At 42.0% G+C, this 144179-nt stretch overlaps 1 protein-coding gene and 1 long non-coding RNA gene across 2 annotated transcripts; one reads left to right on the forward strand and one right to left on the reverse strand.

The window, feature by feature from the left end:
* The first annotated feature begins 36160 nt into the window (after positions 1 to 36160).
* LOC126194906 (uncharacterized) lies at positions 36161 to 38309 on the forward strand. The gene is made up of 3 exons (XR_007538525.1): positions 36161 to 36232; positions 36647 to 36766; positions 37621 to 38309. It is a non-coding gene; the product is annotated as an uncharacterized LOC126194906 (long non-coding RNA).
* Positions 38310 to 41184: 2875 nt separating this feature from the next.
* On the reverse strand, positions 41185 to 99006 carry LOC126195673 (neural cell adhesion molecule 1-B-like). The gene is made up of 8 exons (XM_049934299.1): positions 98852 to 99006; positions 96202 to 96447; positions 75467 to 75603; positions 69048 to 69179; positions 65539 to 65685; positions 61976 to 62157; positions 52811 to 53084; positions 41185 to 44720 (listed from the first exon to the last, which is right to left on the reverse strand). The coding sequence occupies exons 1-8, from the start codon at positions 99004 to 99006 to the stop codon at positions 44473 to 44475; spliced, it is 1521 nt and encodes a 506-aa protein (XP_049790256.1). The 3' UTR covers positions 41185 to 44472.
* Positions 99007 to 144179: the final 45173 nt, after the last annotated feature.

Genomic DNA, 144179 nt, shown 5'->3' on the forward strand with positions numbered 1-144179 from the left:
CAGTGGACCAGTCCTCTCTCACGCTTCGGCCCCACAGCAGCCAGGGCTACAAAGGCTAACTATGCCAGACAAATTCATTGCAGCAGTTTTGTTGGCAGCATTTTACCAAGTAAGGTGTTCTTTGATCAAATGCTTTTTCTTGTGTACTAGCAGTGTTTGCCTCCGTACATAAAAACACAAATATATTTTTGACGTTAACAAGTTACAACAAAATGCACAAATACTATGTATAAAATATCAAATGAACATATTACCGTTAGTTTTCATTTGGGAGAACAGATACTCCAAAATAAATGAACATGTTACCTTTAATTTTCATTTGGGAGAACAGATACTCCAAAATCAGTGTCATATGACTGACCATCTTTTGTTGGGACCATACAGGCTTTGGTATCTTTGCTGCTACTGTTCTCATCATTTGATAAAGAAATTAACAATGTTTTGTATGGTTCCTTCTCTTACGCCTTCCCCTGTGTTCAACATTTTAATCTCTTTTCACACATTTTTCCAACATTCTTCCAATTTTCTGGTGTTATTCATGTTACAGCCTCATTTACCAGCCTCTCTCTGTCTCACAACATAAAGGTTTTATTTTATTCCTGACTTCTGCTTTTATTTGAGCCCAAACAAGTTTTATGGTGTTGCAATGACAATGGTACAGTGGAAGATGTATAACATTGTGGCCATGGTTCTTTGCTAACGTACCAATTACATACTATGTAATCTGTGGCTTGTATCATTTCATTAATTCCACAAGTTCCACTTTTCGCATAGTCCGTTCAAAGCCTATTTCACAATATTTTAATGAGCTGACTATTTTGTCTCTCCTTGCAGCAGCTGTCGGTGCCTTATTTAATTGTACAGAATGGTATGACACACAGACCATTACAAAAATGCTATCAAAACTGAAATTTGGTAGCAAATGAGTAATGAACCACTCTTTGAAAGTGTCCATATTCATTTCCTCATGGTAGTTCACAGTTTTTATTTGTCTGAAGCATCATCATAGGACTAGGCACAAAACTGTTCATAGAGCCAGCATGAACCATAATTACACTGGTCCACACTGAATTTTTACAGAGAGCAAAATAGATGGTCTTTATAGATTCTGTTGTGCTGAACGTGAATACCACAATTAAAATTTTCCCCTAGCTCAAGGTTACAAGTTAGTCAGGACTTTACATTTCACATATATTGCTACTGTAATCAATAAGATTTATACATTAATCGAACTTACCTAGTTTGTCTGATCTGTTCATTTGCCTTCCACTTGTAGGTGTTGGCTGGGGCATCTCTCTGTAACATCTATCAGAAACTGGCCAAGCTAGAATTAGTTCATCATCCTGTGTACCACTATTTGCTGAGAGAAATATGCTGGTGGAACCACTTGCTATGCTCATCACTAAATGCAGAACACTTCTCTGGTAACACATCAAGATTTATGTTGCAGCCAGTGACCTTATAAGCATAAATGAACTTGTACATAAGGTCCCTGTAATTTTCATCTCTCCTTTTTCGCAAAAACAATATTATCATGTTACCTAAACAGTACTGCTTATTCAACTGGTGAGGTGTTAGAATAGACTGTGTACCCAAACAGCTGGCATATCTGTGGACCAATGACTATCCCCTTTCTGATCTTCTCTGTGATGATTTCTGGAAACTTCTTACACATATATTGAAATACTGCCTCTTTCCTGTGCACAGCATTAACAAATGCTGTCATGAGCCCCAGCTTAATGCCCAGTGGTAGGGAACAATTTTGTTCAGATTCACTAGAGGTTCGTCAGCAAAATTATTTGGCCCAGGCAACAGAACTGTTCATGGAGGCCATTCCCTTTGTGTGTAGTGTTTTTATCGTGTGCAAATGTCCCATTCACACAGGTAGCAGTGATACTTAGTGTAACCCCTTTGCAATCCCAACAGAATCACAATGTCTTTGAAATCTCCACATTCCAGCCATTCATGCTTATTGAAATTAACACCTTCAAAATGAAGGAGCACAGCAATCAGTCGTCCTTTTCAGTCAGGTGTTATTAAGCAAATTTAAATTTTGGCCAGTTCCTTGCCATTATCAATGCACTATTTCATAGTATCAATGCATGTCCTCGTATGCCAGTCCCTTGTTATTCGGGCTTCTCTCACTGTTCATTTGAGACTCAAGAGGTTACAGCCACTACAAATCACTAGCTCATAAAGCCCCCCCACCCAACTTGGCTGACTATCAAATTACCCATCAGTTGCCATAACCCTTCCTTCCACAATGACCTCTACCTACTCAAATTCCGTCAACCTGTAGTCCTCACCAACATAGTCCTGAAAAACCATGTAAATGAGGCCCAAATCTCCTTGCAATACATTCACTCCATTCGTAAAATTCTCCTGCATTCCATCTCCCAGTTTCAAACTCTTACCCTCCAGAAACTAAAGCAGCAAGCAGATTGCCATCTCAAATAACTCTCCAATCTGTAATTTCATACTCCCACCTTGGACTGTCATTATCCATCACCCATACAAGAGCCTCTATCAAACCTTCCATACATCTCCGTATAGCTGCCAAACCCTGCCCTGCAGATGTACTACACTTACCACACCCACGGAAACTTTGTGGCCCCCACCATGAAGAATCCAGAACCTAATCAGATCCACAGCAGGGCCATAAACCCGTTCAAAATCCACAGTTTCACAGAAGTATCAGTTCTTTCCAATGGTCTTTCCTTTTACCCCACTCCAAAATTCAGTCATCCTGAGCTGGTTAAAGACCTCCTCTCTGTCTTTTGGTCCATATAGTGGAAACACTTTTTGTCACCAACTCTATCAACCACACTCAATCCAAAACCAGTATTGTACACTGAGTGACTTGGTTCACTCCTCCATTCAACTGTGGTCCATCCCCTCTACCCCAGAATCACTCCTTGTCAACTTACTTGAATTTTCAAGCTGTGAAACTTGTCCCATCAACATTCCCTAATTCCTCAATGTGGAATCCACTCTACATCCACAAAATAAACTGCATTTCACTGCATAAAAACTGATCCCTACCTTATAATACTACTTATCAACAAAGGCTGCACCACTATGGTTGCGAAGCACAGGGGTTGTGTGGCCGAGGGCCTCCACCAACTGTCAGATATGTCCAACTACAGGCACTGCCACTGTGACACCATTCCAGGAATCCAGCAGCATCTCTAACCATCCAATAAGCCACATTGCAGCTTGTTACTATGCCCCCATAGAGAGAATCTCTGCTGAACCAACACCTTCAGCTTGTTACCCGTAACCTACCCTCGTACATAAAGGACACCAACCATTTCCTCCACTGACTCTCCACAGTCCCTGTTCCTTTACCATCAGACACACACTGTCAATGCCATCTCCCTCTACAGGGTGTAAATGCCTTGAGAAAACCATGAAATCCAGAACATTTTTGAGATTCTGAAAATCTTTCATTGTTTTAGTTTTGGGTTAATTTCTTTAATTTTGAGCAGTAAGAACTGATACTCTTGGAAAGAATTTTACTTTAGCCCATTACTTTAGAATAATACTGCAGTAATAAAACATAAATGAGAGAAAAACACCAATATAAAATTTGTTACAAAGAAAATGCAAAAACACAGCATACACACAAGTGTCCACCAACAGCAAAATGTATCAATGGATGTAGGACCAAGACTATGCAGTACTTTGTACCAGCAAACTGCTTGGGATGAGTGTGGCATCACAACTGTCAAAATTAGGTTTGTTTGAGCAGTTCCCAGCAGGTTCATGCACATGCGCAGAGCTGAAGTCATGCATGAGCAGTGCCTTCATCTGCTTCTCGCCACTTTAAGTGTGACTTTGGATGTATAAGCAGTAGTTGCAAGCAGCCAAACACTTCCCAGAAAAGTTTTTCTGGCACACCTACACAACTAGATTCACACATGCTCAGAGAAGTCAGGGTTGTCGTCAGGAGTGGTCTCCACATGATATGTGTCTATGTTTTGTGACTTTGCTGTTTTCTCTTCATTTACAGCTCTCTTGTTAAATGAAAACAAATGGATTCCTGTGGCTGGGATCTGTATTCATGTAATTACAGAAGACTAAAATGTTTTGTTACTTTCAGTTTCTAATTTTATTTTGTTTTCATGTAATTGGCAATCAACCATTAATCACTTTGCACAACAATGAAGTTATTTTTGTTGGTTTTCTAAAGAAATTTGGTTTCTATTAATCTTTTCGTTAGAGGCAGTCAGTTTATTAGAAACTAAGTGTCTCATTCCACGCTATTAGCTAGGTTCAGCTGTTCGCTAAATTTCAAATGCATGTTTTCATCTTCTGGCATGTATGGGATTATGCCATGACAAAGAACCAGCCATGAAATAATACAATGACGGTATTCCAAGAAAACTGGATTCCCAAAAACCACATTGAAAAGCCTTAACAGAATTTCATGTACCTGCCTTCCGTGAAACATGTTTTTTGATCACAAGACATGTTTCATCACTTGTCTGGTACCTCCTCTAAGCATGGAATTATTTATTAATTTGTGTTGTTGACGTCTTAAATTTACACAGTGCCATTCTTCAGTGAATTATAGAATGGCGGCATCATGTGTTATCAGTGTTAGTCCCCACAAAGCTTTATGTTTAGTCCTGGAGGAGAAGATAAGCTGCCAACTACACAGTTTCTTGTCTTCTCAAGTAACCTTGTTAATTTTTATACAGTTTGAAAAAGTCATAAATACTTATTGTTTTTAGTTCTAGTGTATACAAGCAATTGTTTGTTTTATATTCCTTCTTACTAGCTTTTTGCAGTGCTGTGTGGCTGTATATTTGATTGAAAATGTTACATAACAGTATTGCAGAGTACAAATAAAAAAATCTATGTTAAAGTCAGTACAGAGCAAAATGTTAGGCTACTTTGAGTTGTAGAGTCTAGTTTTAAAGCAAATATTGCAGCATGAACTGCTTTCTAATTTTGCCTTCATTTGTGGATTGAATGTGATAAAACAATTGTGCTAAGTACAATAACTCCGCATGTCCCTTTCTAACAACATGTCACAATGCTGCACATGATCATGTGATGCCCCACTATACACAAAATTCTAAACAAAAATGTGACAAAATGTGTATGAGCAGAGCAAACACCAAGCATGAGCTTCCTAAATCATCAAAACTGCATGCATGTTAACGCCTGTCTTTTGGCACTCTCTGCAACTGCTCAGACAAACCTTTTCCTAACAGGTCATGGGAAAATATTGTAAATGGTGGTTTGAGAAGCATTACTTTCAAAGTAAATTTTCTTTTGTAGAAGATGAATGATGTTGTGTCTGAGAAGTGTACTGAATTTATTAAATCATAGAACGTTTGACTCTCATCCGAAACTTAATACTTTGTGGACCACCACTGTAGAAAAGTTTCAACCCCAGAAGAGCAGACATTTACATCATCATTTAAAATTTTACTGGCACTTTGTGTCTGAATGTATTAAAGGGTAACAAACGCAAAAGGTACCAATATTATACGTAAAAGCTTAGCCTTTCTTGTAGCTGTACTATATGTATATTACTTTAAACCATCAGCTTTTCCTGTTTGTATGTTCATCCAGTGGGAAAAACGGTATTTTTCACTCAGGGGAAAGTGTATTTCTGACCAGGAAAAATCTAGGATTTTTTTTTTCCTTGTCTGCATATACACCATGCTCTACATTACCATCCCCAATGCCCATGGCCTTGCCACTACTGAATACTACTTTCCACCATGTCTGACTGATTTCAGACCAACAATCTCCATTCTGGTCAGAATCACCAGTTATATCCTCACCCGCAGTTACTTCTCCTTTGAAAGTATTACCTACAAACAAATCTCTGGCACTGCAAAGGGCACCTGCAAGACATCATCCTTTGCCAACCTATTCATGCACCATGTACATGAATCCTTCCTAACCACCCAGAATCCCAAACTCCTCACCTGGTTCAGATTTTCTGATCGCAGCATCAGTATCTGGACTGAGAGTGAGGGCAACCTATCCACATTCGCCAATACCTCTACACCTTCTCCCCTTTGCTTCACCTGATCATTCTCAGCTCAACAAGCGCCATTCTTTGATGTTGACCTCCATCTCAAGGATAGCTTCATCAGTTGCTTCGTCCACATCAAGCGTACGAAGCATACACTATGTGATCAAAATTATCTGATGTAGTGTGCTGCCACCTACTGCCAGGTACTCCATATCAGTGACCTCAGTAGTCATTAGACATTGTGAGAGAGGAGAATGGTGTGCTCCGCAGAACTCATGGATTTTGAATGTGTTCAGGTGATTGGGTGCCACTTGTGTCATATGTCTGTACACGAGATTTCCAAACTCCTAAACATCCCTAGGTCCACTGTTTCTGATGTAATAGTGAAGTGGAAACGTGAAGGGACATGTACAGCACAAAAGCGTACAGGCCGAGCTCATCTATTGACTGACAGAGACTGCTGACAGTTGACGAGGGTCGTAATGTGTAACAGGCAGACATCTATCCAGACCATCACACAGGAATTCCAAACTCCATCAGGATCCACAGCAAGTACTATGACAGTTAGGTGGGAGGTGAGAAAACTTGGATTTCATGTTTGAGTGGCTGCTCATAAGCCACACATCATGCCCGTATATGCCATACGACACCTTGCTTTGTGTAAGGAGTGTAAATATTGGACAACTGAACAGTGGAAAAATGTTGTGGGGAGTGACGAATCACAGTACACAATATAACGATCCAACGGCAGGGTATGGGTGTGGCGAATGCCCAGTGAACATCATCTGCCAGCCTGTGTTGTGCCAACTGTAAAATTCAGAGGCGGTGTTATGGTGTGGTTGTGTTTTTCATGGAGGGGTCTTACATGCTTTGTTATTTTGTTTGGCACTATCACAGCACAGGCCTACATTCATGTTTTAAGCATCTTCTTGCTTCCCACTGTTGAAGATCAATTCAGGGATGGCGACTGCACCTTTCAACACGATTGAGTACCAATTCATAATGCACGGTCAGTGGTGGAGTGGTTACAAGACAATAACATCCCCGTAATGGCCTGACCTGTACAGAGACCTGACCTGAATCCTATTGAACACCTTTGGGATGTTTTTTAATGCCAATTTCGTGCCAAGCCTCACCGACTAACATCGATACCTCTCCTCAGTGCAGCACTCCATGAAGAATATGTGAAGAATGGGCTGCCATTCCCCAAGAAACCTTCCAGTGCCTGACTGAACGTATGCCTGCAATAGTGGAAGCTGTCATCAAAGCTAAGGATGGGCCAATACCATATTGAACTCCAGAATTACCGATGGAGGTCGCCATGAACTTGTAAGTCATTTTTAGCCAGGTGTCCAGATACTTTTAATCACATAGTTTACCTCCACTTTGACAACTACCATCCATTCCATACCAAGAAGCTCCTTCCAGACAGCCTATGGTCATTATATCTGCAGTGAAGAGAAGTCTCTCTCCAAATGTGCCACTGAAACCTTCACAGACTGAAATTACCCTTCCAATCTTGTCCAGATACAGATCTTCTATGTCATGTCTCTTCAGTTACCTGCCACTCCTCACATATCCACTATCTGGCCACAAGGGAGAACTTGTTTCATGACATGGCGCCTTCCAGGACTGGAGCGAATGAATAACATTTCTGCCAAGGTTTCAAGTAGCTTTCATCATTTCCTGAAATGAGGCACATCCTCCCCACTATCCACTCCACACCTACCACAGTGGTATTCCACCACCCATTCAACCTATGTAAATCTTTGTCTGACACTACACTACCTGCTGCTCCTCCTTTGCCTTATGCCCCATAACCCTGCAATTTAGCAATATGCAAGGCTTGTCTCATACGTTCTCCCACTGCCACATACTCCAACCCTATCACAAGCATCTCCCTCGCCATCAAAGACAGGGCTACCTGTTAAAACAGCCGTATGATCTACAGTCTAAGCTCCAACAATTGTGTCATTTTATACATGGTTGTGACAACTAAAATGCTGCCTATCTGCATGAATGGCTACTGCCAAACTGTGACCAAACGACAGCTGGACCACCCAGTTGCTGAACATGTTACCCAAAATAATGTGCTTGACATTCGTGAGTACTTCATGTTCTGTGCCATCTGGATTCTTCCCAGCATGAGTTTTTGACTTGTGGCATTGGGAGCTCTCCATACAACATATCCTTTGTTCCTGTTACCCCCTGGTATCACTTTCGCTAGTCCCTGTCGTCCCACTACCTATCCCTTTCTCTTGTCCAGCTCCAGTGCTACACATACCTTGTATCCTGTCAGTAAACATATTTTACCACTAGGTGGTGTTAGAGGCAAACTTCATACATCGAATTATGATCTCTCATGTTGTTTTAATTATGAACAATTTTAAACCTTCCTTAAATATATTACAATTTATAAACCTTCCTCAAATATTACATGAAAAATGAGAATCACTTAATTATTTTCACTTATGTGAGTGCAAATGTGTGTCAGAGACCTACACAATATGAATCAATACTGGCTATAACACTTGAAAAAAAAAACTCCTTAAAAAAACACCAAAACTGAAGATATTACATATGAAGAGAAAAAAGGAATCTTTATTACACCACCACGAGAAGAATACAAGGATCTTTTCTTATGAGTTCCTTAAGGAGAGGATTGTGTGTAACAGTTGCTCTAACTAATTTAATATGAAAGTAGTTGATGACAGTAATCAGCATTAATGATAATAACAAACAGTTGTCAATGTGGCTGTAGTTGTCTGGAAACTATACCAACGTCCTTGTACAAAACCTGTCTACTGTGATAATTGTGGAAGTCATGAATAAACCATGTGAGGTGACATTCAGAAAAATATGCCATACAATGTAACACTGTAGTCATATCTACAAAATGTTCGAACTGTATTATGAATGTCTCATGCTTGAATCTCAGATGGAAACCTAACCATCATATATGTCGCTCTATGTGGGATTATGTGGTAGCACATACCTGTATTAACGTGCCACAGCAATGCCTCAGCGACGTGGTTACCATCGTCGCTGGTGGCGCAGTGTTCCTGTATATCATGCTTTGAAGGCGATAGACATTGATCTTTCTGGACAGTTCAATAAACAACAATTAATTGGAGGTCCAAACGTATTTCGTGGACTCCGTTTGAACTTTACATGTGATGTACAAGCCGTGTTTGGAGGTAGTACATGGCTCACACTTGCTGTAGTATGGGGCAATCATTGTGATTATGGTGGCCTTGAAGCTTTCCCAGATGCAAATATTCTTACATGGAAGACATGGAGTATAGCAGAGACAACAGGACTCTTAGCAAAAGTTCCATATGGTACACTTGTTCCCAGTATGCCATTTGTGTTGAGTACTAGAAGGAAGAAGAAACTAAATGCCGATGAGTATCTGTTTATATGGGCTAAAGTTGGTAATGGAAATTGTAAAATAAAAATCAATGGTGACTGTATGTTATATTACAGACAATAAAGTTTGTCCTACCCGAGAACCATCCTTATCTATCCCGTGAGATTTATTTACTTTTTTTTTAATTAAAAACAATATTCACTTATAAGTTGGTGGCCATGCGAGTCTTGGTTGCTTGCTAGGCGGGTGACCTTGAAGCGGACTTAGCCGCTGCGCTCGCTGCCGCGCGGGTTGTGATTGGCTGGGTAGCCTGTGGCGCGCGATTCAAACGGCCTGGGCAACACGCTCCCTAGTTTTACTAGGAGCGTGTTGCTGAAAAACTAACTTCCTGGTGCTTGCGCAACACTCTGATAAGGTGCGCTGGCGCCGAACTGGCGCGCAGGGACCGGACGTTGACGTCACGATAAGGACTGTTAGCTGCAGCTGCGCCACAGCACGGAGCGTCATTCGCTCTGCGAACGTCGAGGAGTGCGGACACCTGTGATATGACTCAACATATGATGTGCATTTTGTGTTGTATCCATTGGTACATGCTAGCATGTAACTCAGTGTAGATCATCATATGTGGTGGTCAAGTTTTCACCTGAATTTAGAGCATGAGGTATTTATAATACACTTTGGTTTTTTGTAATAGCATATATTGTATGTTATTAGTAGCATGTAGATACATGATGACTACTCTGTTACATTGTGTGGCATATTTTCTTAACTTATTACAGTACATTACCTCTGTACAAGGATGTTACAATATTTTTCTGATAATAACTACAGCCATAGTTACAGTGTGCATAATTATCATTAATATTAATTTAATAAATTAATTAACTATTTCTATATTAAATTAGTTATTGTAATTGTTACATGCATTTCTCTCCTCTAGGAAGTCATTAAAGAAGGATCCTTGTAGCCTTTTGGTGTTGTAATAAAGTTTCCTTTTTCCTCCTGAACATGACATCTTCAGTTTTCAATGTTTTCTTAACAGTATATTTTGAAATGTAGCCAGTGCTGATTCATGTTGCATAGGTCCTGATGCACATTTGCACTCACTTAAATAAAAGAGATCATAATTTGATGAATGAAGTTTTACTCTATTTCCACATAGTGGTATAATGTTGTATGGCATGAGCCAGTTTTGCTGCTGATGTTAAGGAAGGATATTCAGTGTTGACTAGTGTGCTTATCTCCATTACAATGCATAATTGAATTTAATGCATCACCAAGATGTAAGCTACATTTCATTACTGTATAAAATCTGTTTCCATCCATTGATGTCATTTCTAGTAGCACTGATCTGAAGGTGTTGTATAGTGAAATGTGTCATGACTAAAAATAAAAGAACGTTGATGAGTAAGCCAAAATCAAATTATTTGGAACAAAGCTTTATTACTAGCTGAGTGCAACAGTTTTCAACCATCTATTGAAGGATCCAAAAATTTGTAGTGATTTAGCTGCAGCCATACTTCACATTCTGCTAATATTTTGGCTGTAGACCAACTAACCATATTTATAGTGAGTAAGACAGACTAGTTGTAAACCTTTCTCTTCTTTCTTTATTGTCATTTAATTCCCTCATTCCAGAGGGTGAGGACAGGCTGGTAGCTGGAGAATCACTACACTTTTAGCCAACAAAGTTTAAAAGAGCATAGATGGAATAAAACAAACAACAGAAACACCAGGTTGGGATATCAACTAGGCTACATAAAAAAGGGTAGAATGCTACTCACCATAAAGGTGACACATCGAGTTGCAGAGAGGCACAGTGAAAAGACTGTCAATGATTAATGGAAAATCTCATATTAAGATGTGGAACAAATACTGACAAAGAGATAGAGGGGCTGGCCAGTACTTAGCTCAGTACAGTCGATAGATTCACAAAACAGAACAGAAAATTTACATTCCTAGCTTTTGGAACTTTGTTCCTTCATCAGGGAGGAGAGAGGGGAAAAAAGGGAAGAAGGGAAAGTGGATTCAGTTACTCACAACCCAGGTTATGAAGCAACAGGGAAAGGTAAACAGGAAGGGTAGCAAGGGTGGAGGCATGGTTGTCAGATGGAAGCCAAAGATATTCTACTGTTATGTACTGTGCCAGCTTCAAACCAAAGAGGATGCATACGGAAGTAAAGAGGTATATAGTATAAAGGTAAACACAACTATGTAGGATGAAAAGATGTGTGAATGGCTAAAGAGGAGAGGGAAAAAGGAGAAGACTGAAGAGCAAATGGGAGTGAGGTTGGGTAACGTAGGTTCAGTCCAGGGGGATGGCGGGATGAAAGGATGTGTTGGAGTGCAAGTTCCCATCTCCGCAGTTCCGAGGGACCTTTTGTTGGGTGGGAGAAGCCAAATGGCACGTACGTTGTAGCAGGTTCCTAGGTCCCTAGAATTATGCTGGATGGCATGCTCTGCTACTGGGTATTGGACATCTCCTAGGCGGACAGTTCGTCTGTGCCCGTTCATGCGCTCAGCCATTTTAGTTGTCGTCATACCAATGTAAAAGGCTGTGCAGTGCAGGTATGTCAGTTGATAAATGACATGTGTTGTTTCACATGTGGCCTTGCCTTGAATTGTGTATGTTTTACCAGTAGTGAGACTGGAGTAGGTGCTTCTGGGGGGATGCATGGGGCAGGTTTTGCAGCAGGGTTGGTTACAGGGGTAGGAACCGCTGGGTAGAGAAGGTGGTCTGGTAATATTGTAGAGTTTGACAAGGATGTTACGGAGGTTAGGGGGGCGAAGAAAGGCAACTCTGGGTGGTATGGGGAGAATATTGTCAAGGGATGATTGCATTTCAGGGCTTGACTTGAGAAAGTCATATCCCTGGCGGAGTAATTTGTTGATGTATTCGAGGCCAGGATAATATTGGGTGACAAGGGGGATGCTTCTGTGTGGTCTGGGGGTTTGTTGGACGGGGAGGAATGTATTGCTCCGGAGATCTGTTTGTGGACAAGGTCTGCAGGATAGTTGCGGGAGAGGAAAGCACTGGTCAGGTTATTGGTGTAATTGTTGAGGGATTCGTCACTGGAACAGATACGTTTGCCACGAATACCTAGGCTGTAGGGAAGGGAGCGTTTGATGTGGAATGGATGGCAGCTATCAAAGTGAAGGTACTGTTGTTTGTTTGTGGGTTTGATGTGGACAGAGGTGTGGATGTGAGCTTCAACAAGATGAAGGTCGACATCCAGGAAGGTGGCTTGGGGTTTGAAGGACCAGGTGAAATTCAGATTCGAAAAGGAGTTGAGGTTATGGAGGAAATTAAGGAGTGTTTCTTCACCATGAGTCCAGACCACAAAGATGTCATCTATAAACCTATACCAGGCCAGGGGAGGCAGCTGTTGGGTCTTCAAGAAAGCCTCCTCCATGCAGCCCATGAAGAGGTTGGCATAGGATGGAGCCATCCTGGTTCCCATGGCTGTTCCCCGATTTGTTTGTAGGTCTGGCCTTCAAAAGTGAAGAAATTATGGGTGAGGATGAAGTTGGTAAGTGTGATAAGGAACGAGGTTTTTGGAAGATCTTCGAGTGGGTGTTGGGAGAGGTAGTGTTCAAGGGCAGAGTGACCATAGGTATGTGGGATGTTTGTGTAAAGGGATGTAGCATCTATAGTGACAAGAAAGGTTTCAGGTGGGAGGGGAGTGGGAATGGATTTGAGGCGTTCTAAGAAGTGGTTTGTGTCTTTGACGTAGGATGGGAGTCTGCAGGTGATAGGTTGGAGGTGTTGGTCTACCAGAGCTGAGATACGTTCTGTTGGGGCTTTGAAGCCTGCCACAATTGGACAGCCAGGATGGTTCTCTTTGTGGATTTTGGGTAATAGGTAGAAGGTATGGGTACGTGGCTCAGGTGGAGTGAGTAGGTCTATGGAAGCTGTTGTGAGGCCTTGTGAGGGACCTTGGATTTTTAGGATTTTCTGCAGCTCAGTCTGGATGGAGGGAATGGGATCCTGGGTAACAGCTTTGTAGGTTGAGGTGTCGGAGAGTTGACACAGTCCTTCTGCCACATACTCCACACAGTCGAGTACCACAGTTGTGGAGCCTTTATCCGCTGGGAGGAGGACAATAGAGTGGTCTGTTTTCAGCTCCTTAATGGCACGGAATTCAGCTGGGGTGATGTTGGGGGTTGTCCGGATGTTCTTCAAGATGGACTGGGAGGCAACACTGGATGTGAGGAATTCCTGAAATGTCTGCAAGGGATGGTTTTGGGGGAGGGAGGAGGATCCCTTTGGGAAGGCATTTGAAACTGTTCTAGACTGGGTTCAACACTGGGTTTAGTATTTGGGGGCTGTGTTTGGGTGGTGAAGTGATATTTCCAGTTGAGGTTCTGGGTGAATGAGAGGAGATCTTTAACCAGAGCAGTGTGGTTGAATTTGGGTGTGGGGCTAAAGGTTAAGCCTTTTGAAATGAGTTAATCCCTTGACAATATTCTCCCCACACCGCCCAGAGTTGCCTTTCGTCGCCTCCCTAACCTCCGTAAGATCCTTGTCAAACCCTACAATATTACCAGACCACCTTCTCTACCCTGCGGTTCCTACCCCTGTAACCGACCCTGCTGCAAAACCTGCCCCATACATCCTCCCACAACCACCTGCTCCAGTCCCACTATTGGTAAAACATACACAATTCAAGGCAGGGCCACATGTGAAAAAACACATGCCATTTATCAGCTGACATGCCTGCACTGCACAGCCTTTTACATCGGTATGACGACATCTAAACTGGCTGAGCACATGAACGGGCACAGACGAACTGTCCGCCTAGGAGATATCCAATACCCAGTAGCAGAGCATGCCATCCAGCATAATTCTAGGGACCTAGGAACCTGCTACAACATATGTGCCATTTGGCTTCTCCCACCCAACACCAGTCCCTCGAAACTGCGGGGATGGGAACTTGCACTCCAACATATCCTTTCATCCCGCCATCCCCCTGGACTGAACCTACGTTACCCAACCTCACTCCCATTTGCTCTTCAGTCTTCTCCTTTTTCCCTCTCCTCTTTAGCCATTCACACATCTTTTCATCCTACATAGTTGTGTTTATCTTTATACTATATACCTCTTTACTTCCGTATGCATCCTCTTTGGTTTGAAGCTGGCACAGTACATGACAGTAGAATATCTTTGGCTTCCCTCTGACAACCATGCCTCCACCCTTGCTACCCTTCCTGTTTACCTTTCCCTGTTGCTTCATAACCTGGGTTGTGAGTAACTGAATCCACTTTCCCTTCTTCCCTTTTTTCCCCTCTCTCCTCCCTGATGAAGGAACAAAGTTCCGAAAGCTAGGAATGTAAATTTTCTGTTCTGCTTTGTGAATCTATCGGCTGTACTGAGCTGAGGTAAGTACTGGCCAGCTCCTCTATCTCTTTGTTAGTATTTGTTTCACATATTAATATGAAAAGACTGTTACACATTTAGCTTTTGGGAAAAGTCTTATTCACAAAAGGAATCGCACACACACTCATTCACACAAGCATGCTAACCTTACACACACATGAGCTGGTGGAGATGGCATTAAATTTTGGTTACAGAATAAATCATACAAATTTAGAGGCTATTAATTCAATTAAATATCAAGGGTTTACAATTATGAACAACAGATCTACTAAAGAGACTGCCTGCACTACACTTGTCTGTCCTCTTCTTGAGTACTGCTGTGTGGTGTGGGATCCTTGTGAGATAGAATTGATGGAGGACATTAAAAAAGTTCAAAGGAGAGCAGCTCATTTTATATTATTATGAAAGAAGGGGGAATGTGCCATGGATATGATACACGAGTTGGTATGGCAGCCATTAAAAGAAAGGAATTTTTCATTGCGGTGGTATCTTTTATGAAATTTCAATCACCAGCTTTCTCTTCCAAATGTGAAAATATTTTGTTTTCATCCATCTGCATATGGAGAAATGGTTGTTGTAATAAAATTAGGTAGCTCAGAACTTGCGCAGGAAGATTTGAGTGTTTATTTTTTTCACTTGCTGCTCGAGAGTGGAATGGTAAAGAAATAGTCCGAAGGTGGTCCGATGAGACCTCTGCCAGGCACTTGCATGTACATTTCTATTCTACTCTATTTGAGGCATATACATGATCTTTTGTGTTCTTCACAAAGACAGTTATGCCATATAAATGCATCATACATTGCCTATATGGTAATCCCCACAAAACTATATCTAAGAGGTGCTGAAATGTTGATGATGCTCTTTTAATTCCCAGTGGCACCTATATGATGATACTGAAAATGTCCAGATGAGGCACTAAATGCTGTTATTGGCTGACCCCGTCATGATACTTCTAATTGATGATAACCTTTCCACAGATCCGTGGCAGAAAAATATCTGCGTTAACCTAGAGTATCCAAAGTTCCCATTACATGTGGGATTGGATAAGTGCCTGTAACAGTTTGTGTTATGTGTGTTTTTGTTAAGGTACTGATAATCACAACAAAAATGTTATGCCTTCATTCCACCTTCACTTTTCTTCAGTGCAATCACCACTGCTGCTCCCCATGAATTAGTACTGCCTCAATAATACCATTGTGTAACTACTGAATAATAGATTATTCAATCACCAGTTGCAGGTGGTGTGGTATTCTGTACGTTTAACAACAAACAGGCAGTTCATTCTCAGTTGAGGTTCTGTGCTGTGTCACCAGTGCTGATGATGAAGAAACATGAGGATTAATTGCTAACCTCTCTGCTCCTTCCAAGTGCACTTCCTTGCCCTCATAATGCAGTTATTCTGGCAGTTTACTTAATTGTATTGTCCAGTTTGTTATCAAAATCATCTTCCTGTAAAATCTCCAAATTGGTGACCATAAACCCTTTGAACAGTTCCATGTCTGTGACCCAAGATTTATCTATCCTGATGGATACTACTTGCACGCCGTGTAACTCGTTTATTTTTACCACTCTACGGAGTACAAAACAGCATGCTTTATCCATTTCCTGACATTTCATTAGTGCATTAGTGGCTCTACCACCCACAATACATGTACTATGTGAGGCAGTGCAGTGGTTAGCACATTAGACTCACATTCAGGACAATGATGATTCAACTCCTTGTCCTCAGATCCAGATTTAGGTTTCCTGTGATTTCCCTAAATTGCTTCAGGCAAATGCCTGGATGGTTCCTTTGAAAGGTCATGGCTGATTTCCCTCCTCATCCTTGAAATGGTTTGAACTTGTGCTCCACCTCTAATGACCTCAATGTCTGTGGGAGATTATACCCTGATCTCCCTTCCCTCCTTCACAGTATGTTTACTGGCAAAATAATTGCTGTGCTCACCTACAGCAGCTTTCCTGTACTTTATGTTAAATTATCATGCCAGTTGACCCTTACTGGCATTGCACACAGTCTAAGTGATTCCCTTTGCGCTAGTGATGAACATTGTGGTGATGTGGCACTGTCAACAGTTTTTCCCAGATAGAACAATGCCTCCTCGAGTTCTATCGTGCACTGATCAAGGTCAGATTTAGTATTATGTTCAAACAAGATTGCCCAGCAACCCCCACCTATATAAGGCAAGACTTCCATACAAATCCTGATTTTTTTTGTCCCAACACAGACCCTCCCCACCGTTGAACCTTGCTAATGCGTACCATTTTCATCCAATCCACCTTCGCCGTGGTGAGCCCAACCTCCAATTTCCCACATGGCCCAAACTTTCCGTGGACACATGAAAATCTGTGTCCAATAAAAACTTATGTTTCCTTCCATTCACTGATCTGCCTAATCAAAATTCCACCACTGCCATTTTCTGGCTGTGTTTACAGTCACAGAGAGTGTTGTACTGTGACTCTGAGCCCTCATTGGCATTTAATGGCGAGTAACTATTTACGCTTTATGTCCACCTAATATCACATCCCATTCTGGGTACCCTATTCACCCACATTTCATATACTGTGGCTCACAGCATTCTGCTGTATATGGCCTGCTCATCTGCACCTTTAACGTTTAACTCCCACAGTGAAAATTTCTTTTCCACCCTGAACTTGGGTTATCATGTCTCTATCTCCAAGTGCTGTCTCAGTTGCTATTCTTCTTCTAACTTCTTGGGAAATACTGCTCATGCATTTCTTGACACACTGAGAGACAACCCATCCCCCTCCCAAAAATATATCCAATGCCCTCTGTTCTGTCTCCAACTGAAGGATCCTGTTGCCATCATAGCTTTCTGTCAATTTGTATGTATTAGCATTCAGCTTCCAAATCCTGTCCACAAAGTTTTTAATGGACCCACTCTGTTTGGTGACACATTGTTAAACAGCTTCGTGCAACACTTACAGTTATTCCTTTGCTTCTGTATTTTTTTTATTTTTATTTATTTATTTATTTTTTACTCAGTACACCCTCAGAACTGCAAATGGCTGCGTGTTCCTCAATTTCCTGTGATACATTAAATATGTCTTAGTTGTTGTTGTTGTTGTGGTCTTCAGTCCTGAGGCTGGTTTGATGCAGCTCTCCATGCTACTCTATCCTGTGCAAGCTTCTTCATCTCTCAGTACCTACTGCAACCTACATCCTTCTGAATCTGCTTAGTGTATTCATCTCTTGGTCTCCCCCTACGATTTTTACCCTCCACGCTGCCCTCCAATACTAAATTGGTGATCCCTTGATGCCTCAGAACATGTCCTACCAACCGATCCCTTCTTCTGGTCAAGTTGCGCCACAAACTCCTCTTCTCCCCAATCCTATTCAGTACCTCCTCATTAGTTATGTGATCTACCCATCTAATCTTCAGCATTCTTCTGTAGCACCACATTTCGAAAGCTTCTATTCTCTTCTTGTCCAAACTATTTACCGTCCATGTTTCACTTCCATACATGGCTACACTCCATACAAATACTTTCAGAGACGACTTCCTGACACTTAAATCTATACTCGATGTTAACAAATTTCTCTTCTTCAGAAACGCTTTCCTTGCCATTGCCAGTCTACATTTTATATCCTCTCTACTTCGACCATCATCAGTTATTTTGCTTCCCAAATAGCAAAACTCCTTTACTACTTTAAGTGTCTCATTTCCTAATCTAATACCCTCAACATCACCCGACTTAATTCGACTACATTCCATTATCCTCGTTTTGCTTTTGTTGATGTTCATCTTATATCCTCCCTTCAAGACACCATCCATTTTGTTCAACTGCTCTTCCAAGTCCTTCGCTGTCTCTCACAGAATTACAATGTCATCGGCGAACCTCAAAGTTTTTGTTTCTTCTTCATGGATTTTAATACCTACTCCGAATTTTTCTTTTGTTTCCTTTACTGCTTGCTCAATATACAGATTGAATAACATCGGGGAGAGGCTACAACCCTGTCTTACTCCCTTCCCAACCACTGCTTCCCTTTCATGTCCCTCGACTCTTATAACTGCCATCTGGTTTCTGTACAAATTGTAAATAGCCTTTCGCTCCCTGTATTTTACCCCTGCCACCTTTAGAATTTGAAAGAGAGTATTCCAGCTAACATTGTCAAAAGCTTTCTCTAAGTCTACAAATGCTAGAAACGTAGGTTTGCCTTTCCTTAATCTTTCTTCTAAGATAAGTCGTAAGGTCAGTATTGTCTCACGTGTTCCAGTATTTCTACGGAATCCAAACTGATCTTCCCCGAGGTCGGCTTCTACTAGTTTTCCAATTCGTCTGTAAAGAATTCGCATTAGTATTTTGCAGCCGTGGCTTATTAAACTGATTGTTCGGTAATTTTCACATCTGTCAACACCTGCTTTCTTTGGGATTGGAATTATTATATTCTTCTGGAAGTCTGAGGGTATTTCGCCTGTTTCATACATCTTGCTCACCAGATGGTAGAGTTTTGTCAGGACTGGCTCTCCCAAGGCCGCCAGTAGTTCCAATGGAATGTTGTCTACTCCGGGGGCCTTGTTTCGATTCAGGTCTTTCAGTGCTCTGTCAAACTCTTCACGCAGTATCGTATCTCCCATTTCATCTTCATCTACATCCTCTTCCATTTCCATAATATTGTCCTCAAGTACATCGCCCTTGTATAGACCCTCTATATACTCCTTCCACCTTTCTGCTTTCCCTTCTTTGCTTAGAACTGGGTTTCCATCTGAGCTCTTGATATTCATACAAGTGGTTCTCTTATCTCCAAAGGTCTCTTTAATTTTCCTGTAGGCAGTATCTATCTTACCCCTAGTAAGATAAGCCTCTACATCCTTACATTTGTCCTCTAGCCATCCCTGCTTAGCCATTTTGCACTTTCTGTCGATCTCATTTTTGAGACATTTGTATTCCTTTTTGCCTGCTTCATTTACTGCATTTTTATATTTTCTCCTCTCATCAATTAAATTCAATATTTCTTCTGTTACCCAAGGATTTCTACTAGCCCTCGTCTTTTTACCTATTTGATCCTCTGCTGCCTTCACTACTTCATCCCTCAAAGCTACCCATTCTTCTTCTACTGTATTTCTTTCCCCCATTCCTGTCAATTGTTCCCTTATGCTCTCCCTGAAACTCTGTACAACTTCTGGTTCTTTCAGTTTATCCAGGTCCCATCTCCTTAAATTCCCAGCTTTTTGCAGTTTCTTCAGTTTTAATCTACAGGTCATAACCAATAGATTGTGGTCAGAGTCCACATCTGCCCCTGTAAATGTCTTACAATTTAAAACCTGGTTTCTAAATCTCTGTCTTACCATTATATAATCTATCTGATACCTTTTAGTATCTCCAGGGTTCTTCCATGTATACAACCTTCTTTCATGATTCTTAAACCAAGTGTTAGCTATGATTAAGTTGTGCTCTGTGCAAAATTCTACCAGGCGGCTTCCTCTTTCATTTCTTAGCCCCAATCCATATTCACCTACTACGTTTCCTTCTCTCCCTTTTCCTACACTCGAATTGCAGTCACCCATGACTTTTAAATTTTCGTCTCCCTTCACTGTCTGAATAATTTCTTTTATTTCATCATACATTTCTTCAATTTCTTCGTCATCTGCAGAGCTAGTTGGCGTATAAACTTGTACTACTGTAGTAGGTGTGGGCTTCGTATCTATCTTGGCCACAATAATGCGTTCACTAAGCTGTTTGTAGTAGCTTACCCGCGTTCCTATTTTCCTATGCATTATTAAACCTACTCCTGCATTACCCCTACTTGACTTTGTGTTTATAACCCTGTGGTCACCTGACCAGAAGTCTTGTTCCTCCTGCCACCGAACTTCACTAATTCCCACTATATCTAACTTTAACCTATCCATTTCCCTTTTCAAATTTTCTAACCTACCTGCCCGATTAAGGGACCTGACATTCCACGCTCCGATCTGTAGAACGCCAGTGTCTCACATAAAACTTAATACGGCCATACATAAAAGCTATTTGGCTGACCTACATCCTAGCTTAGTGGCTATTAACAAGTTGCCTGTGAACAATAACACATCCTCACGTGTCTTACCAGAAAAAGAAAACAGTAAGTTAGTGGTACTAATGTCTAGGACAGGCACTGAAGTACCAGATGAGGACTTCTCCTTGTGAGTCCACCATCTTGTCCAACTCGATATGGTCTACTGCATATCTACCATCTGATTTCACAATGTCTGAATTGCCTCCACAATGAAAACCTGGTTTGTCCAACGTGAAGCATGTGTCCACATAAAAAGAAAAACAGAACAGGAAGAGAACCAACACCAGTACCACAATCATTCATTTTCACTCACCACACTGAAGCGATGCTGCAGATAATTGATCTTGGATACTGCTCGTAGGTACTGGCTCTTCTGAGTGCAAAATGTAAGTTTGACACTACAAGTAATAATTTGACTTGTGTGTGAGTTTGACACTACAAGTAATAATCTGACTTGTGTGTGTTAACTGTTAGGCTGACACCAGAACCACAGGCTGGCCACTTCTATTGCAGAATGGCATCTGTGATATCTGGTGAGAAGGAATCTTGCAGTACCATGGTGAGCGCAAAGTCAAGAATACTTAATCAACAACAAAATTCTTTATTAATCGTGGCTTCCATACAGGAGGTTGACAACTACACCCAGGAGCCGACTGTGACTTACTGGAAGTGTAGCTGACTGTGACTTACTGGAAGTGTGAGTGTGTGTGTTGGAGCAGCAGTGTGCTGCTACATCAAAACAGAGGAAGCCTTGCCTTTCTCATCCAGGACTGGAGTGAGCTCAGCTGCCAGTGAGTTTATTGCAGGCTTTGCATATACTGCCAAGAGCCCCATTTGGCTGTCAGGGCCATGTAGATGTCCTGCATTGAATCCATAACCCTCAGAATCTGGATGGACCGCTGGTGGTATCAGTTTGAAGCCTGTAACTTTTTATTCCCTGCCTAGTTGATGCTGCTTGGTGGGGCTGTAGCTGCTTAGTCTAACATTTGACTGACGACTGATGTATAGACTGTTATCACGATGGTGAAAGTTGTAAGTTGTAAGTCCAAGTTGAAGTGCTGTTAATCACTGACTGGGGAGTGTGCATGTCCTGGTTGATTGTGTCATGAAATGAGCCCACTTCCTATTATGTAGCCAGCCACTGAAGTGCAGTGTTGCACTATGGCATGTAGCAATCAGACCACTGTATTGTTGGAGGAATGCTGGCTTGCAGAAAGCTTTGCTGGAGTTATTGTGGTGCCCAGTTGCAGAATTACATGGGTGGTTGACCCTCCCCCCCCCCCCCTCCCCCTCATCCCACACCCCCTCCAAGCTGATAATGACAGCTTGCTTGTACCTGATGCACTGTGCAGCTTAGTAAGACCTCGCCAGCAGATTTTACAAGGCCACATCAGTCAGTCATCCAGACAGTTTCCCCTGCAGCAGACAGTTTCCCCTGCAGCTACGAAAAAAGCTGCTGGCCCTCTTCAGGAATCTTTGGTTAGTCTCGCACTTCCACAGGTACCCTTCCATTATGGTTGTACCTACAGTACGGCTATCTGTATTGTTGAGGCATGCAAGCCACAAGGTTCATGGTTCAGGGGTTCATTAATATGAGTTGACAACTTTATGGTACTTAGCACTGCCAGATAAACATAACAGGGAAGTAGCAATCAATCATTTTTTCTTTTTTTATTTAAATTTTATTGAGTTTTAAAGCACATAATTAAAAACCATTCACCAAATAAACTTGGTGTTGTAGACCTGGGATGCAGGCAAAATGCACCCCACCATTGATGTTATAGTGGACCATCTCCTCACCCTTCATTCTTGTAATTTTTCAGTTTTATTAAACTTATTATTACCTCCTAGAAAGGAGGAGGCTGGTTCACGTAGACCTCAGTTCTTTTGAGACTACACTGCTGTGACTATATTTGTTAACTGAAGTGAATATTTGTGAAAGAAATGATGTGATTTTCTTCCATGGTTCCAGTGAGAAAGGTTTACAGCCCATGGTGCTAGCAAGTCTATACATCCCTGTTCTAGACAGTACATGTATATGTCACTTCCACTTGATACTCAGGAGAAAAAAACATGTAAAAATCACCATATGCGGTTGTCTTAAGTGGAAGCCAGTCACTTCATGAATTTGATATTGACTTTTTATCAGCAGAACAAATGTAACTTTTAGTGGAAATGAAAGAAGCTTGACTGTGAAGGAAAACTCTATTTTTAATGTTGTAACAAAACAAGCCACCTTCCTAGATGTTGACCTTCACCTCAGAGATGGCTACATCAGTACCTCCATCCATATCAAACCTACTAACCACCAACAATACTTCCACTTCGACAGCTGCCACCCGTTCTATACCAAGAAGTCCCTTCCGTACAGCCTAGAAACCTGTGGTCGTCGCATCTGCAGTGATGAGCAGTCCCTATCAAAATATACCGAGGGTCTTACTGAAGCCTGCACTGACTGTAATTATCATCCCTTCCTTGTACAAAAACAAGTCTCCCGTGCATTATCTTTCCAGTCTACCACCGCCTCCCAAGGTCCCACAGTCCAGCCACAAAGGAGCATTCCCCTCGTAACTCAGTACCATACAGGACTGGAGCAACTGAATTACATTTTCCGCACAACCTCTGCTCCCAATCCCTTACCTCACGGCTCATACCCCTGTAATAGACCTAGATGCAATACCTGTCCCATACATCCTCCTACCACCACCTACTCCAGTCCAGTCACTAACATCACCTATCCCATCAAAGGCAGGGCTACCTGTGAAACCAGTCATGTGATTTACAGGCTAAGCTGCAACCTCTGAGCTGCATTCTATGTAGGCATGACAACCAACAAGCTGTCTGTCCACATGAACGGCCACCGACAAATTGTGGCCAAAAAACCCTGTTGCTGAACAAGCTGCCAAACATGATATCCCTCATCTCAATGACTGCTTCACTGCCTGTGCCATATGGATCCTTCCCACCAACACCAGCTTTTCTGAATTGCGCATGTGGGAACTTTTCCTGCAATACATCCTACGTTCACGTAACCCTCCTGGCCTCAACCTTCGTTAGTCACTGTCCTCACCCATCCAGCCTCCTCCCTGTTCCCATTCAAGCACTACACAGCCATCATTTCACTGCCACACTCAGTCTTTTAATTTCTTTTTATTTCTTTTATTTCTCTCCTTTCCGCTACTTACCCCCTCCCCCCACTGCACCTTCTCTCCTGCCCTCCGTCTAAACTGCAACACTTCACTGTCCACCACTCTTACCATACTATCCCTTCCCCTCCCCGCCTCAGCCTCCTCCTTATCTCCACCCAGTCGCCACCCCCATCATGCACTGGTGCTGCTGTTTGCAGTGCGGTTTCAGCTCTCTGAGACTGCAGACGTGTGTGCAAGTTGCGTTTACGTGTGTGTGTGTGTGTGTGTGTGTGTGTGTGTGTGTGTGTGTGTGTGTGTGTGTGTGTGTGTGTGTGTATGTGTGTGCATGTGTGTATGTGTATCTACTGTTGACAAAGGCCTTAATGGCCAAAAACTTTAATTGTGTGAATCTTTTTGTTGTGCCTATTGCAACTCAGCATCTCCGTTATATGGTGAGTAGCAACTTTCCTTCTGTGGTATTGTTACATTCCATTCTGGATTTTACATTGTTTAATTCTTAAATAAAGTTATGTTATGTACATATCTGACTTCCTGTCTATTAAATCTGTATTCTTATACCTTTGTGCCCATCTTTACTCTACAGCTATGAGTCTTAAGATCACTTCCATATTGAGAGTGGTGCAGTCCACGTAGTAAAAGTTCTTTGTTGTATGATGAAATAAGGTCAGTTTCATTTCTAGGCAGCTTGGTCCCTGCCGATATATTTTCTATGTTTTCTCCTGGAACACAGGGTTACAGACACTGCTAATACTCTGAGGTTACAAAAGTCTTGGGGCAGCTCCTAACATTGTCAGTCCTTCTTTTGCCAAGCATAGAGCAGCAGCTTGATGTGTCATGACTCAACAGGTCACTGGAAGTCCCCTGCAGGAATATTGAACCATGCTGCCTGTATAGCCAGTGCAGGATTTTGTGCATGAACAGACCTCATGATTATGTCCCATATGTGTTCAATAGGATTTGTGTCATGCAATCTGGGTAGCCAGATCATTCACTCAAATTCTACAGAATGTTCTTCAACCAGTCATCAACAACTAAGGGCTGGTGGCATGGCACATTGTCATTCATAAAAATTCTGTCATTGTTTGGGTGCATGACATCCATGAATGGCTGTAAATGGTTTCCAAGTAGCTAGACATAATCATTTCCAGTCAATGATTGGTTCAGTTTGACCTGAGGATACTGTCCATTTCATGTAAACACAGCCTATACCATTATGGAGCTACTACCAGCTTGCATGATGCCTTGTTGACAACTAGGGCCCATGGCTTCATGGGGCCTGCATCCCACTCAAACCCTGCCATCAGCACCTACAAACTGATAGGACTCATTTGAGCAGGTCATTGTTTTCCAGTGATCTTGAGTCCAACCGATTTGGTCATGAGCTCTGGAGAGTTGCTGCAGGCAATGTCATCCTGTTAGTAAAGGAAAAGGCACTTGTGTCAGTGGTCTGCTGCCATATCCCATTGATGCCAAATTTGCCACCTAACTGACTGAAACATTCATCATTTGTCCCACATTGATTTCTGTGGTTCTTTCATACACTGTTGCTTGTCTACTCTACAGGAACATCACTGTTTTTTGTCATTAAGTGAAGGCTGACGGCCACTGCATTGTTTGTGGTGAAAGGTAATGCCTGAAATTTGGCATTTTCAGCACATTCTTGACACTGTGGGTATGAGAATATTGAATTCCCTAATGATTTCTGAAATGGAATGTTCCATGCATCTTGCTCCAACTACTGATCCACCTTCAGTGTCTGTCAATTTCCGCCATGAGGCCATAATGGCATCACAAACATTTTCACATGAATGACCTGGATAAAAATGACAGTTCCCCCAATGTAGTGCCCTGTATACCTTGTGTACATGACTCTGCCGCCACCTGTACGAGTGCATATAACTATCCCATTACTTCTGTCACCTCAGTATATGTGAATCCAGTTATTTCTATATCACACTAAGGTTACACTGTGAAGAGTCATTTAGATTCTATTTTTCTTTTCTATTGCTATCCATGCAAGGCTCATGCCTCCTCATTAAAATTGTAACAGGTGTAGTTTGGGAGGGTGTGAGTGAGCATTTCTCTGCTGAAGATGAATGAAGGTTCAAACAATGTAAGCAGCCAATCTGTGGCAATACCTTTTATTAACAATCCTACATGAATATAGAACAGTGCATCTGCAGCAGGCAGGCTGGTTAATGTGGCAGGGAGACTAATGTGGCAGTCAGTCAAACTGTCAGAGCTTGGTCATGCTTGTTTCACCCCCAAGTCTTAGGCATGTGGGCATGGCGGTATGGAAGTGTGTGCATCTCTTGAATTGCAGCATTGGCAGAGGCATTGTCTGTGGGCAGATCATGGCTGCAATCTGATTATGTTTCTGGCCTGCTTTCCATGCTGCTAGAGCATTATGCTGCTACTTTTTCTCCCTCTTTAGACTAATCCAAACTACTGTGCTATGACTTAAGAGTCTGGCTTCAACAAAGTCATTAATTTTATCATCATTGTTTCTACACTTACATTCTACTGCACAAAGTTGGAGTGAAACACTTTTTCATAACCTTTTTTTATTGCTTGTCCTTCTCCCCATTATTTTGTACACAATCTCACTATTTTGCTGCTCAAGCATGGAATTTCTAGATCAGCCTTTGAATTTCCCCCTTTTCACAAATTTACTTCACTTACTGTGGTGGAGTCTCTTCTTTAGTGTTGCTGACATGACTACTACAGACCTGCAGGTTTTTGGTGGTTAAGGCAGGATTTGGAAAACTCTGTGTCAGAGGGGGCTGTACACGATGCTTATTATTATGATCAGAATTATGCAGACAGCTGATGTGCTACATGCCAACTTGCCCTGCTCAGCACAGCAGTAATTCTGTGGTGGAAAGTAGTACTTCCTCACATTCCTCATCATCTGTAATGACTGAAATGGCCTATAAAACATCTATTATGAAGGATCTCTAACCTTAAAGTGAAACGCCTTGGTGTGCTACACCTATACAAATACACTCACTATTGTTTACTGGCAACATACTTCTTGATACTAATCTGCACAACTACTACCACCAAAGCTACGTAGTTAACAAACTAATAAACATACTCCATTATTTAGCATGGACGCTTCCCTTGTAGATGAAATCTAATCCAAAGTTCTACTAACATTCCAAATAAAATTTCATCTGAAAATTCAACCTATTACTTAAATTAAAATATTTCATATGAGCCTCTCTCTACCTGGGTGTTGTCTGGCAGAATTTGAAAGGGGTGGACATTATTTGGCCAAAAACCACTTCATAGTGCAATAAATCCATGTTTTCGAGGATTTGGCATGGGATATGAATGAGTTGCTGTTCTCCGATTTAAATACCTATAATTGCACGTGTTATTCGACTTTCTGCAGAATAGCCTTATTGGCACGATCCTTATCTTTCAGTTCATATGTGTTGATACTGCCTTTCCTGATATGATCTACAAGACCTTTTACTGATGCCCTTTGTTTTTGTACTATTGATATAGCATAAACTTGTTCATGATAATACCTGGAAGTAGTCTTTCATGTCTAATGATCTTCTAACATTTCCTGAAAGTCCATGAAGGACTGAGCATCCTGTAACTTCATACTTCATGCCATATGTTCTGACATTCCCTAATAATTTTAAACAAGTCACACTTAACAACTGCTCACTACTCCAGTTCCCCAACTTCACAGCCATATATAAACTACTAAAAAGATGAAAACATCTTTCCCAGACTTGCTCAGAAATGGGGCTGCCAATGAGGCAGTAGCAACATCAAGGATGCATTGAGACATGGCAGAAGCTGAACGTTCCCTTCTTTCACCCTTTAAATAATCTTTTTCCTAATGAAAAGCTTCATTAACACCATAGAGTTTAGCTATCTCATCCAGCAAATGTTGAATCGCCTATTGGGTTGTTAGTTTCTCACCAACAGATGTCTTTGCTTACTACTAACACCACAGGTGTACAATAAACCCAAACAGAAAGGAAAGGAAAGGAAAGGAAAAAAACCGCTGCCTGAAAGAAAAAAAGACCTTAAAGTAGGCACTTACCTGAAATCTTGCACTGGTTGTCACTGCTGCTCAATCCTCTTTTTTCTGCCCTCTATTGGTCCATCATTACAGTCTTCAACAGCTGTTCTGAGTGGCACCATAGGTAATGGGGTGTGGCCTAGCAGTTCTCTGCTTTAGGTGGGTGTGATGTAGGCGGCCAATCTGTTGCCAAGACCTTTTATTAACCATCACAGATGAATGTAGAACAGTTCATCTGCAGCAGGCAGACGATAGAAGGTGGGCCGTGTTGAGCCAGGTTGTTGCCAGAGGTAGGCAAGCAAGCCTAGCAGGACTACACAGATGATGAACAAAGAACTGCAGGCAGGAGAGCAGCAGTGGGCAGTTTTTGTTGCTACCTGACTGGAACTCGTGGCTCTGCCTGGACCTTGGAGGCAGTGGCAGATACTGACAGCCCCAGGCTTAGGCAGTCTGACAAAATTGCTGCTTCAAGGCAGGAAATTGCAAATGTAGCTGCATCATAAGAATGGTGATGACTGGCAAGGGTTGTATATCATAGTAGAGCCCAGCTATGCTGCTGCCACACTGAGCTGAGTTTGCAGAACAACCATGTTTCTGTGTCACCTGGAAACCCCTGGAGTGGAGGCCATTGACTGTGATTTGGCTGTTGCTAATGCAGCAGTCGGTCAAAGTGCTAAAGCTTCCTGATGGCTGTTCCATTCACAGGTTGTTGGCATGTGGGCATGGTGGTACAGGAGTTGTTGTTTCTGTTGAATTGCAGTGTCAGCAGGGGTATTGTCTGGTGGGTAGACTGGCTGTGACCTGATTGCGGTTCTGAGCTGCTAGAGCTTCAGGCCACTACAGAGTGTTAAGATGTTGATGGAGTTTTCATATAATACCTTTTGCTTAGTTTTGAAACCAGTCTTACTTCCTGTGTGAGATTCCTTCAGTAATTTTGAAAAAAATTTTTATTCGTTTACTTGTTTGCAGTATGTTACTTCTGAGTTTCCTCCTTGCTTCTGTCATGTGTGGTAAAACATATCAGACCTAATTTTAATTCTGTCATACCCTCATTCTTTCACCACACTTCTGGCTCAAGTGATCTTTCAATTCCAGTTACCATCTTTGAATCCGAAGGCTCTGTAATACATTACCTCTACATAAAGGGCGGGAGGAGTACTTAGGTCTGTTGCTCATGATATTCTCTTTAGGCAATCTTTGTAGCAAGGCCTAGGAAAGAACAAGCTGGACAATTTTCATGGTCTAAAACCATTGCCTTGGTGTTGTCAGTTTATTACTTTCAACATTTTTTTCTACTTGATTAGTGGAAGAAGCTGCCTGAGATTGATGGAAGCAGTGAGAGGGTAGAGAAGGACGCAACTAGGGAGTAGCAGAAAAGAGGCAGTATTTTGGACAGATGACTTTGTAGTCTCACAATATGCAAGGAATACAGATGGTACAAGAAAAAAGAGATGTAGCAAGAGGGAGGGTGGTGGGGTGAACTGTGGGGGGAAGGGGAGGGATTGAAATGGAAGGGAGAAAAAGGAGAGATGATAAAGATGAAGAGGGCGAAGGTTTGGAAGAGAAAATGGACCTGCAGAAGGAGTGGTGAGAACAAGAGAGAAAAGGGAACAGATTGACAATGGTTAGGCCAGGGGGATTGTGAGAGCCCAGGATTTGTGTTCAGAGAAAATTGTGCTGGAAGGGAGTACCCAATGACATGCGTAATTGAAGCAGCTGTTGAAGTCATTTTTGTTGTGGTGTTCAGCATGTTTGGCAACAGGATGGTCAAGTTTGCAGTTTGATGCAGTTTGGTGGTTGCCAGTCATGGATTAGACAGTTGGTTATTTGTCAAGCTGACGCAGGATGCTTTGCATTAATTGCAGCATAGTTGATATACGGGGTGTTTCAAAACAAATATACATATTACAAAGTATTATTTTGTCCAAACTATCGATTGCTGCACTCCAGCTTGGCTATTGGAGAAACAAATACATAGTCTAGTTTGTATTAATAACCACTAGATGTCAGTTGTCTTCTGTTTTGCTTTGTAACAGTCTTATGTTTAAAATGACTACTCCGCAGGAGAAATAATTTTGTGTTCTCAAGTTTGTGAAGTGTAATTCTGTGATTACAGCACAAAGACATTTCAGGTTGAGGTACCAAATTGATCCTTCAAATGGGTGGAACATTCAAAGATGGTATTGACAGTTTCTAGATACAGGATGTGTATGTAAAGGAAAGAGTTCTGGCTACCTTCATGTTCCTGAAGAAAATGTTGCATGAATTCAAACTGCTTTGCAACGTAGTCCTTCAAAATCAACCCATTGTGCCAGTTGGGAGTTACAACTACCTACAACAACAGTTTGGCATGTTTTGAGATGGCGGTTGGTTATGAAGCTGTATGAGTTACAGCTGTTACAAGCACTGCATCCTGATGATAAAGACAAACATACAGCATATTGTAATGAGATTCGTGATGCTATCGAGAATGATAACACTTTTGCATATCATATCGTGTTCACGGATGAAGCAACTTTCCGTTTTGGTGGTCAGGTAAACAAACACAATGTTCGAATATGAGGCCTACAAAACCCACATGCAGCCATTGAACATATCTACATCTTCATCCATACTCCGCAAGCCACCTGGCGGTGTGTGACGGAGGGTACCTTGACTACCTCTATCGGTTCTCCCTTCCATCCCAGTCTCATATTGTTTGTGGAAAGAATGATTGTCAGTATGACTCTGTGTGGGTTCTAATCTCTCTGATTTTATCCTCATGGTCTCTTTGTGAGATATATGTAGGAGGGAGCAATATACTGCTTGACTCCTCAGTGAAGGTATGTTCTTGAAACTTCAACAAAAGCCCCTACCAAGCTACTGAATGTCTCTCTTGCAGAGTCTTCCACTGGAGTTTATCTATCATCTGTGTAACACATTTGCGATTGCTAAATGATCCTGTAATGAAGGGCGCTGCTCTCCATTGGATCTTCTCTATCTCTTCTATCAACCCTATCTGGTACAGATCCGACACCGGTGAGCAGTATTCAAGCAGTGGGTGAACAAGTGTACTGTAACCTACTTCCATTGTTTTCAGACTGCATTCTTCCAATGAGTCTCAGTCTGACGTCTGCTTTACCAACGATTAATTTTATATGGTCATTCCATTTTAAATCACTCCTAATGCCTATTCCCAGATAATTTATGGAACTAACTGCTTCCACTTGCTGACCTGCTATATTGTAGCTAAATGATAAAGGATCTTTCTTTCTGTGTATTCACAGCACATTATACTTGTCTACATTGAGATTCAGTTGCCATTCCCTGCACCATGTGTCAATTCATAACAGATCCTCCTGAATTTCAGTACAATTTTCCATTATTACAATCTCTCAATATACTACAGCATCATCTGCAAAAAGCCTTAGTGAACTTCCAATGTTATCCACAAGGTCATTTATATATATTGTGAATAGCAACAGTCCTATGACACTCCCCTGCGGCACACCTGAAATCTTTCTTACTTCGGAAGACTTTTCTCCATTGAGAATGACATGCTGTGTTCTGTTATCTAGGAACACTTTCAATCCAATCACACAATTGGTCTGATGGTCCATATGCTCTTACTTTGTTCATTAAATGACTGTGGGGAACTGTATCAAACACCTTGCAGAAGTCAAGAAACGTGTCATCTACCTGGGAACCCATGTCTATGGCCCTCTGAGTCTTGTGGACACATAGCGTGAGCTGGGATTCACACGATCATCTTTTTCGAAACCCATGCTGATTCCTACAGAGTAAATTTCTAGTGTCCAGAAAAGTCATGATACTCGAACATAATATGCGTTCCAAAATTCTACAACTCATTGACATTAGAGATATAGGTCTATAGTTCTGCACATCTGTTTGACGTCCCTTCTTGAAAATGGGGATGACCTGTGCCTTTTTCCATTCTTTTGGTACACTATGCTCTTTTAGAGACCTACTGTACACCACTGCAAGAAGGGGGAAAGTTACTTCATGTACTCTGTGTAAAATCGAACTGGTATCCCATCATGTCCAGTGGCCTTTCCTCTTTTGAGCGATTTTAATTGTTTTTCTATCCCTCTGTCATCTATTTAGATATCTACCATTTTGTCATCTGTGTGACAATCTAGAGAAGGAACTACAGTGCAGTCTTCCTCTGTGAAACAGCTTTGGAAAAAGACATTTAATATTTCGGCCTTTAGTCTCTCATCCTCTGTTTCAGTACCATTTTGGTCACAGAGTGTCTGGATATTTTGTTTTGATCCACCTACCGCTTTAACATAAGACCAAAATTTCTTAGAATTTTCTGCCAAGTCAGTACATAGAACTTTACTTTCGAATTTGTTGAACGCCTCTTGCATAGCCCTCCTCACACTACATTTCGCTTTGTGTAATTTTTGTTTGTCTGCAAGGCTTTGGCTATGTTAATGTTTGCTATGAAGGTCCCTTTTCTTCTGTAGCAGTTTTCTAACTCAGTTGTTGTACCACAGTGGCTCTTTTCCATCTCTTATGATCTTGCTTGGCACATACTCATCTATTGCATATTGTGCGATGGTTTTGAACTTTGTCCACTGATCCTCAACACTATCTGTACTTGAGACAAAACTTTTGTGTTGAGCCGTCAAGTACTCTGAAATCTGCTTTTTGTCACTTTTGCTAAACAGAAAAATCTTTCTACCTTTTTCAATATTTCTATTTACGGCTGAAATCACCGATGCTGTAACTGCTTTATGATCACTGATTCCCTGTTCTGCATTAACTGTTTCAAATAGTTCGGGTCTGTTTATCACCAGAAGGTATAATATGTTGACTCAGTTCTCTGTTTAACTGCTCAAGGTAGTTTTCAGATAATGCACTTAAAAAAAATTTCACTGGATTCTTTGTCCGTGCCACCCGTTATAAATGCTTGAGTCTCCCAGTCTATATCTGGTAAATAAAATCTCCACTCAAAACTATAACATGGTCAGGAAATCTCCTCGAAATATTTTTCAAATTTTCCTTAAGGTGTTCTGCCAAAACAGCTGCTGAGCCAGGGGGCCTATAGAGACATCCAATTTCCATGTTTGAGCCTGCTTTGTGGTTGCACCTATGGTACGGCTATCTGTATCGCTGAGGCACGCAAGCCTCCCCACCAATGGCAAGGTCCATGGTTCATGGGGGGGGAAGGTGTTGAATTTACAAATATTAAAAAAAAATGTGATTGGAATTTCATGTCGAATGTCATTTGTGGCAGTCAGCTGGGAAAATGTAGCCATTAGGGTATATATATGTGCATATGTATGCGTGTATGTGTGCTCTACAGCTCTCATTCTTGTGTATGAGGGTTTTGGTGATTCAGAACCTCTACTATTTGGTGAGTTACAACATTTTAAGATCATAGAATTTTACCCAACAGTTAGATTTTAAGTGCTGTTATTCCTGTTTGCACTACACAATCTATAGAAGCACTCTTCTATATAACTGCTCAGGAGAACCTGCAAATTTTATTCATGGGCTCATAGGAAAACAATCTGTGGTTTTTGTTGTCTACTATAGTTTCATACATAAATTCATACCATTAAAGTAATGCTAATACATTACAATGAAATTATGTATACGAAGCCTCCTATTGTGAAGAATGACCTTGTGTTGTTCAACAGTTTGTGGTAATATATGAATGATTTGTTTAGCAGCATCAAATTTCAAACAGACTGCTCAAGGATTTGTGACAAACACTGGATTCGATTCTATTTTTATTAAATACCAGTCGCTCTCCGCATGCTTCTGAAATGTTAAGAGTACAGATGTGATGCAATATAATTAGCATTTGTGTCTAATCGTATTGACATACTTCTGGAGCTTCAGAAAAAAGCTCGATCAACTACTAACCACTGATGAACTCCTCTGAGGCATCTGAAGCATACTGGAGTCTCATCTCACATTGTTCATCTGTAAGCATTATTGTCATTTTTGTTCAGATATATTGTTATGCAAAGTGACTATCACATTTACTGTTGCAGTTTACAGAGGAAGATTACTCTGACAGTTCTTATGTATGATATTTGTTTATTGAAGCTGACACAGTATTGAGCTAAGTTACAAATGTTTATGTGGAAATGATTAAATAAAAATTAACGGATTAAAACAAGTGCAAATGTAGAAACTTGGTTGCAAGAAGAGAAGATACTTTTAGAGTCATGCAGGTAGCTATCAAAGTCAGATAAATAGCAACCTCAGCTGAAGCATTCGTCTTAAACAGCATGCAACAGTTATAGGTTAGGTGTCAACTCCAGTACCTGCACTGGCTGTGGCAGTCCTGGAAACATCACCGTAGTTGTCATGAGAGGCACCTGTCAAACTGGAATTCCTGCATGACATTGTGATTTGCATATTCAGGTCATGTAAATTTCCATTGTCTTGAAATGAAGCGGAACTTCAAAAGTGCAATAGATCTTCATGTCAGATCCAATCAGATAGCTGCACACATTAGAACTCCCTATATGGGATTCAGTGAGGTGTGTGCCAGCCCCATATCGAAGCTGGATTAACAGTGATGGCCGGTGTGCAGCCAGCCTAGAAGTGTTTTTTTAGACAGTTTCGCAAATCCAATTAAGTGAATACTAGGCTGGTACCCATGTTCCATATCAGTTACATGACTCACAAACATTTAAAAAACGTCCACACAGAGAGATGGGGCACACAGATTCCATCTGTGTGTGTGTGTGGGGGGGGGGGGGTGATAGAAAGGGCATCAGGCCACCCTCTACCACTAACATTGCCAAATCCAGATTAACGTACTCACTCCGTGAGCATGGGGCAAGGCCAGGAAAAACAGGCAACCAACTCTGTAGCTTCAATAGTCTACTGGGAGTCCCATGATTAATAGTGAAAACTGATACAGTTGGAAGTAAACAACAATATACATCCCAGTCACGTTAATATAACCACTGTTATGTTGGATGTCAATGTCCAGTAACCACTCGTCTGGCAGGTGGCAGTACAAGTGTGTCAGGAGGGATGTGAAAAACAGTGCTGTTATTGCCATAATACAGAAATGTGGTGATTTATCTGACTCCAAAAGCTTCCAGAATAATAGTAGAAGCATTTCTGAAATGCTAAGTTTGTAAACTGTTAGCATGCCACCACAATGAAAGCATGCTGTGCATGGCAAAGGTGATACCAACAGTGTCTCCTCAACAACCATTTAGCAAATGTTGTGCTATGGGCCTCTGCAGCAGGCATCTGGTTCATGCACCCATGCTGACTGCTTTTTATTGGCGACAAAGGCTGGAATTGGCATGCCAATACCTCAACTGGATGTCCACTGAGTGGTGACAGGTGGAATTTTCAGATAAATCACATTTCATCCTCCATTTGACACCTGTCAGTTGGCATGTGTGGTATGAAATATCTGAAAGCAAACAAGGAGAGAGCATTATGGTCTGGGGAATGTTTTGTGGCATTCCCTGGATGATATTATCATTCTGGAAGTCAAATTGGATCAACACAAGTATGTGTCTATCCTTGGGGACCATGTCCACCCTACATGCAGTTTGTTTTTCCTTGCTATGAGGGCATCTACCACCAGAATAGTATGATGTGTCACACAGCTCGCATTGTACATATGTGATTCAAAGAACACCAGGATGAGTTTACCACACTTTCCCTGCCACTAAACTCCCAAGATTTAAACCCATTCGAGAATCTTTGGGACCACCTTGATCAAGCAGTTCGTGCCATGGATCCTCAGCTGAGAAACCTGTTGCACTTGGCCTTGGCATTGGAGTCACCATGACTCCAAATCCCTGTCAGTACCTTCCAGAACCTTTTTGACTCTCATCCTGCACTTTTCACAGTGGCATGCACTGAAAATGGTTTTTATTTAGGTTTTTGACAGGTGGTCACAATAATGTGACTGGATAGTGCAGTAACAAGAACGTTCTCATGAACATGAATGTGCAAACAATTCATTGGCAAAATAATTTCAAATGTATGATTATGAATGGCCACTGAATTCAGTATGATGTATTAGAGAGTACAAATGTGTTTGAAATGTAAATGTTTTGATTAAGTCTGCACTTAATTGGGCTCACATGTCACTAATCTCCTGTGGTTGTGGATTTACAGAATTTCCGAAGGATTTTTCAAAGAATTTGCAATTCACCATTGAGATGTGTGCAGTATTGTATCCAAGTCCTAGTACAATGTGTGGAACATCTGCTTTAATGGGTATGAATGTTCTGTAAATTGTGACATGTAATGTGGTGAAACCATAATGTGTGTCTTGTTAAGGTAAGCCATGGCTTAAATTTGAATCCTGTTAGATGAAGATTTAATTAAAAGGTCACATTTCAAAAAAGTTTGGACTAACTAGAACATATGTCACACTGAAGTCAGTTGTGTTTAGTAACCACACATTCACAACTATCTAGCCAGTGTCTAGTGTGTGGACCGAAGTTTTTGCTTCTGTCATCATATTTTTTCAACCATGTCAGTTTCTGCTGCTAATTATTACATAACCATTACGTGTATTTATTAACATGCATACATATATTGTAATATATCACACCTTCCCAGACTGTGAAATAACTCTTTCTATCTCATGGTTTTATGTAATTTTTTCATCCTTTCTTTTGTAAAGAAATCTTTATTATTGATTAGGTGCTCCTTCGAGCAGTTTTATCTCTGCAGTTGTCTCGTTTTCAGCTGTTTTCAAATAAATAAAGAAAGGCAAATGTAATTTGTCCACTCTGAGGAGTTGTGAAACTGAAAGGATGCAAAGAGAGGTGTGCTGACATATTTATGACGGAAATACCAAAATAAGTGGTGAGTCTCAAAATACATTGTCATGGGGTACATTATTGATTAAAGCATTTTGAAGTTTATTGAGAAGAAGAAAAAGAGAGTACTGACACAAAGCAGCCACAAGATTTCTTCCATCAGCATCAGCAGCAAAATAATTATATGAGAATATACATACAGATGCCATCTCATTTATATATTAACTTTAGAAAGTTTTTGTTATATTGCAATGAGCTTCAGTGACTTTTCCAGATTAAAGGTCAGAGCCACTCATACTAAATATATTTATTTTTGGAAAAATGGTTAGGACATTGTTAACAAGTATAATTAGAACCCCAAGAGCGGTCATTTTGACTGCTGTACTGATTATTGTATTAAAATGTCTTAACATGTACTTCTTCCTCTGGTTGAGATTAAATCTGTTAACAATCAGTCTCTAAATAACAATAATATGCATAATAATGAAACTCTTTTAATTTACTTATGCCCATTGCTTGTCTTTGCATCTCCAGGCATATTGTCATTCATTAGGTCGTAGCAACATAGTAATCATGGCTTGTAGATCTCTGTCACTTACCGATGCAGAATTGTTCGCTTTCTTATATGATATTCCAGATGATAAGTCTGAAGCAGAATGTGACCTAGATGCAGAAGACTTAAGAGAAGATGTGGATGAGGATTACTGTCATCCAAATGATCACTCTGGAAGCAGTGATTCAGATTATACTGAAAATGTAGTTGTTCAGCTAGGTTAATAATAATTATGAAATGCGTTATTTACATTTCAAAATTCAACTTTCATGTAAAATTCAGGATTTAGATGACAATTACTCTGAACAGACATTTATAACTTGAAGTTTTCTATTGTTCTATTACAGCAGCAGAAAATGTATCACATAAAAGAAGATATCAGAAGGGACAGATCAACATACGCCTACCAGGACCACAAAATATGTTGCTGTGTACTGATGGCATTATGGAGTGGACTGTAGCAGAGTTTGGAAAGACCACATCTGGCAGATTGGCAAGTCGTAACATCATGACAGAAAATCCAAGACCTACACCATTTTCAATGTGGCATGTTTCTGATGCCAATGTAGTGAGCACATTGTGTCTGTTTATTGATGAATCAATACGGAAAGACATAAAACACTGTACAAAATGGAGGCAAAATGTGTTCTATGAAATGAATTGTGGACTGTAAGTTTGGAGAAACTGGAGGCTCTTATTGCTCTATTTTGTGCTCATGGTGTTCTTGGAGCCAATCGTATTAAAGTTGATGAACTCTGGTCTAAAAAGTGGGGCCCACCTATCTTCAGTGATACTATGGGGAGAAACTGCTTTCAAGAAATTCTAAGATTTTTGAGCTTCAGCATTAGAAACCAAAGATCAGAATGTATGAAGACAGATAAATTAGCTTTAGTATCAAAAGTTTGGAGCAAATTTATTGAAAATTCCTATTCAACCTATATTCCCGGTGAAAACCTGACTGCTGATGAACAGCTTTTTCCAAGCAAAACAAGGTTTCAATTCTCACAGTACATACCAAACAAACCAGATAAATTTGGTATAAAATATTGGCTTCTTGTCAACATTGACTCAAGGTTTCTGTGCAATGGTTTCCCTTATTTAGGAAAAGACTACCACAAATCATGTGACCAGACTCGTCCTGAAAGTGTAGTAATGAAGTTGATAGAGCCTGTTGGAACAATTAGATGATCAAGAAGAGGAATACTTAATGCTGTGAAGGCAATGAAGGCTAATATTTATGACTCAGATCTCTTGATTCAGATCTCCTCAAACATTCCAGTGGCACTCTTATCGTATATCAAGGTATATGAAACAAGAACGTGCTTTTGTATAGCACTTTGCATTCAGAAGATGAACTTTAAACTGATCTGGAAGAAAAAAAAAAAAAAAAAAAAAAAAAAAAAAAAAAAAAAAAAAAAAAAACAATAGATTGCTACAACAATACAACCTATGGTGTTGATTTGGTGGATCAAATGGCAAGAAAATACACTATTCGAGCTGGTACTCGTAGATGGCCAGTTCATGTATTTTATAATATTCTTGACTTGGCAGCTATCAATTCACGGATCATTTTAAAGAAAGTAACAGGGATGAAGATCACTCATAAAAATTATATCCTGAAGCTAGCAGAGGAGCTTCATATGGGGTACATGGACTCAAAAACTAACTTGGCGTAAACAGAAGCTGACTCTGGAAACTCTGCGGAAGGAAATAAAATGAGGAGACAATGTCAAATGAAGAAGTGTAGGAATAAGACAAGTTACATCTGTAAAAAGTGCAAACAGTGAGTGTGTGGTTCTTGTTCAAAGGACATAACTAAGGATGTGGTATGTAGTTCCTGCTACTAAAGATGTGTAATTCACATTAGTGAGTGCAAATAAACTGAAGAAAAAGTCTGGCAGTATTTTACAAATACGTTGCAGTATGTGGATTTGGCAAACAGATTTCATGACTATAAGTGCACTACAAAAAATATTACAGTAATTAATTTTATAATAATGAGTATACAATAAATATGTCAGCTTCTTTACTAAAACAATTTGCAATAAAAATTGTGTTTGTTAATTAGATAAAATGTGTCTAAAAATTCTATCTTGTTTGTAATAAATGGAAAAAAAATTAAATTCGAGAAAAAGTATTTAATTATTCTTATTTTAACTTTATAAAGATAAATTCCACTTTTGAATCGGCAGTTTTAGGTGCAAAATATGTTCTGGTAGTTCTAGTTTTGATGTATTATAGATGTATGTCCATGATGTACATCTGCTGTCATTGAATGCCCTTGTAATATCAAATGGTAAATAAATAATAAGTGTCCCAATATTCTGGGACATAGAGTGAGTCCTTCGAGTGAGTCCTTCACTCTGCTGCAGTGTGTGCATCATTTTGAAACACTCTGGTGAGTGAAAGCAGTATACTCAACTGTGGCTCAAATCTGAAATCTTGCTTTCATTGAAAATACTGTTACCAACCGAGCAATGCAGGCATGACTCATGACCCACCTTCACAGCTTCACTTCTGTCAGTACTTTCCAAATTTCACAGAAACTCTCCTGCATGCCTTATCAAACTAACAAACTCTCCGGGAAGAAAGGATTTTTTTCAGAATGTATTTTTCCACTTTAAAGCAGAAAATTGTGTACCAGACAAGGACTAGAACTTACTTGAAATCATGCCTTCCACAGCAAATGCTCTTACTGAGTGGATTCAAGTGCCGGTGTGGCACACAGTTGTAATCTGCTAGAGACTTTCATTCTGCGACCTACCAGATCAACCACTGGTGCAACTATTGGCCAGGGCTGTGGATGCAAATGGATGTAGTGATGATACAGGAGCAGCAAATTAAGCATCATTGCTAATAAAACTACAATACAGGGATTTAGAAACATTTTCCAGTGGGAGAAGAAATTTTTTAGTACATATAGGCAGTCTGTCATATGGCAGCTGAAATACGTTTAACATTGCCAGTGCATGGAGCACAGCAATGTTTCCCTCGAGACTGTGAAAGTGTATTGCAGTGCAAACTTGATTGCCCCTGTAACTTTGCATCAGCTATTTCTACTCACTTGTTCCATCTGGTATATTACAGAGACACCTAAGATTCTTGCAGAGAGTAGTTCTCCTGGGACTGACAGAAATCTTTGGTACTGCATCTTGTCATTCTGTGAATATGCCTTTCTGATCTCACAAGAAGGTGTCTGGATGTGACACAGTAGTTAGAGGGAGATAATCTAAGACAGTAAGCCAGGTCTTCAAAACTTAACACTTGGTGAATGACTGTGTGATTGGACAAGGGAAAGATGAAAATTCATGTATACATTCTCCTTCCATACATCAGACAGACAACAAGTGTTCAAAATTAGCATGGTTCAGACTTTATGTAAAGGACCTTCAATCAGTTGAATCTTATTGACTTGCTTTAGACGTACAAGATGGTAAGTTTTTCAGAAATCATTGAATAAATAACATTGTTATTGGACACTTAAAGTCATCGGCATCAAGATAATGATGGAAGACTATTTTCTTTAGTTATTGTGAAGTTGTGAATCCAGTTTAATGGGGATCTTCTTCAAATATCATATTTCAAATAAATAATTCCACAAAATTGGATGTAATTTGAGAAATGAAATTGCAGCAACATATTTCTTCATTATTTCATTGGTTGGTACACAATAATAATAAAAATAATTATAGGAAGCTGTGAAAAAGATTCAGATTTCATGTTTTTATACTGATTTTGTGGCAACATGTCCAACCATTTATCATTCACAGGATAAAATTAAAGAAAGTGCTTATGATTCAACAGAGTTTACAGCATACTTGGAAAGCAATTGGGGGGGGGGGGGGAGGTTATAATATTAGAATAATCAGTCACTTACTATTATCCAAACATATTTATTCATAAATGGACATTAAACAATAAGGCAAAGAAGGACTGCAGATTTTTACAATATTTACAGTTAAAAAATAAAGAGTTATTCTTATATATTTTACAAATTCAACAGTAATGGAATGATCATGGAAGAAATAATTCCTCAGATTTTTGTTAAACTGTTTGCTACATATGTTTTAAGATTACTTAAGATAGTTATAAATACTTAAAACTTTTTGACTGAATAAAGCAACGTGTTGAAAATTGTGAGCAATTGCACAACCTGTCATCTAGGAATTTTTACACTTCCCCGTGATATAGAGAACATTAGTACATGTTTCACTTCTATGAATACCAGTTTATTTATAACAATATATATTCTTAAAATTAAATTTTTTGGAAGAACTGTGAACGTATAAAGTTTATGAAATCGATGAAATGCTCAAAAATGCTGTGAATACACAGTATTATTTTTAAATGCTATTGATTTATACACAACTAAAACAGTATTGATGAAAACAGATTTCAGAAGAGAAAACACAACCTGATATAAAATTTGCTGTTTGTTATTTTGTTCAGAGAGATAACTGACTGTATCTTTATTATTTCCAGACACAGAAAATATAAATGCTAAATGTGTTTTGTGAGAGAAGATGCTTATCTGGTTCAAAATTTACCATATTTTCAGATTTGTGAATAAATTAATGTATTGTAATTTAGAACTTTTTTAGTATTTACTTCATTTCTCTAAGATCACAGATAGTACAATAGCATAAGGACTGTTTAGTTTCTGACATCATCCTTCCTTTTTGTATTATGGAAAACAATTGTTAAGTAAATAACAAATATTGAGTGGATGCTCTTTGCCATGTAAATGCAGCAGACAGTTGACTCTGACTTGATAATAAATTAAGTATTATATTCATTTATATATATATATCTATATACACCATTTAACAATAATAATAGGCAATCACTGCAACATCAATGTTATTTTTCCATAAAATGTGAGACAAACTGAAACTATCTTTTAGTGCCCTTTTGATGTGTTAAGTATAACACACAAGATGATATATTTGTTTTCCATATGGCATTACTCACACATAAAATTTCTGATCAGAACAAACATGGACACTGTAAACTGCAGAATTTTTAATGTACATCCATTTGCCTCTAGCTCACCTGTTGAATCAGGTATATCATTTCACTCATTTAAAATATACATCAAAGCAGATAGTATATGCAAGCATATGCACAGGAACACATTCAACATTTCTTAATATCTACATAAATTTCCCTGTGCTTATATAGTTAAACTAGTTTCACAAGGTCTGACAAAAGGAGATTCTCCAATTTTGTTCATACTTATATGAGTTGAGGTTCAGTGCCCGGATGTCAGTTTCCTAAAGAAGTATGGCACAATTCCAATTAAAAAAACCTCACAAAATTACCTTTCAAGATTAGAAGATTTCTGAGTGCTGTTAAATACAAAATACTTGTAATGTGTTAACAAATTCTTCAGTAGTGGAAAGAAAGCACAATGCATAGTTGGATTGTAATCATGAAGCCACTATCTTCCTATTAGCATAATACTTTTTTACTGCTTTACAATTTCATATTTGTTATCAAATAGAAATGTTAATAAACAAATATTGATTTACAAATTTTTAATAAAGTAACATTTTTCTATTAATTACTTGTCATATCTTTTTAATTATTAATCATATGAAAATAAACTAAAATTTAATACAGATCTGCTTTCTTTTTAAGTGAAAAAAATGTATACGTTAATAACACTGTTCATCCGTTAGAAATAAAAAAAATATTTGATCTTTCTCATTTTTGTGCCAGATTTTAATTTATTGTGAATGCTCAAATTTTCATGCAAATGGTAATTAAAAAGAAAAAATGTTACTTTTATTGAAATTTATGATTCAGTATTTGTTAATTATCATTTCCCTTTGTTAATAGGTATGGAATTTTTAAGAAGTAAAAGAAAAGTTTGATGCTACTGATATTTGAACCAGCAATTTTTTTTATTACAATCTGTTTTGCAGCATGTTGAGTTACAGACAAATTTGTTAATTAAGTATAAATTTTTTTGTACTTAATGAGTTCTGGAACTTCTAATCTTTAAAGGTGCCATGACTTTTTTTTCAGTTTTTCTTGTGAAGTGTGTTTTAGTGCTTTAGGAAATTGATGTCTGATCTCTGATCTTCAAATCTTGTAAATATGAATAAACTCTGGGAGTGCCACAGTGTAAGGTCCCCTTGGGAGTATGAATCAGAGTATAAATAAATTCAGAGAGTTAACTTATTAAAAGAATGGAAAATGTTCCCCCTAGCTCAGAGATCTATTTCAGCTTCTCTGGATACAACAAGGTAAGTTTCATAATATAAGAAAACTAAACTGAAATGTTACAGCCATTTACAGTGAATAATAATGTATATCTTGTCTAATCACAGCACAAATACTTAAAGATATCATCAATCAAAACTTCAGAATCAAATACTAAATTTTGTAGACAAATAAAATGTATTTGAATATCTAATTTAAATATAAGTTTACTTACAAGCAGTACCTTTGGTAAATAAATTCTTCTTTAATTAATTTTTACAGACAAAATTTTATGGTACAAAATAAGTGAAGTGTTAGTCCCTCTCATTTATTTTTTTTCAAACAACATCATAAATTTCTTTCTTCAACAAATTATTTGCATTTGGCACATGTTAAACCGTAGCTAAAGCAAGACACAAGATGAAATTAAGTGCATTCCACTTTCATCATTATAGCGAGCTGATGTCAATAAAATCATTGAGTACAGAACCTCAATGAAGAGCACAATTTGCACAATTAAAGGAAAAAAAAATTTATATGAAGTCACACTAGGAGAAAAATGTGTGTTTTTTTCTCATAAGAGTGTAAATCTATGAAAAATTCTTGATTTTAGTGCAGTCTTTTATTTGCTGCAGTGGTCAGTTTTATACCATAACTTCACAACTTTAATTTTCATTTTTGAACTATCCAACAACACAATTTTAGCTGCCTTTTTAAAATAAATAAGAGTAAGAGATAGATCATTATTTGAATTCTAAGGAAATTAAAGTATAGAGCTGAGTTTTTTACTAGTGAAACCAATTACAGCTACAAAAACTGAAACACTGCCATCATTGAGTTTCAGGAATTAATCATCAAATATTATTCAACAGTGAAACTCTGCAGTACAGAAACATCTTTATCTTTACCAGCTTGCTTCCCTATTTCAACATTATAGTGCCACACTCGAATTTTTTTTCTCACATATCACATATGAACACCTGGAGGAATGTTCACAGCTGAATAAAAATGTTCATATATATGCCAACTCTAGAAAGAAAGTGGCAAAGCACCAGGAGATATGAGGAGACGTGCACTAAATGCATACTTCGTGCAGAACTTGATGAAAGCAGAGTTTTTCTGGAGACTGTTGTTACAGAATGCTCTTTGGTGTAGTCACTCAGACCTGCTTCATTTCTGGCAGCCAACCTTACAGTATACTTTGTATCCTGCATGAGTCCCTCTATTTTGTATGGTGGAGCTAAGAACAAAAAGTAATTTAGAAGATGTTTAAATAAATATCAATTCAGTTTTTTAAAAAAAACAGTTAATACTTAACAACTAAGGCAAAACTCATTTCTGAATATTTAATTTGATTGTTTTGTGTCTAAAATATTTCTTTTTGCAGTGAGTACATATTTAATGTTGGCTTTGACTTATGACACAGGATATATCATCCAGTTTTCTATTATTCTGTGGATAACAATGTCTCACAGAAGGAATTGCCGCTAATCACCAGTATTCAGAGCATTGCATGTCATTTTGGCAGGATCCATTTATTATTGTTTAAGTAATTAATTTTCTAGGAGTTTTGGGATTCCACTGCTTAGTGATGGAGTACTGGAACACTGGGTAGTATTATTTTTACATTTGTGTGCACTCCTGACATTTTGATTATGTTTTAACATGAATATTTATGTCACACACTATGGCACTCAGTACTGTTGCCTGGTGTCATCATGGAAATATAACTAATGTTGATATAGTAACTAAGCTAGAAAGTTGCATTTTTGAATTTTTGTGTTAGTTTATTGCTACTGATAACTTATCAAATACTGCTGAAGACTACTATCACAAACAATGCTACATGTAATCTAACAGATTGCTCTATATCATGCATTCCAAATTAGAATTTCGCAATATATTACTAAAAACACAGTGATTCTGCAATAATGGTAATTTCCTCCTATCAAAAATGCTCTATAAAATGATGACAAATAAAAGGAAGGCTTCTGAAGTACCAGTAAAGATGGAAACAGAGGAGAGTAATATTATTGAAGATCCAGGGAATATAAAAGATCTCTGGAAAGAACATTTTAAGAAGCTGTTAAACGCTGAGGAGCAGGTACATGGGGAAACAACAAATAATGGAGAAATTGAGAGAAGTTGGGAATCAGAATTAGGACAAATTACATGGGAAGAAATGGAAAAAGCTGTGAAGAAGATGAATGGGGGGAAAGCCCCAGGACCTGATGAAGTATCAGTGGACACGATAAGAGCAGCAGGTCCAGTGGAAATGCAGTGGCTGTATAGAGTACTATCAAGTGTGTGGAGAAATAGTACAATACCTGACGAGTGGAGAACAGGAGACAGTGTTCCCATCTTCAAGTTAGGCAATAAAAGACTTTGTAAAAACTACATAGGAATAACCCTTATGAGTCATACAGCCAAGATTTTTGAAAGAATTTTACTAAATCAAATAAGTGAAAAGATAGAAAAGGAGCTGAGTGAAGAACAGCATGGGTTTAGTAAAGGAAGAAGCACGATCGACCTGATATTTTCTACCCGTCAATTGATGGAAAAAAGTTGGGAGTATAACAAAAGGGTGATAATGGTTTTTATAGACACAGAAAAGGCATTTGACTCAGTTGACAGGGAAAGACTCTGGGAAGAAATGAAGAAGATAGATATAGAAGATGGATACATTAATGTTATAAAGACAATGTACAGAGGAAACAATTGTAGAATTAGAACACCATTGGGGAACTCTGAATACTTTGAAGGACTTAAGCAAGGAAGTATTCTATCTCCTGCACTTTTAATGTTGTGATGGAGGGAATGAATAGGGCAGTTAAAGATATAGTAAAAGAAAAAGACAAAAAGATGATTTTTGCAGATGATATGGTAATATGGGGTGGTAAAGAGGTAGATGTACAGTTACAGCTTGATGCGTGGAAGTAAATAATGAAAAGGTATGGATTAAAAATAAATAAAGAGTGAAGTAATGGTATTTGGAAGAGATAAAGGAATCAACGGAAATATTACCTTGAATGGAGAGCCCCTCAAAGTAGTAGAAAGTTTCACCTATTTAGGGAGTGAAATATCTAGGGATGGAAGAATAACTAACGAAATTAATAGGAGGTTACAGAAGGGAGGCAATTTATACCAAACAATAAAACACCTGATTTGGAATAAAAAAGTTTCAGAAAGAGCAAAACTCCTTATGTATAAGAATTGTTACATCCCTATTGTCACCTATGGTGGAGAAACATGGACAATGACAGAAAGGGGCTGGAGCCGACTGCAAGTAGGGGAAATGAAATTTCTCAGAGCAGTTAAGGGAAAAACAAGAATGGACAGAGTAAGGACTGTAGAGATTAGAAAGGACCTCACACAAGAAAGTATGAGAGAAGAAATTGAAAGAAAGAGATTAAGATGGTATGGGCATGTTAAGAGGATGCATGGGCAGAGACTCCCCAAAATAATGGAAGAACTAAAGATGGATGGGAAAAGACCTAGAGGGCGCCCAAGAACACGGTGGAAAATGGGAGTGAGAATATCTGTAGAAAGGGGAGGTGTGACCTGGCAGCAAGTGGAAGAAGAAAAGTGGTGGGAGGACCGAGCCAAATGGGGAGGACTCATCAGCACCCAGACCCGGCAGTAGCTGGAGCGGGATTTGGATATAGATAGATAGATAGAATTTTGTCTTTTCTTTTAGTAACAATAATCAGATTGAATACTTAGCATGCTGCAGTGGCAACTGATGCAGTGTCAGCCCACTGCTCCTCATTGTTTGATACAAAGAAAAAATTACACCTAAAATCCACTAGTCTAGAAACACATTGGTTTATGAAGTGATTTTGTACGTGTGTGTGTGTGTGTGTGTGTGTGTGTGTGTGTGTGTGTGTGTGTGTGTGTGTGTGTGTATGTGTGTCTGTGTCACAACTTATGCTCACCCATAATAATCTGTAAAACTGTAGAACTATGGGGTATTTCCACATGTTCTTTGATAACAATTGTTTTAGTTAACATTATTTCATTGTAAAAAATTCAATACCCAAGGTGACAAATATTATAGTCAAGCTAACAATAAAAATAGTTTGTTAAGCAACCAGGTATTGTAAATGCATAATGAGTCAGCACAAAGATCACATGAAACTTAATTACATCAGTTGAGAAGGAGCTAAGCAAAAAGTACTTTCTTCAAACATCATTACACCAAAGTTGCTCTGAGGAAGAAAGCATTGTTACATCCTAGCATTTTCATTGGTCCATGAGACTCAATTTACACAGGAAAGCCTGCACAATTATCATAACTCTCATATATAGTCAGATGAAGTCGTTACAGACAATTTTCAGTAAACATTTGGATCTGTAGTGTGGGCAACTACTTACTTGGGCCCTACTTGTTGCCTCCTTGATTCCAGTGGCCAGTTTACAGACTGCTTTTACAAGAGCACCTGCTGAAATTATTGGATGGGGTATCCCATTGTATCAGAAGGAGAGTGGGATTACAGAATGATGTCACCGTGACAGACCTTGAAAACCAGTATGTGCAGCGTAAACTTCTACTTTCAGTCCTGTGTACTCAGAGGATGAATTAGTTGTGAGAATTCTTGCAATGGCTGCACACATACAGAACACACAGCACACTTTCCATCAAACGCAGGACACCCAACTTTGTTGATCCAAGCTGTGCAATGAAGTTAATGGTGCTCATTTTCAACTTTTATTGTAACATTTGCAAGAACAATAAAGGAGTGAAGTACATTTAATGTTATTTCATTCTCAGTCACATCCAGTGACATCCTCAAAACTCCTAACACACTAAAAATGCACTTTTGACACCAGATTTCTTAATGAAACATCATATCTGTCAGTATGGGCATTAAATTTTTGAACGCTCTTTATGCCTGGCTTACCTGTTACTCATATTTGTATGTATCAAATTGAGCAGGGACTCCAACCCTATGGCTGTGCACATCCATGAACCATTTTATGTTTGCTACCATTGTACACCACAATTAGTAGAAGGTTTTGAATAGTATAGTAAGTAAAGTTCAGCCACAGGTATGCATCATTGAAGAGTATACACACAGAGTTTTACCATACTAGCTGCAAGTAATAGTGCAATCATACTGACTAGCCTTGTTTCAAGACACAATGGCAAAAACATGGTAATTTACTGTTACTACACTGTTCCTCCGTATTATTCAGGTAAGAAAGCAGTACTGTTAGGCAAGTTACATGTGCTTCTCAGAATAATGGTGAAGTGTGAATTGTATTGCTCCTTTTCCATTCATCTACCTAATTAAACGGGAAAGGAAAGGAATGGAGAACAATGAAAAGCAAATGGAAGACAGAAATAGAAAATGGGATCTTCTGGTTTTCAAAGAAGGAATTCACTTATTGCTTGATTTTTCTCTGTAGAAAAGTGTGGGTGGGGCAAATAAAAGTGCCCCAGATGAGTGGATATTATTGGATGTAAATTTGTGGCAGCAATGACATAGGAGGAAAAGACCTACAGTTACTTCCAACAGGATGAAGCAGTTGCTCCTGCCCATACAGCTGACCAAACCTTGGAGCACATTTACACAATCTTCATTCCTGACAGATTTGCTAGCAGAGGTCAGTCTGATCATGCCCGTAGCTGACCACTCAGGGCATTTCATTTGTTAGTGTGTGATTAATTTGTGTCTAATGTGCATCGCAACAAGTGTCATAGTCTTCAAGAACTGCAGCAGAACATTTCAGATGAGACTGCAGAAATTCCAGCAATCCGGCTTCAGTTCGCCTTCAGCAATTTGCTGACCAGAGTGCCAAAAGATGAATGGTGGTCACTTTCAACATCTGCTGTTGTCAGGTTAGTACTGTATTTCCTTTTCTGTGCTGTAGTTCTTTGTTCCCTGGAACTCTGTTCTCTGGGCCACTTCTATTTGCCGCACCCCTTATATTTGCCCACGCTGCAAAATTAATTTTTGTGATAGCTAGTAACAAATCAAAACATGTATAGAGATGTGGCATGAGGACAGCATAAATCATGAAACTTCAGGGCATATCTATGTGAACTCATATCTGCTTGCCCAGGTATATTTGTAAGAGTCTTAAGTGATGGTATTATGTCTTTCTTAAGAATAAAAATGTGCTGCACTAGTTAATATGTAAGAGCTTATCTAGCACAGATGTGTAACCAGAATATAATAAAAGAAACAACTTTACATAAAACATTATCTGGAATCAATAATGGTGTCTGCAGATTGTCCTTCCAACAGTACAGTGGAAATCCATGATCATGGTCTCCTTATTATCATTGGTTTGTTTGTGGAGATCAGGGCAGACCATTCTGAGTTCCAGACTTGCAGCGGCTGATGCCATACCCATTTCCTGGCCAGCTTTGCCAACCAGTCAACTCATTAATTCCCCAAAATTCCTACATGGCCATAGTTCCAAATGAAAAGGAGTGGCTGTCCAGCTTGATGGAGGTGAAACAAGATTCCGTATAGCCGTAAACGGTGAATGAGGAGAGTAGCACTAATCTATAGCATGAAGGCTGCTAAGGGAGTCACTACAGATTAGGAGACTCTTGCAGTGCAAGAATAAACATGGCTAAGGGCTAGTTTGATGGACATCAATTCAGCAGTGAAGTCAATGCAGCCATCTGTCAGAGAGTGGAGTTCCCTGCACCGTGCATGTGTGTGTCCAAAGCCTGTTCATACGTTAACTGTTGAGCTATTGGCATATATCACTTCTGAACCTAGATGCCTCTCAAGGCTAGCCAAGAACAGATTTTGGATCTCTTCCTACCTACAGAAGCCAGAGAAGGATGAGGTACGTCCGGGTGGGGGATGGCGACCGGTCTCTCTGGTAGGTGGGGAGCCAATGCTCTTGGAGTGAATGCTGTGGGAGCACCAGAAGAGCCAGCAACCACCTGGGGGCAGGCATTAGTGGCGGCTCTAAGGTGTACCAGAGGAAAGCAGCATTGACACAGAAGGCGATGATGTTGTGGCTGTAATGTAAGACTGTGCCATTTGTATGGGGTCCAGATGCTCATACTTTTTTCTGGGCTTTTGATGTGTGAGCTTGTCCAGGGTCCTGTATTTCCTTCTCATGCTTAAAAACAGAGCAATCTGGAGAGTAGGGAGAATGGAGCTCGCCACAGTTTACACAGAGGGAGGGAGGGATATAGGGAATGTTCATGTGTAATGGATATTCACAATCTCTGCCGACATGGGTAGCTGTGCAATGAGAAAACTTATGTCTGAACTTCATACACTTGAAGCGTCTCACAAGAGGAAAAATATAGGGTTTCATGTCACACTGATAGATTATCACTTTGACCTTCTCAGGCAATGTATCACCCTCAAAATCCAAGATAAAGGCCGTGGTAGCAACTCTGTTTTCTCTTGGTCCCCTATGGACACAATGGATTAAGTGCACACCCCATCACTCCAAGTTGGCATGCAGCTCATCGTCAAATTGTAAACGAAAATCATGGTAAAGAAGATGCCCTGGACCATATTGAGACTCTTGTGGGGAGTGACAGTCACAGGAATATCACGCAACTTTTCACAAGAGAGCAGCACCTGTGAATGTCAGAGATGATGTTTTAATCAGGAGGGAATTGCTCTTCATCTTAAAGATGGCTGCAGCTTCCTTATATTTGTCTTCAATGTGTCAGACAAAAACTGATGGCTTTGTGGCCAATTGAGTGTCTCCATCAGTCCTGGTATAGACCAGGCATTAGGGGAAGTGCTTTTCTCTTTGTCATCTAGTCCTCTGTTCCTCCCACAGTATGGCCATGGAAGGGAAAGTGTTGGGATTATGTTTCGTTGCATCATAAAAGGTCTTTCCATTCAAAGAGGGCATGAGACCACCAATGGGAGAAAGTTTAAGTTGCTTCATGTGCGAACTATCTGCCATGGTACCACCAACTACCAACTCCGAGAGGGGGCTCTCCCCATGGGTGCCACCCAGCCTCAGTTATGGTTACCTGTCCAGTAATCCATTGCTGGGAGTCCCCATGCCCCAGTAATGGGCACATACTTGATGGGGATACATGCAGAGTGTGCAGCGCAGGCACCAACATTGTGATCCCTGTGTGGCCAGGGGACTATATACATGCAGGTACTTGATGACTCAACCCCTCCCCCCTACCGTCACGGGGTGGCTACCGTGGTGGGTTTTGGGCATACTACGACAACACAAAGCAAGGGTGCTGGAGTGGAAGGGTACAGAGGTGGAGCATACACCACAGTGGGCGACCTTCCTGCACGACATGCATGTCTATAAAATTTGGAAAAGATGGCAGGTCAAATTCAGTAAGGGGTCACTTTAATTATTAATGGAAGGTGAAGATAGCACTGGGAGTGAAAATGAAAATCAAGACCAAAATGATGAACCAAGTCTAAGCAGCATCTGCAGCAAAAGGACCATCTGACAGAAAGTCGGATGAGGTAAGAGATAGTCGAAGTGTAGGTTTTCAGCACAGAAGAGGAAGTAGTGCTGCAAAGGCTGGTGCCCAACGATAGTGAAGCATGTGCTCACCAAAGAATGGTGAGCCCCTGGGAGGGCTTGAGGAATGGGAAGATTCACTGGATACTTAATGATAGTAATAAGCAAATGGGCAGCTACAAAATATGTTTTGCTGAGAAAGTGCAGAAGATCACAATTTGCATGTATTTCTGATTTTGTAAAATGTTTATGGCATTTTTTTATGTTGACATTATTCTCTGTGTCTGCATAAGACACGGTTGAGATTTCATTGATGATTATTGAGCCATTAAATCCTCATGGTGGATAATTAATAATGATAATTATAAAATAATCGATCATTGCAAAATCCAGGATGGAATGTAACAATACCAGAGAAGGAAAGTTGCTACTCACCATATAGCAGAGATGCTGAGTCACGATAGGCACAATAAAAAGATTCACACACTGATAGCTTTCGGCCATTAAGGCCTTTGTCAGCAGTAGACACACACACACACACACACACACACACACACACCTGCAACTTGCACACACGTCTGCGGTCTCAGAGAGCTGAAACAACACAGTGTAGTTTCAGCTCTCTGAGACTGCAGACGTGTGTGCAAGTTGCATTTGCGTGAGTGTGTGTATGTGTGTCTACTGCTGACAAAGGCCTTAATGGCCAAAAGCTATCAGTTTGTGAATCTTTTTATTGTGCCTGTCTAGACTCAGCATCTCCGCTATATGGTAAGTAGCAACTTTCCTTCTCTGGTATAATTATAAAAAAAGACATTTTATCCAAAGGCAAAGTCCTAAACAATAACAGATATAATTGGGGTTTATCTCACTTGTTAAGAAAGAATACAAGTTGATGATTACCTTCCAATTCCACAACATTAGCATTATTCCAGTTTGCCAAAGCTCCTTGCTGCACTGGAATGTACTCAACGCGGTATGAAAGTATCTTCAAATCCCCAGCGTCTGGTGCAGTAATATCCAAAACAATGGTATCATCAGTATGTTCCTTAATACTAAATGTTGGAACTTCTGGCTTATTTCCTTGCTTTAGGCGGATTTTTTGTTCCCGGCTACCGAAATTATTTGTAGCAATGCATTTGTATTCACCAAAGGAACTTGCATTGTGTATCACCAACTGCAAAGGAAAGAAATAAAAAATGGTAAGTTTTTGTGGATTATGTCTGTGAAAATTACACACTTGTATAAAAAAGTAGCTTATTTCTCGTAAGTCATTCCATACTTCCCTACATCATAAACAATGCAGAAATATACGTATTCTGCTATAGATGCGAGACATTTCAAAACACAAATCTGTGCCCATGATCTTCCCCCTCCTCCATCACCACCACCATACAGATCCCGATGGAAAATTATTAAATGTATTAGTGTAAGTTTATGTCTGTACAAAGGAGTGAGGAACGTTGCTTAAAGGTCTGTACTGCAAGGATGCTTCAAATCTCTCTACAACATCACCTCAACATTACAGTACTACATCAACTTATAGTTAGTTGGTACTGCTTTTCATATATTCTTATTTTAATCTTAAATCCATTTGGACTCAAAACTTAAGTGGATTAACTATATTAACACTGTGTAAAGTTAATTCAATAATGGCCTGTATCTTAGCCAGTTGTCTAAAATGATGCCCACCAACAATTTGAAAACTATGTATTATGTGACAGTCTGTATCTATATGTATAGAAGTACGGGGATTTGCTGCAGATGTACACCATAACAGAGTACTGTTGCCATAAGAAAGAAGGTTAAGGATTATACATCAAATGAGATGTAAAGATTCTTGCTTTGAAGTTTTCATTCAACAGATATGCTTCACCATCTAATCCTTGTACCTTAAATTACTTACATTTTTTTTTTTTTTTTGTTTCTGAGAAAGCTGTGATTAAATCTAGTAATATGCATGACTACAACACCAAGTTCAAACACAACTATCTTAGATATATGATTCAATTAAAAATGATATACCAGAGCCCATACATTAGTGGCCTCACAAGAGTGCAATAATCGTCCATAGTCCCTGAAAACTAATAACAAAATAGCTCAAAAAAATTTGGAAGGTGTCTGTATACACTTGATGAATTATGAAGCAGTAACATTAAGAGCACACTGCTTTATTTCATCACAGTGCACAACGGAGATAGATATAAGGTGTTTCAAGTGATTTTTTTTTTATCTCTCTCTAATCAACAAGATCATTTTATAAAACATGGAGTTTATGCATGGTGTGTGGTAAACTAATGATTCTTGTTGTACTAATATGTTTAAACATGATAATGTATTTCGATAAACATTGTTTGATTGTTGTAATTACTACCCATAACCTATATGTATTTGGTGTTTGCATAAGCCATAATCTTGATGACTAAATGCAAAAATTTAAATAAATAAATAAATTTATGTGTAATGAGTCAAGTTATGTATCAACAGGAAGAAGCAGTCATTGCTGGCTGCTTCTGTGAAGTATACTGACAACACCTAAATCTTGTGGTAAACATTTTACATTATTAATCACTGAAATTGCTTACAGACTGCTCCTTTTTTATTTACAAGCAAGAATATTGTTTATATCAGTGGAAAAACAGCTACTTTGAGAATAGCAGTACTCTTTCCCTTACATTACTTGATTACTGTTTTCACTCACTACTGTGTACTAAACATTTTTACTGGTTTCAGGAGTCACTGTCAGCTGTCTGTACAGTGCTAAAGTTAATATCTGTTTAATATGAATGTAAGTGAGAACTGTAATTTACATCCTGAAGTCCAAATATTCTGATAATTGATAAATGGAGTGGTTGAAAAGTTCACATTTCATTATAAATTTGCTTTTATAATTAACCACAAATATCATTAAGGAATAAATGTAGTGGTCCCCATACCTAAGAATCTCTAAAAGATGCAAGATGTTGGGTAATAAGACATTCCATGTCAAGTGATCAACACTGAAAGATATTCCCAGTTTTACTACCTTGTGTACTTATTAAATTTGTACAGAATGTATCTAAGGGACCTACACAAGCTTCTACCAAGTTTTATCTAAACATCTGTAACTTAGTGTAAAAAGCCATTTTCAAAAGGGTCACTTTCTGTGGGACTGGAAGCACACAATAAAATCTTAAGGTTTAGCAAACCATTGTTCCTTACCTAATAGAGGTAGGATTCTGAAACTTGCTATCATGACACAATTTTTTGTCCACAACCCAGGAATAATGCAAATGAAGGTCAGTAAACAAATATCCAAGACACAATCACCCTTCAAACTTGTCTAAAAATTCTGTTGCAACTTATGTTACCCATATTTTAACAAGGATTACACAGCAAATGAAAGACCATAGAACCATGATAATTTGTCAGTGAATTGTCTTCATATTAGAAATTTGTGAATTACAAACTTTCCTAGATATATTTGATATGCTGTCAGATTCTAAAGTTACTAAATTGTTATATAAATCAAATATTGCTTATATTTGAGGCCACGTATCTTAAAATTTACTGTTCACACTACTGAAAAGAGTAATTTAAGCCTATCAGTATAAGGTGTACCAGATATACCAGATTTTGCATAATATGACATAATATATAGGGTGTATCATAATCAATGGCATAGCTGTATACAGTTGAAAGTACACAATACTAGAAGCAAAAAAGTCTCAGTAAACATAGGGTCAAAACTGCATACCTTAAGAGCTACAAGCAATTTTTCATCTTCGATAATGTGAAACAAATCTCTTCTGCTGCAAGTTCTACGCTTTCCATATTTTGGGAATTGGTAGGACCAAAACAAGAAACAAAAGTCTAGTAAACATGTGCTCTAAAATGCATTCCTTAAGAGCTATGAGCACTTGTTCATCTTTGCTACTTTGAAATACAACTCTTCTAATGATCAAGTGCTCGTAACTTTTAAAATATGTTTTTTAGTGCACATGTTTGCTGGACATTTTTTTCTTATTTTTGTCCATACTACCACTTCCTAAAATATGGAAAGCAAGGAACTTGCAGTAGAAGAGATTTGTTTCACATTATCGAAGATGAAAAATTGCTCATAGCTCTTAAGGTATGCATTTTTGACCCTATGTTTACTGAGACCTTTCTCCTTCTAGTATCGTGCACTTTCATATGTATGTGTTTACGTCATTAATTATGGTACACCCTGCGTTTTGAAATTTCTGGCTTTGGTAAGGAAAATTCTGGTGAAGTGTAAATACTTTAGAAATGAGAGAACTCACCAAATAGTAGAAATATTGAGTTGTCAAAGGGCACATTATAAAGAATGAAAACTTACTAACTTTTTGAAGCACTCTCTCTCTCTCTCTCTCTCTCTCTCTCTCTCTCTCTCTATATATATATATATATATATATATATATATATATATATATATATATATATATATGGTTATAATAGAGGGAAACATTCCACATAGGAAAAATATATCTAAAAACAAAGATGATGTGACTTACCAAATGAAAGTGCTGGCAGGTCGACAGACACACAAACAAACACAAACATACACACAAAATTCAAGCTTTCGCAACAAACTGTTGCCTCATCAGGAAAGAGGGGAAGGAGAGGGAAAGACGAAAGGATGCGGGTTTTAAGGGAGAGGGTAAGGAGTCATTCCAATCCCGGGAGCGGAAAGACTTACCTTAGGGGGAAAAAAGGACGGGTATACACTTGCACACACACACATATCCATCCACACATATACAGACACCTTGCTAACATTCTAAATCTTAACTGAAACCTCTATTTTCATTTTTTTGTTATTTCAATTACTGTGCAAAAAATTTGCTTACATTTGTAAATTAATGTACACAAGCAACACACTAACCAAGCTGGAGTTCAGTAACATCATCATACACTAAGGGCAGGGCAGGGCAGGGGGAAGGGGCAGCAGGGGGGGAGGAATCCACCATGAAGTAATTATCCAAATGGAACTGAAATCAGTAGATATGGTGTACATGTACACACAAACAAGTGATTAGAGTTTCAGAAATATTGGATGACTTATTCAAGAGAAAGAACTCCACAAATGGAGCAAGTAAATAATGCAGTGGTTCACCTCGGGCCCTTATGCAAAAACTTATTCAGCTTGAAACTGGTGAACACAGTTGTTGGATGTCACCCTGAGGGGTATAAAGCCAAACTCTGACCAATTGGTGCAGTAGATCATCAAAATCCTGAGATTGTTGGAGGGTCATGCCCATAATGCTCCAAAAATTTTCAATTGGGGAGAGATCCAGTGACCTTACTGGCCAAGGTATGGTTTGGCAAGCCCAAAGACAAGTAGTAGAAACTTTTTCTGTCTGCGAGTGGGCATTATGTTATGGAACTGTAAGCCCAGGAACGATTACCATGAAGGGCAACAAAACAGGGTGTACAGTATCATCAACGTATCACTGTGCTGCAAGGATGTTGCATATGACAACCGAAGGAGTCCTGCTGTGAAAAGAAATGGCACACCTTGTACCATATGCCTGGCAACAGTGAGGTTGGTCTCCTGCCTGTGTCTGGGGCATCTCCAGACACACCTCCAGCCTGGAATCTCATTGACTGTAGTAGAGTTGTCTTCAGTTATGAGTCCTGCTTCAAACTGAGCCTCGAAGACCATTGAAGATGGATCTGGAGATGGTGGAATACCTACCTGACTGTCGCCAATCATACAGCATGACAAACAGGAGTGATGTTCTGAGGTGCAATTTCTTTTAATAGCGGGACCCCTTTAGTTGTCATCCATAGCACTTTTACTGCACAGTAGTATGCTAATGATATTCTATGCCCCCTTTTGTTGCCTTCACGGCAAGCCCTGCTGGGCTTACATTTTGGCAAGATAATACCCACCCACACATAGTGAGAGTTTCTGCTGCCTGTTTCTGCTGAGAGTTTCTTCATGTCTGACAAACCCTGCCTTGGGCAGGGAGGTTGCCAGGTGTCTCCCCAACTCAGAACATTTGAAACATTTTGGGCAGGGCCCTCCAAGCAGAATGTATTTGTTTGGTGTTTTAGCATGCCAGTAAACTTGGTCACATAGTATACGTCACCCAGTTAATGAAAATCAAAGCCAATTACAGGAGATGGTAGTGATCTCTTGTACCCAAAACTGTAAATTCATTTTTGAAGAGTGTTTCCTGAGGAACGTTTGCTTTTTTTAATTATTTGTTTGTGGCAAAAGGGAATTCATTACCACATAAATATTCTCTTTAATACTCAAATAAATAACTCACTATTAAAATCTGGCATGTTTACTGGACTGTACGGCTAGCTTGTGCAACTAAATGCTTAACTGTACTTCCAAATCCATCACATGGTGATTTGTATGGCTAGTTTGAAAAAATTCCATTCTGCTTCAACATTAAAACCCCTTTCACAAAAAAATTAAGACAGTTCTTAAAATGTTTGCATGGGGCAGCAGAACCATCATCAAAATATTGAATATCCTTCTTCCATGTTGGTGAATTTAAGTAACTGTATCATGTCATATGCAATCACTGATTCATTATGCAATCACTGGTTCATTACCTATGTAGTAAATGACAAATGGGTACATTGTTACACTGAAATGTGCAGCTGTAAAACTATTTGACAGTCTACCCATCGAAATAAAATGTCTTGCATAGAGTAGAAGTGTTCCCAAATGTAGATTCAAGACTTTCCTCCGTAGTAACTCTTATATAGTTGAGGAATTCTTGAACAGAAACAATTAGTTATTTTTACAGAAAAACCTATAAATAGCCAGTATGTATTCAAATAAATATATTTTTATTTCCTCTGTATTCAACAATGACTATCTGGACAACCAACTCACCCAACGTGAAATCTTCTTTAGTTATTTGGAAAGCTTACTTTCATTCTTAGCATGTCGTGATGGTTAGAAAGATAGAAAAAAATGTTACTAGTTCTTCAACAAATTCTACCAGTTCCAGTTATGTAGTATCAGGTTCGTGCCAGTCAGTGTGAATAAATTGCTTAAATGGAGAGATATACTATTTTCAGTTCAAAAGTATCACCCAGATTATTTTCAGAGCTTATGTTCCTGGACATCCTTCACAGTGATGAAACACATAGTATTTTGATTCCAAACTACAAATGATTTTGTGAAGCTAAACCTTATAATCCTCTTTACCTGGTTTGTGTGTCAACATTAGTTTTAAATTCTGTTGTATAGTGTACACACAAACAGTGTGTGAATGTTGTGCAGATAGCACTGTCAGTAATGTACAAAGTTATATAATGGGAGGAAGTGTCAGTTTTAAGATATGTCAGATACATCTGGTATTTTTGGCAGCTTTAGAGGATGATTTATAGAAAAGTTCATAATTTGGTAATTTTCTGATAGATGGACAATGCACTGACAAATGATCATGTTTCCAGTATCTTTTACTTACCATCTATTTCTTGTTAAAATAGGGGGAAAATTTATTAAATACAAATTTTTCAGCAAGTTTGAAGAGAGATTGCAGCAGGAGAATTGCTTTCTAATCTTCATTTATGTCATCCACATGCCTTCTATGTAAAAAGTTGTGTCAAAACAAGTTGTACAATCCCTATTCTGTTAACTTCAGAAGAACTGGCAACAAAATGTCAGAGTATGAAATACTCCCAAAGAAACAGTGGAACTCACATAGGTACAGAAATCTGTTTAAAAACCAAAACTGATAGCTTTGAGAGTTTTGGGGATAATTTACATATACAGTTATATCCCCAGACTTATGGGATAGTTGGTATCTTTCAATAACCATTTAAGCTGAATTCGCATAAGTTGGTGTCCAACTTTGTGTAAATACATAAAAATTATGTTTATTTAGGATCAGAGACTAGAGAAAACAATGTAATTTAGAAGTAAAATGTTTAATGAAATGGTCATCAATGAAATACATTATATTGCAGTACAATATTATGCATTACAACAAACTAAAACAGAGTTACTGTGATGTAAAAGGATTCTTAAAATCCAACAATTTTGTCTGACAAATCAAATTTTTTTCTTCTCATGCAAAATTTCCTCATAGCATGTTAATAATTTCTTTATTCCCTGTTTTGTATTTGGTTGGAGTATATTTTATCTAAAATTTGTAACCCTTTTCCAATTGCACTGAGACATGGCAACTGTCATTTGATATTCGGATTGCAGTGGGCCTACAAAAATCAGGTTGTTCAATGTTTTGCCCGTGTTCACACATTTCTATAAGCTTGTCAACTGTCAGCTCCTGACTGTGTGAATGCAGTAGTTCTTGATCATTATCACCATCCACCTCTTAATTTAACTGTCTGGCAAGACTGATCACTTCTTCAGTGACAATATCAGTTTGATCAGGATCTGGTGCTGATTTTCCCTGGGTTTAAGTGGCGGAGAAAAGAAAAATTGACACTTTTTTTCCAGATGCCATTTAAAGATTGTTGTCAAATGTCATTCCAAGAGTGTCCAGTAATTCTCATGGCATCTAAAACATTGAAGTGCCTCCAAAAATCTTGAATAGAGAGCTTGTTGTCAAGTCTCATAGCTTCATGTATTTGTGCAAATGATCATCTCTGTAGTAAGCTTTAGATATTTTTAATGACTTCCTGGTCCATCAGCTGAAGGAAGCTGGTTGTATTCGGTGGAAGATATACGATTTTCACATGTGGGTCAAATTAGAGTAACAGCAGGATGACCTGGTGTGTTGCTGATTAATAGTATCACTTCATATGGGATTTGGTTTAGTTGGCAGTAATGTTTGACTTCAGATATGAGGTGATGACCAAACAAGTCCTCAAAAAGGGAAGCTGTCACCCAAGCTCTATCATTCAACTTCCAAATCACGGACTTACATGCATTTTTTTAAACTATTAGATTTTATGAGCAATAAACTAAGAGAGATTTTAATTTACGATCACCGGCTGCAATTGTGTCAGTCATCACTGTCAGTTGACTTTGGTGGTTTTACAACCTGTGAAGGTTTTCTCTTCATGAGTGATAAAAGTTCTTTTAGGCATATTCTTCTAGAACAGATCAGTTTCACTCATGTTCAATATAGTTTAGTTGGTATGGGCACCTCCACCAGAGTTTCTCTGGACAGAGCGACACAGTCTTTTTATTAATGCTTGCCACCTCTCTGATTTCTGTGATGCCTTTTACAACATCTTTCGAATTGGATAAAGCAAGCCTTATTAGCTTTAAACATTTCATCTTTGGCCACCTCTCCAGCTTCATCTTTCAGTCTCTCATAAATCAGCTTAGCTTGAGAGGGAACTGTGTCCTGATTAGCAGGACAGTTTTTCACTCTACTTGATTATCCTACCATAATTTTAACATTGTTTTCATCTGAGCAAAAATAGCATGACATTTTTCACAGCTTAAGGGTTTTTATTTGTACATTTTGTAATTGTTCAGACTGTTGATTCTGGTAGAGCAGACTTCTTTGCCAGTTCACAAACTTTAATTTTTGCATTGACATATATTGATATTATTAAGTTTATGTTCCAGAGATAAGGACTATAATTCTTGTTTGATGCAAATGAATCCCTTCTGCTTCATTTGGATGACATAAAATCTATCAGTAAAGCTTGCTCCATGGATAAAATGGTTCCACATGAAACCTGTTGCAGCAGACTGGAAACTCAAATCCACAGAAATAGAAATTAACAGCATGCAAGACTATTTGGGCAAGACTAGTTGGGCATAACATATAACTAGAGCCTTCTATTGACCAACAAACTGACCTCCAGATGTAACTCAAAGCTTTAGCTTCACTAGTACATAAGTTCACCAATAATGCTGTCACAATTGGAAGACACTTTCATCAACCAACAATCAATTGAGAAAATTACACCTTTGTAACTAGTGGGCATGACAAGACATACTGCAAAACATTATTAAATACCTTCTCTAAAAACTACATAGAAGAAATTGTTTGGAAGCCCAGTCATGATGGATACATAAAGGCTCTAATCCTGATAGTATTATTGTTAAAATATTTTTTTTATAGAAGCACATCTGAACATGAACGCCGGAAAAATAAAACAGTGTTCATTACCTGCAGTACACTTGTGTCATTATCACTGATTATAGTTATGTTTTCATCTTCATTGATTGTGACATCATCTTTCATCCATCTGAATACAGGGGGAGGTTCAGCTACAACCTCACATGTCAGATTTTTTGTTCCATTTATGAAACCGTATGCTGTATCTTTCTTATTCTTTTCTTTTGGTTCATCTAATGAAAAGGAAAAATAACATAAGAGATTACAGGTATTGAAACATATGTTTGTTCATGAGCTAACTGTAAAGTATGAAATTACTTACACAAAACATCATAAAACTCAGTAGGGTTTTATCCTCTTCCTATCTGATTAATGCAGCTAATTTCTTAGAATATCTTATTTTATATCATTATATTTCATGCAGCATGGGATAGCAATATTCAAAATTTACATAATGGCTGACCAAATTTGAAGAGTTATGGATTTTTTAATTGCAGTATTATAATAATTTAATGAAAATAATTACCAGTCTTTAAAGTCTGACAATTCTTTCTGAAGCACTAAAATGCTATTACAATTTATCTGCCACTCACAGACACTATTCCTCTTATTAGCGATATGCCTCATGAAGTCTTAAAAGACAAATGGAAATCAGAAGTAAAGGTTTAAAACTGGCAAGTTTAAAACTGGTAAAACAGACATGTTAACTGCATTTAATTAAACTCTATCAAAACAGAGTACAAAGCAACACATAGAAGTACACTTTGACTCTAGTTTTCAGAACTAGTGGTTCATTTTCTCCAGGTTTAAGATAAAATGAAAAATGGGAAAATTGTAGGGAAGAGTTGGATGTACTGGGGTCATTGTTGGGTGCAAATCTCAATCTGAAGCCCAATGACATAATATGATAAGATGACCACAACTTATTCTTTCACTTATATGCACGTCCGAAAGAACAGACACTGTTGATCATCCAAGTTGTAATTTGATTTTTTTTTACCGACTACAAAATCTTTGACATCAGCTGTGTTAGGTATAGTTCTACTACCCAATAGTGACAAATAAAAATTTGTTGACTTGAACCCAGATTTCCAGATAATCAGGGATGGTCACCTTAAAAACTTCTGTGCACGCTCCCCAAACCAACCCAAACTTCCAAATGTGACACTGTCTAAATCATTATATCGTAATACACTAAATTCACCAGCTGATGCTGACAACATTCCTTGGATTCCTGCAACAGGGAGAATGAGACAACAAGGAACTGAGACCAACAATGTTATATCTTCTACCCACTGAGGCAGTGTCTCATTCTCTATGTTGCAGGAATCCATGTACTGTGACAAATGTTAGGTAAAGAATTTAGTGGTCTGCAATATAAGGATGTAAACAATGTGATGTATGGATGTTTTGGTTCATCCAGGGAACATACATAGGTAGCTGAAATGGTTAAGGTGTCTGCTCGTGATAGGGGAAATCTGGGTCTGAACCCTGGTCTGGCACACATTTTTATATGTGACAATTGCATAGTAGATTTATACATGATACAGCTGATGTCAAAATATTCACAGTCAGTGAATCAACATATCAAACAGATATACTTTAATTACTGGCTAAAATTTTGACTGCCCCCACATATTTAGCTGATTGATAAATTCAAAGCAGAATGCATAAGATAAGTACAAAAAGGTCTTGTGTTGAATGGGAATTGTACAATATACATGACAAGGGCAATAACAAAAGTAGGTAACATAGAGCTTCCATCAACTTCCTCACTTTTATTAGAAACACTGTGATATTTAGACAGATTACAAATATTAAAAAGTGTGTGAATGAGAGTATTCTCACAGTGACTGTTACATGAATGAAATATATCTTAGTACTTGTGAGGGTAAGAACACTGTGGTAGAAGAACACACAAATAAAATTGGGGAGTCAAAGGTAGAGTGGTGAGACAGATATTATGATTCAGAGCAGGGTTCTGTGTTGGTGTGCAAGGATATTCACACACATCCATCAGACATGGAGTGAGAAATCGGGAGTCCCTAAAATTCAAAAGAAGTTTAAAATCTCACCTGATTGGTCACTCACTCTTCAGATTATCTAATTATATAGATTCAGAGATTGAAGATTAATGTAAGTGTGAAAAGTTGTAAAATCCATTGTAAAGATGCCTTTATTATTAGAAATGTAGATAACTGTTGTTCAATGCTAAATATCTGTGTGACCATGTAGATGTTAAACTAGCTGTAGAAGATAAAGAGCTGGTATTTGTTACAAGTGAAAAATCAGCTTTTTTCTATCTCATAATTATTTAATTGGAATAAGCACAAATTAGTTTACTGAAGTTTAATAGTAGTTTGACTTGTGCCACATTCTTGAAAGTTCTCCGTCAACATAGCATCTATATAACACGATGAATGCATGACTGAAAGAACTGTAATAATGTTTTCTAACTTGCAAGACAGCCAATGCCCACTCTTGATGGGATGTGAAGCTGCAGTGTGTTCAATAATACATAAGTGGGAAGAAAAGTTATGGGTGCCCTGTTAAAACAGTAATGTATCTTTTGTTTTAGGTGAGCATGTAGGCAAGATGGATACTTATGTATGATGATGGTTGAGTCAGTGCTAGATATGAGAACAGCTGTAACTTTGTTACTTTATTAGTTGAGTAACTGTTCTGCAACACATGGACCAAATTTGAGAAAATGCAAACAGCACTGTTTTAATCAGAATGATGCATACGGAAGTAAAGCAGTAATCAGATATAAAGAAAATGTTAGAGAGTTTCACAGAAGCAATATACAAATATGAAGTTTGGGAAGAGGTGTGTAATTACAGTAAAATATGGAATTCTCAGATTTGTCACAGGCACAGACAATAAACAGCACATAATTAGAACAGAAATCACAGCTGCTGTTTCCACAGGTACACAGAAGTGACATCTGGAATCAAGAGGTGGAAAGACAGAGTCATCTTCTATCTGTAGCACTGAAACATGGAACATTTTTTGGTGATGTGAAGGAGATTGAAGAGATGATAAAGACAAATACAAACAACTTAGTTAATATTGGCAAAAAAGTGCTCATGAGCAAATAGTTTGTGGACATAATACATTCATGTGGAAAAAATGCAGAAGTGATTGAAATTAGTGCTTTCTGGTGAGAATTGTGCCACTCTTTTGCACTGTAGCACACAGACACCCATTTGGATAAAACTGCTTATTTTACGCAATAGAGGTTCTGTTATAGTTGGAATATTAGCATAAAAAATAAATGAAAAAGCTGAGCTTATCATTCTCTTTGAGGCTTCGCCATTTAGTACTAGCAACATACTTTTGGAGTGTACTATTTACTTGTAAAGATTAAAATTTCAGTGCAAACAATTTAATGTCTATATTACAGAAAGTATTCAAATTTTACTCTTATTTATAAGCCACATTTAAAGATAAAACATTATTTTCATTTTTTTGTTTTTGTAGTGATTCAACTTGGAAGAAAATTGCAGAGTTAAAAAAAAGAAAGAAAGAAAAAGATTGTCATGTGCACCATCACATACACACACACACACACACACACACACACACACACACACACAAGAACATATACTTACGAAGAACTTTGACAAAAATTGTCTTTTGCTGCATGTTTGAGGTATGTGGTGAGAGTTGGAAAGCTTGACACTGATAATAACCACGGTCATCCAGTGTAACATTACTAATGAACAGTCCATCTCCTCCAACTTCATATTTTGGATTACCTGTTAAGGAAAACATCCTCATAAAATTGTGTCTTCAATTCAAAAAATTAATAACATATAACCTGTGAGGCATAAAAAAAATTTAAAAATGAATGCAAATTTTTACAATGTGGCAGGAGACATTTAATGGCTCCAAATATAGGCTGAAAAGTGTGTCTCATTTCATTCATATTCTTCACTGAGTGGTGTAAGTACAATACAGGCTATACGACTCTGTCATATGACTGCAACTATACTGTGCACCTGAATCTATTGCTGGAATGTTTTACCTTCCCACAAACTTTCCTGTAATTCACAGCTGATGTCACTATGCTGCAGTTGACATGAGCTTAGAAACTCAACTGAATGAAAAGAAAGAAAGCTCTGATTTTATCTTGCTATTAGTATCATGTTTCTTAAAGATGGAGCACAAGGTTGTATTCCATGCATGGGAAATCGTTACATGGACATGTGCCTTGGATTTATGTCTGTCATATTCAGCGCATGCTTATTTTTTGAATAGTGCAGAAGTGAATTTAAAATAAATGTTGGTGGAAAGATCTGAGCCATGTTTGGAGAAATGCCTCTCAGGATGTGTAATAATTAACAACTCAGACTGCCTGTGTACTGCTTTACAGGTAAAGGAAACATCAATGCTGTAGCATTGCAACTAACTACCTGTTAATACACTCTCTTCTAGTTGAGCTACAACACATAATTTATTTCATAAAGTGGTAAATCCAATTAATACACTATTATATGTAAATAATTATCTATAGAATAAAAATCCACTTCAATTCCCAGTAATTTTTTAATATGTTGCGCAACTAGTTTTGAAGCATAAAGCTTTATCTTCAGGTGTCACCAAATAATTATGAGAACATAAATGTGTGGCAATTAGGTCAGTCAGTCATTGGGGGGGGGGGGGGGGGGGTGAGGGTCACACCCAAGTCAAAGTAATACATGGAAGTGTAGGACCAGCAACCACAGTCACATGGTCATCATGACACAAAATGGTGTAGTATGGCAGTATGGTGGACTAGTAGCCAATTTTAACATCAGAATGTTTGTTTCAGTGTAAAACATTTAAGTCATCAATTTAAATACTCATAGCACTGTGTATGGACATTCTGGATGTTTGGTTTGTTACAAACATTAAAGAAGTTTAATTTAATGTAGAGAATTTACTCCATCTATCTATCTAGAAACTGAATAATATGAAAAAAAAAATTAATATCTATGGGTACTGCAGAGTTCAATTTGGATCATTCATTATTTGTTCCATGGATTATGTTTGAGATAGTGTGCTGAAATCCACATCTGTATATATATGTTTTACAAACTACTGTGATGTGCATTTCTGAGGGTACTTCTTATTGCACTGAGATGTAGAATGTGGTAATTGATTCAAGATTCCGATAGACCATGGATATGAGAGATTGTATTCACATTAAACATCCTGGAAGTTTATATTTGTTATTATGACTTTTATGTGAGAACATGAGAGGGAGGAAAGGAGAAAAATATATTGATGTGTGATTTTAATGAAATATTTCCAATGAACAAAATGGGTTAGGAGAAATAGATTTGCTGAAACTGCTGTATATAATTTCCTTAAACTTATTCTAAATTCCACTGATTATAATGAAGTAAAGTTTGGATTGTTTTTAGAATTATCTAAGGCATTTAATGTTATTGATCATAAAATATTGCTTGACAACTATACTGCTATGGAGTCTGTGGCACTGGTTGTATATAGTTTAAATCATGCATATGTGATAGATACCAGAAATCAGAAATAGCTCATCAAGGTAAATCCTACTTTTCTGAATGAGAGAAAGTTACTCGTGGAGAGCCCCAAGAATTGGTGTTGGGACCCCTGTTGTCCTTGACATTATTGAACACAATCTGATGCTGGATTGTTTGCTGATGATACAAGTCTCTTTGTTAAAGCTCAGAACGTGGCTGACTTACACAAAAATAGAAATAACAACTGAAGAAGCAATTAAATGGTTTAGAGATGAGAGTCTAGCTGTTAATGAGAAGAAACCATTGTAACAGAATTTCAGGCATACTTCAAATAAAGTAAAGCCTAATATTATAGTGAAGTCAGGCAAACAGAAAATGCTACAAACTTCAGATACTAAATTTTTGGGAATTTAGTTAAATGAGCAACTTCAATTGGATAAATGTGTAGAATGGCTCAATAAAAAAATTAAGTAAATGCTGTTACATATTTTGAATGCTCAAAAATTCATGCAGTGAAGTAGAAAAACACTCCTTTATTATTCAAAAACGAGCAATAAGATTTATAATAGGGGCTGTACCTAGGGAGTGGAGGAGAAGGAGATTAATGTTTAACGCCCCATTGACAATGAGGTCATTAGAGATGGAGCACAAGCTCGGATTAGGGAAGTATGGGGAAGGAAATCAGCTGAGCCCTTTCAAAGGAAATATCCTTGCATTTGCCTGAAATGAGTTAGGGAAATCATGGAAAACCTGAGTCAGGATGGAAGGACATGGGTTTGAACCATCGTCCTCCCAAATGCGAGTCCAGTGTGCTAACCACTGCACCACCTCGCTCAGTCCTAGAGAGTCCTGTAGAGAAATATTCATAGAACCGAAAATTATGACTCTTATATCAACTGACGAAAGTATATGCTTTCTGAAATCCCATCCCTAGTTCTTTTGTTCGAACAGTGAATACCTTGAGTATGAAACTAGACACAGAACTGACTTTTTGGTACCCTCCCCTTAAGAATTAAAAAGATATCAAAGCTGCAGGTTTTTAAAAATGAACTTAAGAAAATGCTTGTAAGTGAAAAATTTTACAATGTTGATGAGTACATGAATTTTATAAATTCGAGGACATCCATAACTTAAGGTAAATGTAGCCATGTGTCTCCAGATATATTGGATATAATGTAAACTTAGAATTTGTTTGGTGTATGTATTTGATTATCTGTAGGATCTGTATCTGCGTGATTTGTTTCTGTTTATGTATTTAATTGCCTGTATGATTTGTATACAGACACTATTATTCAAGCCGGCCGGAGTGGCCGAGTGGTTCTAGGCACTTCAGTTTGGAACCGCTCGACCGCTACAGTCACAGGTTCGAATCCTGCCTCGGGCATGGATGTGTGTGATGTCCTTAGGTTAGTTAGGTTTAAGTAGTTCTACGTTCTAGGGGACTGATGACCTTAGAATTTAAGTCCTATAGTGCTCAGAGCCATTTGAACCATTTGAACTATTATTCAAGCTTTTTTGTATCAACATATGACAAATCTTATACCATTGTATATGATAAAATAGATGATCAATAAATATACAATATCAAAAATATGTTTGGAGCAAAAGTTCCAAATGTATGTATAGTATCTTACCCTCTACTGAAGTTCCATTAACTTCCCACTTGATAGTTGGTTCAGGATCTCCTTGAACTTCACATTTTACCAAGGCATTTGATTTCTCTTTCACCTCTTGAATCTCTGGCGTGTCTTCAAAATGTATGGGTGCTGAAAGAAAATTACTCTTGTACTCTCATTTGTATTATTGCTGAAGCAATCTTTTCAGTAGCTTGCTTTAAAAATAATACTGTAAAGAACTTACAGGAAAAAATAAACCATTTGCTTTGTATTTTGAGTAATGTGTACCCATGATGTACACAAATAATTGACATGGTTTATTTCACTTGCAACAAAAAATGCAATTAAAAGAAATGTGAGAGCTAAAGTGCTGTGGTTCATACATAAAAAATGTTTCCAAAAGATGTGTTAAAGGATGATTAGCATTATATGGGCCTACAAATCTTATTCTCTGAGTTACACTGTTTAGACAACTGACAATGTTTCAAGGTTTCCCCTGGTATTCAAGGACCAGTCTCCTTAATATTAGATAAACCAGGTTTCATCATTTCAAAAGAAGCATCATAGACATTTGTAGTGCTTGCACTTACAACAGGAGTTCAGCTACTCAATCCAGGATGACTGAGGCCAGTGTCAAATGTGTTACACAAAATGTTCCCATGAGAGTACAAAAGTGTATTGACATTGGTGGTTGATTGTTTTGAAAATAAATTGTGAACTGTAACTAACTTGTTATGAACTGTTGCAAGTTTGTAACATGAATAATAAATATAATAGCTAAAACATAAAAGCCAATGAAAATAAAATGCTTTCATAATGGTGCTAGATATTTGCAAGCATTTATCTCCAGGACCATTGAGGTAGAGCATATGTCTATGGCAAATTTTCAGTTTCAAATGATGGACCATTCCAGTCATCTCCTGGAATATCAACATCTCCTGCTGGCACATATGGATGTGCCCATTTTGTTACTGTAGTCTGCAGCTTCTTGTATAAAATACAAGGGTTGAATAAAAAGTAATGCCTCCACATTTGTAAATTTGGTTTGATGGGAATATCTTAATAAATCAAACGCAGAAATAGTCCTTAGAATGTTATGTTTAATTACCAATATTCACTTTTTCACATAATCACCACCCAATGGGATACATTTCTGCCAATGATGAATAAGTTTTCTGAAGTCATCAAGGAAGAAGTTGACACTCTGTTTCTGCAACCACAGCCTCACAGTTCTCTCAACATCTTCATCAGAAGCATAATTATGTCCCCGCAGATTGTCTTTCATTATCGGGAACAGGTGGAAGTCAGTTGGTGCTAAATCTGGACAGTATGGAGGGTGCTGTATGGTGGTGATTCAGTCTCTGAAGTTCTGCTGTCGTGGCATGTGAAGTGTGTGGTTTGGCATTGTCATGCTGCAGGAAAACATTTCCCTTTTCCTTTTGGACCCTTTTTAGCCATCACTTCAGAGTTTGCAGCATTGTGATGTAACACTCTGAATTTATTGTTGTTCCACCATCAAGGAAATCAACATTGATAACACCATCTGTGTCCCAGAACACTGTGGCCATGATTTTTCCAGCTGAGGGCTGTGTCTTGAATTTCCTTTTCTGCGGTGAATCTTTGGGTCAATATTCCACAGACTGATGTTTCACCTCCGGGTGTAATGATGTACCCACGTTTCGTCTCCTGTCACAGTTGAATGGAGAAAGGCATCACCACATGAGAGGAGTTCCTGGAAAATTTCAAGTCTGTGCACTTTCATTTCAGGAGTCAGCATCCGGGGTACCCATCTTGCACATATCTTCAAATAGCCAAGCAAAGCAATAATGTGACCAACACATTATTGTGAAATGCCAATTGAGCTTGCAGTTTCTCTGTGAGTGATGTGATGATCATTCCGAATCAATCTGTCAAGATTTTGCTTGTGAAACTTGATGGTTGCTGTCACAGGCCATCCAATTCTTTGTTTGTTATGCAGGTCAGATGTTCCCACCTCAACATCTTTAAAATTACTTGCCCAACGACGCATAGTACTCAAATCAACACAGTCACCGTAAACTGCTTTCATTCTCTGATGAAATCTCCTTTGCGTGACACCTTCTGCTGTCAAGAATTCAATGACTGCACATTGCTTAAGTCACATTGACTGACCGTCTGTGCAGGGTTCCATAATTTACACTGTAACAACACAACTGTTCAGTGCTAAGGCTTCCTGCCAACTAGAGCTGTAGAGAAGATGCTACGGAACAAGCCAGTACCTACTGCATACCAATGCTGCCAACTGTTGAAGGGTTACGAAGGTGGAGGCATTACTTTTCAGTCAACCCTCATACATTGCTAGAACCCTCACATTCTGTAGCAGAAGGGGAGCAGATATTGACCATGTTGTCAAATGAAACTGATTGTTCACTAATGGTATGGTTGGACAGATTGCTATTCACCAGGTAGAGGAGATTCAAAATTGCAGAATGGGACAGTGCAAAAGATAGAATAAATGTGTACAATGTTTCATTTGAAGTGGTGCAACCTACTTTGTCTAATGGTAGCAATCATATTATGATTTATTAAAAATAACAGTCATACAAAATATTTTACAAAATCACACCTTTACTCTGAAGAGAAATCTTGTACACCCTGTTCTTACACAGAATTTGACTGAGTGCACTCACACATACAAAGAGAAACACAATTTGGACACCACCAGGACGTTTATTTTGGCACATTTTTCCCTTCTGCCTCTTACTGACCTCTGTTTGCTGTTTTATTCAAGTTCATTTTATCATGAATTTCAATGACTGTGGCTGCCCATGTTATAAGGGGGATATTGCATGTATACAAAGATGTTCATCATGAGTGGTCACAGGATTGTTTAATCCATTGAAGAGTGTCTCAGAGATACTGAAGGGACTGAACTGGCAGACTCCTGAAGACAGATATAAACTATCCCAAGAAAATCTATTAACAAAATTTCAAGAATCGGTTCCAAATGATGATGTAGGAATATATGAGCGCCATTTTTTTTCCAACCTCCGGTCACTTAGTGTAGAAGCTACGTGAGTGGCTAAAAGTGGACATGTGCTGTAGTCTACTGCGCAACTCCCACACTACACACTCCACCATTGCCGACCTCAAGGCATCAGTCTATGTTGCACTACAGCCATGTAAACATGGCTGCCATCATTGTTGCACCCACCAAGTGTGAATTACAAAGTGTAATTTGGTTTCTGCTAGCAGAAGGGAATAATGGCGCAGAAATTCATCAGAGAATGAGCCAAGTGTATGGTATTAACTTCATGACTGATGGTGTTATGCATGAATGGTGCCAAAAGTTTAAAGATGGCCAAAATGACGTGCATGATGAAGGGGGCCAAGGACGCAAGTCTTTCGTTACAGCCAACCATGTTGAACGTGTTGACAGAATGGTTAGAGAAAATCGTAGGTTCACCATAACTGCTTTGTCTATGGAAATTCCAGAAGTTTCAAGATCTGTCATACACTTTATCATTACTGAACATTTAGGCTACAAAAAAACTTTGTGCTCGTTGGGTTCCAATAATGTTGACAGACACCCACAAAAGTCACCGAACGGCTTCAGCTTTGAATTTCCTTGACTGTTATCACGATGAAGGAGAGAACTTTCTGAAATCAATTGTTACTGGAGATGAAACTTGTATCCAATATGACACACAAGAAACAAAACAACATTACAACAATGGATGCATCAAAATTCACCAAACAAACTACAAAAATTCAAACAAACATTCAACAACAGAAAGGTTATGGCTATCGTGTTTTTGGGAGTTTATGCCGCCCGGAACCACTATCAATGGAGCTGCTTATTGTGAAACTTTACAATGTTTCCAGAGAGGCATTAAAAACAAATGAAGAGGAATGCTGACTTCAGGAATTGTGTTGATCCATGACAATACTTGTACACACACTGCTGGCACAACCCAACAGCTCCTTGAACAATTTCAATGGGACATTTTCGATCATCCACGGTACAGTCCTCACCTGGCACCGAGTGACTTTCACCTTTTTCCTGAACTGAAGATGTGGCTAGGAGGGCAGCAATTTCAAACCAACAAAGATCTTCAAAACAACATCAATGCTCATTTGAAATCATTGGCAGCAACATTTTTTGAAGAGGGTATTGCAAATCTTGTCCACAAGTATGATAAATGTCTCAATCTTTTCGGTGATTACGTTGAAAAGTAACCGTAAGTGTACAAAACTTTTGGTAATAAAATAATTGTTTTCTATGAACTTGTCTTTTATTTATAGCCTATCGGAGGTTGAAAAAAAATAGCCCTCATACTACAGTCGCTTAGATACCACACACATAGGGACCATGAGGACTCGAATTAAGATTAGAATAATTACTGTATCACAGAGCCATTCAAACAATCATTCTTCCTGTAAGACACATATCAATGGAACGGGACGAAACCTTAATAACAGGTACAATGGGAGGGACCCTCTCCCTTGCCTCTCACTGTGATTTATGAAGTGTAGATGTAGATGTAGAAAGCTGCATGTCACTATACCAAGAAGTGCCTTCCATACATTCTAGCCACCCATGGTCATCACATCTGCAGTGACAATCAGTCCCTCTGCAAATAATCAAGGGTCTCACTGGGGCCTTCATAGGTTGAAATTACTCTCCCAACCTTTTCCAGGACCAGGTCTCCTCTACTATGTCTCTTCAGTCACTTACTGCTTCCCACATACCTAACATTTACCTACAAAGGGGTACTCATCTTGTGACTAAGTACCAGCCAGAACTGGAGTAACTGAGTCACATTCTCTGTCACAGTGTTGACTACCTCTCGCTGTGCCATGAAATGAAGAATATACCCCAACAATCTGCCCCGCCCATCTCGCAATGGTATTCTACCACTCATTGAACCTATTCAATATCCTTGTCCACCTCTACTCTATCCCTGTTCCCAACCCATTGCCTCATGGCTCATATTCCTGAAATAAACCTGGCTACAAAACCTGCTCATAAATTCTTCACCACCTTCTACTCCAGTCCACTCACAAGTATCTCCTATCCCTTCAAAGGCAGGGCTACCTGTGAAAGCTGTCATGTGAGCTACATATTAAGTTGCAATCACTGTGCCAAGTTGCGTGTGGACATAACAACTAACAAACTGTCTGTCTGCATGAATGACCACCAACAAACTTTGGCTAAGAAACAGCTACACCACTACATGCTGCCTAACATGATGTGCTTCACTTTAATGACTACCTCACAACCTGTGCCATCCACATATCCCTGCTCTCTTTCCAGCACCAGACATTCCTTGTATCCCAACAATATTATCATTAGTCTTTTCCAATTCTGTACTTCTTACCCCCCCCCCCCTTCCATTCTCCCCCCCCCCCCCCCCTCTGTGTAGCCTCCAATGCTGCACTTAAGAAGTCCTATCCTGTCCCCACTACATTCCTGCATGCTCCTACAAGCAACACAGCACTTCCCCCACCGCTGCCCTGTCATCCCTTTCCCTCTCCACCCCATGTCTCCACCTTACACCCACCACTGACGCAAAGAGATTGCTGTACACGTCATATGGAAATGCGGCTGCAGTTTGGTTCCAGTGCATGGAGACAGTGGTCATGTGTATGTGAGAGTTGTGGTTGTGTGAATGTGTTTGTGTTTCCAATTTTGGAAGAAAGACCTTGTTCAAAAGCTTAACATTTTAGCAGTCTTATTCATTGTGCCTGTGTGTGAATCTGACCTTCGTCTTTGTGGTGAGAAGTAATCTACACTAATCCCTCCCTCACATTATGTTGGATGCACACTTCAACAAGTACTGTTTCAGTCTACTTGCCTTGAAGCTTCCCTCAATGTATGTCTTTGTTTTCCACAATGGCATAAGAGGTTAGTAATTTGCTTGATGCTTTCTCTTGTTTTCACAGTGCTCCCACTAAACTGACACATTCATGTTCTAAATCCCAGTAACTGCAATATGTTTCTTTTTTGGAAGCAAAAAGTAATACAGTTATCAGTCAAATATTGATGTGAACACCAGAGCTTTACCTCAAATGGAGGAAAGAAAGCCCACCCTGTTAGCTGTGGAAGCAATTACTTGTTAATGAGGAGCCATAACTCAAGTACTGTTTCACATCTCTTTACATACAACACACACTTATGAATAGGGAGAGTCATGTAAAGGGTCAGAATTTTTTAAAAAATAATTGAGATTTGCCAGCAAGTAGAAGGAGTGAGTTGTCAACAGGGAGAAATTGTTAGATGGGAAAATAACATCAGGCATACTACACGGAGTGCTATGGGGCATTCACTGTTGATGATATGTGCATGGTGATTTTGGACAACAGGAACAAAATTCAGCATACAATCCCTGGCAGAGTAAAGAACACATAAGGTTAGTAAACATATTGCTAGAAATGTAAAAGGCTTGGTCACATACTGTAGACAAACAGCTCGAAGTGTAAGGAACGTTCTTGTCCCTGTATGCGAGAGACACATGTGTATTTTCCTTTGTCCTTCTTCTCAATTCTGGAGAACACAAGTGACAGTGTCTCCTTTCCACCTTCAACATGTACCCTGAAATTAAAAATATGGCAATATAGACATTTTACAAACATTAACTGAATACTAAGAACGTACAGCTGGTTCTGAATTAAAATTAACTTGATGTGGTGACAGCCTACCTTTTACCTAATAGAGAGCTTACATTCTGGTACAGGAATATTTGCACGGATTTTTGATGAGAGGAGAAATTAGGAGGGGGTTTGCTGCTCTAATGATAATGAGAGGTGTTCACTAATGTTGAAATCGAGGGTATGGAGATTATGAGAGGTACTGAAATAAATTCACATTAAGGAGGTTTGGGTAAGAGTATGCAATTAAGGTAAAAAGGGGGGATACCTACTTAATCTTTTATTGTGATCCAACTACACTCCTGGAAATTGAAATAAGAACACCGTGAATTCATTGTCCCAGGAAGGGGAAACTTTATTGACACATTCCTGGGGTCAGATACATCACATGATCACACTGACAGAACCACAGGCACATAGACACAGGCAACAGAGCATGCACAATGTCGGCACTAGTACCGTGTATATCCACCTTTCGCAGCAATGCAGGCTGCTATTCTCCCATGGAGACGATCGTAGAGATGCTGGATGTAGTCCTGTGGAACGGCTTGCCATGCCATTTCCACCTGGTGCCTCAGTTGGACCAGCGTTCGTGCTGGACGTGCAGACCGCGTGAGACGACGCTTCATCCAGTCCCAAACATGCTCAATGGGGGACAGATCCGGAGATCTTGCTGGCCAGGGTAGTTGACTTACACCTTCTAGAGCACGTTGGGTGGCACGGGATACATGGTGACGTGCATTGTCCTGTTGGAACAGCAAGTTCCCTTGCCGGTCTAGGAATGGTAGAACGATGGGTTCGATGACGGTTTGGATGTACCGTGCACTATTCAGTGTCCCCTCGACAATCACCAGTGGTGTACGGCCAGTGTAGGAGATCGCTCCCCACACCATGATGCCGGGTGTTGGCCCTGTGTGCCTCGGTCGTATGCAGTCCTGATTGTGGCGCTCACCTGCACGGCGCCAAACACGCATACGACCATCATTGGCACCAAGGCAGAAGTGACTCTCATCGCTGAAGATGACACGTCTCCATTCGTCCCTCCATTCACGCCTGTCGCGACACCACTGGAGGCGGGCTGCACGATGTTGGGGCGTGAGCGGAAGACGGCCTAACGGTGTGCGGGACCGTAGCCCAGCTTCATGGAGACGGTTGCGAATGGTCCTCGCCGATACCCCAGGAGCAACAGTGTCCCTAATTTGCTGGGAAGTGGCGGTGCGGTCCCCTACGGCACTGCGTAGGATCCTACGGTCTTGGCGTGCATCCGTGCGTCGCTGCGGTCCGGTCCCAGGTCGATGGGCACGTGCACCTTCCGCCGACCACTGGCGACAACATCGATGTACTGTGGAGACCTCACGCCCCACGTGTTGAGCAATTCGGCGGTACGTCCACCCGGCCTCCCGCATGCCCACTATACGCCCTTGCTCAAAGTCCATCAACTGCACATACGGTTCACGTCCACACTGTCGCGGCATGCTACCAGTGTTAAAGACTGCGATGAAGCTCCGTATGCCACGGCAAACTGGCTGACACTGACGGCGGCGGTGCACAAATGCTGCGCAGCTAGCGCCATTCGACGGCCAACACCGCAGTTCCTGGTGTGTCCGCTGTGCCGTGCGTGTGATCATTGCTTGTACAGCCCTCTCGCAGTGTCCGGAGCAAGTATGGTGGGTCTGACACACCGGTGTCAATGTGTTCTTTTTTCCATTTCCAGGAGTGTATTTATACACCAATGTACCATTTAAGCTCTTCCGTATTAATCATTTTAAAAGTAAATAGACATAACAAGATTAAGAGTGAACATATGCTAATTTCATACTTTTATTCATACAGTGGATAAGAGTAAGCATACAGTCATTCCAGAGTTCACACCTGAAATTATTCAGCAATAGTCACAAAGTTAACATCCTACATCTTCATCCACAACGTCTTCATTCCACCATTCATATATTAATCACAATGTATCCAGTCATCTTCAAAGTCAGATATACACTTTAAGCAAATGCATTGTTTTTGACGGATCAGTTTTCTGAGGAGCTGTGAGCAATTCCCTTATTTAAGAACAAGGTTTTTTTGCTCTAGAAGATCCTGTTTTCTTTTTGTCTTTGCTCTTTGGTATTCCTCCTCTTAATTATCTTCCTTTATCTGTCCAAGGATGTTCTTCCCACTGATTAGAGAAGTTTCCCAATTTTTGCCTGTCTGCTTCTTTCTGTCAGCTGACAACAGTTTTGGCTGCATACATGTCAGAAATGGATGCGTGCTCTCAGACTGATTTCCAGCACTCAAGCTGGTCAGTCTTGTTTTTCTCAGTGATCTAAACTACAGTTTTGTTGCTTGCCTTATACGAGACGGAGAAAAATCCTCGAGAAAATAATAATTAAGATATTTAGGGCATATTCTTATTGTATTGTAAATAACATGAGCTACAAATGGATAGTACAGTACACTGGTAGACAATGCACATATTAGAAATCAAATGATACAGTTTACTATGAGAAAAATCAACACAGAGAAAACATATCAATAATATTATCAATTGGAGAGACAGCAGGTGTAACAGAGAAAATGACTGTATCACATGTTTTAAATTCTTCTGTAGTGTACAAAGCTTTGGGCTTGAGCCATCTTTATTTAGTGTTCCTGAAGGCATTCAGTGATGCAACTCATTATTCCTATTGAGATAACTGTTTTCATATTTTTAAGTCTTACAACTGGGATTTAAATTGTCTGCCTTTGATTTGGATCATGGTTTTGTATAGACCTTCACTGTTTGTGCTTCTGCAGGTTAACCTTGGCATTCACCAAACAACTTAGTATGTAAGTGGATGTAATAGTTTGTATTTCTAATTTTAAAAGTATGTTCCTCAGGGTTTGTGATTTCTCAGTTGGGATATGCTTTCAGAACTGAGAAATTGCACCATAACAGCAATCCATTGGTCAGGGGCTATAAAAAATAATAATAAGAGTTAAGCAATGACTTGTCATTTACACAAGTCATAAGTTTGGTTAGCAATACTACATATATATAGTTTCTGTAATTTTCTGAAGGAGTTTAGTTATCATTCTCATTACTGTACAGAGTAAAACAAATATTTACAGTGTTAGAATTAGCAATTTGCACTCGTCTCCAAAGGATATATTATGTATTTTGAAGAGTTCTTCACTTTTCTTGCTTTAGGTGTTCTGAACCTCTTCTAGAAAAAGCAAATGTAGTGTTGTCTGCCTAGAATATGGATTGACAAGGCACAGAACTGGGTAAGCCAGTTACGTAATTTATAAACATCACAGTCCTAAGTATGGGATGTAATGGAACTCCTCTTGTGACACTTAGAAACTTTGAACTGTTGTTACAAAAATGTTCTATTTGCTTTCTGTTGTTTGGATAAAATTGGAACAGAGGCCATTCTTTGACTTTACAGCTGCAGGAGGAAAATGTTTTAATGGACTTGTATTGGCCATTCTCCTCTGCCTGTGTAAATAGTTCATTGTCACTATCTGGAATGTGGTATGTGGTCTGTATCATACTTGTTAAAGTATGCCCCCTTATTTCTCTTAATTTGCCTGCATGGCAGCTGTAATGTTTTTTCCAGGAAAAGCAGTTTCTCCCACCATGAATGCTGCTCACTTTCCATTTTACAGAAGGACTATAACCCCTCCCTCCACAAACCCTGTCCAACTCTCTCATGTGAGTAGACTAAATAATTCCACTGAGCTTGTCTTTATGCAGTGGGGTTATTTTTAGTTTATTAAATGAGTACTTATTTGCAGTTGTTAAGTGACCTTTTACATAAAATATGTTCCTATAAACAGTGGCTGAGAAGTGGTTAATGTGTAAGTGTGATGTTGTCAGTAACCCATGCAGTGTTGGTGGGAAAAGAAAGGGATTGAACTGATAAATGTGGCATCTTGCTGCTGTCTGTTGTTGACAACATATTGCAAAGCTGTGTAGCCAAGATGTAGACACATGGTGGTGAATTAAAGAATCGCCAGAAAGATACTGCACTTCTCTCACCATTAATTGTTTTACTATTAGATTTAATAAGTCTCTCCTTTTCAGAAATTGCTTGCACTTGTAGAGTGGGCTGCACTGATGGTACTGCTTACCACACTTACACAGTATATCCAGCACGATGTGTATCAGTAAGCCTGATGGAATAAGACTGACCATGTTCAAGTCTAGTTCTGCCGTAATGCAATGCTTGACTTACATTGAAATTTTTGAAATTCTATAAGATCTAGGTGATCTATTTCTGTTACAGAGGGAACCAATTTATGCCTCTTCAGATGTTGGTAATTCTGAGGGTGGGACATTTGATACCACTCATGCTGTGAAAAATATTCCAGTCATTGATAGTGGAGACAATGTAGTCAACATTGTCAAATACATTTTGCCAGTCTGTTATACTTGGGACAGGCTCTGCAATGTGGTATACTTTTGACAGCTCTGGCTGTGAAGCTTTTTTTATATAATAGCTCATTTAACAACTGCAAATAAACTGCACTAAATCAACTGCAAAGAATGTCATTATATGAACACTAAGGATAGAGGATCTATTCCATCTACTCACATAAGAGAATTGGGCAGGAAATGTTGGAGAGTACAGCCTGTCTAAACAGAAAAGCGAGCAGCAGTCATGTTGGAGGAAGCTGTTTTTCCCAGAAGAACATTACAGCTGCCATACAGGATCAGTGTTGGGGCCCCTCCTGTTCCTTATTTATATAAATGATATGCTGTTTAGTATTATGGGTAACTCTAAAATATTTCTGTTTGCTGATGACACTAGCTTAGTAGTAAAGGGTGTTGTGTGCAACACTGGCTTGATTTCAAATAGTGCAGTACATGACCTAAGTTCATGGCTTGTGGAAAATAAACTAATGCTAAATCACAGTAAGATTCAGTTTTCACAGTTTCCAGCACACAATTGAACAAAACCTGACGTTTTAATTTCACAGAATAGGCATATGATTAGTGAAACTGAACAGTTCAAATTTCTGGGTGTTCAGATAGATAGTAAGCTGTCGTGGAAAGTCCATGTTCAGGATCTTCTTCAAAGATTTAATGCTGCCATTTTAGTATTCGAATGGTATCAGAAGTGAGAGATCATTCGACAAGAAACTTAGTCTGCTTTCTTATTTTCATTCACATATGTCGTATGGTATTGTATTTTAGGGTAAGTCTTCCCATTCTAAACGCATATTTTTGGCTCAGAAACGGGCGGTTCGGGCAACAGGTGGTGTAAGTTCACGAACCTCTTGATGACCCCTGCTCAGGAGTCTTTACTGTAATTTCTTGTTAACAATGTTAGCTTATTCCCAAGAATAAGCTCCTTTAACTTGGTTAATACTCAGCAGAAATCAAACCTGCATTTGGATCGGACTTCCTTAACTCTTGTGCAGAAAGGTGTGCAGTATACTGCTGCATCCATTTTCAATAAGCTGCCACTCGAATTCTAAAATCTGAGCAGTAATCCAAACCCTTTCAAATCAAAACTGAAGAGTTTCCTCATGGGTCACTCCTTCTGTTCTGTCAAGGAGCCCCATGAAAAATTAAGCTGATTTTTGTTGTATTGTTGATTGCGTTTACTTAAACTTATGGACTGACTTCTTTTGGGTTCATAAACATTTATTTTTATCTGTTATCTGTTATTACTTTTATGTTGTAATGTCATGTACTGACACATTCCATGACCTCGGACATTTGCACCTCAATTTGGTCCTACAGAACTTGACATGTAAATAAAAAAATAAAGGGATGTCAAGCAGTCAGTTTCCCGTCTAACAGTGTAGAACACTGTGCAGAGATTTATGTAGATTCTCTCCTTATGCTTTTTTTGTGTTGGTATTCTTACTAATTCATATCTGTATTCCATGTATACTGAAAACACTTTCTGGAAAATAAATTCATCTGGGCATGTTTGCACACTGTACCACCAATTATTTTCAAGGTAAGCTGCAGGAGGTATGATATAACTTTCTGAAATACCCAGTTGTTGCTTTATGTGATGTAGTGGGGTAGAGAGGATGGGGAATAGCACGCTCACTCTTCAGTTTGCATACATATGGAAGATGGAAGTGCGTGACCACAATCTGGTGACCTATCTTCACTCAAAGTTCTAACCTCTATCCTCTCTTTTCCACCCTGTTTCACCCTCAGACCACTATTAATCCTTTCGCACGGTTATCCTGCACTGAGGTGTGGTATACACATTTAATATTTGTTATTGACCCACTTTATTTAAAACTGAACATAAATTTTATACTACTGAAACATAATTTTTAATACTGTGTATTTTTTCCACTTCTTGCAACTATTAGTCCCTGAGAAAAAAAAATGAAGGAACTTTTTTGTAGGAAGTTCAATGCAGTTCAGTTTTGTACTGTAAAACATTTTGGATAGAAGGCTCTGTTTTCGAGATATTCCAGAGCAACGTAAAAATGCGACCTTTAAATGCCCCCTCACCACCCACGTTCACCCAATAGCGGTCAGGATTTTTTATTTGTTGTTCATCACACTTCATCCTACCACTGCAGAAAAATGTCCTCTAATTTTCCTTCGTAGACTGAACTTTTAGGCGGAAACACCTCTAGTGTTCTGTACGTAGCTGTTGAATAATAAACACAGACTGTACCACACATAACTCTCTACATCATTAGGTCATCAACAGATTTGCAGAAAACATGCGGCCAGCCTCCCTACACTGCCCATTGGTCACAGTCTGCACCGTATCAAGAGTATGACGATTTCATCAGCTGAATTAAACGTTTGTGGCTTGCAGAAGGATGTATACAGTCCAGTCAGACTGAAGTAATAACCTAACAAAAGCTTGAATAACCACTTTTTGCAGGACTGCCCACTGCAGGATGTGCAGGAAGAGATCAGTGAGGTTCTAGAAGGCACTGATGGGGATGTGGGGCCATGCCAACTAGAAGTGGTCACATAGATGCTTGATTGGGTTTAAATCCAAGGAGTTTCGTGGTCAGGGGAGTACGGTAAACTCATCCTGATGCTCCTCATATCACCCATGTACATGGCAAGTTGCATGTTGCATTGTCCTGCTGGTAGATACAATCGTCTGAGGAAAAAGAAATTGCATGTAGCGTGGACATGGTTACTAAGGATAGACGTTTACTAGCGTTGATCCAGTGTGCCTTCCAGTCTGACGAGATCACTCAGGGAATGTCACGAAAACATTACCCAGACCGTGGTACTCCCCCCCCGTTTGCTCTCAGACGACAGACGTTTCACGCCTTCAGCACCAATGGCCATCTGTCCACTGGAGCATAATACGTGATTCATCTGAAAAGGCATCAGTCGCCACTCAATGGGCATCCAGTTTAGGTATTGGCGTTCAAATTGCAGCCTTTGTCACTGATTGATGAACAGTATTCAGCACGAGGGCGTGAACCAGACGCTTGCTGTGGAGACACATATACAGCAAAATTCTCTAAACGGTAGTTGAAGAGACACGATTGGTAGCCCCTTGGTTCATTTGGGCACTCAATCACGCAACATGCCTATTCGGCTGTACACATTTCTGCAGCCATCTTTCACCCCTGTCACCTGTGGCCCAGGGTGCACTACAGTTGTCTTGTCGCTGGTTTTGGATAGTACCGTTTTGCAGTACCAAGCGAGGTGGCGCAGTGCTTAGCACACTGGACTCGCATTCGGGAGGACGACGGTTCAATCCCATCTCCAGCCATCCTGATTTAGGTTTTCCGTGATTTCCCTAAATCGCTTCAGGCAAATGCCGGGATGGTTCCTTTGAAAGGGCACGGCCGATTTCCTTCCCAATCCTTCCCTAACCCGAGCATGAGCTCCGTCTCTAATGACCTCGTTGTCGACGGGACGTTAAACACTAACCACCACCACCACCGTTTTGCAGTGCACCACCATGCACGCGAACAGTATGAAAACTTAGACGTTTCGGAAATGTTTTAACCCTTTGCACAAATGGCAGTGATAACCCACTTTTGGACTTCATATAAATCGCTCCGTTTCCGCATTATGAATGCAATGTTTTCCGCGTCCCTCATGACACACTGTACAGGGTGAGACACTAACTATTGCCACATGGAAAAAATGGTTCAAATGGCTCTGAGCACTATGGGACTTAACATCTGAGGTCATCAGTCTCCTAGAACTTAGAACTACTTAAACCTAACTAACCTAAGGATGTCACACACATCCATGCCCGAGGCAGGATTCGAAACTGCGACTGCAGCGGTCCCGCGGTTCCAGACTGAAGCGCCTAAAACCGCTCGGTCACAGCGGTCGGTTTGCCACGAGGAATAGCTCCGAAAGTATGATAGGACCTGAAAAGTTTGTGGGACAGAAGTTGCATGGGACAACGGGGGCCATAATATGACGTTGGTTTTTTGTTGCTAGTGGGGTCGCGTCAGAGATATGGTCAACTTAGTTTTTCTTTTTCTAAATGGGATGCCACAGTTAGGTACTTATTTTCTGATTGCGGCTATCGGGACGAATCCAATGATGTGTAACAGTAAGGTCTTTGAAGGTCAATGAAGGTAAAAAAGGTGGCATGAACGTCCATTTACAGAAGGTGTTCCAAGTGATGACATTGGTATCAAGGCAGTGCTGCAATCTCCTTATCATGTCTTGAATGGTGTTCCTTATGAGTTCGGCACTTATCGGAGCACATGCTCTGACAATTATCTCTCGTATAATGGGCAAATAGTAAATATTCGCAGAACACGGCGTATCCACTGTTTACATTGACATGTAAACACCATTCGACGGTTTCGCAGTACAACACTAATAGGAACGGTAAGACTAGTATCGTCGAATCAAGCAAATGTGAATGATGTATTCCTTCGAAGAAAAGTCGATATGCTTCTCATTCACGGAGAATGCTGACGAAATTCAGTGATAGCTAGTGACTTATACGTTGAAAGATATCCTCAACGTACCTACCCTACAAGTCGTAAATTTAAATATGTGTATTATAAATTGAGAACAACTGGATGTTGAACGCATCGGGAACATATCCGGCAAAGGAAAGTTACTAACGAGGAATCGGAAATTGGTAGGCTACTCTTGCCGCTGTGGTTCGAGATCCTTGAGTTAGTTCGCGTCAAATCGTTAGGGAATCTGGTTCAAAATGGTTCGAATGGCTCTGAGCACAATGCGACTTAACTTCTGAGGTCATCAGTCGCCTATAACTTAGAATTAATTAAACCTAACTAACCTAAGGACATCACACACATCCATGCCCGTGGCAGGATTCGAACCTGCGACCGGAGCGGTCGCTCGGTTCCAGACTGTAGCACCTAGAACCGCACGGCCACTCCGGCCGGCAGGGAATCTGGCATGAGCCAGAGTAGTGTTGTTCCTGTTCTGCATCGCCATAAATATCATCCTTAGCGTATCAGTCTCTACCAAGAATTAACTCGTACGAATTGTATGCGTCGCATTGAATTCTGCCGATAGGCTCAACTTAAGATTCAGTGGGATGACACATTTATTAATTTGATTTTATTTACTGACAAGGCTACATTCTTGAACCATGGAAATGTTAATTTGCAAAACATGCATTATTGGGCAACTGAAAAACCCGTGGTCAGTGAATTTATGGTGTGGAATTCTGCGGGACAGAATTCTAGGCCCCTATATCATCGAAGGAAATCTTAATGGTAGGACGTACACCACATTCCTGTAAGAAACGTTAGGTCTGTTGTTGTAAGAGATACCTTTACGAACAAGGAACAGAATGTGGTATCAACACGATGGATGTCCGGCACATTTCTCTCTGATGGCTAGAAATGAATTGCAGGGACAGTTCCCAAATCGTTGGATTGGACGCAGAGGAGATATGTCGTGGCTAGCTCGTTCGCCAGACTTGACGTCTCTTGATTTTTTCTTGCGTGGATTCGTAAAAGACATTGTTTATAAATACGTTCCAACTACACTAGAAGATATGCGAGAGAGAACTGTCAGAGCATGTGCTTCGATAAGTGCCGATGTGATAAGGAATACCACCCAATCCATGACAAGAAGATTGCAGCACTGCATGGATACCAATGGTCCTCACTTCGAACACCTTCTGTAAATGGACGTTCATGACACCTTTGTGACCTTCGTTGAACTTCGAAGATCTTACTGTTATACATTACTCAATTCGTCTCTATAGCCGCTATTAGAAAATAAGTACCAAACTATAGCACCCCACTTACAAAAACAAAACAAAAAAATGGTTCAAATGGCTCTGAGCACTGTGGGACTTAACGTCTGAGTTCATCAGTCCCCTAGAATTTAGAACTACTTAAACCTAACTAACCTAAGAACATCACACACATTCATGCCTGAGGCAGGATTCGAACCTGCGACCGTAGCGGTCGCGCGTTTCCAGACTGAAGCGCCTAGAACCGATCGGCCACATCGGCCGGCCTACAAAAACAAAGCTGACCATATCTCTGAAGCGACCTCCACGTAGCAACAAAAAAACCAACGTCATACTATGCCCCCCCCCCCTCCCCCATTGTGCCATGCAACTTTTGTCCCACAAACGTTTCTGCTCCTGTCATACTTTCGGAGTTATACTTGGCGTCAATAGTTAGTGACACCCTGGTATATTCCGCCCACTACTAGTGCTGACTCCTGCCGGCTGTACCGTTCCTTGACATCATTTTCCACCCAAAAACTACAGGGTGTTTCAACCACAATGTTTTACCAAAATATCACCCATACGGACAGATATCTGCACGCTACCAGCTACCACCTACCACCTACCATCATCCAGTATAGAAACATTCTGTTTTTAGGACCCCGGTTCATCGAGCGGAAGCCGTTTCAGACTCTGGAGACCAGCCATGGAAACTGAGTCTCTTATGGGAAGTGTTAAAAGAAAACGGCTCCAAAACCGCCAAATTTCTCAAACCATCTCGCCGAAAACTTGTAAGAAAAAGGACAGCTAGGAGGATACGAAGACGCAGGTGTTTCTGCATTTCTGCTTCTCAGTAATAGGAAAGATACACCTGCTCCGAAAAAGGCTTAAAAGCAATTCAGTCTTCAGGTCTCCAACAAACAACTCTTGAGGCCTGTAGAAGGTGATGTAGGCCCCAGAACGCCAGGGACATACAAAAGCCCGTGTAGTTGTAGACAGTTTTATGCCGGACAGACTGTGCACACTTTTAAGCAGCGTCGTATAGAACAGCAACAATAAGCTCACAACAGTCGCCGAAGGCCATTCGGCCGAAAGCTTCTGGTGTTTTAACCGCTTCACGCATCTGGAAGCTCGAGAAAATTTTACTCATATTTACAGTCTGACAGTTTTCACATTTATCAACAGGTGCGTAGATTAGTAATGTGATGATAACGTCTTTCTGGATATCTGGTTGTAAGTAACGCATTTCACAAATTTTTGACACCGACTGAAATAACTTTCTATTTTCTACACCTCCTATGGATTTCATTAAGTCCGAAGGTATATCCTCGACCTTTCCATACTTGTTTGAGCTCAAATCACTCGGTGCTTTGTCAAACTATGACCGCGTTACTGGACCACCTGTCTCTTCCATGTCAGTGTAAGGCTTACGCTTCGCATAAACAAGAGAAGCAGTAATTTTAATGATATCCAGCAAGCGTTGTAAACATCCCATTATTTCAATTACATGATTGTTCTGAAGTTACTATAGAAAATCCGGCCGTGGTAGCTGAGCGGTCTAGGCCCTTCAGTATGGAACCGCGCGACCACTACGGTCGCAGGTTCGAATCCTGCCTCGGGCATGGATGTGCGTGATGTCCTTATGTTAGTTAGGTTTAAGTTGTTCTAAGTTCTAGGGGACTGATGACATCAGATGTTAAGTCCCATAGTGCTCAGAGCCATTTGAACCAATTTTTCTATAGAAAAACAAACTTGGTTTGCATTCATAAAAGGTTTCCTCTCATCGCAAAACTTGGTAGAAAAGCACGTGTAATGCATAATTTCACCAAATATTGGCGAGGAAAGCTGGTGATGTGTATATGGAATATGTTTTGATGCAATCTGCTCCGACGGCCGTGGTGGCCGTGCGGTTCTAGGCGCTTCAGTCTGGAACCGCGTGACCGCTACGGTCGCAGGTTGGAATCCTGCCTCGGGCATGGATGTGTGTGATGTACTTAGGTTCGTTAGGTTTAAGTAGTTCTAAGTTCTAGGGGACTGATGACCACAGCAGTTAAGTCCCATAGTGCTCAGAGCCAGCCAATCTGCTCCGAGGTCAAAATAAAAACAAAGGGGGGACGAAATCCTCTACGCTTTTATTACAGTCCCTTGTTTCAACTTGTTTCAAAGCTACTTGCAGAATTCTCATGAACCCTGGAAGCACAATACTTTCCTGGAAATTTATTGGCAATCCCAAATTTTCCTTTGACATTTTTTTTCATGCTTTTTATGAAAAGATCAATAAATAAAATAGATTGAGCATTATTTCGGTTTATTTGCAATGTAAGTCACGTAAAAACTGAAAATAAAGAAAAAGTTTCCTCACAGAGGTTTCACCTCACGATGTGCAGATCACCGTTCTGTACCCTTCCCGCTGCGCCGGCCGGAATGGCCGTGCGGTTCTAGGCGCTACAGTCTGGAGCCGAGCGACCGCTACGGTCGCAGGTTCGAATCCTGCCTCGGGCATGGATGTGTGTGATGTCCTTAGGTTAGTTAGGTTTAATTAGTTCTAAGTTCTAGGCGACTGATTCCCTCAAAAGTTAAGTCGCATAGTGCTAAGAGCCATTTTGAACCTTCCCGCTGCGCCAGTTACTGCCTAAGAACTAAGCTAACATAAACGGTACATATCTGGCCCAACACGCACCAAAAGTACTATTTTTTTCTAAGCACTCCCATCTGGAATTCTCACTTCTGTCGCTTTCGTTTCTGGTGAAGTTCTGCATGTACCATAAATCTGGACACAATTGATGATGACGCGTTGGCTCTGTCCCGTGTTGGATAACAACATCTTGAAGCAGAAACAAGCATTCTGACGGCTGCTAGTGGGTGTACAAGCTGTGTGAAAAACGGTGTCACATGCTCCTACAGGAGGTAGTACTGGCCAAAAGTAGGAGAAAAGTTCCTATAATTACACACCTGGAAACCAATACAATTTGAGATATGACTATTTTACTTGTGACGAGGAATGTGTAGGTTCTGTGATGCCTGCAGGATTCAATACACACGTCTGACGAGATGCAATTCCTCGAACAAGTGATGATGATGTTTGGTTTGAGGGGTGCTCAACTGCGCGCTCATCAACGTCTGTGCAAAGTCCCAATTTTTAGACACTCCAACTTTTTCACACCGTCGAATCGAGACACAGTCACAAATGATTATGATGATGATGAAATGATGAGGACAGGACCCCGTGATCCAGAGGCAGGAGCCCTCCTCGAGCAAGTGAAGCATCAGGATCATTTCAGTATCAATGTATGAGCAAGAACTATTGGTGGCAGACCCGTAGAAAAATGGTTCAAATGGCTCTGAGCACTATGCGACTTAACTTCTGAGGTCATCATTCGCCTAGAAATTAGAACTAATTAAACCTAACTAATCTAAGGACATCACACACATTCATGCCCGAGGCAGGATTCGAACCTGCGACCATAGCGGTCGCTCGGTTCCAGACTGTAGCGCCTAGAACCGCACGACCACTCCGGCCGGAAAGACCCGTAGATCCATAGACAAATTAACAGGTGCTGTGGATAACTGATTTCAAAAATGGTTCAAATGGCTCTAAGCACTATGGAACTTAACATCTGAGGTCATCAGTCCCCTAGACTTAGAACTACTTAAACGTAACTAACCTAAGGACATCACACACATCCATGCCCGAGGCAGGATTCGAACCTGCGACCGGAGCGGTCGCTCGGCTCCAGACTGTAGCGCCTAGAACCGCACGGCCACTCCGGCCGGCGCAGCGGGAAGGGTACAGAACGGTGATCCGCACATCGTGAGGTGAAACCTCTGTGAGGAAACTTTTTCTTTATTTTCAGTGTTTACGTGACTTACATTGCAAATAAACCGAAATAATGCTCAATCTATTTTATTTATTGATCTTTTCATAAAAAGCATGAAAAAAAATGTCAAAGGAAAATTTGGGATTGCCAATAAATTTCCAGGAAAGTATTGTGCTTCCAGCGTCCATGAGAATTCTGCAAGTAGCTTTGAAACAAGTTGAAACAAGGGACTGTAATAAAAGCGTACGGGATTTCGTCCCCCCTTTGTTTTTATTTTGACCTCCGATCAGATTGCATCAAAACATATTCCATATACACATCACCAGCTTTCCACGCCAGTATTTGGTGAAATTATGCATTACACGTGCTTTTCTACCAAGTTTTGCGATGAGAGGAAACCTTTTATGAATGCAAACCAAGTTTTAGCAGCAACGCGATTCCGGGCTGAAGCGCCTAGAACAGCTCGGCCACAGCGGCCAGCACTGATTTCTGTGTAATGAATCACTGATCATTCCAAAAAGACAACGAGTGTTGCCTCTACACGCTGGATCACCGATCATTTTCTGGGATAGTGTGATAGTACCTATCCGCAACATATCATGGGCGATGGATTGGTCAAGGAGACCCAGTAGCATAGTCTCCCCATTCATAGGACCTCAATCCATTAGATTTCTGGCTGTGGATTATTTAAAGGCATTGGTTTGCGCACAACCCGTCGACAATGTGCAGATTTTAGAGGATCGTGTGATCAACGCAAGTGCTGCAATCCAAAATTTGAAAGAACGCTTGATTCACTGTGAAGAAGTGCTGAATGATGTGTCAGAATGCGTGATAGAGTCCGCGCAGGATACGGTTGCCGACGTGCGGTGACCAATTTTCGTTCAAAGCGCTTGGCGAGTTCATTCGCTTGTTGAGAAGGGTAGGCCAACACTATCCGCCAACTCTCGGCCAGGCGGCGATGACAGAATTGAGGCGGACGCCCTGCAATCTTTCTCGAACGATTTTACAGAAAATTTTCGAAAAAAGCAATTCATTTTTGTTTTACTTGTAGCTTTATGTGTCAGGTTCATTATGATGTGCGCATCATTTCGTTCATGGTCGTAGCTACTGTGATATTGCCGGCCGCGGTGGTCTAGCGGTTCTAGGCGCTCAATCCGGAACCGCGCGACTGCCACGGTCGCAGGTTCGAATCCTGCCTCGGGCATGGATGTGTGTGATGTCCTTAGGATAGTTAGGTTAAAGTAGTTCTAAGTTCTAGGGGACTGATGACCACAGATGTTAAGTCCCATAGTGCTCAGAGCCATTTGAACCATTTTACTGTGATATTTACGTGGAAGTAAGACACTGCGCGAAATTCGGAAAAGTTTGCAATGAAAAATAGTGGTCAATATGATTTTGCGTCTGGTGCATATTACGTATGAAATTTAGCTAACATGTTGCATTTTTAAACGTAGGCTTCCGCGGCCATTCTCACAGTCAATAAAATTTTTCTGGGTTTGTGACAGCATTGTCAATATGTAACACTACTGACGTTTTATTCACTGTGGCAAGTGACCTTCTTCAGCGTGTTTTTGTTTACAAAAAAGGTCATTGTCTACAAAAAGCGGTCATTTGGAACAGTGGCCGAAACATCGTAGTTTTAAATATTGACAATGCGGTCATAAACGCAGAAAAATTTTGCTGTCTGAGTATTTTTCTTTAGACCCGGGTGGAAGTCTCCATCTGTCACCAATCTCGAGAAAACTGATCTGACGTAGCACACTAATTTGCGGTTGCGTTTGCCAGCGATAAAACCAGAGTCCCCGGGTTCCCGGGTTCGATTCCCGGCGGGGTCAGGGATTTTCTCTGCCTCGTGATGACTGGGTGTTGTGTGCTGTCCTTAGGTTAGTTAGGTTTAAGTAGTTCTAAGTTCTAGGGGACTGATGACCATAGATGTCAAGTCCCATAGTGCTCAGAGCCATTTGAACCATTTGAAAACCAGAGTCAGATATCCGCAACATTCCTCATGTTTCATAAATGGTCTGAGATACTGAAATGAGACTTTGGCAAATGATAGAGGAGAGTATTTTGCCGTATGGTTATTATGCAACACGTCATTATCTACCGTGTTATTCCACTAACTACAGCCTTTTTCGATGAAAAACTGTATTTTTAAGGGCCATCGATAGCTGGTGAAATGAGTAATGCTGCAGATTTTGAAACAATCTAAGTGAAGACATTACACGTTTATTTTGCACTCAGGATGTGCTTTTTCACAATATACTGATTTTTATTTTCCTCAGCTTCTCAGTAAATAAGTTTAATAAAACTATGTTTCAGAATTCTCTCGCAATTGCGTCTGCACAACATGTTAGTGAGGTGAGACTGTGTAAACTCCGCTGTGTTTCGGCAGAACAACAAAATTTTAACATAGCAACAAGAGAAATGTGTAGGTTTTACTCAAAATTTGCTACTCGCGACACGTCTCTGGTTAACAAGACAGGCAAAAATAAATCGCTGCATTTTCGGCAGAATTCTTTTTACATAGTAACCGAAGAAGAGATGACAGATCTTTTTGATGGTCACCATGAAAATGTGGGCGTGGAGGGTCCCCGCTTAATATGTACAAAAAATATCAGTGTAGGCTTCAGTTTAGATTGGCCCTTCCCTTCCAGCGCTCGGCATTTCCCCTACAGCGCCTGCCCGCAGCCCCCACCACTACCACTGTCCCCACGTGTGTCCTGGTGTCTGTGCATCTATCGGTCACGGTATTCTGCGCGGATTTAACCACATGCAGCACTGCCGGTAGTGTCTACTTCTACATAGCAGACAGATGAGGATGGGGAGTCAGACCGGCCGACATCTCAACCAATACTGGTTTCTGGGCCCAAATCATCGCCAAATTCCCACAATGTTTCACTCTTGGGATTTAACCTCGGCTGAAAATTCTGAACAGTGTGAAGCAAGAGACATCTGGATAAATGACTTTCTTCTGTTATTACATAGTCCAAGCCATATGGCCTCGACACTACGTTTTCTAGTTAGGCATTTGAATCACTGATGAGTAGTTCTGGAATTCTCGCTCTGCTGTTCCCTGCTTATGGAGCTTCCTTTGTGCTGCCCCGGTGCTGGCACGGTTTGCGAGTGTGACATTCAAATCTGCAGTGATTTGTGCAGCTGTCATCCTTTATTTTTCGTTACAATATTCTTCAAAGACCGTCTGTCATGATCACTCAACACATACTTTTGTGCACGTTTGACTCGGTGGGTGATGTTTTTCCCCTTTCCTTGTATGTGATCTACATCTTCAATACGGTGTCTCCTGAAACAGTAAACACTTTGGCTTCCTTGGTTACTAAAACACCCACCTTACGAGTGTCAATAATTTCAAAAATGGTTCAAATGGCTCTAAGCACTATGGTACTTAACATCTGAGGTCATCAGTCCCCTAGACTTAGAACTAATTAAACCTAACTAACCTAAGGACATCACACACATCAATGCCCGAGGCAGGATTCGAACCTGCGACCGTAGCAGCAGTGCTTTTCCGGACTGAAGCGCCTAGAACCTCTCGGCCACAGCGGCCGGCGTCTACAATTTGCCAATGTTCGAATTTACTTAGCTAAGACAACTATACAGAACACAGTTCTGTCCACGACTAACGTTTGCAACATATTGAGGACACGACAAAGGTGATATTGGTGGTCAGATACAACAGCGCAACCTGCATGCTTGGGTAGCATCTGCATTTATGTTCAAGTATGCAGTTCTAATGGTGTTTCCATATTTTTGTCCAACCGCTCTTTTAGCAACAAACTCTCATTATTTCGACGTCATTATTGTCAAAATATAGAAATCAGAAGTAGGCCCTCAGCAGAAACATTACTCACTTACCGCTATGTTTTTCAATGCTATGTGAACCTGCAAAGAGGGGAAAGGGTGTTTTTTCAGTCGCTTCCAGCTTCGGGAAGCAGGACTGTTTTTCCTTCTGATAATATATCACGGTTGCTCCACCGTGGCCATAGAATGGGAGGATTTATATTTGAGAACGGCTGTTATTTTTTTCTTTGTGGAAGCTCTTTCCTCTTCTGTCTTGCCTCTCTCAACTCACTGTGGTTTTATATATTTGTCATTGTGCCAACTTTTGGGGGCAGGCTGAACTGTTATATTATTCTGAAATATCGTGGAGAACAGTATCGCTAGTAAATCTTGTTACTCTTTACCGGTTTCGACAGAGCTGTGCTGTCATCGTGGGATCTTGTAACACAGAAGTTCATGAACCGTGTAGTATTTATTGTTGGCAACACATACAGTCGTCTTGAGAATGGGTGACTTTATTTGGCTGTAGTATTCTCTACAGTCGGCCAGGCCGCGATAAACCAAATTAAATGTGTCCTGTGTTCAACATAGCTTGTATTTTCTTACAATCCTTGCCACTTCAGAGGGTCAAAGTTTTAATGGTACTTTATTGTCCGAAAGTTACCTGAGAAATATGGAAACGAATATATTTTGTCTGATAAAAAGTATCTGAATACCTATCATAGGACATCAGTGTGGGGTGTGTCCACCCTTCTCCTTCACGATGGAATGAACTCTGATGGAAAGATTTGCAATAAGGGGAACTGCAGCCCACTTTTCCTCAACAGCCGAAATCAGAGAAGGTAGAGATATTGCACTATCGGGTCTGGAGCAAAGACTGCCCGTCCCATTGGGTTCAGGTCGAAAGTCTAGGCAGACCAGTCCATGTCCGAAACTCGTGGTCTAGTGGCTAGCGTTGTTGCCTCTGGATCATGGGGTCCCGGGTTTGATTCCCGACCGGGTTGGGGATTTTCTCTGCCTGAGGACTGGGTGTTTGTGTTGTCCTCATCATTTCATCATCATCATTCGTGACAGTGGCTAGATTTGACTGTGAAAAAAATTATGGGGACTTTGTACGGGCGCTGATGAGTGCACAGTTGAGCGCCCCACAAACCAAACATCATCATCATCACAGACCAGTCCATTTCGGGAATGGTATTGTCCACAAACCATCGTCTCTCAGATGATGTTTTATGACAGTGTACGTTGACATGATGGTACAAACAACCATCGTCTCCATACTGTTTGTCTGCTCTACGCAGTACACAATGCTATTAAATGTGTTGATGTCCTTCCGCATTTAGTGTATTTGTAAGCGCAATAAGGGACCTCACCCTAATCAAGAATAACATCCGCAGACTGTAACATCAGCTCCTCAATAGTTCACCGTCGGCTCTACACATGGTGGCAGGCGACGCTCTTCAGCAAACGCAAAACCAAACCGTTCCCTCCGACTGCGACGGGGTACAGCGTGATTCATCACTCCAAATGTCCGCCCCGATAGCTGAGTGGTCAGCGTCATGGATTGCCGTCCTATGAGCCCGAGTTCGATTCCCAGCTGGGTCGGGGATTTTCTCCTCTTAGGGACTGGGTGTTGTGCTGTCTTCATCATCATTTCATCCCCATCCGGCGCGAAGGTCGCCCAGTGTGGCGTCGAATGTAATAAGACCTGCACCAAGGCGGCCGGACTTGCCTCGCAGGGGGCCTTCCGGCCAATGACGGCAAACGCTCATTTCCATCACTCCAAATCACATTTCCCGTCATCCACTGCCCAGTGCCCTCGCTCTTTACACAACCTCAAGCGTCGCTTAGCATTGGCTGTAGAAATATATAACTTTTGAGGAACTGCTGGACCATTGTACCCCTTTATATTCAACTCCATACGCACTGTCCCAGAGCTTGATGGATTGCTGCTGGCACTTTGGAACTCATAAGTAATTCCTTCGGCTGATTTTAAGTGATTTTATATAAGAACGTCTGCAGTGCTTTACGGCCCCTTTCTGCCGATTCATGAGGTTGCCTAGTCTTTGTTTAGCTGCGGTCATTCCTTCATGTTTCCAATTCACAATCCCTTCACCAAACGCATAGCTAGGCAACTTTAGAAGGGTTGAAACATCCCTGACTGATTTGGTACTCACATGATACCAGTCCACGTTGAACGTCCCGGAGCTCTCCTGACAGTCCCATTCTAATGTTAATACTCCTCTACAGACAACACAATACTCTCTCTCGTGATATCTAGTAGTTAATTCCTTGTTATAGAGGGGTTTCTGGATGCTTACAATCAGGCAGTGTAAGTAAAACGTAAACGCTGTTGTTAAAATGACCTCCCTTAACTCCCGACACGCCTCCCCCCCCCCCCCTCCTCCCCTAACCACACGCCACTTGGATCCGCGCCTAAATAAAATACGTCTTTTCCGTAATTCTGTTACATCCTCACGTTGACCCAATTTACAGCTATGACTCCATACATCCGACTGCCACATCTAGACCACCTCAGTGCCGTCAGCGGTGGAGATCACGTCACCGCTTGATACCGGTTTTACTCCACGCGTACTCCATAGTGGCCAGTGTAACGTTTCAAGCGGTTGAACAATATTTTTCTCCGGTGAGCTTACCTTATAAACACAGCAGCAAGAGCTGTACGTCAGGGGTTAGGGATATGAATTTGCATCACAATAACGCGAGGCGAGACAGTGTTCGAATACAAAAGAGGGCAAAGCTTATCTGCACGAACGAAACTGCGGCCAGCGAGGAACGACTCACCTTCCCTTCTCGTAGATGCGGCCCTTGTCGGGCCCCAGCCAGCTCATCTGCTCGCCGCCGCGGCTGACACACGTAACCACGTATGACTCGTCGACGAACCGCACAACTGGCTCGCTCTTCTTCGGCGACAGATGGAAGTCGGACGTGTCGCCAGCTGCCGTCCCTGGAACACGGAAAAACCCAGTCACAACGTGTTGCACCTGAATCAACACTGACGAGCACTCCCACAACACATCAGACACAGAGCTGATAGAAAAAAAACCTGATTCTTGCCTGGCAGTCCCGATAGCTTTCTTGTGAGTTGTAAATACTTACATTCTAAGAAAAAAATAAACGACGCACCACGAAGGAATTATCCGAATTGAACGGAAATCAGTAGATGTGAGGTACATGTACAGACAAAAAAATGATTACAATTTCAGAAAAATTGGATTATTTGTTCAAGAGAACAATTCACAAATTTAGCAACGAGTTGGTCCACCTCTGGTCCTTATGCAAGCAGTTATTCGCCTTGGCATTCGTTAATAGAATTGTTGCATGACCTCCAGAGGGGTATCGTGCCAAATTATGTCTAATTAATGCGTTACATCGTCAAGATCTCGGGATGGTTGGAGAGTCCTACCCATAATGCTCCACACGTTCACAACTGGAGAGAGATCCGGCGACCTTGCTGGCCATGGTAGGTTTTGATGAGCACAAAAACAAGTAGTGGAAACTCTCGCCGGGTACTGGCGGGCATTACCTTGCTGAAATAGACGTCAAGGATGGCTTGCCATTAGGGGCAACAAAACGGGGTGTAGAATGTAGTCGACGTACCGCTGTACTGTAAAGGTGCCGCGGATGAGAACCAAAGGCGTCCTGCTACGAAATAAATGCCACCCCAGAGGATCATCCTCGGTTGTCAGCCCGTATGGTGAGCTACAGTCAGGTTGGTATCCCATTGCAGTCCGGGGCCCCGCAAGACGCATCTTCACTGGTCATCGGGGCTGAATTGAAAGCGGGACTTATCACTGAAGACAGTTATATTCGAGTCAGTGAGATTCCAAGCCACATGTAAAATAACCTGCAGTACCATCTGTCATGCACTGCAAAAACATTACTGACCATTAAAATTGCTACACCACGAAGAAATGCAGATGATAAACGGGTATTCATTGGAAAAATATATTATACTAGAACTGACATGTGATTACATTTTCACGCAATTTGGGTGCATAGATCCTGACGAATCAGTACCCAGAACAACCACCTCTAGCCGTAATAACGGCTTTGATACGCCTGGGCATTGAGTCAAACAGAGCTTGGATGGCGTGTACAGGTACAGCTGCCCATGCAGCTTCAACACGATACCACAGTTCATCAAGAATAGTGACTGGCGTATTCTGACGAGACAGTTGCTTGGCCACCATTGACCAGACGTTTTCAATTGGTGAGAGATCTGGAGAATGTGCTGGCCAGGGCAGCAGTCGAACCTTTTCTATATCCAGAAAGGCCCGTACAGGACATGCGGTCGTGCATTATCCTGCTGAAATGTAGGGTTTCGCAGGGATCGAATGAAGGGTAGAGCCACGGGTCGTAACACATCTGAAATGTAACATCCACTGTTCAAAGTGCCGTCAATGCGAACAAGAGGTGACCAAGACGTGTAACCAATGGCACCCCATATCATCACGCCGGGCGATACGCCAGTATGGCGACGACGAACACACGCCTCAATGTGCGTTCACCGCGATGTCGCCAAACACGGATGCGACCATCATGATGCTGTAGACAGAACCTGGATTCATCCGAAAAAATGACGTTTTACCATTCGTGCACCCAGGTTCGTCCTTGAGTACACCATGGCAGCCACTCCTGTCTGTGATGCAGCGTCAAGGGTAATCGCAGCCATGGTCTCAGAGCTGATAGTCCATGCTTCTGCAAACGTCGTCGAACAGTTCGTGCAGATGGCTGTTGTCTTGCAAACGTCCCCATCTGTTGACTCATGGATCGAGACGTGGCTGCACGATCTGTTACAGCCATGCGTATAAGATGTCTGTCATCTGGACTGCTAGTGATACGAGGCCGTTGGGATCCAGCACGGCGTTTCGCATTACCCTCCTGAACCCACCGATTCCATATTCTGCTAACAGTCATTGGATCTCGACCAATGCGAGCAGCAATGTCGCGATACGATAAACCACAATCGCGACAGGCTACAATCCGACCTTTAGCAAAGTCGGAAACGCGATGGTACGCATTTCTCTTCTTTACACGAGGCATCACAACAACCTTGTGTGAATGCTCTGAAAAGCTAATCATTTGCATATCACAGCATCTTCTTCCTGTCGGTTAAATTCTGCGTCTGTAGCACTTCATCTTCGTGATGTAGCAATTTTAATGACCAGTAGTGTAACTTGCAGAGTATACGCGCAGATGCGATACTTTAGTGGACGTGCGAAGAACGCCAGGAAAGACAGTGCGAGGGGAGTGCTAGGGGCTCCGGCAGTGGTGAGGGTCCAATCCGCTGATAGAGACCTTTCTGGACGGCGTCCACGGCGCTCTGCCCCACTGGCAACGACGCGCTGCTGGCGGCACTCCATCAGGCCGGCGTTTGGCTTTCATACATATTAGATTAGCTGGATGGTGGCCAGGCCGTGTCGCGGATTACTCGACATCCGGGCGGCCTGCGCTGTGCAAACGTCCCGCCAGCCCGTCTGGCGCCGCCGCTGCTCTCGAGGTCTCTCTCACCACCAGTGCGTCCTGCTGTTTCATTTGCTGCACTCCCTGTTCCGTGTCATCCAGTCCACTCGCCACAGACCTCATGCTCTTAAACAGTGCAGTAGGTTACGTCTCTGGGCAAAAAGACTGAAACCGCTTGGGGTTCCTTTGCAGAGCAGATACGTTTTAAGCACTGTAATACCTCCGTCTTATTATTGGCCCTTTAAATTACAAGGATACCAAATAACAAATTTTAATTATTGCGCTTACTGTCTCGAAAGAATCGCTGCGGGGGTAGGAACCACTTACCTATCAAAGCGGTGGGGGTGAAAAAGCAGTGTAGCTCAAGACGCGCGAATACCCAAACTTTCTTCGCACAGCATTTGAGGATGAGAGCACCAAGTGACTTGCAACAAGCTTTACACATAATCTGATACATTCGTAAAACTTTTTCTGGCTGACAAGTCCCACAAAACGATGAAAGGAATGACTTGCAACAAGCTTTACACATAATCTGATACATTCGTCAAACTTTTTCTGGCTGACAAGTCCCACAAAACGATGAAAGGAAACAAGTTTATAGCTTACTACATTTTCGCTGTTTATGCAGTGAAATAGACGCATGGACTATGACGTTTTAATTTATTACTTCTTTGCTAGTAATTGCATTCGCGACACATTTTGTCGACAGTATTCGTATATATCAGCAAAATTATATTATTATACACTCCTGGCAATTGAAATAAGAACACCGTGAATTCATTGTCCCAGGAAGGGGAAACTTTATTGACACATTCCTGGGGGCAGATACATCACATGATCACACTGACAGAACCACAGGCACATAGACACAGGCAACAGAGCATGCACAATGTCGGCACTAGTACAGTGTATATTCACCTTTCGCAGCAATGCAGGCTGCTATTCTCCCATGGAGACGATCGTAGAGATGCTGGATGTAGTCCTGTGGAACGGCTTGCCATGCCATTTCCACCTGGCGCCTCAGTTGGACCAGCGTTCGTGCTGGACGTGCAGACCGCGTGAGACGACGCTTCATCCAGTCCCAAACATGCTCAATGGGGGACAGATCCGGAGATCTTGCTGGCCAGGGTAGTTGACTTACACCTTCTAGAGCACGTTGGGTGGCACGGGATACATGCGGACGTGCATTGTCCTGTTGGAACAGCAAGTTCCCTTGCCGGTCTAGGAATGGTAGAACGATGGGTTCGATGACGGTTTGGATGTACCGTGCACTATTCAGTGTCCCCTCGACGATCACCAGTGGTGTACGGCCAGTGTAGGAGATCGCTCCCCACACCATGATGCCGGGTGTTGGCCCTGTGTGCCTCGGTCGTATGCAGTCCTGATTGTGGCGCTCACCTGCACGGCGCCAAACACGCATACGACCATCATTGGCACCAAGGCAGAAGCGACTCTCACCGCTGAAGACGACACGTCTCCATTCGTCCCTCCATTCACGGCTGTCGCGACACCACTGGAGGCGGGCTGCACGATGTTGGGGCGTGAGCGGAAGACGGCCTAACGGTGTGCGGGACCGTAGCCCAGCTTCATGGAGACGGTTGCGAATGGTCCTCGCCGATACCCCAGGAGCAACAGTGTCCCTAATTTGCTGGGAAGTGGCGGTGCGGTCCCCTACGGCACTGCGTAGGATCCTACGGTCTTGGCGTGCATCCGTGCGTCGCTGCGGTCCGGTCCCAGGTCGACGGGCACGTGCACCTTCCGCCGACCACTGGCGACAACATCGATGTACTGTGGAGACCTCACGCCCCACGTGTTGAGCAATTCTGCGGTACGTCCACCCGGCCTCCCGCATGCCCACTATACGCCCTCGCTCAAAGTCCGTCAACTGCACATACGGTTCACGTCCACGCTGTCGCGGCATGCTACCAGTGTTAAAGACTGCGATGTAGCTCCGTATGCCACGGCAAACTGGCTGACACTGACGGCGGCGGTGCACAAATGCTGCGCAGCTAGCGCCATTCGACGGCCAACACCGCGGTTCTTGGTGTGTCCGCTGTGCCGTGCGTGTGATCATTGCTTGTACAGCCCTCTCGCAGTGTCCGGAGCAAGTGTGGTGGGTCTGACACACCGGTGTCAATGTGTTCTTTTTTCCATTTCCAGGAGTGTACATAGTTCACAAGATATGTAGTCAAATACTTAGATACTCGGAAAACTGCCGCATTATGCACGATGTTTTTATTTATTACTTAGATATTACTAACTATTCACAACACATTTCGCAGACGGTAGCCGCATATACCAATGGATGTAGTTGCGAAATTATATCATTGTACGACACATATTTAGGAAATATGACATCATAATCATTCAGCTGCGTGAAAATGAAATTGCAGGGCGTAATTTGCAAGACATTCAGGTGAAACAGTTGTACAAATACGTGTGAAATGTAAATATATGTGAAATATATTTGACATATGCGCACACGGGCAAACCGAAGGGGTGAAAAGCTCATCCTAAGCGCAAAGAACGATTTCAACTAAATTCTGTACACACATTATTTACGATCTGGAAAGAAATGCTATGGGACTAAGAATCACCAGTATCCTATTGGGCAGGGGCAATGATATGAAGAGAGAAGAGGGGAGAAGAAGATGGACATAGATAGGAGGGTGGAGGAAATGTACAGAGAAAGGGAAGAAGAGGAGATGGACAGAGGGGAGAGCAGGAGTTGAACACGAAAAGGAAACAGGAGGAGGTAGAGGGAGGTGGGAGCAAGAGATGAACAGCGAGATGGAGAAGAATGAGATGAAGAGGGGAGGTGGAGGTAATGGACAGGGAGAGGGTGGAGTAGGAGTTGGAGTAAGAGAGGGTCGAAGATATGGAATTAGAAGAAGAGGACATGGACAGAGGCGGGAGGAGCAAGAGGACAGAGGGGGAGGAGCAGATGGGCAGAGAGAGAGGTAGAAGGAGATGAACAGAGATCAAGGCAGGAGGAGACGGACAGTAAATGGATGGTTGAGGAGGAAATTGACTAACAGAAGATTGGAATTACAGACCTGAGCAACGCCAGGTACTCAGCTCATGAATAATGAAATCGGTAAGTGAGTTGTGAATATAGAGCTGCGAAATTAAGTACACAGAGCTGTCACCTCAGGCACTAACAACAGCTCTAACCCGGCCAGGCCCCATTCGAACTTGGATGAAAGGTGTGGTTACGTCGTTCTGTGCTATTTCAACTCTACAGCAGAATTCATCAGTCGCAGTGGTTTGGCGGGTGGTGGTGTTCTGGTCTCGCGGCGAGCAATTACCAAAGACTTTCAATGGATGAGAAACCTGGAGAACGTGCTGGCTATGGTAACAATAGAACAGCCCATCAAGGTATGTCAGGGCAACAGAGGCAGTATGTAGTGTCGCGTTATGTTGTTGCAGTAATATAACGGCAACCTTGAAGATGTACAATCACCGGCCTGTCAGGAATGTAACTGTTGTTGTCCACATTACCGGCTACGCGGAGAGAAGGTGATCGTACACTAAATGTATCCCATACCATTATCCCACATGTTGGACATCTTTGGCGATGGCAGATATAATGTAACTTTCGTTCTCCCCAGATTCTTCACGAATGGGCCATCGTGATTCAGTACCCAAAACAGAAACTCGTTATTTCTCAAGACGACATTGTGTCACTCTTATGTTCAGCGTTGTCGTTTGAGGTAACATGGTCGGCGCGTCTCCTTCTGTTGCTGTCTCAAGGGGATCCACAGAAATGGTCGCCATGCTGACAGTGCGTGGTTGATGAAGACGTCGTCGTATTGTCCGCGTGGACGTCTTGATGCACACAAGCCCATTTGTTGACTCCAGGTACATGGCGATGTTGCGATGTTGTACCCTGCACGTCTGGGCGAACATAAGGGGGGGGGGGGGGGGGAGGTACAAAAATATGGAAACAAAATTACGTGCTTCAACTAGGTGAAGCCCTTCTTTCGGTCTCTTAGAACATCCACTAAATAAACAGGGACTTAAGTCTTATGTGAATAACCGTTACCACATTTTCTTTTTGTCGAGAGGAGTGTGCTTACGGCGGGTTACGGGAAACATCCCATATTCTTAATTTTAAAATAAATCGGCAATGCTCTCAAGGGCATTGATGATATTACACTAATGGCCATTAAAATTGCTACACCACGAATATGACGTGCTACAGACGCGAAATTTAACCGACAGGAGGAAGATGCTGTGATATGCAAATGATTAGGTTTTCAGAGCATCCACACAAGGTTGGCGCCGGTGGCGACACCTACAACGTGCTGACATGAGGAAAGTTCCCAACCGATTTCTCATACACAAACAGCAGTTGACCGGCGTTGCCTCGTGAAACGTTGTTGTGATGCCTCGTGTAAGGAGGAGAAATGCGTACCATCACATTGCCGACTTTGATAAAGGTCGGATTGTAACCTATCGCGATTGTTGTTTATCGTATCGCGACATTGCTGCTCGCGTTGGTCGAGATCCAATGACTGTTAGCAGAATATGGAATCGGTGGGTTCAGTAGGCTAATACGGAACGCCGTGCTGGATCCCAACGGCCTCGTATCACTAGCAGTCGAGATGACAGGCATCTTATCCGCATGGCTCTAACGGATCGTGCAGCCACGTCTCGATCCCTGAGTCAACAGATGGAGACGTTTGCAAGACAATAACCATCTGCAAGAACAGTTCGACGACGTTTGCAGCAGCATGGACTGTCAGCTCGGAGACCATGGCTGCGGTTACCCTTGACGCTGCATCACAGACAGGAGCTCCTGCCATGGTGTACTCAACGACGAACCTGCATGCACGAATGGCAAAACGTCATTTTTTCGGATGAATCCAGGTTCTGTTTACAGCATCATGATGGTCGCATCCGTGTTTGGCGACACCGCGGTGAACGCACACTGGAAGCGTGTATTCGTCATCGCCATACTGGAGTATCGCCCGGCGTGATGGTATGGGGTGCCATTGGTTACACGTCTTGGTCACCTCTTGTTCGCATTGACGGCACTTTGAACAGTGGACGTTACATTTCAGATATGTTACGTCCAGTGGCTCTTCATTCGGCCCCTGCGAAACCCTACATTTCAGCAGGATAATGCACGACCGCGTGTTGGAGGTCCTGTACGGGCCTTTCTGGATACAGAAGATGTTCGACTGCTGGCCTGGCCAGCACATTCTCCAGATCTTACACGAACTGAAAACGTCTGGTCAATGGTGGCCGAGCAAGTGGCTCGTCACAATAGGCCTGTTACTACTCTTGATGAACTGTGGTATCGTGTTGAAGCTGCATGGGCAGCTGTACCTGTACACGCCATCCAAGCTCTGTTTGACTCACTGCCCAGGCGTATCAAGGCCGTTATTACGGCCAGAGGTGGTTGTTCTGGGTACTGATTTCTCAGGATCTATGCACCCAAACTGGGTGAAAATGTAATCACATGTCATTTCACGTATAATATATTTTTGCAATGAATACCCATTTATCATCTGCATTTCTTCTTGGTGTAGCAATTTTAGTAGTCAGTAGTGTAGATGCCCAAACCATCCATATCTGACTACTCGGAAAGGAAGCCATTGGATATCCTAATACAAAACCACACTTCATGAACATCGCCTGAGTATTTCTTCTCATTGCGTATAAAAGTACAACAGAAAATCTGTAAGCTATGGTGAAATGCCTGCGTCTGCATCTGCACATCACTAGTCGTATTATCGACTGTAGCGGATAGTACTTTCTATATTTCCTGTTTTACTGTCATTGCCCACCTCCCTGTTTCATTCACGAATGGTGGGTGGGTTGAATAAGTGCTGATAAGTTTCCGTATTAAGATCGAACCTTTCTAACTTCGCCTTAGTGATCTTTTCGCAAAATATGCCTACGACGAAACGATATATTGTTTTGCTCTAGTAGGAACTTATACGGTTCGAATTTCAACAGTAAACGACTTCGTGATGCATGTAGCGTTTGCCACTGTAGATGGGTCAGCATCTCGGTGAAACTTTCGAGCTCCTTTATCAGTCGTACCTAGTAACGGTCACAGACCGACGGTCGGTACTGAAGTACCGGTTGAACGAGAGCTTTGTAAGCTACATCCTGCGTGTGGAGCTACGCTTCCTAAGGATTCTTCCAGTGAATCTTAGTCTGGCATCTGCCTGTCATACAGTTAATTTTATGCAATTGTTCCACTTTAAATCTCTCCGAACGCATACTCCCAGATATTTAACGGGTGTGACTGCGTACAGTGATTGCTCAACAATTGTGTAACCATACTACACCGAATATTTCCACCTATTTATCCGCAGCCGTTGCATTTATTTACGTTGCTGTAGAACTGTCAATCACTGCTCCAAACGTCGATCCATTGCATGTCGTCTCGCATTTATATATAATTTTCTAGGGTTGAGACTTCTCTGTTTACAACAGCACTATCTGCGAGTAGTTCGTAGAGCTTCTTACAAAATCTGCAGTTATTTATAAATATTGTCTGCCATAATGGACGCAATGTTTGTTATATTAAAGAAAGGGACACTGCTCTAGACTTTACCATCATCTACATCCACAACGCTAGTAAGGGATGCCGCTGCTGCTAGAATTACAGCAACGGCCTTGTTTCAGGAGAGTCTACAATAACGGCACAGTGTTTGGCATCTTAGGAATGACGCCCTGATTTTAGAGATTCGCACGTGGTCGGTGTCAGAGCTCTTTCGCCGCTGCAAGTATTCACGGCACGTTGCCCGGTGTCGAAATTACTCCATATAAAGGACAAAGGATTCGTGTTTCTCGAAAATTACTGTCTGCATTCCGACTACCAATCTGGGTCGCTCGCATACCGCACCTTTTTGTTCGTAGAAGCGAAATTAATTAATTTTTTAAGTGTCAACCAGTGTTTATATTACGTGGCTGAGAAGTAGACCAGCACGAGTAGCATAGCACTTTGTACTATACTGTGCTTCTCAAGTAGTGTCCATGAAATCCTTATCGTAAATTAACAACCGATGCTTTATCACAGACTGATGCCTCACCCCAGTATTTTAGGCAGCTCTGAACACTCTCTGTGAGAAAGCATTTCTCATTACTAGTATAAATAAAATGTGGGAACAGACAAGATACTGAAACACACACAACACATTTTATACAATTGGAACTCGTTTGGAGCACATAAACGTCTCCCCTCTCGAATTGGGAAATTTATGGTTATTTAATTTCTTTACCTAATAGTTGTTTCTCTTTGCTCTATTAGTGGCGGTCTGCCAGTGGAGTATCTACCGTTATACTGCTACTGAAAAAGTAATTTAACAGACAAAGACAACTCCTTGCGACATGAAACAATTATTTTACGATATGCATGGTTTTGCGATCTATCAGGAAGGTTGTGGTGAGGGTACCTTTAAAAGTTGGTTTTTTTAAGGAGACGGGAATGAAAAGGACATGATATAAAGAATGTTTGGGATGTGTATGGGGGAAACACCTAATATACTCCCCATCGACGCGCAAGTCGCCGAAGTGGCGTCAAATCGAAAGACTTGCAACAGGCGATCGGTCTACCTGACGGGATACCCTAGTCACACTACATTTAATTATTTTACCTAATATACTGAGCCGATAAAAGTTGTGGGGTACCTCCTAATATCGTGTCGGACCTCATTTTGCCCGGCTTATCACAGCAGCTCCATGCGGCATGGAGTCAACAAGTCGTTAGAAGTCACTGAGCCATGCCGACTTTATAGCCGTCGATAATTTTGATAGTGTTGGTGGTGCAGAATTGTTGCATAAATGTTCGATGGGATTCATGTCGGGCGATATGGGTGGACAATTCATGCGCTCGCTTCGTTCTTCAATCCGGTCGCGATCAACTGTGGCCGAGTGACATGGTGCATTGTCATCCATAAGATTTACATCGTTGTTTGGGAACGTGACGTCCACGAATGGCAGCGAAGGGTCTCCAAGTAGCAGAACATAAGCATTTCCAGTCAATGATCGATTCAGTTGCACCAGAGGATCGATTCCATTTCATGTACACATAGCCCACACCATGGAACCACCATCAGTTTGCACAGTGCCTTGTTGACAACTCGAGTCCATGGCTTCGTAGAGACTGCGCCATACTGAAATCCTACCATCAGCTATTACTAATTGTAATCGGGAATCATTTGACCAGGCTACGGGTTTTCAGTCGTCTAGGGCGAAACCAATACGGTCAAGAGCTCAGGAGAAATGCTGCAGGCAATGATATCCTGTTAGCAAAGGTATTCGCGTCGCTCGCCTGCTGCCATAGCCCATTAACGGCACATTTTGCCGAACTGTTCCTAACGGATACGTTCATTGTACGTCTCACATTGATTTCTGCCGCTGTTTCACGCAGTTTTGCTTGTCTGTTAGCACTGAGAACTCTACGCAAATGCCGTTGCTCTCGGTCTTTAAGTGAAGGCTGTCGGCCACCGCGTTGTGCGTGGTGAGAGGTAACACTTGAAATTTGGTATTCTCGGCACACTCTTGACACTGTGGATCTCGACATACTAAAGTCCCTAACGAGTTCCGAAATGGAATGTCCCATGCTGACCTAGTAGATAGTGTCGGAAGTTCCATGCAGCTTTTCGCGGATGATGCTGTAGTATACAGAGAAGTTGCAGCATTAGAAAATTGTAGCGAAATGCAGGAAGATCTACAGCGGATAGGCACTTGGTGTAGGGAGTGGCAACTGACCCTTAACATAGACAAATGTAATGTGTTGCGAATACATAGAAAGAAGGATCCTTTATTGTATGATTATACGACAGCGGAACAAACAATGGTAGCAGTTACTTCTGTAAAATATCTGGGAGTATGCGTGCGGAACGATTTGAAGTGAAATTAATTGTTGGTAAGGCGGGTACCAGGTTCAGATTCATTGGGAGAGTCGTTAGAGAATGTAGTCCATCAACAAAGGAGGTAGCTTACGAAACACTCGTTCGACCTAGTCTTGAGTATTGCTCATCGGTGTGGGATCCGTACCAGATCGGGTTGACGGAGGAGATAGAGAAGATCCAAAGAAGAGCGGCGCGTTTCGTCACAGGGTTATTTGGCAACCGTGATAGCGTTACGGAGATGTTTAGCAAACTCAAGTGGCAGACTCTGCAATAGAGGCGCTCTGCATCGCGGTGTAGCTTGCTCGCCAGGTTTCGTGAGGGTGCGTTTCTGGTTGAGGTATCGAATATATTGCTTCCCCCTACTTTTACCTCCCGAGGAGATCACGAATGTAAAATTAGAGAGATTCGAGAGCGCACGGAGGCTTTCCGACAGTCGTTCTTCCCGCGAACCATACGCGACTGGAACAGGAAAGGGAGGTAATGACAGTGGAACGTAAAGTGCCCTACGCCACACACTGTTGGGTGGCTTGCGGAGTATAAATGTAGATGTAGATGTAGATGCTTCTGACTACAACTATCCTTCTGCGTTTCAAGTCTGTTAATTCCCGTTGTGTGGCCATAATCAGTCGGAAACCCTTTCTCATGAATCACCTCACTGCAAGTGACATCTAGGGCAGTGCACCGTCGTTTTGTACCTTGGGTACGCGATACTAACCCCATGTGTACATGTGTACATCGCTATGACATGACTTTTATCACATCAGTGTCGGTAGTACATAGGTGTTGGGAGGTTTGTTGTAGTCTAGTAGTTTGTATGGTTGAAGATGGGTTGATACATTCTTATGGAAAGGATAAGGTGTGAAAAGCTACAGTTGTTAGAATGATGGGAAGATTTTAGGGGTGAGTTCAGGATCGGGAAGGGGGAGGGGGCGGACGGCTATTAAAATGAGAATGAGAAAGGCTATAGAGTGTTTGGAGATAGATGTGGTGGGCTAGTCTGCAGCTCGTGGTCGTGCGGTAGCGTTCTCCTTTCCCGCGCCCAGCTTTCCGGGTTCGATTCCCGGCGGGGTTAAGGATTTTCTCTGCCTCGTGATGACTGGGTGTTGTTTGATGTCCTTAGGTTAGTTAGGTTTAAGTGGTTCTAGGGGACTCATGACCATAGATGTTAAGTCCCATAGTGCTCAGAGCCATTTGAATCATTTTTTGTGGTGGGCTAGTGAAGGCGCACCAGCAGGTCAGAATTTATAAGACTGTGGGATGCGAAGGGGAGACTGGAGATTTAGTATTGGTGAAGATGTTGCAAATGTTTAAAATGTGCAGGTGTGCGAAATTTGGTTCAAATGGCTCTGAGCACTATGGGACTTAAAAACCTGAGGTCATCAGTCCGCTAGAACTTAGAACTACTTAAACCTAACTAATCTAAGGACATCACACACATCCATGACCGAGGCAGGATTCGAACCTGCGACGTAGCGGTCGTGCGGTTCCAGACTGTAGCGCCTAGAACCGCTAAGCCACACCGGCCGGCTGTGCGAAATTTATTAACTGGTGTAGGACAAGTGTGGGAGCAGATAGAAATGGTAATCAGGATAGAGTTATTCAATGATTTGAAGGAAGTAATAAAATCTAGCCTTTGCAAGGCTTTTATGGACGAATATAAGACAGACTAAGGTCTTGTGTAAGTGAATAATGGTCTTGACATCATTAAGTCCTCCTATTCAGTCTGTAATAGTTTCAGTCTACTGCGGTCTTTCTTTGGGATAAATGGTTGGTAGCGCCTCCAAACATTTATCACTGTTATTTTATTGATTTAGTGAAATCATGACTGAAAAAGTCAATTTACAGGCGGAAGACTATTAGCAACATGAAACAATAATCATGGAATGCATGTCAAGATGATGTGCATGGTTCTACAATCTATCAGGAAGACTGCCGTGATGATTCCTTGTAAATGTAGGGGTTTTTAGGGAGATACGAGTAAAGAGAATATGGCATAAAAAGAATCTGAAATGTGAATAGGGGAAGCACCTCATAGACAGAACTGGGCGTGGAAGGTTAGTGGAATTATGGTTAGGGTGGTAGAAGGTGCACTGATGTTTCTTACAGGAAAGGTCAGGTGTGCAAGATTAATGTTACAAGAAAACGCATGGTCGAAATGTTTGGGAAGCTGTGGAGGGCGGATGGGAAGGTCATTGGATTCCAAAAAGCATTCTAAAGCCATGATCGCATAAATATTTCTTTGTTTAAAACAGCCGGTTTCGACATAATTTGCTTTCATCTTCAGTGCTTAAAAAAGTTTTTATTTCGAAACTCGTTCATTTTAAGTTGGACCTAACACCGAGTTGTCATGTGGGTAAAAAACAGCCCATCGTAAAAAGTTTGTTGTAACTAAAATATTTACGCAAACTTTTTATAATGTGCTGTTTTTTATCCACATGACACCTTTGCGTGAAGTCCAACTTAAAATAAACACGTTTCATAACAAAAAGAGTGTTTAAGGCCTGAAGATGAGAGCAAAGAAACCGCCTGTTTTAAATAAAGAATATTTATGCGATCTTGGCTTTATAATGTTTTCAGCAAGTAAAACAGATCGCTCCTTCTGTTTTCTCATAATCAGAAAATACAACCATAAAACATCGATAACTTGAAGTGCATCTCGCGCTTTTTTCACACGGCTTCTTGAAAGCCATGGATGAAGCTAGTCACGATATATGCCCACTCCCTCCCAGACAGCAGTCAAGCGCGTCACCTAACTAACTTAAGATGAATCTTATTCTTTGTGAGACGGGACTAAGCAGTAGTGACAAAAAATGAAAACACCTACAGCCAACCTTATGATTTAATTTTATTTTGTCTCTACCAGTTTCAAAGCTTCATTGCGTCATCTTCAGGCTGTTTTTGATGCGGCACGGGTTGATATGATCACCATGCATAACCCATCAGTTGCCAGCATTACTGCCGGCCGGGTTGACCGAGTGGTTCTAGGCGCTGCAGTCTGGAACTGCGCGACCGCTACGGTCACAGGTTCGAATCCTGCCACGGGCATGGATGTGTTTGATGTCCTTAGGTTAGTTAGGTTTAAGTAGTTCAAAGTTCTAGGGGACTGATGACCTCAAAAGTTAAGTCCCACAGTGCTCAGAGCCAGCGTTACTGGATAAAGGATGGACATAGAAAAGCTTAAGTTTGTAGTGGTGGATGACGTGAGCACCTGGCACCACACTATCTTAGTGCTCCAAAGCGACTAGTATTGATCTTTCAAGCAGGTGATCAGTATTTTGTGTGGTGAGGTTAGTATTACATTCTCACATTTTTATCCATCTCCCTTCTCCCTCTATTCCCCATTACAATGCCACGTGGTCTACGAGGGGTATGTGAGGTCTGAAACTCGGTCAGACATCGCCGAGTGGCGCGAAAGATTGGAAGACAGCAGAAGCAGTCAGGGTATTACATCATAGCCACGAGATTTGGCCGAGTGGTGGTGGTCTGACTGACTCAGGGGGTTATGTGGACGGATAGCCAGATACTTCATCTCTGGGGCCTGGATAAACGACTCTGTACCTCAGCACAGCTGACGGCGTGAGAAAAAAAGACCAGTTAACTAAGAGGTGAGGAAGGAGGGAGAGAGAAGGAGGATGATGGAGGGGTAGAGGAGGAGGAGGAGGAGGAGGAGGAGGAAGAAGGAGGCGGATTTTTCCGGGGCGCTGCTGTTGTGGCAGGCGCCAGTGCCGTGGCGGTCCCAAGTCATCAATAACGGCGGGGCCTTCTTGCGGCCGCCGGTCCACGGCGTCGCCCTGCCGGACCATACATCAGCGTCACGGCGGCCGCCCTCAATGGACTGTATTTACGGGTGCCGCATGTAGAGCACGCAGCCCGACATCTATCTCGGCCGGCGAAAGGATCGGCTCGGCGCAGCGCGGCTCCATTAATTCGGATAGCCTGTCTCCTAGGGCCGCCGGTCTGTAAGAGGTCGGGGGAGGGTGGGGGCTGACCCCTGACGGTGCCCTCTCTGCCTGTTAATGCTGCGTGTTGTCCTTACACACTATAGGTGACTGGTCGATTCGAATGAGCATGATTCGGCTTCAGTGGAAGTTGCTGAAGATCATCGACACAACCTCATTTTATTACACTATTGGCCATTAAAATTGCTACACCAAGAAGAAATGCAGATGAAAAACGGGTATTCACTGGATAAATGTATTATACTAGAACTGACATATGATTACATTTCGCAATGTGGATGCGTACATCCTGACGAATCAGTACCCAGATCAACCACTTCACCGTAATAACGGCCTTGATACGCCTGGGCATTGAGTCAAACAGAGCTTGGATGGAGGGTACAGGTACAACTGCCCATGCAGCTTCAACACGATACCACAGTTCAACAAGAGTAATGACTGGCGCATTGTGACGAGCCAGTTGCTCGGCCACCATTGACCAGACCTTTTCAATTGCTGAGAGATCTGGAGAATGTGCTGGCCAGGGCAGCATTCGAACATTTTCTGTATCCAGAAAGGCCCGTACAGGACATGCGGTCGTGCATTATCCTGCTGAAATGTAGGGTTTCGCAGGGATCGAATGAAGGGTAGAGCCACGGGTCGTAACACATCTGAAATGTAATGTCCACTGTTCAAAGTGCCGTCAATGCGAACAAGAGGTGACCGAGACGTGTAACCAGTTGCACCCCATACGATCACTCCGGGCGATACGCTAGTATGGCGATGACGAATACACGCTTCCAATGTGCGTTCACCGCGATGTCGCCAAACACGGATGCTACCATCATGGAGCTTTAAACAGAACCTGGATTCATCCGAAAAAATGACGTTTTGCCTTCCGTGCACCCAGGTTCATCGTTGAGTACACCATCGCAGGCTCTCCTGTCTGTGATGCAGCGTCAAGGGTAACCGCAGCCATGGTCTCCGAGCTGATAGTCCATGCTGCTGCAAACGTCGTCGAACTGTTCGTGCAGATGGTTATTGTCTTGCAAACGTCCCCATCTCTTGAATCAGGGATGGAGACTTGGCTGCACGATCCGTTACAACCATACGGATAAGATGCTTGTCATCTCGACTGCTAGTGACACGAGGCCGTTGGGACCCAGCACGGCGTTCCGTATTACCCTCCTGAACCCAACGATTCCATATGCTGCTAACAGTCATTGGATCTCGACCAACGCGAGCAGCAATGTCGCGATACGATAAACAGCAATCGCGATAGACTACAATCCGACCTTTATCAATGTCGGAAACGTGATGGTACGCATTTCTCCTCCTTACAGGAGGTATCAAAACAACGTTTCACCAGGCAACGCCGGTCAACTGCTGTTTGTGTATGAGAAATCGGTTGGTAACTTTACTAATGTCACGACGTTGTAGGTGTCGCGACCGGCGGCAACCTTGTGTGAATGCTCTGAAAAGCTAATCATTTGCATGTCACCGCACCGTCTTCCTGTCGCTTAAATTTCGTGTCTGTAGCACGTCATCTTCGTAGTGTAGCAGTTTTAATGGCCAGTAGTGTACAAAGCCGTCTGCACGGTATGTATGGCCACTCGTATTTCAGCCGCGTGGTCTAGGCTGCAAAGTTGCAGTGTGTCCAAGCTCGATGCGCTTCATTCAATGACCACCCCGCTCACAGTGCATTATATCGTAGCTATGTAACATATTTCCTTAGCCACGTAGCCACATGGAAGGACCACAAATCCATTGGGTCACATTCTGTGACTGCAGGCTCGCGTGGAGGCGAGTGAGGAATCTTCAGGCCGAGAGAAGCTGAGCCGCGTGGAAAACACGTGGAGGCATGAGAAATGGTCATGTGCTTGCAGTGGTGTGGTTGCCATTCTGGTCCCAGAGCCTCAAAAGAAAAGTTCGATACGAGTCGTTGACTTTGGACAGTCACATAATGTTAATGGCTCCTGTCAAGTTACTGTTTCGTACATATGTTCACATTTTTGTTGTTATTTGGCGCAGCCAACGAATATAGAGGCAAAAAAACCTGTTGTGGTGACAGCTTTATAGCTTAGGCCAAGGTATACAGGGTGGTCCATTGATTGTGACCGGGCCAAATATCTCACGAAATAAGCATCAAACGAAAAAACTACAAAGAACGAAACTCGTCTAGCTTGAAGGGGGAAACCAGATGGCGCTGTGGTTGGCCCGCTAGATGGCGCTGCCATAGGTCAAACTGATATCAACTGCGTATTTTTTTAAATAGGAACCCCCATTTTTTATTACATATTCGTGTAGTACGTAAAGAAATATGAATATTTTACTTGGACCACTTTTTTCGCTTTGTGATAGATGGCTCTGTAATAGTCACAAACGTATAAGTACGTGGTATCACGTAACATTCCGCCAGTGCGGACGGTATTAGCTTCGTGATACATTACCCGTCTTAAAATGGACCGTTTACCAATTTCGGAAATGGCCGATGTCGTGTTGATGTATGGCTATTGTGATCAAACTGCCCAACGGGCGTGTGCTATGTATGCTGCTTGGTATCCTCGACGACATCGTCCAAGCGTCCGGACCGTTCGCCGGATAGTTACGTTATTTAAGGAAACAGGAAGTGTTTAGCCACACGTGAAACGTCAACCACGACCTGCAAGAAATGATGATGCCCAAGTAGGTGTTTTAGCTGCTGTCGCGGCTAATCCGCACATCAGTAGCAGACAAACTGCGCGAGAATCAGGAATCTCAAAAACGTCGGTGCTGAGAATGCTACATCAACATCGATTGTTTCTATGCACCAGGAATTGCATGGCGACGACTTTGAACGTCGTGTACAGTTCTGCCACTGGGCACAACAGAAATTACGGGACGGTGACAGATTTTTTGCACGCGTTCTATTTAGTGACGAAGCGTCATTCACCAACAGCGGTAACGTAAACCGGCATAATATGCACTACTGGCCAACGGAAAATCCACAATGGCTGCGACAAGTGGAACTTCAGCGACCTTGGCGGGTTAATGTATGGAGCGGCATTATGGAAGGAAGGATAATTGGCCTCCATTTTATCGATGGCAATCTAAATGGTGCAATGTATGCTGATTTCCTACTTAATGTTCTACCGATGTTAGTACAAGATGTTTCACTGCATGAGAGAATGGCGATGTACTTCCAACATGATGGATGTCCGCACATAGCTCGCGTGCGGTTGAAGCGGTATTGAATAGCATATTTCATGACATGTGGATTGGTCGTCGAAGAACCATACCATTGCCCGCACGTTCACCGGATCTGACGTCCTCGGATTTCTTTCTGTGGGGAAAGTTGATGGATATTTGCCATCGTGATCCACCGACAACGGCTGACAACATGCGTCAGCGCATTGTCAATGCATGTGCGAACATTACGGAAGGTGAACTAGTCGCTGTTGAGAGGAATGTCGTTACACGTATTGCCAAATGCACTGAAGTTGACGGACATCATTTTGAGCATTTATTGCATTAGTGTGGTATTTACAGGTAATCACGCTGTAACAGCATGCGTTCTCAGAAATGATAAGTTCAAAAAGGTACATGTATCACATTGGAACAACCGAAATAAAATGTTCAAACGTACCTACGTTCTGTATTTTAATTTAAAAAGTCTGCCTGTTACGAACTGTTCGTCTAAAATTGTCAGCCATATGTTTGTGACTATTACAGCGCCATCTATCACATAGCGAAAAAAGTGGTCCAACTAAAATATTCATATTTCTTTACGTACTACACGAATATGTAATAAAAAATGGGGGTTCCTATTTAAAAAAAATACGCAGTTGATATCCGTTTGACCTGTGGCAGCGCCGTCTAGTGGGCCAGCCATAGTGGCATCTGGTTTCCCCCTTCAAGCTAGACTAGTTTCGTTCCTTGTAGTTTTTTTCGTTTGATGCTTATTTCGTGAGATATTTGGCCCGGTCACGATCAATGGACCAACCTGTAGATTAGGTTGGAAGGTAACAGTTTGGTTTTGAGTTGCCGAAGCCAACGAATAAGATATTAAATAACCTCGTTGTGGTCACAAATCGGTATGCACTGAGCCTTTTGAAAAAATTGCCACTAACATCATGCTGCACTCGCCATATTGTTTACAAAGTTTGTCGCGGGTTTCCTGCGTGACTGGTCAAAGCCAACGATTCGTACTGAACGTTCCTCTATGTATCCTGCTGAGAAGAGGTGGTGCAATGATGAAGACATTAGACTTCCAGGCAAAAGCGATGGTGTTCGAGTCGTTTTCCTATCATATATGTATAGCGTCCTGTCACATTAATGATACCACTCGTCAACAGCCTGAGTAATCACGTTTTGCAATACGTGAAAGAAGAGCGTCAATGAGGTTTCTGAATTACCGAACAGGGACGTGGAGCCTTGACGACTTCAGTGCCATAACCAGCTGTGCTAGGTTTCTTGGTTGAGGATCCACGGCGCGAACAGCCCGATCGAGGTGGCAACACAGATTCTATTGTCCAGGTTTCTCTTGGTTATCATATACTATTCGAGGCGAAAGTCAGTATTGTTGTTACGAAAATGACACTGCTCCTTATTTACTCGTCATTGCCCACTAAAAATGTAAATGTCATGTGACTAGGGCCTCCCGTCGGGTAGACCGTTCGCCGGGTGCAAGTCTTTCGGTCATTCGGTCACACTGGACCAAATGATTCAGCCTTACATTATTTTCCTCGAAGGTCACCTGACCTGACTGTTTGTGATTATTTCTTGTGGGAGCTTATAAAAAACTTCGTTACCAAGGACAAAGAATGAACTGAGATATTGCATAACAGCAGCTGTGGAAGCTGTAACTTAAGACCTGCTCAATGCAGTATGGAAAGAATTTGAATACCACATTGACGTATGCCGTGCATCTCAAGGGAAAAAATTGAACACACATGGAAAGGTATGAAAAATCTTTTTGAGTTTCCCGTTCATCAAAAAACAAAATTCATTGTATATGTTTATTAGTTTCATAAATATAGATGTGCCAAATCGGATGATCCTTTTTGGTACATCCTGTATTTCTTATGCCTTTAGCTTTCTATTCTTATTGTTATTAATGGTTTGTCAAAAGTAGTCCTGATATTCATACTGCTTCGCCTCTTTCTTCCAAAGGTCTCTTTAATTTTCTTATGGGCAGTATCTATCTTACCCTACTCATGCATGCTTCTATAACCTTGTGTTCGTGCATTTTCTGTCATTCTCATTCTTTAGATGCAATCATATGTGAAGAGGAAGTGGGGGAGTAGCAGGAGACGTAAAACTACCAAGCTGTAGGGGAAATATTTGTGCCTGGGAGCACACGATGTTTTTTGGTCGACACTTCACTCTAGGGAAAGATTTTAGAATCACTGCATACTCGAGACCACCATAAACAGTTTCGGCCATTTCCTACTGTTTTTGATACTGTTAGATATGAAGCTGCATTATGTGCAGCATTTGCAAATTTTCACGTTCTACACATTTAAGTGCTGGACATTACATTAAAAGTATTTAGAATATGTTGTTATTTCCTGAGGTACAGAATTTTGTGGGGGGTACAATATTACATATTCTTTAGAACTATCTACATAACATGTCGACAGTTAAGCCATATTTCCCCGCTTGTGCACCATCGTGTACCTTGAAACATCAGGTCTTTTACCATGGGACATGTGATACTGTGAAACGAACTAAGTTTCTTTAATATCTTAATAGTTCTACCCATCTTGAAAGTGGAAATTTGTGTTCGTTTCCAGTACCTCGTTTTTCAAAATGTATTTGAGTTGCAGCTGGGTGTAGATAATACTTCTGCTTTTTTTATTTCACTCCATGACTTTTGATGTGTAGGAGAATAATAATGTAGCAGATAAACGATTAAGTACAAGACAAGATTTTATCGATTGCAACATTTTCTAATTTCAGTAGAATACTAATTGTTCATAGGTACGTGACCACATTGTATCTTGGAACATACATGGTCGAGTCACGTTAATACGACCAACTTCTGTGTCCGATATCAACGTGCCGTAACCACTCAGAGACGGCAGGTGGCAGCACTAGCAATGGAGGGTATGCAGAGCATATCGGGAGAACGTGGTAAACAGATCAGTCTTGGTGATAATGCGGAAACGGAAAGATTTATCCGAATTCGGGTCAAGTTTGTTCGCGTGCTGCCGTGGTTCAAGTATACCGTGCATGGCACAATGGCACTATCCAAAGCTGGCGCCGAGCAACTGTGGTGCACCACAGGGAGGAATGACAACTGTGGAAATGAGTACGGGTGACTCGATGTCCAACTGTTGAACAACTGACTGTCCAGATGAAAGAACGGGCTACCAACTGTCTCCCCTCAACGACCGTTCAGTGAATGTTTCTCGTTTTGGGCCTCCTGATTCGTGCACCTGTGCTGACTACTGTTCATCGGCGACGAAGCCTGGAATGTACACCCCAATGCCGCAACTGGACATCCACTGAGTGCGTATGGGTGGCCTTTTCAGATGAATCACGTTTCATGTTCCGTCGGACAGATGGTTGCTGGCAGGTACAGCGTGAAACTTGTGTAAGCAAACACCCTGCAACGATCTTCAGAAAGATCAAAGCCGGAGGGCATTCACTAGGTGATCTCGTCATTCTGGATGGTACTGTGGATCAAGACAAGTAAGCATCCATCCTTGGGGTCATGTCCACCCCTACACGAAGTCTGTTTCCCTCGGGTGATGGCATCTACCATCAGGACAATACAACCTGGCACCCAGCTCGCAGTGTACGTGTATGTTTCAAAGAGCATCAGAATGAGTTTACCGTGCTCCCCTGGCCACCGAACTCTCCGTATTTAAACCCAACTGAGAATCTGTGAATCATCTCGATTGGGCTGTTCGCGCCATGGATCCTCAACAAAGAAACCAACCACAGATGGTCACGGCACTGTCGTGGCTGCACATCCCTCTTGGTACCTTCCAGAATCTCACTGACGTGATCCACATGAGTTGCAAAAGAAATCCTTTGGAATTCGATTACTCGATAAATAGTACAATTCTCAAGGCTGTCAATTAAACTGAGTACCTGGGTGTTAAAATTACGAACAACTACAGTTGGAAAGACCACATAGATAATATTGTGGGGAAGGCGAGCCAAAGGTTGCGTTTCATTGGCAGGACACTTAGAAGATGCAACAAGTCCACTAAAGAGACAGCTTACACTACACTCGTTCGTCCTCTGTTAGAATATTGCTGCGCGGTGTGGGATCCTTACCAGGTGGGATTGACGGAGGACATCGAAAGGGTGCAAAAAAGGGCAGCTCGTTTTGTATTATCACGTAATAGGGGAGAGGGTGTGGCAGATATGATACGCGAGTTAGGATGGAAGTCATTAAAGCAAAGACTTTTTCGTCGCGGCGAGATCTATTTACGAAATTTCAGTCACCAACTTTCTCTTCCGAATACGAAAATATTTTGTTGAGCCCAACCTACATAGGTAGGAACGATCATCAAAATAAAATAAGAGAAATCAGAGCTCGAACAGAAAGGTTTAGGTGTTCGTTTTTCCCGCGCGCTGTTTCTGGAGTGGAATGGTAGGGAGATAGTATGACTGTGGTTCGATGAACCCTCTGCCAAGCACTTAAATGTGAATTGCAGAGTAATCATGTAGATGTAGATGTCGATGTCTGCACCGCAAAAGTTGATTATTCAGGGTTGTGACTGGTGGTCACGTTAATGTGACTGGACACTGTCTGTTCACATTTGGAAAAATCTTAATCCTCCTGAGTAATTTTTATAATTTCAGAAAATGACTGCAGTACATAAAAAGTGAATGCCATCATTCGGAAATGTAATACGAAAATATTTTCAATTTCTATTGAAGGACTGGCTAGAGGAGAGAGTCTGGAAAGTTTGCCAAGGCACAAGATTTTCCCCTACTGCGGGATGCCATGGTTTCATCAGACTGCGAAGCTGGTAGTGGTTTCGTGCGTGAATAGTGGGAATGACCGAATGCGCTTTATTGTGAGCCGGAGAATTTTTGTAGCAGAGTGAGCATTTACTCAAAGGGGCCCAGACAGGTTGGAGCCGATAAAGACACCTGACCGCTATAGTGGACGACCAGAAGCAGCCTTGACCGAAAAATTCAGTGTTACGCCAAACTCAGCGAAGAGCCTTGAGCCAAAGTGAAACATGAAAAAATTACTAATAGACATTAGGCTAAGGCTGTCTGTGTTTGTAGCCTGTTAAGTTAGGAATATTTGGGCTACATTGTCTCCAGTCACAATGCTGTATTTTCCTGTTTTAGTCCAATGCGTTTCGAAGGAAGAACTGCATTTTAAAGGACTGCTGTGACGATAGTGACGTAAGATATGCTACATTTTACAACCTAAAAATCAGTGAAAGAAAATGGAGGATATGAAAGAGTGCTTTATCAGCAAGTTAGTTTGAATGGGGCAGGATTTCCAGGAAACGACCAAGGTATTCTGCTGCATCGATAGCAATGCATTTGTGAAAATTGTGGCGACGAAAACTGCAGATAAATTATTTTGAGTATTGCACAGGACGAGGTGAATGCTATCGCCGGCGATCTGAGTAACAACTTGTTCTGTTTATGAACATGTACATGTTAAGCCTGTCCTACAGTGATGTCTGCATACATATTAGACTTTAGCATGGTTACTGCGAGCTGGCAGCCTCCGAGACGTTAAAGGCAAACGACACTGTACAAAACATGCAGTATCGACTCTTAAAGCTTCATAACAGAGTTTAAGTCCTGAGATACCAATGATGAACCACCTACCCTTGCTGTATTTCCCCATGTACATCTATACTTCCAAAGTCACCTGATGACGTTTGGTGCATGGCACTTCATGTACCACAGCCACCATCTGTCCCTTCGCTATTCCAGTCGTGTATGCTACTTAGGCTGATTGACTGACGATAAGGATCCATTGAACTAGAATCTCACCATATTTGCAACGGTCTTTCAGAAATTAAGTTTCCCAATTTTTTAAAGTAAACGTCAGCCCGAAACATAGTGCAGCTGTGATATACGACACCTGGACAAGTTCCGACAGTTGTCAGTCATGCTGCAGCAGTGACTGAAAATGGTGACTCTTATTATCTCTCTGGCCAACTAGAGATTCGGTCGTTGATAAAGTTTCTTAATGCTGAGGACATAGTGCTCACTGATTCTCGTCATCAGTTATAACAAGTGTATGGGCTGAAGGTCATGAGAAAATATGTGGTGCATCGCTGGTATGGGCCATTTTCCGACACTCGTCAAAGTGTTCATTCTGAAGAGGGCCTTGGGTGACTGTCTCTCATCAGTAAGAATGCAACACCGATTCTGGGTAAAATTTGACCATGAACTTCCGTCCCCCCTGCCGTATCACATCCACTTCCCCAAGTCCCCTCCGCTCCATCCCCTCCCATCCCCACCACTCATCCCATTCCTAAGCCATGCTCATTCTCTTCCCCAAGCCACGCCCTCTTCTTGTAAATATGCCGGTCAGACATCATCAAAGCGAAACACGTATTTAACCCTCCCAATAACAGCTTTTCTTCCAATGTGAGACCAGTTTGTTGATGCCATCGCTGTAGAGTGTTTGACTTTATTGACAGAGCCGAAATCTCATCTCTGGTACTCCGCCTTATCACCTTCAAAGTGAAGTCCTCGAAGGTACTTTTAAAGTTCTGGGATCAGATGAAAATCGAATGGGGCCAAGTCAGTGCTGTATGCACGATGATCGATGACAGTAAACCCAAAGCACCTACAATTCCCAAGCGGGTCGCATTAAAGTACACTACTAGTCATTAAACTTGCTACACCAAGAAGAAATGCAGATGATAAACGGGTATTCATTGGACAAATATATTATACTAGAACTGACATGTGCTTACATTTTCATGCAATTTGGGCGCATAGATCCTGAGACATCAGTACCCAGAACAACCACCTCCGGCCGTAATAACGGCCTTGATACGCCAGGGCATTGAGTCAAACAGAGCTTGGATGGCGTGTACAGGTACAGCTGCCCATGAAGCTTCAACAAGATACCACAGTTCATCAAGAATAGTGACTGGCATATTGTGACGAGGCAGTTGCTCGACCACCATTGACCAGACGTTTTCAGTTGGTGAGAGATCTGGAGAATGTGCTGGCCAGGGCAGCAGTCGAAAGTTTTATGTATCCAGAAAGGCCCGTACAGGACCTGCAACATGCGGTAGTGCATTATCCTACTGAAATGAAGGGTTTCCCAGCGATCAAATGAAGGGTAGAGCCACGGGTGGTAACACATCTGAAATGTAACGTCCACTGTTCAAAGTGCCGTCAATGCGAACAAGAAGTGACGAGACGTGTAACCAATGGCACCCCATACCATCACTGCGGGTGATATGCCAGTATGGCGATGACGAATACACGCTTCCAATGTGCGTTCACCGCGATGTCGCCAAACACGGATGCGACCATCATGATGCTGTAAACATAACCTGGATTCATCCGAGAAAATGACGTTTTGCCATTCGTGCACCCAGAGTCGTCGTTGTGTACACAATCGCAGGCGCTCCTGTCCGTGATGCAGCGTCAAGGGTAACCGCAGCCATGGTCTCCGAGCTGATAGTCCATGCTTCTGCAAACGTCGTCGAACTGTTCGTGCAGATGGTTGTGGTCTTGCAAACGTCCCCATCTGTTGACTCAGTGATTGAGACGTGGCTGCACGATCCGTTACAGCCATGCGGATATGATGCCTGTCATCTCGACTGCTAGGATACGAGGCCGTTAAGATCCAGCACGGCGTTCCGTATTACCCTCCTGAAGCCACCGATTCCATATTCTGCTAACAGTCATTGGATCTCGACCAACGCGAGCAGCAATGTCGCGATACGATAAACCGCAATCGCGATAGGCTGCAATCCGACCTTTATCAAAGTGATGGTACACATTTCTCCTCCTTACACGAGGCATCACAACAACGTTTCACCAGGCAACGCCGGTCAACTGCTGTTTGTGTATGAGAAATCGGTTGGAAACTTTCCTCATGTCAGCACGTTGTAGGTGTCGCCACCGGCGCCAGCCTTGTGTGAATGCTCTGAAAAGCTAATCATTTGCATATCACAGCATCTTCTCCCTGTCGGTTAAATTTCGCGACTGTAGCACGTCATCTTCGTGGTGTAGCAATTTTAATGGCCAATATTGGAATTGACTGTAAACTGGCAGCTTAGTGTGTCGAGTGCATAGTCAAATAAAGGCAGATGCGAATAACACTGAGCCGGCCGGTGCGGCCGTACGGTTCTAGGCGCTTCAGTCTGGACCTGCGTGACCGCTACGGTCGCAGGTTCGAATCCTGCCTAGGGCATGGATGTGTGTGATGTCCTTAGGTTAGTTAGGTTTAAGTAGTTCTAAGTTCTAGGGGACTGATGACCATAGATGTTAAGTCCCATAGTGCTCAGAGCCATTTGAACCATTTTTGAAGAACACTGAATAAAATGTATAAAGGATCTCTTCGCCTGTCTATGCGGAGTACGTTGCATTTATTTACCTCCATCTTTGCATTCTACGTTCTTGTGCCCTCTTTGACTTTGAACACTTGTGCAGCTATTTTTATTAGATCGATGCGTAAGTTGTAGCATTTTTGTTTTGCATGTTGGTATTCCGGTTTCTACGAGCTTATTTATCGACTGTCACTTTTTATTTATAGTTCACTGTTGCTATTTGAGTTTAGACATAATCATGTTTCTTTTGGAGGTAGTGAGTGGAGCTGTGGATGCTATAAAATGGAGTGCCAAGTGGGGAAAAATGAACATTTCAGACGTACTCTTCTGTTTGAGTCAATTGGTGGGGTGACAGCAGCGTAGGCAGGGAGGAGTATTTGTGCCGTGTATGGGGATAGTGTCATTGGACAGAGAGCGGCAAGAAAATGGTTTTCTCGTTTTGAGGAGGATCGTTTTCACGTTAGTGACTCTCACTTTCAGGGAGACCTTCGGTGTTTGATGATCGATTAAACGTATTAATGCAAAATGACCCACGTCATTGTCCTCGATCACATGGCATATGTGATGAACTGTGATGATTCCACCATCGTGCGAAATTTGCATGCAATGGGGAAGGTTCAAAAATCGTGTTTGTGGCTACAGCGTATTCTAAGCCAAAGTCACAAAAATTAACGGGAGGCCTTAAGTGCATCTCTGTTTGCTCGTCATCAATTGGCTCGTGAACAAAACCGATCATTTCTTTCCCCATCCATACTAATGACGAGAAATGGTGTCTTTATGCTAGCATAAGGAAAAATGACACTTGTTTGGGCTCTTACAAGGCAGAAAATCACCGTACAAAGACCTGCGCGCATCAAAAAAAGATGATGCACTACTGGCGATTATAATTGCTACACCACGAAGATGACGTGCTACACACGCGAAATTTAACCGACAGGAAGAAGATGCTGTGATATGCAAATGATTAGCTTTTCAGAGCATTCACACAAGGTTGGCGCCGGTGGCGACACCTACAACGTGCTGACATGAGGAAAGATTCCAACCGATTTCTCATACACAAACAGCAGTTGACCGGCGTTGCCTGGTGAAACGTTGTTGTGATGCCTCATGTAAGGAGGAGAAATGCGTACCATCACGTTTCCGACTTTGATAAAGGTCGGATTGTAGCCTATCGCGATTGAGGTCTATCGAATCGCGACATTGCTGATCACGTTGGTCGAGATCCAATGACTGTTAGCAGAATATGGAATCGGTGGGTTCAGGAGGGTAATACGGATCCCAACGGCCTCATATCACTAGCAGTCGAGATGACAGGCATCTTATCCGTATGGCTGTAACGGATCGTGCAGCCACGTGTCGATCCCTGAATCAACAGATGGGGACGTTTGCAAGACAACAACCATCTGCTCGAACAGTTGGTCGACGTTTGCAGCAGCATGGACTATCAGCTCGGAGACCATGGGCTGCGGTTACACTTGACGCTGCATCACAGACAGGAGCGCCTGCGATGGTGTACTCAACGACGAACCTGGGTGCACGAATGGCAAAACGTCATTTTTTCGGCTGAATCCAGGTTATGTTTACAGCATCATGATGGTCTCAACCGTGTTTGGCGCCATCGCGGTGAACGCCCATTGGCAGCGTGTATTCGTCATCGCGATACTGGCGTATCACCCGGCGTGATGGTATGGGCTGCCATTGGTTACACATCTAGGTCACCTCTTGTTCGCATTGGACTTTACATTTCAGATGTGTTACGACCCGTGGCTCTACCCTTCATTCTATCCCTGCGAAACCCTGCATTTCAGCAGGATAATGCACGACCGCATGTTTTAGGTCCTGTACGGGCCTTTCTGGATACAGAAAATGTTCGTTGCTGCCATTGCCAGCACATTCTACAGATCTCTCCCCAACTGAAAACGTCTGGTCAATGGTGGTCGAGCAACTGGCTCGTCACAATACGCCAGTCACTACTCTTGATGAAATGTGGTATCGTGTTGAAGCTGCATGGGCAGCTGTACCTGTACACGCTATCCGAGCTCTGTTTGATTCAATGCCCAGGCGTATCAAGGCCGTTATTACGGCCAGAAGTCGTTTATCTGGGTACTGATTTCTCAGGATTTATGCACCCAAATTCCGTGAAAATGTAATCACATGTCAGTTCTAGTATAATATATTTGTCCAATGAATACCCGTTTATCATCTACATTTCTTCTTGGTGTAGCAATTTTAATTTCCAGTAGTATATTACGCATCTGGCGGAACAGCGACGGTGTGGTATACTTGAATTGCGTCCCCGAGATGTAACCATCACTGCTGTCACTGACTGTCAACAACTGAGATGACTTGCAGACGAAATCCATGAACAACGACCAGGAAGAGAAGCCTCAAGTGATGCTATTTCACAATAGCGCCTGCCCGCTTTGTGCCTGACTGACAAAAAACGCTATAAGGGGAGTTGGGTTGGGTTTACGCACCCATATTATTCACCTGATCTTGCACACTCAGATTTTCACTTTTTCCGCTCTTTATCGAACAACCTTCAAGGAACTTCCTTTCCGGATGAAAATGCGCTCCTAACATTGTTTGACGAGTTCTTCGCCTCAAAACCACGTGATTTCTACAGTCGCAGCGTTGGCAGGCTGATGTAAACAGTGAAGATAAATATGTTATTGATGACTAAATTCTCTTTTTTGTTGCGTTTAATTAACTTACGGAGAAACACTACGAACTTATTCACAAACCTAACTGTTTCGACTTGTGTGGATTACGAAAGCTAAGCCTAGTACGGTGCTTAATACAACAGAAGTGTGACGGCATGGATAGATTACGTTTCATTTTTGCTCAGAGACATTAGAACGTAAGTTTTTTATTGGTAGTGCTGGTGTGGGTGATGGTGTTGTGTGCGTGAGAGCAGGCGTGCGCTCGCGCTCGCCTGTGTGTGTATAAAGGCTGTGTGAGAGCGTGTTTTCAGAGAGAGGCTCTGTAATGAGGCAAGCCCGGGCCGGTCGTGTTTTTGCTGGCCGGAATCCTCGCACGTAGTGAGGCGGAAACGGGAGCCGTTGGTGATCACACGCGTCATTTGCCGCGCTACACACAGGGACGCCGGCGGGCGAGTGAATTTTGGACGTCGTTCGAACGCAGCAAGCGCTGTGCCCTCGCATTTTCCGTCTGTTCTCTGGCAGCTTTATTCGGCAGACAGACAGACAAAGACATGATGGCGGCGGTCCGCGTAAGGGTGGCACAAAGGACGGCGAGAACCCACAATGAAAGCGACGTTGTCGGAGAATTTTTCAGTAGGAACGGGGGAGGTGGTCTGACGCAGGATCACAAAGAAGTGATTAGGTGTTGATTTAGGTGCGGAATAGACAGCGGTAGTACGTGATGCAGTCTCATAAGGGGATCGCGCTTACTCGTCATCACCGATTTTATGCATATTTATAGCATATGCAGGGCTTGGTCAGAAATGAGAGGAGTGGAAGCTCCAGATGGCCGAGAGTTTATAAATAAATAGCATTTCTGGTGCGCGTCGGGTGACGCATCAACCATTGCAGATGACGTGCTGTTCGTTGCAAGTGGTACTCCAGAAGAATTATAGAAGACAAATATAATAAGCCACTCCGCGAACCACAGGGCTGGTGTCAAACTGTCACTAGCACCTCACAAAAAGAAGTAGCTCCTTCTGAAACAGAACGTAGCAAGAATTCCTCAAATAAAATTAAATGACGTATCGGTTAGGAGACGTTCAGAAAGGAGATTTCTAGCGGTATTTCTGGACAAACGTCGTAATATTGCGCATCATATAGGGGAAGCGAAAGAAAAGGTACAAACGTGAGGAATAAAATTATAACCATTTTCAACAGGCAATTTCGGCTTGCCTTAGAAACAGAGCATATCACCAGTGTGCAGGATGTTCGAAAATTTCCGTTACAAACATCTAGATCTTGTAGAGGAGAACGAGTACATAATATTTTGAATAAGAACCCACGTCCAGAAACGTAGCGTTTCCGTGTTACAGCCGTTTCAAACGTTTTTGCTACTTATGTATGCAACAGAAACAGGACAGTCATGGAGGGGATGGGGGAGGGGGAGGCGTCGGCGTGGTTACGTCATATCGGCTGATGTCATTTGACGTCTATCCTACCTCTCTGATCTGGGTCGTGCCTCATTCACGTGTCCGCGAATGTTGGATCCAAGTGGTTGAGTACACTTTTGCAGAATACACCGACGTGATCCTTCTGAGTGGCGTAGCCCACGATGATGAAAGAGCTGCTCATCGCCTTTATTAAGTTCGTTCTCCGCAACATCCGACTCCACTCTTATCGGCACAATTACGCCGCTGCTTCGAAAAAGGCTCACTGTCGGCAGGAGTGCTCCAAGAAGACACCGCACATCCGAACTGGAAGAGACCGTGCTTGAAGAGAATCCGTCACGAGCGATTTATTTGGCTGTTAGTGAAAGCAATTGTAAAACAAGTGATGTACTGGGTCACCCCTAATCGGTTACTTGCAAAACTGGCCGCTTTACCAACATGTTTTCAAGTAGTTGTAGCAAGGTAATGGTACGTTTCCGGACGTGAGTTCCAACTCAAAATATTTTCTACTCACTCGCTTCTACCAGTCTTAAACGTTTGTAACAGGATTTCCGAACACCCTGTATATTAGCATCAGTCGTACGAAGAGGTGCAAACGTTTGGGTTCATAGATTGGAGCTAGTGAAGCAAGTATCATTAACGCAAAGAGATTAACGGGTACCTAATTGCACTACCCTGAATGATGCTTTGTTAGTAATTCTACACTTATGCTCATAAATTAAGGATAATTACAGAATATGGAGCCACACAACGTGGCACTACACAAAACTGGCGCTAGTAGCATAGAGACATAGGGAACATACACGACACAGATCTGTAAGTCCACGGTATTGGTGATAAGTTGAGAAAACCGTCCCGAAACACATGTGCTACAAAACGGCACCGTTGCCTGCGCATGTACCCCGACATCAATATGGGATATGATCAGCATGCATACGTACACTGGCCGCACAATGGGGTGGCTTAATCTGGATCAGGTGGTCGAGCAGCTGCTGGGGTATAGCCTCCCATTCTTGCACCAGTGCCAGTCGGAGCTCCTGAAGTGTCCTAGGGGTTTGAAGACGTGCAGCGATACGTCGACCGAAAGCACTCCAGATATGCTCGATGGGCTTTAGGTCTGATGAACATGCAGGCCACTCCATTCGCCTGATATCTTCTGTTTCAAGGTACTCCTCCACGATGGAAGCTCGTTGGGGCCGTGCGTTATCATCCATCAGGAAGAAAGTGGGTCCCACTGCACCCCTGAAAAGGCGGACATACTGGTGCAAAATGACGTTCCGATACACCTGACCTGTTACAGTTCATTTGTCAAAGACATGCAGGGGTGTACGTGCACCAATCATAATCCCATCCCACACCATCCACCACGACCTCCATAGAAATCCCTTTCAAGGACATTAAGGGGTTGGTATCTGGTTCCTGGTTCACGCCAGATGAAAACCCGGCGACAGTACCTGGACTCGTCCGTGAACATAACCTGGAACCACTGTTCCAATGATCATGTACTGTGTTCTTGACACCAGTCTTTACGGGCTCTCCTGTGACCAGGGCTCAGTGGAATGCGCCTTGCAGGTCTCCAGGCGAATAAACCATATCTGTTCAGTCGTCTGTTAACTCTGTTCTGGAGACAACTGTTCCAGTGGCTGCGGTAAGGTCCTGACCAAGGCTACCTGCAGTACTCCGTGGCCGTCTGCGGGCACTAAATGGTGAGATATCGGTCTTCTTGTGGTGTCGTATACTGTGGACGTCCCGTACTGTAGCGCGTGGACACGCTTCCTGTCTGCCGGAATCGTTGCCATAATCTTGAGATCACACATTGTGGCACACGGAGGGCCCATCCTTCGACCTGCTGTGTTTTATCAGCCTCTTCAGTCACCCTAGTATCCTACCTCTCATAGCGTCATCAATATGTGTTCTTTGAGCCATTTTCAACACATAGTCACCATTAGGACGTGTGAAAACGTCTACACACTTACTCGCTGCACCGTACTCTGACATGCACCAACACAACTGTGCGTATGTGGACCGCCGCCAGCGGCACCGTGCGACGACCGCTGGTCAAATGCACCGCATGGTTATACCGCGAGGTGATTTAAACCCGCATACCGCCCACCAGAGCGTTGTTTCACCATGTATCAACATTATCCTCAATTTATGAGCATGAGTGTAATTATACGCCCACTGGACTCGGAAATTAGGGAAAGGGACACTTTTACTAGATAAAGAAAGGCAATGAAATGGAAATACGAAGAATGGTTGGAAATGAGGCCAATACGAAAAAGTTATTAAATGTCGCGTATTACAGGTGTGGAAAAATGAATGGGACACTTCAGGCAAAGACAGCAGAACGTACGAATTTCTCCCTAATATCAGGGAGGGACTAAGAATGAGATTTCTTAGCCCATCGAGTGGATTGGTATATAGGTATCCATCCAAAATCAAAAGATTTAAAAAAAAACAGCTGCGACTGCTACAGGGTGGGCACACCAGAGCACACATTGTCGGACTGCGCGCTCTACGAAGATGCGGCAGGTAAAGCCATCAGGCATTAAGGATGGTGGACCCCAAAGCAGCACTAAGGAGCCAGTCTACGTGGCGCATCTTGGGCGGTACTGTAGCCGCAGTATCCTGGAAGATCAAGGAAGACTTCACGGGACATTCAGCCACATGTCGGTATGTCGCGATCCTGCCTACGCGTCATACTCTGCAGATGGGGAGAATGCAAGTGAGAACAGCGACCACCGAATGCAATAGTTTCTCAAGAATTTGCATTGCGCTGGTGCAAGTGTCGTGGAAGTGTGCACTCTAAGACGTAACAGTGGTTGGTGGAATTGCTTGTTATAGCGGAAGCACTGCTGACGTGCTGTCCGACGCCCAAGGAATCCAGCAGACATTGGCTCTTGACCGGGGCAGTATGAGTGCGGATGCAGTAGCTCAAACAACCGTTTACAGGTTAAATGCATCAAAGTAAATGAAAGAACAGATTTTGTAGTGCTTATGGTACACTACTGGCCATTAAAATTGCTACAACACGAAGATGACGTGCTACAGTCGCGAAATTTAACCGACAGGAAGAAGATGCTGTGATATGCAAATGATTAGGTTTTCAGAGCATTCACTCACGGTTGGCGCTGGTGGCGACACCTACAACGTGCTGACATGAGGAAAGTTTCCAACCGAATTCTCATACACACACAGCAGTTGATCGGCGTTGCCTGGTGAAACGTTGTTGTGATGCCTCGTGTAAGGAGGAGAAATGCTTACCATCACGTTTCTGACTTTGATAAAGGTCGGAGTGTAGCCTATCGCGATTGCGGTTTATCGTATGGCGACATTGTTGCCCGCGTTGGTCGAGATCCAATGACTGTTAGCAGAATATGGAATCGGTGGCTTCAGGAGGGTAATACGGAACGCCGTGCTGGATCCCAACGGCCTCGTATCACTAGCAGTCGAGATGACCGGCATCTTATCCGTATATCTGTAACGGATCGTGCAGCAACGTCTCGATCCATGAGTCAACGGATGGGGACGTTTGCAAGACCACAACATCTGCACGAACAGTTCGACGACGTTTGCAGCAGCATGGATTATCAGCTCGGAGGCCATGGCTGCGGTTACCCTTGACTCTGCATCACAGACAGGAGCTCTTGCGATGGTGTACTCAACGAGGGACCTGGATGCAGGAATGACAAAACGTCATTTTTTCGGATGAATCCAGGTTCTGTTTACAGTATCATGATGGTCGCATCCGTGTTTGGCGACAATGAACGCACATTGGAAGCGTGTATTCGTCATCGCTATACTGGCGTAACACCCCGCGTGATTGTACAGGGTGCCATTGGTTACACGTCTCGGTCACCTCTTGTTCGCATTGACGGCACTTTGAACAGTGGACGTTACATTTCAGATGTGTTACGACCCGAGGCTCTACCCTTCATTCGATCCCTGCGAAACCCTACATTTCAGCAGAATAATGAACGACCGCATGTAGCAGGTCCTGTACGGGCATTTCTGGATACAGAAAATGATCGACTGCTATCCTCGCCAGCACATTCTCCATATCTCTGACCAATTGAAAACGTCTGGTCAATGGTGGCCGAGCAACTGGCTCGTCACAATACGCCAGTCACTACTCTTGATGAACTGTGGTATCGTGTTTAAGCTGCATGGGCAGCTGTACCTGTATACGCCATCAAAGCTCTGTTTGACTCAATGCTCAGGCGTATCAAGACCGTTATTATGGCCAGAGAAGGTTGTTCTGGGTATTGATTTCTTAGGATCTATGCACCCAAATTGCGTGATAATGTAATCACACGTCAGTTCTAGTATAATATATTTGTCGAATGAATACCCGTTTATCATCTGCATTTCTTCTTGGTGTAGAAATTTTAATGGCCAGTAGTGTAATATTAGTAGTTGGGTAACTGGTTAAGGCTTTTTCTGTAGTTTTGTAGTAGTAGAAGCAATTAGAATATTAAAAAATTAAGTATCAGGAAATTATTATTATCCAAGAATATGCTATTTGCATTACCTAATTTAGCTTTTCAGATAATAGGCTGTGATGGTAAAAGAATAAATTATAATAAATAATAAAATAAATAATTAGTCTTTTATATTGGTGTCGTTCTCAGGCAACCCTTTGATCAGCGGAAAGATGGGATCGGGAACGTATGCGGAAACTGTATTTTTTATTTTCAATTTTTTTTACTTTACTTATGCTGCAAATAAACCCAAATAATTCGCAACATATTGCATCAGTTAATATTTTCATAAGAGGCTTGAAAAGGAAAGGCAATGGAAAGTTTGGGCTTGCAAATAAATTTCCAAGAAAGGATTGTACTTCAGCGTCCATGAGGCCTCTGCAAATATTTCAAGAAGGTATTTAATTAAAGCGTCCAGGATTGCGTACTTCGTTAGTTTCATCTTCACCTCGGAGAAGACTGCATCAAAATACATTCCATTGTATATCACCAGCTATCTTCGCCAGTATTTGGTAAAATTTTCCGTTGTTCGAGGTATGCTGCAAAATTGTGCGATGAGAGAGAACGGTTTATAAATGTAAACCAGTTTAGTTTTTCTATAGAAACTTTGAAACAATATTTAATTTTTACAAAGCGACATTTATAACGTGTGAAAGACGCTCAGAAGTTACTGACAGACCTGTTTTTGTGTTGACCCTAGCATGTATAAGTCATCAGCTGTAAAATAGTAAAAGTATCTAGTTTTATATACAAAGTTCTCGTGTAAGTATTAAATCCCTTCATGGTAATTTATTTGCAATCCCAAATTTTCTTTACCTTTTCTTTTGATGTCTTTTACGTAAAATGAATAAATAGAATATACGGGCGTTATTTCAGTTTATTTGCTGTGTACTTGGCGTAAAAACTGAATATAAGAAAAAAAAAGTTTCTGCTTGACTGGACCCCACAATCTTACTACTACAGTTTCGTAATCTTTCCATTGCGCCAACCGCGGCATGGAAACCACGCCATCATAAATAGCTCATACCTCTCCCATCTCGCGGCAAAATTGCTAGTTTTTCCTAAACGCTTGGCCATCTGTAGTTTCCACTTCCATCACTCATTTCTGGCCAAGTCATGCAAATGGTCAATATTCAAGAATGTGACAGGAACGATCATTCGGAGCAAAAGAGTGTAGTAAACATAAACTCTAAAATGGAAACCTTAAGAGCGATGAGAACTTGTTCAGATTCGCTACTGCAAACTCTTTGCTTTCCTTATTTTGAGAAGTGGCAGTTTGGAAATAGAAGTCGTGTAAATATGTGCCATAAAGGGCATAACTTGAGAGCTAAGGGTATTTGTTCATCTTCGCTAATGTGAACGGGTCCTCTTCTACTGAAGAACTGTTTATCTTACGAACTGCAACATAGACCCCATGTTTACTAGACAATTTTTTCCTGTTTTGGTCCAATTACCCTATCCAAAGACGTGGGAAGCAAAGTGCTTGCAGAAGAAGACAAGTATTTCGCAGTATTGAAAATGAATAAGTGCCCACAGCTGTTAAGTATACATTTTAGAGCCCATGTTTATTGAGAATTTTTCCTTCTAGCATCGCGTAATTTCAACTGTGTGCGTTTACTCCATTAATATTATGATACACACTGTGTAAGTAGATGACAAATAAGTGCCTGTTGTAGGTATGTAATGAGTTCAAAGTATATTAGACTATTTGTCCAACAACTACTGCGTTTCTTTCCATGAAGTGGTTGAGAGTGATCTTCGTGAATAGTTGTCTGTCAGTGCAGCAGCAGGCACAAGTGACATGTCGATATGAAATGTGGCGTCCAGTGATACTGCTGCCTTGTAGAGGCCTCGCGCTACTTAACATCCAAGCATCATCAGGGATTGCCACACAAAACTGGTAACTGCGGGCTATGTAGCAGATGTTGTAAGACGTTGTCATCCTAGAACAGCCAGGGGAAAATGTACAACTGGTTCAGGAAATGTTCACCCATAACCCAAAAAACTCGACACGTCAGGCAGACCTTGAAAATAATCCGAAGTGTAATTAAAAAGGAGTTGTAATCTTGTTAATGGAAACAACGTTACCGCCCAGAAATGTCTGCGGAAGATTTTCGCCAGCGAAAAATTGTGCTAGCCTGTTTCTGGAACTTCCTCAAGTTGCTTTCAAGCATAATTAGGAGTGGTGAAACCGTGTGTCTCTTGGAAGGAATTTTAAACCGCCATAATTCTCATTACTGGGCTAACGATTCTCCACATGCCTTCATCGATACTTAACTTTCCGACATCACAGCAGACGTAAGGTTCTACGTGTACACTATCTCCCCCCCCCCCCCCTCCTCCTCTCTTTCCTTCTGCATTTTAATAACTCAGTTCTGGTGCATCAGCCCATAAGTCTTCCGAGTTTGTTTGTACTTGTGCCAAACTTTCTGGAGTTGCATATTTTCTACCGTTAGCGTAATTCCTGAAACGAGACATTATAACAAATCTTTATACTTCACAGATCTTGCAGTGAGCAAGATAATTTATATTTTGTAATGGAAATACGTACTTTTCAAATCCGAATTAGCAAGCTCGTGAAAAAGGAATGATTATCACACAATGTACAGGGTTGTTATAATCAAACTTTCGCTACTTAAGAGCGCCGTCCCAAAAAATGAGAGTGAGCGCAGTACAATGAAACTTTTTATAAACATTTGTAAGAATATGGGGAAGAGAAATAACGAATAAATCATTGAAAGAAACACATTTTAATTTCTACATGAGAGGGCAATATTTTTCAAGTGCATACCATGTTTACGTTCAAGGTTACAGCCTACAAATGTCGCTCGATGTGACAACCATCGGCAAGCACGACAGCCTGGAACCGCACTAGATATTCATCTACCGCTGCCCGAAACAATAACTGTTCGCAGCCTCTTTCGAATGGTGTTCCATGGAATATTCAGGTGTCATGAAACATCTCCTGCATGGTTTGAAGACCGCCCATTGCGTCCAGCATTCTCAGCCACGGTGACAATAACTTCAACAAGCTGTGGCGGAATTGGCCAGCTGTCTCTCCCAGGAGCAATTCCCAAATCGAAGTTAATTAGAACTTCCGAATCATGTTTTTCAACTCCGGTGCGGAATGAGGACTTCTCCTTATCACTCTAATGCGTCGATATCCACGAAGAGCAGATGCACTATTGGTATTATTTTGATAAAAGAGCTTTATGAGTGAAGCTAATACCAACAACGCACAGACTGAACGTCATTCCTATAAAGTTGGGTACCCTTACGACAAATATCTTTCCGTCAGCATTGGCTGAGGAAGCGAAAGTTCAACTATGACCACACTGTATCGCAATATCAGTACTATTGTAGATGCATTGACTACCATTGTCGCCATTTCGAGCAGAGACTTTTCCAGCACACTGTCATTCTGCTATGCATTCCACACAATGGCCTGCGTATTACTAGCCGATTTCTTCTTGTCTTCTGGGGTAACGCATTGTGTGTACGAATGTGTATTTATACGCGTGTGCAATGCGCAAGGATTCAAAATAAAATTGGTCTATAGCACATGCTTCATCGATAAATGGTATCAGATAAGTTAAGAAAGCATTCACAAAACCATATCAGCCGTACCATTGTTGCTCTGTTATCATTTTCTGAAATGTCTCACTTGCGGAGTGGGACACTCATAGGAAAACTCAAGGTTTATAGAATCGATGGCTTTACACTCAACTGGTTTGAATCGCACTTAAGAAACAGAATGCAAAACATTGTGCTGAATTATTCAAACAGTGTTGCAACAGTAGAGAATTTTAATGACTGATGAGAAATCACAAAGGGAGTCGCACAGGAGTCAATTTTGGGTCCACTCCTACTCCTTGTATGTGTGAATGACCTTCCGCTTAACATTCAACAAGCAGAATTGGTACTCTTTTCAGATGATACTAGTGTTGCAACACATTCCTTTAGAGAGACAACCACAGAAGAGAATGATAATGATGTTTCTCAAAGAACTGTTAAGTGGTCCTCTCAAAAAGAACTCTGCCGAAATTTTTAGAAAACACACTACATTCAGTTGAGTAAAACAAACAGTCATGCCAGCAACTGATGTATCACGTCAACAGGAGGCAAAAAATAGAGTAGAAAGACCCAAATTTTTGGGTGTACAATGCAGTTGAGCTACTTTACCTCTTCGTGTAATTAGTAATCTTGGAAACAAACGAATGAATCTCCTGACATATTTTGCATGTACTTCCGTTCAACAATGTCTTATGGAATAACTTAGTAGGGTAGCGCACCATGTAGAAAGTACTGATTGCACAAAAGCGAGCAATAGGAGTAATATGTGGTGTTCACCTGTGTTCGTATGTAGATACCTTTCGAGAGTTAGGCATTTTAACTGCACCGTCACAGGACATATGTTCGCTATTGAAATTCCTCATAAATAATCTATCGCAATTTAAAACGAATAGTGATATCCATATCTACAATATTAGAGGGGAAAAGACCTTTGTTAACCATTATTTTTCTTCAGAAGGGCACTCAATTTGCAGCAACAAGAATTTTCGATCATTTTCCCAGTAACATAAAATATCTGAGAGGTAGCAAAGCGCCGGCCAGAGTGGCCGAGCGGTTCTAGGCGCTAAAATCGCAGGTTCGAATCCTGCCTCGGGCATGGATGTGTGGAATGTCTTTAGGTTAGTTAGGTTTAAGTAGTTTTAAGTTCTAAGGAACTGATGACCTCAGAAGTTAAGTCCCATAGTGCTCAGAGCCATTTGAACCATTTTCGGTAGCAAAGCACCTACAATCATTTCTTCTGGACAACTCCTTATATTCCATGGACAAATTACTATTTAAAAACTGCTAGCCCGAAAAAGAAATTGTTTTTTAGTGTAGTTGTATGAGAAGGAATAATCAATCATGTGTTCATTAATGTTAACACTAATCATCTATGCATATCCCGTAAAATGACTCGTTCCACATTTCGACAAAAGAATCGTTCAAATGATCTGTGGAACATGTAATTAACGGATGAAGGATTACTATCCTTCCGCTTTTTCGTTTTCAGTCGATCTATATTCCTTTATAAACAGCACCTTCTTTTGAATATGTTCCATTTTCATTGTGTGTATAGCAATTATTTTGTCAGACTTGTACAGAAATATACTACGAGTGATTATGACGAGAAACGGAAATCTCTTCTTTATTTATTGGTCGTCTCCTTAGAAAAAAAAAATGGTTCAAGTGGCTCTGAGCACTATGGGACTTAACTTCTGTGGTCATCAGTCCCCTAGAACTTAGAACTACTTAAACCTAACTAACCTAAGGACATCACACACATCCATGCCCGAGGCAGGATTCGAACCTGCGACCGTAGCGGTCGCGCGGTTCCAGACTGTAGCGCCTAGAACCTCTCGGTCACCCAAGCCGGCGTCTCCTTAGGAGACGGCGCTTGGTGCTCCGTAGTTTCCTCGACGCTTATTCGCGATGGTGCCGCTTTTTCTGTCACGATCTACTTACAAACGCACGCGAAGAGTACATAAGGCACGTTGTGTAGAATGACTGCCTCACGTGCCACCAAAAAACTAAATTAGTTATTTTTTGCAACTGTTTCAGATCGTCCACTTTGCCATGACGTCAGTGGCGACTATGTATGAAGACGATCCTTCGGTGCTTCTTATAGATACAGCGTCAGCTTTAAGGTACGTGTCACACATAATGGTCAGAAAATTACAACGCCAAGAAGGAAATATCAGAAAATGTCCCGGTTGCCACACCGACCACCAATTACGGTTCTTTGTCTGTGACTCGCTTTGTCCGGTTCGCCACCTTCTCTTGTAGCAAACCTTTCATCTCAAGATAGCCAATGTTCTGAGTTATTCGTCGTATGTACTATAGTGTTTGTTTTCCCTTATAATTTGCTCTCCACAGCTGTCTCTAGTACAATGGAAGATATTCTCTACCGCCTTAACACTAATTTAATATGCAGGGTGGTCAGAAATAGTCTGAAAAGCTTGTAAGGGTGTTGCAAGGTAGGTTGGTATTTAGTGTCCTAAAACCAAAGACGAGAGGTATATGAAAACTGAACACAGGACAGTAGTAAGGATCGAACCAGTCAGAGGCTGAGTAGTTTCGTACGCTATTATTTACGCTATGAGAACAACTGACACCAATTGTGTCTAGCGGGCTGCTTGAAACTGAGCGCGCAACGGCATGATTGGCTAACTTCGGGGTAATTAACTTGGAAACGGCGCAATGTATAGAATTTGTTACGTAGGAATTACTTCTTAGCATAACCTGCTCTGCAATATCCTTACAAGCTTTTCAGACTAATTCGGACCACCGTGTATACTTTTTGATAGAGGTCGCTACAGATCACAATTATTTTATTTTTGCAACCTATTTCGAGGTACGACATCACTGTCGGCTCGAAACTAGTCATCGAATGAAAAAGAAAATAATTAAAACTTGGACGGGTTTTTCTTTCTATTGATTAACAAAAGTTGCATGATTTTTTCCAATGTAATGTTTCTCAGTCGATTTTTGGCCAACGAATCAATAAAAAATCATGAATCTTATAGTTCTCATCGTTTAACATCTCTGCTTCATGATGAAATCATTATCGTTTCATCGTTACTCTTAACATATTCCAAAATTAGTTGATGAATCACTTAAGTCTAAGGTTTTGCGCGGTAGATTTTATTCATTGTACAGTTAGTTTGGTGCGTTTTACAATATACAGTACTGAATGTTAAATGCAACTAGCAGATATTTTATTCCCTTGAAATCGAAGCCATTTCTCTCTCTTTTCTCAAATACATGATTTTACTAACTGGCGGTAAACACTCTCAGCGAAATATTGTCTGTAATGTTGAATTTATCGATAGCATATAGTCAGTTTAGTTCGTACATTCTTTATGACATAGCAGTCACATTACGTTTGCAGTTATGCATGTATTTTTAGAATAAGTTTGAGCAAACGAATCAGTAGATTACTTATGTATCTGCAAACGGTCTCTTGCGCAGAGGGCGTGGGGCGATGTTTCAATGTATGTCACAGTCCTACGGAGTGTATTGTGGTATTTCGTTCTGTCCAGAGATTGAAACTTGATAGTACGACTCAATTTAAAATTTACCGTGAACTGTAATAATGTGGTGACAGTTTAGCGACAGCCAGTCATGGGCGTTCGCAGAAATTTGTACAAGCTAGGGAGAGGGGAGGAGACTCTAATACTGTTCTGACATAAATCAGTTGATCAGTTTCGAGACGTGTCAGATCACAGCAGGAGGGTAATATGGAACGCCGTGCTGGATCCCAACGGCCTCGTATCACTAGCAGTCGAGATGGGTGTAACGGATCGTGCAGCCACGTCTCGATCCCTGAGTCAGCAGATGGGGACGTTTGCAAGACAACAACCATCTGCACGAACAGTTCGACGACGTTCGCAGCAGCATGGACTATCAGCTTGGAGACCATGGCTGCGGTTACTCTTGACGCTGCGTCACGGACAGGAGCGCCTGCGATGGTGTACTCAGCGACGAACCTGGGTGCTCGAATGGCAAAACGTGATTTTTTCGGATGAATCCAGATTCTGTTTACAGCATCATGATGGTCGCATCCGTGTTTGGCGACATCACGGTGAACGCACATTGGAAGCGTGTATTGATCATCGTCATACTGGCGTATCACCCGGCGTGATGGATGGGGTGCCATTGGTTACACGTCTCGGTCACCTCTTGTTCGCATTGACGGCACTTTGAACAGTGGACGTTACATTTCAGATGTGTTACGACCCGTGGCTCTATCCTTCATTCGATTCCTGCGAAAGCCTACATTTCCGCAGGATAATGCAAGACCGCATGTTGCAGGTCCTGTACGGGCCTTTCTGGATAGAGAAAATGTTCGACTGCTGCGCTGGCCAGCACATTCTCCAGATCTCTCACCAACTGAAAACGTCTGGTCAATGGTGGCTGAGCAACTGGCTCGTCACAATACGCCAGTCACTACTCTTGATGAACTGTGGTATCGTGTTGAAGCTGCATGGGCAGCTGTAGCTGTACACGGCATCGAAGCTCTGTTTGACTCTATGCCCAGGCGTATCAAGGCCGTTATTACGGCCAGAGGTGGTTGTTCTGGGTACTGATTTCTCAGGATCTATGCACCCAAATTGCGTGAAAATGTAATCACATGTCAGTTCTAGTATAGTATATTTCTCCAATGAATAACTGTTTATCAACTGAATTTCTTCTTGGTGCAGCAATTTTAATGGCCAGTAGTGTAGTATTTTATATAGGCTTCTATAAAATACTATACGACAGTGGCGAGGGCATCCGGGAGCGGCCACTGTCGGCTTCAAGGAGGGAGGAGGGGGGGGGGGGGAAGAATCACAAGATCACGTCGCGCCCTAAGCTGCAGCCGCCCACTAAGCGACAGGAGCCGCCCCAGTGACGAGTGCAGCTGCGTCTGTGGGAGTTCGTACGCTCCCAGGCCTTCCGGGAGTCCCACGCGCGTTGTGTGCGGGGTCTTCTGGATTGCACTGTGCTGCAGCCGGCACCTGACATCCCCGGCCTGCACGACGTCTGGGCCGACCTCTTCCAGCAGCAGGCGCTGTCCACCGCTGGCGACATTAGTGACCGCCTCCTGCCGCATTCCCAGCCTGTCGACTTCGAGTGCCTGTGGAGGTAGCCTAAGAGGTCGCTGCATCCCTGCCCCCAGGAGCTCTGCGCCGGGTCCAGACGGCCCAACTCCCGCCGAGCTGCGCTGCCTGCTGCACGATTTGGTGCTCATCATCATGAATCTCCTCATTCTCGCGCGAGAACTCCCTGGTCGCCTCCTACTTGGCCGGACCACCTTATTCCCTAAAACGACTTCACCGGCATCCCCATCACCATATGCTCAATGCTGGCGAGGACCTTATATAAGATTCTGGCCTCGCCCCTGATGCGTCTTCGTGCTGTAGAGGAACGGCAGCGGGTATTCATCCCTCGGGACGGGATGCTGGAAAACACCATCTTAGACCAGGCTCTCGTCGGCGCAGTCTGCTCCTGCACTTCTGTGTTTGTCGCGTCTCTCGACATGTCTAAGGCGTTCGACTCGCTAGACTATGCTTACGTTGAGGGCTGCCCGCATCTCGTGGTTGTGCGGTAGCGTTCTCGCTTCCCACGCCCGGGTTCCCGGGTTCGATTCCCGGCGGGGTCAGGGATTTTCTCTGCCTCATGATGGCTGGGTGTTGTGTGCTGTCCTTAGGTTAGGTTTAAGTAGTTCTAAGTTCTAGGGGACTTATGACCACAGCAGTTGAGTCCCATAGTGCTCAGAGCCATTTTGAGCCATACGTTGAGGGCTGCTACAGGGACAGCACGACGGTGATAACGGGAGGCGGCAGCGTGAGCGCGGCCCTGCAGCCTTCAAGGGTGGTCCGTCAAGGGGATCCTATCTCCCTCTTCTTTTCAACGTGGCCATAGACACTATGCTTCACAGTTTGCCTTGCCACATAGGAGCCCGGATTTTAGGTTGCAGAGTCAACGCTGCGGCCTTCGCTGATCATGTCCTGCTGTTCGCATCGACGAAAAGTGGCCTGCAGTCCTTCATCAACGCAGCCACCGCAGCCCTCGCCCATCTGGGGCAGCTTATCAATGCGCGGAAGTGTTTCAGCCTTGCCTTAGAAGTGTGGGTGAGACCTTTCGCTACCTGGGGCTGCAGTTCTCCTCTTCTGGTCGGTGCCTGTTCCATCCTCGCCGCCATCTGCAGGAACAGCTGAACATCATCACCCGCGATCCTCTGAAGCCTCAACAGCGCCTCTACGCCCTCGTGCATGTGCTGCTGCTGGCCCTGTACCACGGGCTGGCCTTCAGTCACACCCGGATCGGTGCCCTCAACAGCGCGGACGTTGAGGTGCAAGCAGTCGACAGGAGATGATTCCGCCTCCCTACGGACACGCCCTTTGGCTACGTCCATGCTCCTGTGGCCCACGGGGGCTCGAAATTCCATCCGCCCGCTGGATATGTCCCACCCTACGGCAGTCCCGACTCCTGACGCTGCAGAAGATGGGGTCAGCTGCGGACGACGCGGCCTGCGCGAGGTGCAGCGCGAGGTTGCGGCGCTCGAGCGACACTTGAAGTGTACGGCCATCTCCTCAAGACGTCGGAGCATGTTGGGGAGATGTGGGCGGCTCACCTACCCGTCGCCATCCGGGGGCAGCACCAGTGGGACGCCGACTCCAGCCGACTCCTATCTGGGTGCGACTACACCAACGCCATCCGCGCCCTTATAAACGCATTGCCCTCCAAAGCGCGGCGCAGTCGCGGTCGGGTGGCCGACAACCGATGCCACTGGGTTGCACAGCTGTGGAGACCGCCAACTACGTCATCTAGGCTTGTGGATAAACGCACGGGTCCCACGTGAAAAGTCACGACGCTCGTGAAGTACCTCGCGCTTGGACGTGCGCAAAGGGGCTTCGACGACTCGGTGGAGCCCCACCTTTGTACACCAGAAGGACTCCGCAAGCCTGACATCCAGGTAAAAGGCGGCCAAGCCCGCATATTCGACGCGCAAACAGTCGGCCACTACATTCGGCTTGACTGGTACCACGAGGAGAAGGCTGTGATGTACAACCGTTCGTCTGGCGTAGCAGATGTCTGCTTTTCATCGGAACGTTGAACTAGAGGGTAACATGGTCCCCACAGTCTGCGAGTGAAGTTGGGTGCGGGAGCTCGCTTTTATCTCCTCCGAGGTGCTGTCTTTGTGCTGCGGATCAGTCAGGATCTTCGAGAGGATGACGGCACAGCGCCCGATGGCCAGGTTTGACGTTGGGTAGAGTGCTGGTCTTCTCTTCCTGACTCCTGATGGCTTTCGCTGGGGCAATACTGCTATTTATTCCGTCTTTTCTTCCCTTGTTGTAACTTATTATTTGTATTTATTCTTTTTTTTTTTAAATAATTTGTGAGGTGTGCGCTACATGTAAGCTTCCAGTGCTGTGGCGATACTGGCGCATTACAGAACACCTATATGCTGACGTGTAGAATTATGCATCTCATTTATTATTCCTCATTGGAATAAAGACGGCTGTACTCGCCCAAAAATTTTCCCGCACGTGTGAACTTTGTGAGAGCTGACGCGGGGGACGCTCTGTCGGAATCGTAAACGTGACACCGCCGGCAGGGTGCAGTTGGGAGGTTGCAGACTAGGCGCCCTTGGCGGGTAATCCTGCGTAATTTGCCGGCGGGAGGCGTGCCGGGCCCGTATTTAAGTAGCGACTCCCGCTAATGAGTTTCTCTCTCTGTGGCCTCGCCTGGGTTGCCAAGAGCAAGGCGTGAGAAAGGGTGAGGGGGTGGATGCAGACGTCACGCCGCTGAGGCGCGTTGAACGCCGTTCTCAGAGTCCTGCTTTGCATTGGCAGCCTGCCGAACCGATTAGCTTCAGGGCTCCTAAACTACGATTTTGCGCTAACTTCGCCCTTTGACGCAGTGTTTGTAAATATCTCTTTGCACTACGGTAGCAGATGGAGGAGGAGGAGGAGATTAGTGTTTAACGTCCCGTCGACAACGCGGTCATTAGAGACGGAGCGTAAGCTCGGGTTAGGGAAGGAAATCGGCCGTGCCCTTTCAAAGGATCCACCCCGGCAATTGCCTGAAGCGATTTAGGGAAATCACGGAAAACCTAAATCAGGATGGCCGGAGACGAGATTGAACCGTCGTCCTCCCGAATGGTAGCAGAGAGCTTCATGTCGCCTTATCAGTTCAATCCAAAGTTCTGATCTATACACATCAAAAAATGTTTCGCATCACCTCGGTTGCGAGAGTTCCGGAACCTGTTCAGAAAATTGGAATAGAGATCAACATAAACATAATTTACACCCTTTTTATTGATCATGAAAACGACACATTGCATGTTGTACCACCATACAGGGGTGGTGGTACAGACTGCTGTACACACCGGTACCTCTGATAGTAGCACGTCCTCTTGGATTGATGCATGCCTGTATTCGTCGTGGCATGCTATCCGTAAGTTGATCAAGGCCCTGTTGGTCCAGATTGTCCCACTCCTCAACGGCGATTCGGCGTAGATCCCTCAGAGTGGTGGGTGTGTCACGGCGTCAATAAACAATCCTTTTCAATCTGTCCCAGACATGTTCGATAGGATTCATGTCTGGAAAACATGCTGGTGACTCTAGTCGAGCGATGTCGTTATCCTGAAGGAAGGCATTCACAAAATGTGCACGATGGCGGCGCGAATTGTTGTCCATGAAAACGAATGCCTCGCCAATATGCTGCAGATTTGGTTGCACTATCGGTCGGAGGATGGCATTCACGATCGGTACAGCCGTAACGGCGCCTCCCTTGACCACCAGCGGCGTACGTCGGCCCCACAAAATGCCACCCCAAAACAGCCGGGAACCTCAACCTTGCTGCACTCGCTGGACAAT

Source organism: Schistocerca nitens, chromosome 7, assembly GCF_023898315.1.
Source record: "Schistocerca nitens isolate TAMUIC-IGC-003100 chromosome 7, iqSchNite1.1, whole genome shotgun sequence".
Taxonomy (NCBI): Eukaryota; Metazoa; Arthropoda; class Insecta; order Orthoptera; family Acrididae; genus Schistocerca; species Schistocerca nitens.

Excerpts from the sequence above, each read along its gene's own strand:
- LOC126195673 (XM_049934299.1), bottom strand. The coding sequence starts at position 99,006 with ATGAGGTCTGTGGCGAGTGGACTGGATGACACGGAACAGGGAGTGCAG. Across the intron at positions 96,448-98,851 it reads GCAGGCCGCCCGGATGTCGA|CTCTGTGTCTGATGTGTTGT; the intron begins GTAATCCGCGAC and ends TTTTTCTATCAG. Across the intron at positions 53,085-61,975 it reads ATGACACAAGTGTACTGCAG|TTGGTGATACACAATGCAAG; the intron begins GTAATGAACACT and ends TTTCCTTTGCAG.